Here is a 139,843-nt window from a genome sequence, read left to right as displayed (position 1 = left end):
CTGTTTCAAGACGTCCATTCACAATACCAACTTGAAGAGAACGAGTTAACTTCTCAGTTATCAGTAAATTCATTCATTGAATCTACAAAAGAGTTCACCACTCTGGTATCGTTTTTCTTAGGGGTTGAAGTTCTAAGCCGACATGTGCGGATTGTGATTTGGGAGAACAGTAAGAAACAGGTATACACTGAATTGAAACAGGCGATGGTGTCACGCATTTTGATCTCGGTGCTATGAGTGCTGCCAAAACTGTTCACTTATTTTTGATATGTCCCATTAGCCTCTTAGTAACGTTCACTCAGTCCGCGCCACTGCAACGGAAAAAGATCCGGCGACATGGAACTTTAACCCAAAGGTAATATGCGCAAACTCCATGTAGTAGAAGAACATTCTAGATTGATTTCCCCGAATCGGCTTTGTTTTTTTAATACGTTTTGCAAAGAAATCAGTTCAGAATGCTGGGAGATTGTAAACTGAATAAAAATAAATACTATTAAATCTCCTGTATGTGCACATCGATTTAGGCGCTTTTATCGACCGCTAAGTGTTCTCGCTTTGAGATTTTGCAACTGCCCGCAGTATGTCACATGCACAACTTGTATGATAGTTATATATTTTGATTTTACATGCAGTGTGCTACCAGTGTTTACGACTCTGAGATTCTGGCTCGTATTAATTCAAATGACGATTCCCAAGGTGAGTTCACGCTGCTGTGTTGGTTTTGTCACCTGTCGGTGAGTCAAACCTGACAAGGTTTTCCGTCTCCTTTGAATGTGTGTTCGTACTTTTAACATTTCGTAGATTTACTGTCATCTCTGATTCTTAGTGCATTTCTTTTCTTCCAGTAATTCTTTTTGAATTGAACATACTTTATAGAAGAACGGTAAGTATTAATCTGTTGAAGTTTTGTTCCCATTGAAGTAAACGCAAAAGTGATGGTAAACTAGATATTTTTTATTGTTATAGTCCACAGGTGAGAAAGGTGAAGTGGCATGTGGTTGGTGTGCAATAAAACTGTTTGAAGAAAACGGAGCACCGGTGTCCAACAAGTAAGACAGTCATTTCGTGTAATATATGGTGATTGCTTCCTTGAGAGTTTCAACTACAACACAATGTTATACCCGTGCTTTTCTTTCCTTGTTTACAGGACCTACGAAATTCAGCTTAACGGTGGAACACCGTTTGATACTGGAGTCGACCTGGATCCTTCAGTCAGTTTAAAAGGTAAAGTTTCTGACAGGGAGGTTCTACAGGTCCAGTTAACATATACAGGCTGGTTTTTGTGGTTTAGCCCTGTCATTAACAGACACTGAAAAAAATTAGTTTTATCAGGTTTTTATGATTAGTGATGTCATCACAGACCTTTTTAAAAAATCAATCATTAAAAATTAATTGGCAGCGAAAATATGGTATTAACGTGGTGCAGTTCTTCGTGCATTTGGCTTAAAATTATGTAGCAGTAACCAACCATAAAATGTTTTTTTCCTTATCACTCGTTTTTGTCGTTTCAGCCAGCAGCAGTCGCTTTCAACAAGTTGTGCGAACCAATCGCCAGCCCCGATTGACAGTAAAACTCGTTTCGTTTCCCAGTCAAAGAAGAGACATTTACGAGTAAGGACCATTTTTTTTATTCCATATCAAACCACTGAGTAAAAGTGTACTTTACGGCTATCTTAATAGCTGAAACCCAAATTTAGTCAAACTCAGTCACATGCTTACTTTAAATCTCTCTGCAGCATGTTACCAGACACTTTACTGACGTGTCACGCATATGCTCAGTTCATATCTTTGTACCGCCAATTGCTGACTGAGATTGTTATGTACGAGTTACGGGATAGTCAAGATGCAGGTATCTTTGGGTGAATTCTTTGCACATTGACACTGTCTTCCTCTTTCCGACAGGGAAAGATGTTGGTCTTAATATTGTGCATTTCGATGTCAAAAAATTCCGAATTAAAATATTATTGTAGTTTTATTGCTGTCATGAGAAAGCAAGTAACATTTTCTAAGAAGTCCTTTTTTCCCATCATTCGTTTGAGGTTTTATTATGGATCCTGTTATATCAACATTTCCAAAAATTCTTTCTATCCATGATGTCATGGATGCACTCAAGGTAAGTACTTCTCTTACTTACGTATGCTATAGCTTTAGACTTGTCTTGCCTTTAAGTTCGTGTCTAAACGAATGCATCCTCACTTTTAGTTGAATGATTTTGTTTCCTTGGTATAGCGCTGCTGGGACGAGAAAAGTAAGCGAGAACTCAAGCGATCCCAACGAGTAAGTACTGCAGCACAATCTACTCGTCGCAATCACTTAAACAATCTGTTCATTTTTGTCACGCCAACTTAACATTGGTTATAAAGGAATCTCTTTATCGTTAGTTTAACTCAAGTCCCCTCATTATCTTTGCTCTATGAAGCTTACGAGAGTAGTGTTTTAAGGGTAAGTCAAACGAAAGCTTTAAAGCAAACCATTCAACCGTTATCCTTTGATCTAGACCCTTGGTTATTTTAAAGATCACACGCTCTTGTTGTTCCTGTCCCATACGCTCGCTTGCTTCTATATGTCCAATTTCCTTTTCACTATTCATTCCCACCTCTTTGTTTGGTTTTTTCTCTAGCGAGACGAAGCACATATGCGAAGATTCTTCAGGGAGGCCTATATGGACAGTGTATTTCCAATTCTAAACTCCACTGAACTACCACCGTATATTTGGGGCAACGATGAGAGAGAAAAGGTCTGATGACACTAACTGTTTAATCCCTTACTGTACTACTTTGTTAGCCTGCCTTCTCTGTTGTATTCAAAACAGTTAATGAAATCGCAGGAATGTTAAAATTAAAGCTGGTTTATTTTGTACATTTCAGGATAGACTTCAATGGATTGTAGGCCATTGCGATAAACGAACAGCCGTGGAATGTTTATTGTCGCCTAACAGACTCTATAAGCCGTTTAATGTGGACCGCTTTACTCTTGATATGTCCAAGCTAACTGCAACGTAACACTGAAGAGTTTATCAAACTCTAACAGTAAACACTAATTCAACAAATGTTTTCGGCGGTTGAAGCAGTATTTCCTTGTAAATTAAAAAACCTATTTTCATAGTAATTTATTGCCAAGTTAAGTGAGTCTTATAATTTGACGGAAACTAAACATAGCTCCAAAGGAAATTGTGTTATTTACATATTAAAGTATTAGAAACTTGCTCTTTTTTCAGTTGAATTGATATTCGTTCATGTAAAATTTAGAGAGATATTAGAGTTTGTTCTCTGACGAGACATCAGTAGTTTACTTTGAAACAAATTCACTGAAGTCCATCTCGTCCTTGTTGAAGCAGTTGTCGAATTTCCTCCGTCGCGCGAACCTCGGCAATAGACACAGCTCGTAAGAGTAGTTTAGGTAACACGAGTGTAGAGTGTTCTGTGGAACCCACAGTAATATTACGGGACTCCTTGCCTGCACGAAAAATAAGAAATATCAGATCAAAACGCTGGTTAATACCAATATAATTATTTAGGAATATTTCAAGGCTGTCCTGTCTCTGTTTTCGTTCCTTTGGTGCAAATCTCAACACAAATTTTTCACCTTGTTCTGTGTTGTTAGCTCCATCCTTCCTGAAGCGAAACAATTTTCCTTGCAGCACAATGCGCCGTGAGACCTGGGATGAAACACAATGATACTCCCACGTTAACTTAGCTTCTGTTTCTCTGGACAAGCTTCCTTCGTTCAAGTTGGTCTTTAAAACAAAACAAAAAAACAGGAGTCAACTCTGTCCATCATTTTGTCAATTTTTTTTTCGAAGTATTCTAAAAAGTGTTTTACCTTCACTCGGCCGCGTGCACCATACCATTGCCGCTGATACAGTAACTCGCCAGAGCGCATAGCCAAGTCCTGAAGATGATGCCACTGCTGATCGGAAAGTCTCAATAACGTGGGCACAAGGTCGTCATACACGTAGACCTGGGCTTCGCCTGTACCGTCTTCCACAACACATCTGCAAGAGAATCAATGGCTGAAATCCTTCCAAAATTTTGTTGTGTGGTATAGCTGAGTATTTTTACGAGTTGTGCCGTATTTTGACGAGCCCTACGGGCTTTACGAGTTGTGCCGTATTTTGACGAGCCCGTAGGGCTCGTCAAGATACGGCACAACTCGTAAAAATACTTAGCGATACTACTCAACAAAACGTTTAATAAGATAATTATTATCCAACAGGCCACATTGTTATTTCAGTGAGGGCGAATTTCGCGGATATTTCTGGAGTACAAATATCGCGTGATACTTGTACTCGTCTCGCGCGTTATTTGTACTCTACGATGCACATTTGGATAATAAATATATCTTATTGGACGTTTTGTTGTGTAGTATCGCTGAGTATTTTAAATCGTTATTTGTATTTTGACTCACCCTACGGGATCGTCCAAATACGACACAACTCGTAAAAACACTCAGCGATACTACACAACAAAACGTCTACTAAGATATATTTATTCCACTAGTGATATTTGCCAAATTTTCAAACCTTGCGAACAAAACGGTCTTCGTTAAAATTTTCCTTTCCAATGAGAGGCCTAAAGGACCATTAGAAAGTTCAATTTTTGCCGACCTCGAAAGCTCTATAAAGTACTCTGATAAGACGAGCAATGTTACCTGGCTTCGGCATTAAGCTTGTATCCGGGGGAAAAAAAGCAACAAGCGGCACACTCGTTCCTAGCTACCAGTTCACCGCACCGTTTACAAAGCCACCGCAGGCTAGCTCTCTGCACAGCTATTACTCGGCAACGCACACGTGAAATGGTTTGAACAAATCTCCCTTGTGCTTCGCTCTGAATGAGTCTGATGAGACATTGATTTGGAAGTTCTTTGGTGAGCGCTTCATTAGATGAAGATGCTGCTATGCTGAATGAAAATTGTGGTGTCGGCTGGATGCTGGTTAAGTTCTTTGCTGCTCGTCTTTTCACGAAAATCGAAGAACACGCCTCAAATGTGCAATACATGTTTCTGGTTCGGGAGAATTTTCTCACCAACCTTCGGAATCGGACAATGGCACCTGATGATAACAATAGGACAAACGAGATCTTTTAATTTCACGGCAAAGATAGCCGAATGTCTCCGACAATTTCCAAGATTCAAAAGTGATGCAGCCACTACTCAATACATATGTTCAAGAAAAATGCACTCAAGACTTTGCCTAACAAGCATTTGTCTTTCAACTCTTTAGAAGCTTTTCTGCTTGAGGCCTACAACAAACTAAGAATCAACAAAAAGAGACAACATGAGGGATTTTCCATGCTTCCTTCATATCAAAAAAGGAAAATCATTTTTCGGTATAATACTTGCCAGGTAAAATTCCATCAATATAAGAGGTTTTTCTGAAGTCCAGGTAAACAGATATGGTATTTGGTGAATCCAGGTCACGCACTCTCAGCTGAATAATCTTGTTTCCGAGCAGAGTAAAGCCTAGCTGTAGATCTTTTATGACTGACATCTTGACTGGACCAAACTTAGGCAGTTCCACTAGATCATTAGGAAGCCGCTGACTGGGACAGTCTGACTGGCGCAGATCTCGGCTAATAATCAGACCATGGAAACTAACTTGCGTACTGGAGGGACGGCTTGGAAGAGTAACAGAAAGACAGAGTACTGAGAAAAAATTAAATGCGCGTTCTCTGTCTGAAAATCCATGGTTAATCTAACACATAACGTCAAACGGCAGCTGAGAAATCATTGCTGAAAATCAATAAGCACAGTCACTGACAGTGTTGATGTGCGTGTGGTACAGTGTACAGTAGCTACGCTGCATTAACAATAAAAGCCGTTAGCTATTCACAAAAAGACTATTTTCAAACCTTTGCTTCAGAGACGTCTCGTTTCCGGTCACTCCTGTAAGGGTTCCTTCACCAAGAACAGAGTCCACACTTAACAGGGTATCATTCTTCAAGAAATCTTCCTTCAAATCAGTAAGTGCCTTGATAATATCACAGCTGCTTTCTGTCTCCTTTGGCGAGTTTGAGTCACATCTTTCACACCAGCAGATTCTCTCCAATAGCACATCAGAGCTAACACTTATCAGTACTTGTAAGTCTCCATTTTGTATCAGACGGGACTGTTTCTCATCAGGGACTATCTCGGTCATGACGTAGAAGCATCCCGGATGAAGAACGTGGGCCAAGTACAAGCTTTTCTTCTCAAGTTTTAGAGCTGCGTTCTTTTCCTGAAGCTTGAAGTCCGAGAGAAGCTTCGGCAAATTTGAACCGCAGGGAAGAACTTCTTCTGAAGTCTCATCGTTAGTTACAGACACGTCTTGAGTTATACTTTTATAAACAGCGACGACTTTTATTTCAACACCACAAGGATAGCAAACTTCCTCTCTCAATCGTCGAAGCATTGGCACTTCGCAGTTCCTAACCATAAAAATAACCTTACATACAAAGCAGTCACTTTTACTTTCAAGATTTCCGTTGAGCTCTCTTTCTAAGTTTGCATCCGTTGTGCCTGCTTCAAATCTATTTGTCCTTTTTGTACAATATTTCTCCACTTTACTCTCGTGTTTAGGAATCAAGATTTCCGTATCATCAAAGGAGAACTGCACGTATAATCGATTTCTATCTCTATCCAAATCTTCCTGAACAAGACCTCTAGAGTGAAATTTCTCCACAACTACCTCAAACTTGTTAATTTGAATCATTGCACTCAAACTCCGGGTTTGTGAAAAGGGACATCGTGAACACTGCTCTTTGATAGTAGCTTTCTCACAGCAGTTTTTAGCGCAATCATGTTCCGTGGGATTTTCGTCTTTAGGTGCGATCATGCAGTTGATTTCTCCCGTTTGATCAAGTAAGCGCAATTGGCCAGCGTTTGAAGAGTAACCGAGACAACCAACCAGAATCTACGAACAAAAAGAAAACGGTATTAGAGACTGCAACAAATAAGCTAATAGCTAATGGAAGCAAAGATGTTTTGCGTAAACGTTCCAAAGCAAAACAAAATTCCAGGTTTCAAAAGACCTCTTGGAAAGGAGAGACTGTTGGCTCACAGTCTCCTACAATGATTTCTTACCAATGGACGACTGAAGCTTTCTTGACTCAAAATTTTGTACGTCCACTCTTCCTGTGTAAATGTAGTTGTTTGACCAGGCAGTCCACTCAGCCAAGGCTCATCACAGCTTATCTGACTTACAGCATCAAGGAACTCTTTGATTGTAGGGAGCCACGGGAAGGTCAGTGGACTGGTCTGATTTGGGTGGCATTCATGCGGTACCTCGAAGAACTCGTCATAGATGTTTCTTGATGGAATATTCATAGTAACTGAGTTGCATTTTACGAAGGAAAGCAACAATTCCAATACACTTTCTTTCGCCAAATCTTCTTTTACTTTTCTGTAAAACGTATTGCATTGCACAACAGAGGAGAGAATAAAAACATCGTCAGGAATATTACTATTCCACAAAGTAGCCTACACCGAATACAACCTTAAGTACAATCTTTAAACATCTTAAACGCCGTCTGTATACTCCTTCTCGCACGAATTTGGAAGGTCGACTTTACATTCTAAAGTTATGAGCTGCAAATTAAAAGGTAACGCACTAAATAAAACAATCCGACATTAGCAGAAAAAAAGTTGCCTTTTATCACAAAATCCTTTCTGACTCCGTTACATTCGACAAATCGTCCTTACAGCTCCCGGTCTAAAATAAAATCGAAAGAACACCTACCTGCTCTGTTTTACAGAGTAAGCGACAAGCTGCCTTGTCCTACAAAAAAAAGACCAAACATTTTAATGTTTTCTCCGGGCGATAAAAGTTGGAGCAAGTTTTGTTGCATTTCCTTCTAAAATCTAAGCTTCGCATTTTCTCTCTGAAATAGCGTCCCGTCGCATATGATTTCTAGTCACTTGTTTTTTACATAACTAATGGACTTTAAACGCAAACGCTCGATATGAAAAAGTACTACCTGAATAGTGCTGAGAATTTATCCAGAACATTTTGGCACATCTCGAGTAGGTCCACATAATCAGCCAAAGTGAGATTCTGTCCAAGTAAAGCCAAGGGACTCTCACATGGGTTAAACGGCTATATAACGAGCAAAATGAAAAGTTAGGTAATTGTCTCCATGGAAATTGAAGGTATAAGACTTAAATTAAAGTTACTCATTGAATATTTTCATGTACCTTCCAAGGTGAAGCTAGAAGTGAGAACTTTACCACCCGCACTGTACTTTGTGTGCAGCAGCACATGCCAAGGGTTTTCTACAATGGTACGAAAAATTAGAAAAATTCACCGAGTGTAACTGGTGCAATTCATTATTCAGGCCGTCATCTTTATAAAAAAAAAACATTTGCAAGGTTAATAATCATGATCCAATAAAATATTACAAAGTCAAATGAAACAACCTACCTTCCCTTTCTTGCACAAGTGTACATTGTAAGCAGTCACGTGTGCCCCAACACGCAGACCGCGACCACAATTCGCAGAAGGCTGGTGACTAATGTACAAACTAAAGCATAAAGCAAAAATCGCCCAACTGAAAAGTTTACTTATTGCTATGCATTGGTGTTTCATAAGATTACAAGGACATTGCAGCAACGCAATATAACAGACTTCAATAAGCTTTTCGAGAACTAAAGCCAATTGAAGGATCTTTTACCTTATTTTATTGTCCAGTTCAAAAACTCCAGCTTCACGGTTGATGCATCTTGTAATAACGCCCTGAAATAAATTTTTGAACAAAACTTCAGCGGAAAGATGGTACAAATGTTAAAACTTCTTGAATGAAGGGCGTTCCTATTTTGCCTTACGTCTCCTATCTGTTTTCATTTATTCTTTGCCTGCTACTAATATTCCTATGAAAACACCTTAGGGAATGACAAAGTCAGATTTCCATGAAAATTATCGTTTCAGAAATTTAAGTGAAGAGGGCAATTGTCAGGGCATCACTTACCGTGTAGGTAATGTTGACCGGTAGCTTTGGTTTTCCAAGCTGTAATACTGTTGCCTCTGCCCGGTTGGTCCCTGCACATCTCAAGTAGCCTTTATGACTTGGAAATATTCTACGCTGATTCAAGACCTCATCTTTTTCCTTTGAGATTCTTGGGCGCTTTGACTCTCTCTGAAAAGTTACCGTATTGGCGTTTATATTACACAACCTTGGTTTATTAGTCTGGATGAATACTACAGCTTTGTAGCTTTCAACTGTTGAAATCAAACAATAGAGCTACTTTTACTACTTCTTTGCCATTCAATTTCTTTCACCATCATAATCTTGTTCAATTCAAATTAGAACGCTATTTCGCACCTGTTCGTCTTCATGAACTCGTTTCACGCCTCTTGGTCGGTATTTCCGCAAGTCTGATCGACGCGTTGTGGCAAGGATCTTTCTTTCATTTTGAGTTCCCTGCAGGGCACAGTTCAGGCGGCACATTGAATACCGGGACTTCTCCCTTGTGCATTACGCTATTATTCATTCTATTCAAGGAATAACTCTTGGGTCTCTTCGGTCTCGAATAAAGGAAGTAGCCACTTCAACATTTGTATCTATTAACTATTAATAATAAAGGAAAGAGACACTTTTTCGAGTCCTTAAGCTGTCCCCTAATTAACGTTCCTCTGATGTACATTTAACGTAGCTTAATCGTACAAGAAATAAGTCCCCCTGATGTTCCCTAAGTGAAGGTTCTTCTAAACTTCCGTCTCTAAAGTGAGCTTTCATTTGTTATGGGGGAGACTTTCACGCATAAATGTTCAATAACGATAGTATTCGTGCAGGATCATTGATAGACCCCACGGCTTCGTATTGCGAGAAAAAAAAAAAACATATTCAAAGTTCATTCTTACATTTCAAATTTACCTTGTTCATTGTAGTCTCTCTTAGGTTATGGAAAACATAATGCTCATTGATTTGAAGGAAATTGTGCCAGAACATAAACTGTTCACCCTGAAAGAAAATTCCCATCAAATAAGGTATTAACAGTTCAATTCATTCTGTATAAAGTCTGCAAAGAAGGTTTACGTTAGATCCAAATTATCAATACGGGAAGGGAGCTAAAACAGCATCTCTTTACATGTCAATGCAGAATGTGTCAAAAATATGAAAAATAACCGATTCCCTGTGTTTTGTAATGATTTTGTAATGAACAAGCTCCACTCCCCCTTCCCCTCCTCTCTTGGAACCTCTATGGAAAAGAGAAAAGGGTAAACTTACTATACCTGAATCACTATGGAAGTGGTAAGGCTTGTCTCAGCACAGGAAATTTTGACCAGAAAGAAAGGCTTACCAACACTCATGCTTCAAGGAAAAATTTATTATTAGTAAACTATAATAAAATATTTGATCAGGCCAGCAAACAATCACTATCAGAGACCATCAAATAGAGAGTTGAAGAATAAGATGAATGTTGAAGATGACAACTTCACCATAACATCAAATTACTTATTGGCAATATACCAACAACAAAAAATTGGAATTCGCAACTAGACTGGACAAATTTACCTGTGAATTGGGCTCAAAGTGAAAATGGATCCTTGCATATTCAAGTTGACTGTTGAACTGTGTAGAAAAAAAATCTTCAGCAAAAATCAATGCAAAATAAACTTTTGCATCTGACTTAGTACAGCTCCTTCCTTTCATACCTCTGTATTGCAGCATTTATTATTCTACTGGCTTGATTTACAAAGTTCTCCCTAACCCTTTACACCCATCAGTGACCAAGACAGAATTTCTCCCAACAATATCAATATAACTGCAAGCAGATAAGTGGTGAGAATAAAGAAAAATATCAATTAGGGGATTATTAGTTGATTCAATACCAAATTCTCCAAACTAACATCATAAGAATATTAAAGCTAACAGTAAGGAGAATTATCAATGAAAACTTGAGAGTGAAATGGTTAATTAAATACAGGTGCCGCAAATGCATCATTCACTACATTTACTGCCATTTCAACCAGCATCTTATTTAAACTCCGACCTTTATTAATTTAAATAATTGGTAAACATACTTAAAAAGATGAGATGATGAAGTGTCTACAATTCTCTAAATAATCAAGGAACTGCCAGCCTACATTACAATTAGGTACAGTACCTCCCTTGTTCCTGAAACTCTTTGATGCTGAAAACATAACTTGTGGAGAAATTGTCATCAGGTTCACTTGTTTTTGTAACTACAATTGGTGTGCCTATGCTGATGATCTCAAGGTAACCTCCATTACTATCCTTTACATCTGACAAACAAACACAAATACAACAAAGTTAAAATCAAAATTTCAACACATCAGGGACAAATTGTATAAAAAGTAGATATCTATGCTCACTTTTTGCTGATTTTCACGCCTGCAACTGTCCAATGAGAGCATACACTGATATACTGAAGGTCAACCAATGGTATACTGACATTTTAATATTATAAGCCAGCTGCCATCCCAGCCCAATCTTGGGCAGCCTCAGGAACATCAAGGCATTATAAGTGGTCAACCAGCAGTTAACTATGAGCCACCTATTGGCAAACTATTGAACCTCTTCAGGTGAACTGTCTGCTAACTACACTACATCCACTAACTGATCTACATAAACCATAAACTAAAATAGATTGCATTGACCAATGAGGTCACCTAAAGAGTGTATGATCTGCTACAAGATAATCAGTGACAATATTAAATTATGGTCAACCTCACCTTCCCTAACTGCTGATGAAGATGACAGGGGAACATAATTCCACTGAGGAATGAGTAATAGTCTCTCAAGGTAGTCCTTGTTGGGATTTATTATCTACAAGAATTAAATTTTAAATGTCAAATTACAGAGGAGCCAGCAGCATGAGTTGTCAAACTTTTCACTCATGAGGTTAATTACCTACAGTAATACTGCAACACAATAATTAAAAATCCAAAATCAACTCCCACCTCACAAACAATCGCTGCAAAATTATCCTCTAGGTACAGAGTGCCTAAAGCTTTTCCAGATTTGGAAGACTTGGGTTGTGAAGTCAAATATCCCAAGAGGATAAAAGGCAATTTACAAGCATGCTTGTATTCTGCAATAAAGAATATGCATTACTAACTACAAAATAGAGTTAATTACAAGAATTTCAGAACAAGAAAATGAAAAGAACTTTGTCTGCACCCAAACAAGATGTAAACACAGCCAATACATTTTGTGTCCGAATCAGTAAATAGACAATAGCCTACATGCCCCCTCCCCCCCACTCCACCCCTCTTTTCTCGAACAGACGAGGTACATTTTTTTACCAACCTGGAATCGAACTTTCTTCTTCTGATTGACTACAGAGAGAACCTCCACAAACATCGCTGCTTTCTCTAAGTAGTGTATCAAGTGGTACAACTTGCTGACTGACAGGAAGCCATTCTTGATAATCCTCTGTATCCTTGACACAGCGTAAATCTCTTATCTGATGCAACACAGCCAGACATACTTCGACGAACTCCGCTTCGCTTTCATTTTGTCGGATACATTTTTCTATATCATAATAAAACGTCCGCAACCATTCCTTTTCCTGCCAATTATAATATTCAATTAATTCAAAGTGAAAAGATTTGTTCCTAAAATACCAAGTCCGAATCACCCAGTATAATTTTAGCGAACAGTAAAGATTCATGTTCTGATTTCAATAATATTACGATACCTACATTCTGCGTAAATCCAACCCGGTAATAATCCCTGCAGCGTGTTAGGAAATCACTCATTTAAAGTTAAGTTTTTCTAGTTTGCAATCAGAGAAAAAAAACGCTGGCTCACAACGCAGAGAATTTCTCAATGAAGCAAAATTTCATGATTCTTAGTTTCAGCTGGTAAACCGCTGACCTCGGCGGGAAGGAAAGAAACAAAGAAGTAGTAGATTTCATGCCGGCAAGAACAGAAAAATACGTACCTTACACTACACTCATATGTATATGCATATGTATATAAAAATATTTACGTTAGGCGACATAGACAGCTGTATCTACTGCAGACATGGAAGATAGCTGAGAAAACCATATTTAGCGTGGAAAGCTCAGTAGATTCCGTCCGTAGGCTGTGACGATAGATGAGTGAAGTATTAAAGGATGGTGTAGGTAGTAGCATCTTATGTAGACGGTGCAGATGACTGTACTCACTGTAGATAGTTGCATAAATTGTAGATAGTTTGGATAGCTGTACAAAATGCAATCAGCGTGGATAGCTTCATCTACTGTAGACGCAGTTTAGATTACTGTAGCTGAGGGAGGCAGTCATCTGTATCGTTTGTGGATGATATGGATTGTATCACTGTAAAGACTAACAACCTGACAACAGATACAGATACAATCCACATCATCCACAAACGATACAGATAACTGCCTCTCTCAGCTACAGCTGTCGAGGATACCGAGGATTATCAAGAATGGCTCCTTGTCAGTCAGCAAGTTGTACCACGTCATGTTGAGAAGCTTTCAGTTTATTTGGGTCACTTACGGTGGAACTGAAGCCTAATTAATGAATATTGTCCTGACTCTTGACTACACTACGGTGTTAAAAATAAAGGGAATCTTATGTTTTTCTGTGGTTGTCGCGTTTCATAAACGAATAAACCTCCAACATTCAATAACAGCAACAGAATATGTTTAACCAGCACTTGTCAAGCCAGCACACGGTCCGACTACTGTTGTTGTGTCAAAAACCCGAGACCTGGTGACTAAGCTGTCACATGCACAGTATGTCACGCTACAGTGGTAAGGTTAGGACGCCTACTTTGATCAATCTCTTGATCCTACAGACGAGCTGAAAGCTGTTTATGCATACTAAGAATTTATTTTATTGCAATGGATTAGGAACTAACCCTAGTTATCAGAGGACATTTAACATTAAAAAGCGTGTTTCCACCAGAAAATAATTTGTTTACATTGCTCTATGTTGAGTTGGGCATACTGTTCAATTCACAAGCTTATTTATGTCTTCTAAAACCTGAGACCTTACATGATACCTATACTAAGCTGTTACTCTATCAATTCTACTACAAGGAAACAGTTTCTAGTTTACAGTGTTTTTGTTTCTTAGTCGCTTCATAAATCGATGTCTTCCTCCTCTAAGGGCTCTGCTCTTGTTTCCTTGCCAAAAGATGATACAACTTTCGTTTTCAAGTCAGAGAACCGTGTTGGCTTGCTCATCATAAGTTTGTCTCCTCTGTAATACGAAGTCTTTCGACACTTCAAGATGACTGCAACAATAACGAGGAGACTGACGAGGGCAAGGGCAATAACTATCCCCACCACTGCTCCGGTGCTCAGACCTTTTGATGCCTTCGTTTTTGATTCTTAAATATGAAACACAAGAAGATTGTTGAAAACACTTCCCCACTTCTTAAAAGCTTATGAAACTTTGGCAGCTCTGATCTTTCTGGCAATCACGACTATCAACTAGGAATTAGCGTACAACACTTCCTTTACGGATTAAATGGTCAATGGTCTGATTCTTTTTCCAAGAGGAGAGCGACCACACCCTGTGGGTTAACCCCTAGGTCGAATGTAAATAACCAGCACACACTCGGGGTGGTAAATTTATGGGAGACGACCTGATCCCCCTTTAACCCATTAACTCGTTGCAAACTCAGGAGACGCATGCTCAGTAGGCCCTCAGTCTTTCTTTATATTCAAATATACCATCTGTGATCTGGATCATTTTGGAAGTCGCCAAAGTCCAAAGTCTCTCATGCCTCGCCTGTATTTATAAAACTTTGCCTGAATTGATAATTAAAGGGCAAAGTTGTCTTTTTTGGGGTTGCCATTTCGTTTTCATAAACTATAATAGCAGACAGATCTTTCATTGAAAGCTGCAGCATACTTTGCTACTTACCTGTTCCCGTTTGCCCGTCCACGGTAAGTGACGCCTCTCTCCTGTCCTCACCAAAACTATTTTTGTAAATACATTCATACTTTCCCGCATCTTCGACAGTCACTGATATGATCTGAAGCTCTCCTGATCCCTGGACGGGATCAATTTTAATTCTGCCTGACGTCTCGACGTTCACGGAATTTTTTTGCCAAATAATCTTCGGAGGAGGATCACCATATCCTCCACAGTACAAAGATACGTTGGCTCCAGAGAGAACATCCTGATCCTCTGGAGACATGTCGATTATCGGAGGCCCTAGAAGAATTATTAATGAGTTGGAAAAATAAATTAAATTTATGTTTGCTTTGAAAATAAGGCGTAGAACTATGTTTAGAGAAAAGATAAAATATATTGCTAGTCATCCGGAATGTACAACAAGGTGGAGTAACTGTTAAACCACAGAGAGCGAACAAAGGACCCACGGGTCATCCTCGGAGAGATAATTGTGTCTCTGTTACTGACAATTTATCTTTCCACTCTTAATTAACATTTTCAGGGGTACCAGAAATTTCTCATTTTGGGGGTTACCAGGGAATAGCCAGCAACCCTGCAAGTACCATCCAGGGCACAATATCATATTTCAAGTCGCTTCATATCATGACAGTCGACTCTTGGCGTATCATGTGACAAGCCCATGGTCATCTAATACCTCCGGCTCACGTCTAAAGGCTTAATTTGCTGAACATCTCGAAGTGTCTAGCTACTAGCTACTTTGTTCAAATGCGTACCTGTTACAAACAAGAGAGCTTCCCTGGCCTGTACACTTCGTTTATTCCAGGCTATACAGTAATACCTTCCCATGTCCGTTGAGGTAAGTTTACGTATTGTCAGCTCCTTTTGAGTGACCACATGACGATCATCATTCGTTACCAGTACTCCATCCTTTTTCCATGCCATATTTGGAAGAGGACGAGCTCTCACAACGCATGGTAGTGTGACATCTTGGCCCCGTTTTTTTACCTTTGCCTCTGATATGAAGTTGGTGTATTTAAGTGTCACTGAAAGACGTGAAAATTAGTCACAAAACTTGTGATCTCTATCGACTGGTTGGCTTAGGCAATTCAGCTCATAGTGCTGTAGTGCCATCATCGATAAGTATGTCGATCAGATTGTCAATCGATAAATCAGTCAATCAGTCAGTTGACATGGAAATAGTCAGTCTGCCAAATAATCAGGTAATTTGGTTTTACACAATACAATACAATACATAACTTATATGGCGCAACGCTTCTCAAAGATCCAGCGGCGCTTTACAATGATAGTGATAGAAAAATATAATCAACTAAGAATTAAAGTGAATTAAAAAAATAGTGAAAAATCAATGAGAGCAAAAACTACAACTGCCTAAATAAATGGGTTTTAACTTTAGACTTAAATGTTGTTAAAAGGTCCGCCTGCCTAATATCATCCGGCAAGGTGTTCCACAGAGTAGGAGCTCTATGAGAGAACGCTCTTTATCCATATGTTTTAAGATTGCATTTAGGTACTATTAAGAGTTTTTTTCTTAGAAGATCTTAGGTTTCTATTAGGAATTTACGGTCCTAACAGTTCACTAAGACACAGAGGACTCAGGCCATTTAATACTTTAAAAACGAGAAAAAGTGTCTTAAAATCAATACGGGCGGACACAGGCAGCTAATGTAAGCTTCTAAGTATAGGCGTAACGTGATCATATCTGCTGGTGGCTGCAAGCAGGTGGGCAGCTCAATTTTGTACATGTTGTAGTCTATTAATTTGTGACTGCTGTAGGCCAGATATAAGAACGTTACAATAATCCAACTTCGACGAAATAAAGGCATGAATAAGTATTTCACACTGACAGTGCGAAAGGAACTTTCTAACTTTAGCTATGTTACGAAGGTGGAAAAAGGCAGTTTTACAGATGTTATTTGTTTGTTTTATCAGCTGAGTTGATAATGTAAATTGGCCACCTTAATGGGTTTAAAAGCTGACGTTTCGAGCGTTAGCCCTTCGCCATTAGCTCTGACGAAGGGCTAATGCTCGAAACGTCAGCTTTTAAACTCATTATGGTGGCCAATTTACGGTAGCTACTCAGTTGATAAAACCAAATTACCATGTTACCCCCACCGACGCAGCACCCCAGTTTCTTTAGAAACTTACCCTCTTTATTCATTTTCCAAATAGTCAGTCAGTCGATTAATTAATCAATCAATAAGTGATACCCAACCGCAGACCATACTACTCACATCCCACTTCAAGTTTTGCATAAGCCACTGCTGATCCTAACTCATTCATAGCTTCGCACTCATAGTCCCCAGCGTCCTCAAATGTTACGTCTTTTATCTGAAGAGAAAAGTTTCTATCGTTGACGTTGAATTTACTGTTGTCCGAGCCAATGATTTTGTCCTTGTATCGCCATGTGATGTTTGACGGTGGAGAGCTGGATACTAAACAAGCCAGAATTGCGTCTTTGCCCTCGGTAACGTCGGCTGATACAACGCCAGGGATCTGGGGAGGGACTAGAAGGAAAGGAAGATATGTGTTTTTCTCTTTTCTTTACTCCTCTTCTATTATACACCCAATAATGTTTTTATTTCTATTTCTCACCTAATGTTTTTATTTCTACCTACACACTTTAACTTACATACATATATACAAACCATATATACATACATATATACATACATACATACATACATACATACATACATACATACATATATGCATAGCTCCCCCTTGGGGGCTCTTCTGCCCATATATCTCTGCAAGGGTTCTATACTATTCAAAGCCCACCTGAGCTTAAATTTTTGTTTCAGTTTAGGGGATGGGATTCCCACAACATGGCCCGAAGACCTGAACAAACCTTCAACAACAACCATCACCGGATCACTCTCGACTGATCCGGCACTGTTAACTAACACACATGTGTAGTTTCCAGTATCCTCTGCAACAGCAGACCTCACTACCAAAGTCCCAGATTTAGAAGTAATCCTCCTGGATCTTATGTCATCGACGGAGAGTGGCTTCCCATCTCTCCTCCAGTCCCACGCGGACGGATATACCACTGGAGGCAAGGAGGAACACTGTAGGCTAAACGCATCTTGAAATTTCACGTTTTCCAACTTGATTGGCCTCTTGTCAAATATAGGAGGATTAGAGGCAATAACTAGAAAGTAATTACGAAAAACTTAAGGAAATTAGTTTCATAAGGTTTGTTTGAATCACATGGATGCTTTTTTCAAATGTTGCATGACCAGAGCACCGATCACAATGGCCGACTACCCCGCCCGTGTTATCTAATTATCACGTCAATTAAGGCTCTGAACAAATGTCAGACAAAAATTGACATATGACATAAATAGAAGACTATGATCGCACTGAATACCTCTACATTTCTGTCCATCACCTGTGTAACCATTTGGACATCTCATACACACGGATTCTTCCTCTCCTTTTTGATTGTAGAGGTCCAAGTCCACACACGTTACTCCTGCGTGACTGTCACACAACTTAAAAAGAAGGAGAGGAAAAAAGAGAAAATCTGTCACATTCGTTAATCAATAGTTCGCTTTGAAGTTAGGAAGAAAACTTTTCGTTGTAAATGGTTTAAGCGAGCTCTGTCAAAAGTTTTGAATTAGGTGGTCTGTCTTCGGTGATTAGACATAAATACCTTAAGATCAGCACATGAACCATCGTTGACCTCTCTACAAAAGTTATTGCTTAGTTCTTCCACAGTCGTATTATCACAGATCACACCTGCGTCTTCTGCGTGGTTCGGATCACAGTTACCTTCACCCCAGCCAACGTGACGACAGTGGGTAAGTGAAGACTCATAACCGAGACAATTCACGTTATCCATCCAGATAATTCCAATTCCTTTTAAGTGGAAACAAGGAAAAGGCAGTGTTACGTGCACGAATGACCAACAAATGTCCGCCAACAAAGCATACATAAAAATAGACTCCCGAGTACGATATATGGCACGCAACAAAAATGCAACAACAAGCAGTTACCCATTTTAACTATTATTTAATTAGAATTACATTGTTTAATTTACTTGGGTTAAAGATTAAGTTAAGCAGTTCATAAAGCAGGCTTACAATCCTTCATGCCGTGTAAGTGTTCGTTGTCTTGATCAACTTCTAATTCCAACATCCGCCGACTGAAGACCACAGCGCTTGGCTTTCTTTATTCATGGCTTTCTCTCAGTGTACACAAATTCTTCCGGAGGACTTCACAGTGAACTCTAAATTCTTTATCTCCTTCCTCTCTCGGCTATCGTCTTTTTCTTCTCTTTCTTCTCTCCGGATATCGCAAGGTCAAAAGGTCATAGCCTCGTCACATCATAGCTTCCACAAGTTCAGTCAGCCGGCCACGAGGGTAAACCCTCGGGCAAATCTTTTTTGTACTTCTCACAAGCCAGCTTTTATACATTTACTTTAGGTATCTAGAATGTTCTATTACTATTTATAGCATATTACAAGTTGTACTATTTTTGGAAACTGCTGAGTCACATGAAAGAAGTTTCTGGAATATTACAGACTGAAGTTAATTCTAGAAAAGTCTGGGATTGCGTGACAGATTCAGTAAAAATAATTCGATCCTCATAACAGCAGTTACATATATATGCTGATCAGTCTCAAACGCGCTGCTTGGAGGATCACTGAAGCGATCGGTCTCGGTCTTCCTCAGCAGCATACTAATTACATGAGTAATATTCAAATTTAAAATTCGTGTCAACAGTAAACGTGTCATGACGTAATAATATAAAAATAGAATAGATAACAGCGAAACGTGTTATAGTGACTAAAATAGATAAATTAAAATAATTAGAATTCATGTACTAAGCTTATTGATAGTAGGATTAAGTCTTAAAATCCAATAATTTTCACTTGCTTTTCTAATTTCTTGATTTTGACTTCTAACTTTTTCAATAACTGTAAGTTTAAAATTATCGACTCCACAGTTCTTAAAATGTATGACAGAGGGTATGTTTTTATGTCCACCTTTGATGTCGCTATGGTGTTGATTGCCACGATGGTGAATTGGGTGACCTGTCTCGCCTATGTACTGATCGTTACATTTGCTACATTCTATCAGGTATATCACATTGCTAGTCTTGCATGACGTGTGTTGTCGCAGTGTTATCGTTTCTACAGCACTAAAGGAGAAACGATAACATTGCGACAACAGGAAGACCGAGACGGTCGAAACGTCGAGCTAATAAACCTACAAAACTACATTGGAATTGGCCTCTTGACCATCACATTTCTGCTTATATATATATATATATATATATATATAACTAACTGCAGACAGTACTGTTTCGGCCTTCTGGGCCTCATCAGTGCAGTGCTAATGCTAGGATGGGGGAGAACCGAGACGGTCACCCCAAACGACCCAACCTTTGTGGTATCGTCTAAGCCATGCCAGAGTGCTCAAACTAGAGTAAACCAGCGAGCATGCGCATATATATATATATATATATATATATATATATATATATATATATATATATAATAAGTGGTAGAAGCTTGTAAGGGGTCCCACAAACAATGCTGATCAGTCTAAAACGCGCTGCCTGGAGGATCACTGAAGCGATCGTGGGCTCTTGAAATAACGTAAATAAGAGCAGAAATGTAATGGTCAAGAGGCCAACTCCGATGTAGCTTTGTTGGTTTATTAGCTCGACGTTTCGACCGTCCTGAGGAAGACCGAGACGGTCGAAACGTCGAGCTAATAAACCTACAAAACTACATTGGAATTGGCCTCTTGACCGTCACATTTCTGCTTATATATATATATATTGCGCATGCTCGCTAGTGTACTCTAGTTTGAGCACTCTGGCATGACTTAGACGATACCACAAAGGTTGGGTCGTTTGGGGTGACCATATTGGTTCTCCTCCATCCTAGCATTAGCACTGCACTGATGAGGCCCAGAAGGCCGAAACAGTACTGTCTGCAGTTAGTTATATATATATATATATATATATATATATATATATATATATATATATATATATATAAGAGGTAGAAGCTTGTAAGGGGTCCCACAAACAATACTGATCAGTCTAAAACGCGCTGCCTGGAGGATCACTGAAGCGATCGTGGGCTCTTGAAATAACGTAAATAAGAGCAGAAATGTAATGGTCAAGAGGCCAACTCCAATGTAGCTGTGTTGGTTTATTAGCTCGACGTTTCGACCGTCCTGAGGAAGACCGAGACGGTCGAAACGTCCAGCTAATAAACCAACAAAGCTACATTGGAGTTGGCCTCTTGACCATTACATTTCTGCTCTTATATATATATGTATATGTACATATATATATATATGTACATATATATATATATATATATCAAAGTCTAAATCAGGTTTAGCCAAGTAAAACACAGACCTACCCTTTCCAAAGCTTGAATGTTTCGTAGCTTCTTTCGCCTTCCCAAAACCAAGCTCTTTGCAAACAACGTTAGCGTCGTTCATGTCCCAACCATCATCGCAGACTGTTCCCCATACTCCCTCATACAGCACCTCTACGCGTCCCTGTCCTTTGTTTCCTTTTTTATTTACTAATCTGACCACTGGCTCTGACGTCTTTGGCAAGAATAATGATGACACAGAACGGAGGTCACCGCAGTCCTTGACACAAGCACTGCCATCTGTGAATACAAAATGATCAGAGGGGAGTCATGATGTCATAAGGGAACACTGTTCAATGCTGGGGCTACCTTAAGCTTGTAAATTCTGAGACTGAAAAAGTGTTATTAGGTCTGTCGAAATGATTGACAATCAAAAATACATCACACTGTGTCAGCCTTACAAAAGCCTTTGCTTTTTACATCTTTACCAAAAAGGAGCCGTGCTGTAACAAGTTGGTTGAGTCACATATCTTGTCACTGTAAGTTACAAAGTTACAGTTTGGTGAGTTAACAAGTAGGTTAACACTCACTAAGGAACAATCCATTTGGACAAGAACGACATTTATCCCCAGTCTCACCATCTGAACACGTCTGGCACACTTTATCACAAGGCTTACACAAGCGATCCTTAGTGTCACCATACAAACCAAGCGGACATTTTCTGACACAATCCGAAGAAATGTAGAAGTGCGGAGGATCACAGCTGGTACAAGAAGACGCTGATCCATTACAAGTTTTACATTTCACTGCGCATCGCTCGCATTCCTTGTTCTTTCCTTTGAAGAAACCAGCACCACATGATGTAACACATTTCTTAGACATGTCTGGACCTGAGCATTTGACTCCTGCGTCCTCCGAATGTCTGCAGTTATGACTTCCAATCCCCCCTGAATAAAAAAAACAACAACGTAAGGACAACAGAAATTTCAAAAAAGGTAGATTTGAATCATCTTGAGGCAGGTGATCGCGAAAACACATGAATGTCCAATGAGAGTTCCGCGTGAAACTCGGCCAGGATTTTTATGAACAGAGCTACAGGGAGATTAAGAGAGTTATTTTATTATGATGATGTCTTTTTTTGCACTAAAACTGAATTCAGATTTTCGTTTGTAAGACTCGTTTCAACGCAATCGAAAATCATGACTCCCTTAAGCCTCTGCAGAGGGAAGAGTACGTGCACATATATCAGTTACTAAAATCAAAGGTGAATGCTCTTGTTTTGATGAAATTTAGAAAGTACTTACCCGAGATACACGTGTACTTACCAGCTTTCATGTTACAGTCCAGGATATTTCTCTCCGTTCCAACACATTGCAAATCATCAATCCAAATCTGCCCGATTCCCATTCCATACTTCGCCCTCCCGAGAGCTTCGACTGCTTTTCCAAGCTTTAGCTGTCTGCAAATCACTTTAGCGTCCATGATGTCAAACGAATCGTCACAAATGGTTCCCCATATTCCGTCATAAAGAACCTCCACCCTCCCTTCCACTGTTGAATTTGCACCGGCCAAACGAATATCAGTGACGCCTTTCAAAGTAATCTGATTTTCTGAGCATCTATCAACACATTTTGAGCTTTGAAGAAATTTCCCTTCACAAGCAGTGCAATTATCTTTACGGCCTTCACAGTCATGACACTCTGTGTCACATGGCATGCAGTGTTTAGTGAGAGGATCAGGAAAGTAACGCTCTATGCATGAAGAGGCGCAGTTGAACGTCATGTTACCTGTCATGTTAAGGAAAGTATTTGGTGGACATGTCGTGCAATTTTCGGGAGTACCAGAGCAGGTTTTGCATTCACTACTGCATTTACCACACCCATTGCTTTCGTCCAAGAAGTATCCGTTATTGAGATCACAGGTTGAGAGACAATCTCTAGTGTTATCGGGACGCTGACAAACAACTCCCGCATCTTCAGAGTGTGTACAATCTTCATTACCCCATCCATTGAACCCACAGTCAATCAAAGAGAGCTCGTTTCCTAAAACCAGAACAAGATATCTTTTAATGTTATCTTGTTTCAGGGTACGCAAACATTTTTAAAGCAACAAAGAGATGTAACCGAGGACATCCATACTAAGTCGCTGCAAGCGGCCTACTCTCTCGTTAAAATTGTATTCGTGACGTTTACAACTGTGACAACGAGGTAATCAGTTCTTACCAGTGCAGTTAACATCATCCATCCAAACTGGCCCGTTTTCTAATGATCCGTACTTTGCACGTTTAACAGCAGCTGTAGCATTTCCCATCCCTAACATCCTACACACAACGGTAGCATCTTTGATATCCCAGAAGTCATCACAAATGCTGCCATACTTGCCTCCGTGGTAAATCTGTTGGCAAAAAAATCAAACAGCAGTGAAAATTACATTAAATCACCAGCAGCCCCTACAATATGAAGAAGAATGAATCTATTTATTCTTCTAGATTTCAGATTTACGATGTTAAGAGGAGCAAGAGCCTCAAGAAACGTAATACCTCAACGCGTCCTTCAAACGGTGATACATGTTCACCAGCAAGCCGGACAAATGGTTTGGAGGTTGGCTTGAACCCCGGCCTACAGTCAGTCACACATTTTGAGTCCTTCTTGTATTTGCGATCGGGACACAATGTACAGTTACCAGGCGTCATGTCACAGCTATCGCACGACGGGTCACATTTCAGACATGTATTACCAGCAGGATAAAGGCCTCGACCACAATCAGTGACACACGTTTCATTCTTCTCGAAGTAACCGGTCGTGCAGGTTTTGCACTTGTTGGGACTACCGTCGCAAGAGTTGCAGCTAATACTGCATGGAAAACAAACTTTGTCCTTTTCGTAAAATTTAGCGGGACACTTCTGTTGACACTTGAGTATTCCTGGTCCCATGCAACGGAGAACCGCATCTTCATCGTGCCCGCAATTCGTTCTACCCCAAGGACTATGTCGACACTCGTGCAAGGATTTCTCGTTTCCTCTGCAGAAAACATCATCTAGCCAAAGTTTGCCCTGCGCTTCCCTAGATTGTTTTGGGATGTGACGAAGGGATGCCGTAGTGTCAGCCGTGCCGAGGCCAAGCTCTCGGCATACTACTGAGGTCTCTTTCGCGTCCCATCCATCATCACACACGGTTCCCCAAACTCCATCATGAAATATCTCCAGCACACCTTCAAGATAGTCGGACCCGTTACTCAGTCGTACCAGCGCTGAATTCGAAGACGAATCGTTCAGAGTTCTAATTGGTACGGCAACCTTTGAACCAGAACAGTTGGTACGACAAACATTGTTGTCGAACACGAGCGGTGGAGCACATACTGTACATTGGGGCAGACCCTTGGCACTGTTGTATACGCACTGCAGACAATCAGATGGACAGGGGAGACAAGAATAATTTCCAGCAAACTGATAAAATAAATCACCACACTTGAGTGCACAGACTCCACTCTTGTGGTACATGTCAGGTCCACAGCCCTCCACACAAGTGCCATTCTTCAGCGCTTTTGGAGGCTTACAGGACATACAGTCATTCTCGTTGTTTCCATCTGCGCACTTCACACATTTTTCTGTGTTACACTTTCGGCACTCTCGCGAAGGAATGTGTCCATATTCTCCATCGCTGCATTTATCAACGCATGTGTTGTCTTTTAAGAATTTAGGTTCCTTGCATCTAGTACAGCGGAAGCCATTGCCTGAACATTCAGCACACTGTGATGCGCACAAACTACAGACATCAAAGTCATTCTTGTACCAGCCAGAGTTGCATCGCTTCAGGCACTGGTTGATTTGTGGCTCGCCGCGCAGTGGTCCAGAACAAACAACTCCCACGTCGCTGCTGTGGTAACAACCCGAACGTTCGCGAGGTTTAGTTTTGCACTCAAACAGACTCAGTTCTCTTCCAGTGCATTTCACGTCACTAGACCATATTGGGCCGCTTCCAGGTCCGTATACAGTCTTTTTGACCGCTTTTACAGCGGATCCAAGCCCAAGCTGCCGACATGCGACACTTGCCTCGGGAAAATTAAAAGTTTTGTCACAAACCGTACTCCATGCGCCTTTTACAAAGACTTCCAAACGGCCTTCAAGCTCAGAGGAATTTATCCCTACCAGGCGCGTTCGTCGTCTTTGACCAACAAGCGAAGGAGCGCAGCTCACGACACACTCGTCACCTTTCAAGTATCGATCATCTGGGCAAGTTGTACAAGTGGTGGACAGCGTTCCGTCTGCGCATGTGTAACATCCGGGATCACATGGTTTGCAATGTCGATCAGAGGTATCGCCATAGAAACCTTGTCCACATGATGTAACGCAGCTTGCACCTGTTTTAATGAAACATATGATATATGGTTCTACATCAGCAGCAGAATTATTAACACTGATTTTGTTTTTGGCGATTTAAGGCAGAAAAAACGAAGCAAGGTACTAAGGCCAACCCTCCCTCCAGCCCTACCCTCTCCTACCCTGGATAACTAGCTATTTCTTTAAATTCCTCTCACACATACTGCTATAGGAATTGAAAAAATTGGGATTCCTCTATTCATTCTGATATTCCCTAACTTAAAAGATCTCTCGTGTCGTTGTCAAAATAGTGCCATCTGCCGTTACCCCCAATCAACTAGCAGGCGAATCAATTGTTAATACTAACACATTCTTCTAAATTGTACCTTTTCGGAATCGAAATGCGTCACAACTGGTGCAGACTGTAGATGAGCCTTCACACGTAAGACAGCTCGGAGAGCATACACTACACTTTCCGTTTCCTTTCTCTAAGAAATATCCATCTCCACAGGAGCTGACGCATTCTCTGGTTGTATCAGGTCCCTTGCATCGAACACCAGCATCTTCAAAATGGCTGCACGAGTGATTGCCCCACCCATGGTGTGGGCAGCGCTCCAAGCGTGTTTCTTTTCCGATGCACTCTACCTTTTAGAGATCAAATATAGGAAACTCGCAGGGTCTGAGGGTAAAAATCGATTTACTCACCCTCCCCCCCCCCCATTATACCCAGGGAGAGCAACAGATATCAAAAGTAATAGAAATATGCTTATTGCACACACATTGACAAGCGTAATTGCCGCAAAGGAAATTATAGCCAGTCAAACTGAAGGCAAATAATCGAACAAACCTTTGAGAGCCAAATCGGTTGTGAAACCTGCCCTCTGCCCAGTCTCCCAAAAGATACAGCCTCTTGGGCCTTTCCTAGCAACAATTCACGGCAAACAACATCTGCGTCACTGATATCCCACAAATCATCACAAACTGTGCCCCAGATCCCATCGTGCTTAATTTCAACTCGGCCTTCAAGATGATTACTTCCACCAAGGAGTCTAATCTCTGTCTCGGGAGGACCCTTGGTAAGGTATTCACCACAAGTCTGGACACATGATGCCTCTATAAATAAAATTAATTATAAAGGTTAACGTTTGAATGTAAAGTGGAGAGCAGCATGCAATTTTTCTTACAATTATTGTTGACCGGTTGGGTAATCGGCTACAAAATCGCTACAATATTCTGCTGATTATTTGGTGAGTTATGCAGTCCGTCATTTAGTCGTCCTTCAGTCAGCTACCCAGTCAGCCAGCCAGACAGCCAGTCTGCTCGAGTGAATGAGTCAGTCAGTCTTTCAAGAAGTCAGCCAGTCAGCCAGTCTGCTTAGGTGAGTGAGTGAGTGAGTGAGTCCTTCAGCCAGTCAGCCAGTCAGCCAGTCAGCCAGTCAGCCAGTCAGCCAGTCAGCCAGTTTTCTTAAGTATATATATATATAGTCCAAACCTCGATAAATATAATATATATATATGTACATATATATATATATATATATATAGGAAGTCTGCAAGTCGATTTTCGCGTGGAACAGTGCTCAATACGTTGAAGCAGAGCAGAATAAATATTATGAGAGGAAAAAAGGACGTAACTACATTTCCCGACAAGCCTGTTTCGTGAATCGCTTCACTCTTCATTAAACCCCTGAAGAGTGAAGCGATTCACGAAACAGGCTTGTCGGGAAATGTAGTTACGTCCTTTTTTCCTCTCATAATATTTATATATATATATATATATATATATGTATATAGAAGTAGTGTGGGACACGAGGACGGACAACTTCGAGCGAAGGAAGACATATACTCATTAAAAAGTCTAAAAAGTTTAATAAAAAACGTTTCGGTCCGAGACCTTCATCAGTTGCAATACAATGACTTAAAAATTCCTTAAATAGATTTATATAGGGCGTGATGACACATATAAACAAACACAGTAATTACTACGCGAAAAACTATCACTATAAAAAGAAATAGAAAAATTTTCGAATCCCCTGAAAATGTAAAGGAACCAGCGTTGACTTGAAAGGCGAGAATTGTACTAAAATTCCCTATTAACGCTGAGACTGGGACCTTTGATGCCCGCCCGGTTTTAAAAAATTCTCCGCATTAATTATAGTTTATTCTTTTTTTGGAGTGAAATTCCTGGCGCTTATTCAAGCCGAAGGGTGCCAGAGAGAACAGCTGTGCGCTCCAATATGCTTCTTTGGTAATTAGAAGTTTCTCGATGTTACCTGAATTGTTTACTGTTGCCTGCACTTGATCAATGCATTGGAATGAGAAATCGCTTAAATCATGTGGTACATATATATATATATATCTATATATATATATATATTTATATATATATATTTATATATATATTTATATATATATATATATTTATATATATATCTATGTACATTCGCAAGTATGAATAGTATGCCATACCTTTCAGATACAAAGGAGGATTACAACTGGAACATCTGTCGTTTTCGTCACCATTCAGGCAAGTTTTACAATTTGAGGAGCATTTTTGGCAGGTTCCCGTGGGTGTATCACCATAGTATCCCGATGGACACTCTGGTACACAGATCAGCGCAGCGTTCGCGAACTTTCCTTCGGGGCATAAGGATACTGAAATATAAAGAGAAGATCAAAAGGATCTAAATTTGCGATAGGTTCTAGGGGATACCTTCATTAGACAGACGTAGGCTCGGCACGGATTAATGCACGATTCACCTATCAAGCGGCTACTGTCAAGTTTCATTTTGGTATTTGTTGAATACATTTGGGTGTCTGCTGTATGACTAACGATTTAGACGGAGAGGGTGAGTTAAGAAAAATGCCCCTTGTGTGACGTAATTTTCCTAGAAAAAGCTCATCTGCAAGAAATCATTGCACTGCGGTACGTTTGGTAGTTTTCTCCGTCAGCTTAGAGTAAGCTCCCCTTTTGAAGGTATAGATACGATCATGATAACAACCAAGAGGTTAAACAATGAAACAAGTCAGAGAATTCTTATTGCTAAATATATCTTGGGGTGACAGATTATTTGGTTTTCTGCATAGCTGTGATTTATGATGAGATGATCTTAGAAGTAGTTGAATACCTATTTCCGATTTTGTGAGAAGAGTTGCTCTGTTATTTAAATTACTCTTATTACAAGCTGCAATATACAGAACATAACTTAAGTTGATCCGCGGTTATCATGCTTTTAAACAGTTCTTTCTTAAGATCAATACAGTCACGCGTGGTTTACCACACACAAACATGATCAAGAAGTCAACTATCGAACCTTTGATTCTTAGAAAGTCTTTGTCGCCATGCAAGAGGCTTTACAGAATGTCTCTTCCGATTTTCTCGCACTTCTTCAAACTTTTATTTCTTTGATTATTTGAGCTAGAAGTAATTTACATTTACTGTCTTAACACTCTGGGATCTAGCTCTATTTCTGCATAAGTGCGTTCTGCATGATCAACTTCATTCCATTTACTAAAAATACTGCTTGCTTGAATACCATCCGAAACCCTATATCTCAAATACTTGTACATCAGCGAATCTTTTTCAATCACTTTTATCTCCTAGACCTCTCAGTTTAAGCTGGATTAAAAAGGCAATTTCTCACCCGAAACGCGTAAGAAGTTATAGCTTGTTTTGCTGATTTCAAATTTACAGCTTCTCCTAAGATGCAAATATCATTCAATTAAATGAAGGAAAAATGGACTTGTTTTATGTTCGGATTACAACACATACAGGCCAAATGGTGAGTTGACTTACCTGAATCACTTGAAGTAACAGAGTAAACCGAGCAAAGCAGAACTGCTTTACCAAGCAGTGCTATCAGCGTAGCTCCACCAGCCATCAGCGAGTCTCGTTTCTGCTTGATGGACCCAGACTCACAGGTTGTATACAAACCGTGTTCTTATTACCACTACAAAGAATTCTGCCCTTGGGGCTCTTATTGGGCTTTGTAGTTGATGATGCGTTTTAACCTGTAAGCTTACAAACCTATCATACACTGAAAAAAAAAAAAGAACTAATACCCAATTTCCGCATAAGTAAAATCTGTGTATAGTTTCCAAAATCTTTCAGATTTTTTATGTGATTTTAAATAGATGAATTTTGGGAAATACGCCAATTTCGTTTTCCATGAACATCTTCCCATCGACGATAAAACTAAAGATCAACAATAAACTATCAAAGACGAAAGCCTCAATTTAGTCTTCAAATTCTTTTGAAACGACCAACCAATTTTCTGTTTCCGCTACAGATTATTTACATTTTCTTAGAGGAGGGCATTGGGGTCTATTAGAAACCGCGAAACCGTAGGAAAAAATATGATCCGATACCGTAACGAAAAAAAACAAAAACAAAAACAAAAACAGAAACGATCAAAACCGAATTATTTAGACACGATCAATTCATCAGCCTATAAAAATACATATCACATACGCTAAGATATTTAAAATTAAAACTACATACTATAACACTAAAGCTGTTTTCCGTGAATGCCGTGCGTTAGACTTTAAAAATGTCATTGATCTTAAGTTTAAATAACCCCAGAGACTCTGTGTTCCTTATATCGCGTGGTAAACTGTTCCATAATACCGAAGTGTTCAGGCACAAAAACCGAAAAATAAGATCTAAAAAATCGCAAAAACCGCAAAACCGAAAACCCAAATGCCCCCCTTTTCTTAGGATGTCAGTTGGTGAGTAATTTCTTAACCATCGACCAGGCGGTGTGCGCACTCCGATTGCATTGCATTGTGGTAGCGTTATTTTCAATATAGCGGTAAAAGTGGCAGAAATTATCTGATTTTGACGAAACATTTCGTAAAAGTTAGGCCGTTTCTTTTTCCTTTCATTATAGATAAATATAATTTGATATATTCTCAATGTGTAGAAGTAGTTTTCGTACATATTTTGTCGCGTATTCTATCTTCTCAAGGACAAACGCAAGCACTGTTTTTTCAGCATGTAATATGGGACCGGTTTTCGAGAAGGTCAAATTCATTGTACGTCGTAGTTTGAAGCATTTCAAAGATTTTTATGGCCACTCTGATCCTTCTTCAACAGCTCTGACGAAACGCACTCAAACGCACTCCAACGGTACAAACGTTTCATGCATTTTAAGCGATAGTGTTTGAGACCCTTTCATGGAGCGAAAAGGTTCATTGTTGTGTTTAGTGTGTTGCGTTACATGGCGTTCCTACTGCAAGGACCTATATTATATGTATTCAATCGTGTTGTAAATCTACTTTCCTAAGTGAAGGAAAATGAACTAATCGCAATTGTTGTGTGGTAAATCTTCTATCTTGATCATTGAACGAATGACAGTTTAATTAGAGCAATGAAAAGAGTCGCTTGATCCATGAAAACCTCTACCTTGCGTGAGGCGACACGCCGGAAGGCCGGAAAGCAAAAGGCAGTCGACCGTTGAAAGGTGTTGGTAGGCCTGTGCGTCTACTACCATTCGCTAGTGCTTTTAATCTTCCACCCTCAAAGTTTAGCTCTTATTAGGATATCTCTTAATGATTTTCCTTTGCGATGTGATAATGAGGGTCAGTTTCGAGGTGTCATTTCCCCATCTTTATGTTCTTGAGGCTTGGCAAAGCCGGATGAGATTGTATTACAAAAGGCAATATGTTTTCTCTGCACGCGTCATTTTCTTTGTTTTAAAGTATACTTCTCTCTTGCAGAAATAACTCCAGAGATACGTTTCTCAAAACACTCATTTAGCTTTCCTCTGTTCTCGAAGGGTATTTTGAAACTCTGTACGTTTTTACTAAATGTGGAGCGAGACAAATTCGTTCTTAGGAGGCGTGAGGTTTCTCCTTTTACGAGCCGCATCTTGGTTCCGAGATAATTACTTATCAGCAAATCCAGATAAATTCCAAGCAATGTTTCTCAATCCTAGAAATATTGACGTTGATAGACAATTTACCGATATTTGCATAGATGGAAAGGTTATAACTAACACAGATCACATCAAAATACTCGGCGTCCGCATCGACAACAGAGTAAACTTTAGTGATCATATCAGTGAATTGTGTAAGAGAGCAAGCAGGAAAGTGGGATTCCTTATGCGCCTGCGTAATCTCATTCCTTGTCCAGCTAAGCTGACAATCTATAAGTCTTCTATCCTATCCTGTCACTTAATATGGCATTTTTACAAGGCTTCTGACTGCAGGGAAATTGAACGCCTTCGAGAACGCCCGTTAAGACCAGTATACAGAACAAAGTCAGATACCTATGAGACAATACTCAAAAGATCACGATTACCTACCCTGTATAATCGTAGACTTCAAGACATTGCCATCCTTATGTATAAAGTTAAGCATAAGCTTGCCCCCACCAATGTTACCGAAATTTTAAGCTAAAAAAGTTCAAGCTACAATCTGAGAAAGAAAGACTTTAATCTACCTCAATTCAATACTATTAACTATAGGAAACGCTCAATACGTTATTTTGGACCTGCGCTATGGAACAGACTTAACAACCTGGTCAAACAATCACCTAGCCTCCAGTCGTTTAAACCACCCTACGTAAACTAGATATTGCGATTATTTTAGATAATAATAGTGACTGCTGCGATCTCTGCAGGTCGTGATATTTATGTTATTTTTTTTAGATTTTAGAGTTTTTGTTAATTGATTATTAATCGTTGGTTAGATCAGTGTCCCCAATTAGCTTGTGCTTGTACAGCTAAATACATTTGACACTTAAATAAATTTATCATTATTATTATTATTATTATTACGCTTGGTGGAGAAAGTTCGTGTATTACAAGGTCTCTGTCTCTTTGATATGCGATTGCATGTCAAGGGTCAATTCCCTGTTAAATAAGTCCCGTCTTGGAATATTATTTCTGACTTTGAAATTATTCATTCCGCCATCGGTTGTGAGTGTAACGTAACTGTTGCCATTTGCAGATTGCAATTTCGAATCTTTCTTAATAACGTCAGTTACCTCCTAAGAACGAATTGGCCATGGAGGAATGACGGGAGTCGCGCAAGGAACGGCAACAGACAGTGAATTCCCATTACAAACTACGTATGCTCACGCTACCTTGCTGCCGCCAAAGAAGTTCACTCCAACCGTCAATATGCAAATGATTAAATTTTTGTTTTACGACCATGATGCAACGCAATCACAGTGCGACAACGTTTCATGGAACTATTGTCGCCTCCGCTGACCAGAAAGAGTTTGTCAGTGCCGGTCGACCATGGCGGACAGGTTCTTGTTAGAGCTTGTTCTTATTTTCCTTGAGGTTATTGGGTTTAATTAGCATGGGATGCCTACTGTATGCCCCGAAATTTTTTCTTTTTAACGTGTCGTCGAGTCCTTCACATCATGAGCGACAAATCGGCGGCAAAACAAACTGTTCGCATCGCTACTTTCAATATTCTGGCCCCATGTTACAATTGGTTGAGGTGAGCTCATATTTTTGTCGCAACATAATGTTTACAGCGTGAAAAAACACACTTGCAGGTTTATCTTGTAATAGTTCTTCCCCTGTATCGCATGTGTTAAAGATACCCTTAGATGTCATCTTACTATGGAATTGCCAGTGTGGGACCTTAAATGCTGATAAATGGTCAGTGGATGGAATTAGGACATAAACAGACCTACCGGCACTACAATTTACTTGTGCATGTCCTTATGAAAATGTTTTTGAAAAATAAGGCTATGAATATGCAAAGTGTAATATTATTTATCTTGTAACATTTCAGCGGCTGGTGGGATCGCAGTGAAAGCAGTAACCCCAACCTGTACTTACCAAGATTCCGTGCCATTATTGATCTTATATCTAAACAGAAACCTAGTGTAGATATTATTTGTCTTCAGGAATTTTGGTTTCATGGTGATGTCATGGAACTTTTTGATTCACAGTTTGAGGAAAAGTAAGATCTGTTTCTTATAAGTTGTCCATCAAATTGATGTCTTTGATTATTGCTTGTACATGTAGCATGTCCAAAGTCATGTCACTGCATTCCTTTAAATGTGCAGCCTTGGGGCTTAGGACTCAATGTGCGATATGCATAGTACAGCAGTCATTCTACCGCAGTCATTTTGCTAATGTCCTTCAAAAGAAATCCAGTAGATTTCAGGTTTAACTAGTCCCACTTAATGTGCTAGTTTTCGTCCATTTTGTTGGTTTTTGCATTAAGATGTGACCATAACCATAATGGCTTACAGCTGGGTAAAATGTGATTTTGAGCTTTGCTTTGAACCTCATCATAACTGGGTCAAGAAGAGTTGAAATCATTTATAGTACGCCTAATGTAACCGTATTCAACTTACTTTCCCATTGTAGATACAGAATAGTAAAATTAAAGAGGACTGGTTTTAAGACAGATGGCCTAGCAATATTGATTGATCGCTCAATCAGGTAAGTTCTCTCATTGTTATATTCCCTCTTTATGATGCAAGGATGTGTAACAGGTACAAAGCATGGAAGGAAACTTTAGGCAGAATACAGACTGACTTTCTCATTAAGACCTTTGTTACAAGTTATGTCCTCAATTAAATTATTTTTCTTTTCTTTTCTCTTTTTCTTTATTTTTTTGTGCAGCATACTGTCCATATGTCCCATTCGTTTCAATGATATGAATCGCAGAGTTGCTTTACTAGTCCACCTTCTGTTGCCAAATGAGCAAGAGGTACTGTGTTCTGTGAATGATATGTATCTCAAAGTATATATCGGATTAAATCTGTTAGAAAGCTCCTAAAAACCTGTTATTGGTTAGAAACAAGTGCTAAGGGTTAGTTTAACCATAACAAATTTACTCTCTTGTCACATTAGATCGTGCTTATGACAACACATTTGACATATTGTTCAAACTTCATTGACCAATTGCTACGAATGGTAAGCATACATATGTACACAAAATATATGAGTATTCATTTGATAGTTAACTTGTAGATGGTAAAAAAATTTTGTTTGGTCAAGTCTACCCCATGATACTTTCCTCAATTTGAATTTTTCAGGGCTATAATCATACTTGAATTATCATTTAAAGTGTGCTTGTAAATGGAAGTATTTGTGTTGCCAGAATTGTAATTTTTTTTTTTTTTTTTTTTACAGTCTCAAATAAAGAGAGTAAAAAATGAAATTGAATCATATCAGCAGAAGTAAGTGTTAGTTTATGTGTGGTTTATGTTACACTTTTTGTTGAGTTGGAAGAATTAACTTGATGGTAAACTTTTTAATCAATGCTTGAATTTTAAGTACCTTCACTTTCTCTTTGTCTACATCTTACTGTAGAAATCTGAAGCTTCAATTGATAAAAAAAAAAGTTTTTACATGTACACTTTGAAGTATGATGATTTGATATGTCTAACACTTAAGTTGGGATATTTTCACAGAAATAATGTGGAAAATGTACCTGTGGTGCTAGCAGGAGATTTTAATGGCTGCCCAGAAGATGAGGTGTATGGCTTTGTGGTTGAAAATGGTTTTATGTCATCATACAAAACTGTACACTGCAAAGAACCTCATGTAACTCACAAGCTTTATAGTGGTGAACAGATACTTGTAGATTATATATTTTACAGGTGAGAGTGAACATTTTAAGATAATTTATAAGATTAAAGTCAATCTTTACCCAACAGATTGTAATTATGTCGTCAAAAAGGCTTCACTGAGGTTAAGCTCTCAAATTTAAAATAAGGATAGCCTTATTTTGATTATGATATTGAAAATGATACATGGCCTATCACATGAAGGAGGCTGTCTTGACTAGTATAAGTGAAATTGCAAGTCTTTTGTAACTCTTTCTTTTCAATCATTAACTTTGAAACATGATTTGTCGCAGTGAGATGATAAAAGCTAACTGTCAGACTTGACTGAGTCTACTAAATCGCTTGTCTTCACATTTTATTGTCTTTTTTTTCTATAGAAATCCACCTCAATGCCAACTTGTTCCTAAAAAATCCATGGTGTTGCCTGCAGAATTCACGGATGAAGTAAGATTAACTTTGCTATTATTCAGGGTTTCCTTAACGTTTCTGTTTTATCTATTTTGTATGATTCCATAGTTGTTGATCTGGAGTAAAATGGTGGGAAAAAGTTTGGTGTATATATAGTGCACGATATATGACCTACCTACATATAGCTCACAAACAAATCACTGGAAGTTCAGTTGGTTTGTAGATTATCAGACCATGAAATCAGATCAGTGATCAGAGGGTTTAAATCAACACAGATATGTACAGTTGGCTACTGGTTTCAACTTTTGCTTTATCTGATCGAATGGACAGCACTGTTTAATGAAGTTTGATTGCCATTCAGCCAATGCTGCACATTACTAACACAGATCCGCTTTATTTGCTACCAGGAGTGGCCCAAGGAGTTCACTTTGTCTGATCACAGGATGATAATGACAGAGTTTGAGCTTGAGACTAAACAAGAGGATCAACCTGAGACTCAGACGAGTGGTGAGCAGTTGGATGATGGAACAGTCTAACGGTCAGCTGGTTGGTCTGACTGTGGGACAGTTTACATTGACCAGTCAGACTGTGATGTGCTTTGTGAATCAGACAGTGTGACGATTAGAGAGTCTGACATTTATATTGTCTATAAGCCGGTTGGTCTGACTGTGGGACAGTGTATATCAACGGGTCAGACCGATTGGCAGTGTGTAAGTTTTCAGTGAAGACAGTCTGACACTGGTTCAAATACTGAACTAGTGAAGATCCCACACCCACTAACCTTAGTATGCTATGCTAATGGAATGGGAATGTAACATGAGTACGACACCGCATGTCAAACTGTGTTAAATGTTACACGTTATATTGTAAATATTGTTGGCAGCCGTTTGTAGTCAACACGCGATCGCAATGATTCATCTGCTCTCTAAACAGCTCCTACTTTTTCCTATAATCCAATGTACCATCGGTAATTACTCAAAAAGCGGTTGCTGCACCGTTCAGCAGATAATTATAATAAGCATGAAAAAATTGTTGTCGCACCAAAAAGCAGCACGCAACTTCGGGGTGACCGTTTGAAAAGAGTTTAAATAAATTGCAGATTTAACCAAATGTACTTCCAAAGCAGACCTGACTCGATGAAGGAGCTGATAAAACAAATCGAGAAAAACTAAACCTCAAATGGTTTGAGTTGATTTGTTAATCTAGCAAGCTATTTGTGTTCCCTTTGGTACTATTAGTTTTTGGGGAGCAATGTAATAATCCAAAGGTGACCAAACCAAAAGCAATTTCCGGATTTAATTTCTTTCGTGCTGTCTTCGCGGGCTTTGTCACCTGCTCTTTTTTGGTTTCCTTTCCTTTGTGAACCGTCTGCATTGATCGTAGTGAAGGGACAACCTTGGGCAATTAAATTAAGATATTCGCCGATGATTTCAATCATAACTTTAAGAGAAGAAAAGAGGAAAAATTTTCTTTGTCCTCGGGAGTAGGTGAACTTTTAATCATCGGAACATTTTTGAAAAGGGGTGTCTGGAAATAAGTTAGTTGCCATAAAGGGTGAAGATAAAGATTATTTTTTTTATATGATATGATCAAGCTATGTTCGATTTGTTTAGTTTGTTAAATGACTTTGCGTTGGTCAGATCTGTTCTATATGCACTCTGGCTGTTTATTACAAAGGGGCTCATTTTTGCTTTAATTGCCAACGTGCAATAACTTTTGACAACAGTAATTAATCTGAAAGTCTTTGATTACTTTTAAGTTGTTGGTTTTATCGAAAATGTAAGCTTGGTACAATAAGTACATGCAGGCATTGCTATCGACTCATATTTCCGCATCATTCTCAAGCTGGTTACGTAATACGAATAAATTATCATTATCTCATATCTTATTTAAGAAATAATTTGTAACGGAGATGTCTTTGGGAGTTTTGTTAATTCTTAACTGCGTTCTCAATGTCATCACTTCATTATTAGCTACTTCTAGAGACCAATGCGGGAAGCAATCTTGAGAACGTTCAGTTTTGTCTAAATGAAGACCTAGAAAACGTCTTCAACTGACTACAAGCGAACAAACTCACGTTGAACATGACTAAAACTGAATTCATGCTAATAGGGTCGAGGCAGAGACTGAATACTCTCACAGCTTCACCAACGATTAGAATGAACAATACTCAAGTGAGCCAGGTTACAGCTACAAAATCGCTTGGTGTATTAATAGACGATAAACTTGATTGATATAGTCACATCGAAAAACTAACGAAAAAGATCGCCTCTGGTATCGGGGCCCTAAAGCGAATTAGGCACCTGATCCCAGCATCAACCTTACTTCTCATCTACCAAGCTTTAGTATAACCTCACTTTGATTACTGTGACATTGTTTGGGGTAGCTGTGGGAAAACGCTACGAGACAAACTGCAGAAATTGCAGAATAGAGCACCCCGTGTGTTGACATTCTCTAACTATGATGCTGATGCAACTGAGCTACTCGAGTTTTTAGGGTGGAAAAATCTTGCACACCAGCAGGAAATCCATAAAGCCACCATGATGTTTAGATGTCTGCACGGGCTAGCTCCAAGGTATCTCTATTCAAAGTTTATGTGGCGTGACTCTGCTTATGACCTCAGGGACTCTGAAATTAAGCTTAATGTTCCACTACCGCGCACTAATTATTACAGAAAAAGCTTTAGCTATAATGGCGCCACATTATGGAACAGTCTACCAAGTGATATAAGGAACACAGAGTCTCGGGTTATTTGAACGTAAGATCAATGACATTCTTTAAGTCTAACGCACGGCATTCACGGAAAACAGCTTTAGTGTTATAGTATGTAGTTTTAATTTTAAATATCTTAGCGTATGTGATATGTATTTTTATAGGCTAATGAATTGATCGTGTTTAAATAAAGATTAAATAGAAATAGAAACCTTTCCATACTCTTGGCAATTTGGGCGACTCCGTCATAGCACTATCCTTTTCATGTTTTATTAGCCTGGCATTGACAGATTTTGGCGTAGGAACTCTTGTGCAGCTAATGTACATCATAGCAAGGCTGACAGATCGGTTCACTGGTGATCTACTGATGGTTTTTTTTATCATTTCATCGGTATTTGATGCTGCCTGTTTGCTGACCATCACAGCAATATATTTAGACCGACATCTTGCGCCTCGCCACCACCTCAGGTACTGTGTGTTCAAACTCATGTTTGAACCCTGTCCTTTACTGTTGGCGCGTTCAAGAGATAATAGAAGCTGTTAAAGAATAGACTAAGGGAATTTTACCATTTTGGACACTTTGATGTTAAGTTAAGTGAAACTTTAGTGAATCAAGATTAAATATTAGAGCAGGATTTATTCGTTGGAACACTGATTACAGTTCACAGAGCTTGATTACTTTTTGTACAAGAACAACCAACCCACCATTTTTTTGCCATCAGAACAATGAAGTACATGTTAATGGGTAGCACGACTTAATAGCAATCAGGCAAACAACAACTCAAAAAAGTCTTAAACTAATCGAGCTAAAATTACATGATTTGATATAATCATAATCGGTTGTGAAAAAGTTGAACATGATTGATCATTTTAGCGACTGCAGTTGCCTACCAGTGTTGGTTAAGAATAATCGCTCATTTTCTAAGGATTACATTCCACACTAAACTTGGCGTCAGTGACGATTTGAGGAAAAGCTAACCATGGACTTTACATGATATACTATCTTAAAACCTGGGGCGGATCCAGGGGTGGTTCGGTCGAACCCCCCTAAATTTCTCCTCAAAATGCTGGAAATCATGTTTCCGAAGACCTAATTTTCAAAATCTCCCAGGGGAGCATACCCTCGGACAATTCTCCGAACCCCCCTTGACTTAATCCTGGATCCGCCCCTGAAAACATGACTCATTTTTGGTAACCATGACTAACTGACCCTCCTGAGTAGAAGGTAAATACAAACCAGGTATTTTGGAGGTAGTTGCAATACAAATTCCTAGCAACGTAATTGAATCGCTGTTTCGACAGAAGACGGATTATTAGGACCGAACCCAATTACGTATGGATCATGTCCTTCTCTGCATGCGATTGTTTGTATTTTGAATGGATAAAATATAGATTATGAAAAATGTGAAGACTAAGAAGACTCGGTCGTATTTCTCTCTCATGGAATAAAAATCCCTACGTGGAAGTATTGGTGGACAACTTCGACTTTTTATTGGAATCTCTTGTGTTACTTTGGTCGACATCTTAGCTGTTGCTTTGCTTCATGTTACTAACAAAGAAAATTTTGTCTAATATTGATTATTGATAATTGTGCACAAATATTTGGTGTATGTTAAGTTTAACCATGGGTCGAACAAGTAGTAAATCTGTCGCCTTTTTTAAATAGAAACATTCCACCTGATTTTGAAAAAATCTAGCGCTGTGAAGCTTCCGTACAGTGTTCTTTGTCTTGATAGTCTTGCTCGTCAATCTTGGTCTTTTGTTTGTTGAAGAGAATCACAAGTAACTTGATACAGAACTCCAAAAATTCAGTTGCTGTCAGAAGAGACATTCTCACGAAACAGGCCTAACTGACCACCAATATCCGATATCAGTGAGGCTCCTCAACTGAAGAGAACAAAATTTAACACTCTTAGTTAGATATTAAATAAAGAAATTCAATGTGCGATCAACTGGCGTCATTGTTATCAAATTTAGGAGAAACCCATACTTACCATATATCCTTGCTTCTGTATGATATGCTCGCGAAACATAGATGAAAAATAAACATCGATTCTAAGAAGATTTTTCCAGATGGAGAAAAAAAAGTTCATTTGATGCTATGCAGGGGCGATTACAAGGCTTTGATCCTATGATGTATATTGATAAAGCGTCAGTCTAATCTTTAGTTGTTCACGTTTCTTCTCTTCGTTTAGTGCGAATGTTATGTTTAAAGCATTCGACACTTCGTAGTGTCTCCACTGATATTTTCTCTCACTACTTGAATGAAAATTTTAAATTTCCTCTAACCTTGTCATTTGGAAATGTAATATATGAGCTTCACTGAAATTTGTGGCCTTCAATGATCTTGCAAGTGCAGGCAGTTTCAGAAAGAGGTCTTCCCTAGTGACAAAGCATTACATCAGTCATGGACCTCAGTTTAATACTCTTACTTTCAGATAAGAGAATGTTGCTTTTTTGACTGCTTTTAGACCATCTTGTGACAGTTTGTCTCAGTTATGCCGGATGATATTTAATAACGACGATCATTCCACTTCTCTTGATCCAAATGGTGTTATAGATGTAGCTGATTCCGATTTCACAAGTGATTTAGTGCCACATATGGTACATTTACTGCCAGATATGTTACCCTTAAATGCTTATATGTTACGCTTGTTTTTCTCGTTACCATGTTCCCACCAATGGCGTAGCTCCGCTTTCTGCACATAAAACCACATACAACCCACAATTCCTCCATTCCCTCTGACGAAGGGCTAACGCTCGAAACGTCAGCTTATTCGTTATGGTGGCCAATTTACAATTTCAACTTAGTTGATATAACACATTATCTTGTTACCCCCACCGACGCAGCAACACAGTTTCTTAAGAAACTTTCAGCCTTTATTCATGTTTCTTAGCCGTCGAGCGGGTTGTTGGTGACAGTTTTTTCACGATTTCGAGAAAAATATCGTGCTTTCCATCCAAAAATCGAGTCCAAACGAGAGATTTAGTAAATATCTCACAGTTTTTGTAGATATGGCAAAAGGATTGAGCGTAATGAACAGAAAACTATTGTCTAAAGCCAGATATGCTTGACCTCTAACGAGAGTTTGTTTACTGGAGCGCTTGCTCTCCAGTTTTGTGTTGCTAAGATCGTTGTATCGAGTTATCGTTATATTGAGACGGGGTTCTGTCCCATACATTTTACTGTAACTTTTTCTGGGACATAGCGTATCTATCGTTGTGCCAGGAATATCGTTGTATATCGAGGATCGTTGTATCGGGGTTCCACTGCATAAAGATATGGCCACTAAATACATTGTGAAGATATAGTGATGAACAGAAAAAAAGAAGTCTTACACGACATCTCTGCAATATGATTTGATTCACTCCGATTTTTCCTTGATTTTCTTATCGCTGTGATATGATATTAAATCTTGAAATCTTAGTTTAGGAACCAACTGACGCCCCAAGAGATAGTGTTAGAAGTTTGACAAATAATTGCCCTCCGATCACAAAGGTCGGCCCTTCTACGGGAAATAAAATTATAGCCTTATTGGAGTATTTTTGCAGAAAGAGTCATCTATGTGGCTGTTTATTTCTGGTTCAGTCCCTTGAAAAAAGATTCATCATTTCTATGGTTTCTTCTAGAGGTACTTTGCAGCGTGAATTACCCATTCAAATCTTTCTTTGGCCAAAAGTCATCATGCATTGTGATTTCAAGTTTCAGCGCCGCACAACGTGTTAAAATATTAAAGTAGAACAATCTTAAAACTCACATATAAATGAATGTTTTAGTTTAGTCTACGTCCTTTCCGAGCCGAATGTCTGTTTTAAGTTCCCACCATTGCAAACTTGCTGCCCGTTCGTGAACAGAATGATTCAGTTTTACACTGAAAATATGATATCCGAAAGAGATAGTAAATTTGTGAAATTGGCGTTTACGGTTCTCTAAGTTCCAAGCGAGAAAACCTATTCACAAAGTTGAAAACGCTAAAAAGGGTTACAGGTAGGATAGCAGGTAGTGACCAAGGTTTTTCTTTCATTGCACAACCTTAACGACCTTTTTACAATAAATATTTGACATGAGTCGAGCTTGTGGCTTGACCGGGCCATTGTTGAATAAATAATCAAGAAAAAATTGAATACAGCTGTGGCTGCAACTGAAACGACTCGGCTTTCAACTAAACCCTAGTGCATACTTATCTGAACTGAAAACTGCAAGTCGATCATTTGAATCCGAGACTCGTCACAAAATGACAACGTGTACTGACAGCAACACTATACCAGAACTTCCAAAAATAAAAACAGAAGCAGATAAATTGGACTGCGCTGTTTGTGGGGACAAGTCGACCGGGAAACATTATGGAGTCAGCACATGCGAAGGTTGTAAAAGTTTTTTCAAGCGCACTGTCCGAAACAGTACATCATACACTTGCCGTGGAAATAATAACTGCACAGTGGATAGAGACAATCGAAGCCGCTGTCCATCTTGCCGATTTCAAAAGTGCCTCAGCACCGGAATGAAGAAAGAAGGTAACCGTATTTGTTGATATTCAAGTTCATAGTCTTCATGTTTAAGATAGTATACTTTGTTTCAAAAAAGGCTCTCAAGACTTCTCATTTCGATCATCCCTCTCGGATTTTCTTTGATCTTTTTTCTCTGATTTTGCATTAATTTTGACGGAGCTTTTCATTGTTAATGAGTAATTGACTATCATTAACCATTACTTACTTGGTGAAAATCTCTAGGTTTTTTTCGAAATTTCAACTCGGTTCACTATTTATGTTTTTAAACAATAAATCAAAGTGCCATTTTGTTATATTCATTTTAACAATTGAAGAATGATAACAAAAACAGCCCATTCTTATTTCCACGGATCATCAACAGTTTTGTTTCGTTTACATCACTTGAATGTCCCAACACAATTTCAAAAAGATTCTCTTTTGGTAATACTTAGCTGGAAAATCTCTAATTTTCTAATAAATTCTCCCATTGCATAATAATTAATGCCCTTAACGACCTTATGGAAATTAATGCCCTGCTTTCAATTAGTACAACTGATGTCATTTTTTGTACAATAACTTCTTGATCCACAGCATCTAACAGCACCATGACCTCGCTTTGACCTAATCAATTTTCGTCCTGTCATTCAAATCTATTAACCAATCAGATAGCAGTTTTGGCAGATAATTATCAGAACAAATTTGAAAAGAATTCGAAAACTGAACTGAAGGATTTCTTGTTACTTAATTATAAAGTTAATTTCTCTCAGCTTTTGAATTCCACGAAAGCTTTCTCGTTATACCACAAATGAATCAGCGTAATCAAATTTTAGATTTTTAAATCCTTATCGGTTACGACTTTCTTTGAAATTAACCAGATAAAAAACCCAAATTAATGAATATGATCTTTTTATTTGTGCAGCTGTACAAACAACTAAGCTACCCGCTTTTCCTGGCTTCTCCTTCCCGTATTTTGGAGATCCCAGTGGGCTTTACGCACCGGGGCTTTTACCATTTACATTCCTTCAACCTGCGCTGTCCAACCCAGGGAATATTCACATGGGAATTTTCCCACAACCCCAGGGAACTTCTGAGGTCGTTTACGAGTTGGCCGCCCATGTGCTTTTCTCAGTGGTGGACTGGGCTCGAAAGCTGCCAACATTTAACAACCTGGTAGAGAGCGATCAAATCACGCTACTTAAAATGGCGTGGAGCGACCTGTACGTACTAGAGAGTGCCCGCAGTCCAATTCACCTTTATATGCAGCAGTTGTACGCCACTGCGAACATGCAGGCCAGGCAAGTGTCCATGGAGAATATCCTTAAGCGAATGGAACATGCGCGGTTGTTTCAGGACCAGATGGAGAAAGTACGCTCACTTGGAATGGATCTGACGGAACATTTTCACATCAAGTGCATCGTGTTGTTTCGAACGGGTAAGGAAGTCTATGTTATCGATGTCAGAAATTTCAATTCATTACAATAAGATTTTCCTCAGTTGGTTGAAGTAGTTTGCTCGGACCGGGGTACATTGATAGAAAACATTTAATACCACTAAATATTAAATGAAAGCTTCCGTTGGATCTCCCCTGACGTGCCTGCATTTTACTGCTTTAAGCAGGGATGAACACTCTCCTAAACAAAGTTAACGAGGGGTGGAGCCATGATAAACAGGTAGCAATGTAGCAATTTAACTGATGCTTTTAAAAGTCACTAAACAAATCATTCACTACAACTCTGTGAGCCTACTAAGCGATTTCTACCTAATGTCCCCACAGACGGTTCACCAATTACACAGCCGCAGCAGATTGAAATCCTCCAAGATACCTCACAGGGTTCTTTGGAGCAATACATCAGAACCCAGTACTCCAGCCAACCCACACGCTTTGGCAAGCTATTGCTCATGTTGTCATCTCTGAGGAAAATTGAGCCCACGGTGATTGAACAGCTGTTTTTCGCCGATGTTTTGCGCGGAGCATCGATGGGAGATGTGCTCAAGAAGATGCTTACCAGCAACTCGTCAGCGCCGATTGTTCATGGTTCCTTGATGGCATGAGTGGCATCCTATAACCAGCCAATGGACCTATTTAAAGAGAGAGTTGAATATTGAGCTAACAAAATAACGAGTCGCCATTAGATCAGCCTACTTCCAGTTTGATCGCTAGGCTTTTTGCGATTCTAGGAAACGAACTCTGGAGACAGGCCGAGATTGCTATCAAAGTGGGGGCGAGAAGTCAAAAATAGTAGTTTGATGTTAACTCTCACCAAGTACTGAATCGATTTGATTGGTCGAACAAGATGATGCAAGAGGAAAAATGACTTTCGTGGTCTAAAGATGTCCAAGAGTCGCACAACATCATCATAACTTACTATGCTCCTTACATATCATCTGCACTGAGGCCTTTATAAGAAGTTTTTTTTTTATTTAAAACAATTATGCGTTTTTTTAGATAAAAGATTTCATTCCCTTGAATAAATGAAAGAATTACCATGACACATGGCAGAATAATACCAAAAAAAAAGTGATGAATACGAAGTAAACAAGAAAAATGTGAATATTCAGGTGACAATGACAGATACAATGACGACAATGATAACGATGATGATAGTCACTCTGGTGACATGCCGAATACATGTATGCTCGGATATTTTACTACAGTGTGTTTGATAAACCTCTGCGCGTCAAACAATTTATTTCTAAATAATCTATGTGTGAACATAATAACATGAAAAAAGTATTTTATCATAATAATTCTTTAAAATTTATATGAAAATATCGTGTACCAGAATACAACGAAATCAAAAAAAAGAATTATCTGGATTGTCTATATCATGGCTTGTTTCTTCAAACTTCAGTACGAGACTATTTTCTATACCGACCATTCGAGCATTAACCTTCGAAACGTCGACTTCAGAAACTCTTTACTCTAGGACCCTCTGGCCAATTTAAATCTATTGACTCAGCTGATAAAACCAAATATCCTGTAATTCACCCACCAGCCCCACCAGCCCCACCAGCCCCACCGCCCCCGACACAGCACCACAGTTTGCTTAGAAAGTTACCCCTTTCATATTCAGAGGCAGCACTAGTTATAGAGCCTGGATTTAATGTTGTAACTAAGCATCCAAATACTTCGAGACGAAAGACTGAGGCGCACATGAAAATAACTACAATGTAATTAACTTTCGTTTTACTGGTTTTTCAGTTTTGGAGCCTCGCTAATGATCCGACTTTCCTTGCAGCATTTAATATTTTTTTATTTTTATGCTCGTGCATTTTGGACGACTTCGAAAAGAACTGATTGAATTTTCGTCATTGTTTAGTACCACTTGTCTGATACAAAGAAGATTGTAAAATACTCCTGTCTAGATGAACAGGTCTAACAGGGATCCTGACTTAAGAAGTTCAATTGAACTCCGAACTCTGTTGGCAACGTCGAGAATGATGTTGGCAACTGATATCGTCAGTGATCTGAGGTGATTTTTTGGTGTGATTTCAAGAGATAGTCCTAAAACTGTTTATTTCATGAATTTAAGAACCGTTCATTGATGGTAAGGGGTGCTATACGTCAAAACTTTCTACTTATTTATTTTCTTCTCACACCCGCTTACCTCAATTTTTTTGCAGGCATCTGTTTTGAAGATTTTTGAAGATGTTCAAAACTTGCTAATCTAGAGAGAAAAGATCCTCTTTTTATCGAATTCGCGGCAGGGATAAATATCCACGGATTTCCATTTGGAGAACATGACATCGTCACTACTTTTACTAAGTTGTATCTGTCTGTCTTTATCCCATTCAATTTCGGAACAGTTACAACACATTATTTGTACTGGCATGTATACCAGGTTTTGAGACTAGCAACGTAACCCTTGGTGGTTTGTTTCTCCTCCATTACAAAGGCATTGACAATGAGGACTGCGGTGATTTTAATGCCCCTGGATTAGGTCACGCTCAGGCTATGATATTCGCAATAGAAAAGATAAACAGTGACTCGAAATTTCTCCCAAACATAACATTGGGCTATGACATACACGACTACCGTGGAGGGCTGGAGACATGCAAGAGATGACAAATTGGTTGTGAGCTTGCTGTCAACTGATATGTCAAAAGCGTTTGACTCACCGCTACTACTGAGTAACAACAACAACAACAACTTTATTCACCCTTATTCTTGAGAAGATTAAATTAACATCAAATAAAAAATTAAAACTAAGAGGGTGTTGGCTTCCTAAAATAACTAGAAGGTGAACAAGGCTAGGAAGCCAAATAACATAGAATGGATTACAATATTAGGGTCGGGACACACATACACACACACACACACACACACACACACACACACACTCACAGAATTAAACTAAAAATAATTATGAATAAACGAAATTTACAAACCATGGAGAAAAAATATTATATATATGCATATATTAGAAATGAAATCCTGAACAATTATAATAAAAGAAAAAAACGTAGAGCAACAAATAAATCACAGGAATAGCTAGGAAGAAACTGATTACTCTGGTGAAAGCAAAAAACCAGGGTGACATTAATATTGGCACAGTAATTCATTTTTGATTTTTTTTTTTTAAATTTACTGAGAGGGGTCGAGTAAGCTCAACGCCTACAGCGTTGAAAGCAGTACAGTCCGGCCTCTGGAGAGTTATCTATGTGATCGCAATTACCGGGTGAGAATTGGGGACCTGGGGCCCGTTTCTCGAAAGTCCCGGTAACTTAACGGACCCGTAAAGCGGTTCTGTTTTCATTCAGGATAGAATTTCAAAAGTTTTGAAAACAACAAAATGAAACCATCAACTAAAGAAACAAAATGGAGTGGTTTGGGGGCAAGAACCTGCTTTTATATCCTTTGAATTTTTATTTTAAAACATGGCCTCGGGCCCGCTAAGTTACCGGGACTTTCGAGAAACGGTCCCCTGGTCAGTTCAAGTAGGACTGTTAACCGAGGTTGTCCACAGGGTTCCGCTCTAGGTCCCTTACTTTGGAATATATTTCAGAACGATTTGTCGTACTGTGTAACAACTAACTTGTCTATGTACGCGGACGATCATCAGATATACCACACAGGGCGGGATCAGTCCTCTGTTAAGTCAATGCTAACGGAAAGTGCACAGCAAGCCACTAATTGGTACGACTCAAATCTTCTAGCGGGGAACTTGAAGAAATATCAAATTATGAACATCGGACATGGCCAAAGCGATAACAACACCACTCAAGTCATCAGTTTAAATAATCATGATATTAGTATAACTGACTCTCTCAAATTGTTGGGTGTCACAATAGATTCCAAGCTGAATTTTTCGAAGCACATTAAAATAATCTGTAAAAATGCCGGTCAGAAAATCGGCGTCCTTACGAGAATTAGAAATTTGATTCCCACAAATGCTAAACTTATGCTTTTTAAAACAGCAATATTGCCGTACCTTACATATTGCCACCTTGTGTGGCACTTTTTCCGAGCCAGTGATTCTCGTAAAATCGAGTGGATGCAAGAAAGGGGCCTGCGTGCTGTTTTTAGGAACAACGCTGGCTACCCTGAACTTCTAAAAAGAGCAGAACTCCCTAGTTTGCAGAACAGGAGATTACAAGACATTTGTGTTTAGATCTAACTATGACCTAAGGCAGTCTAGTTTCTCCGCTGCCAGGTACAATACGGTAACATATGGCAGGCACTCCCTCTGCCATATAGGGCCCAATCTCTGGAGAAATTTATCCCGGCCCCAGACTTGAGAGAAGTTACCACCTTAAAATGTTTCAAAAACAAAATACGTACATTAGATTTAGTTACACTAACGGATAATTGATGGAAGTGCTGTCATCTTTGTAGTTCATAGACACATTTGTCATACTGCAAATATTTTTAATATCATTTATACCTATGCGATATGCTTATATTTAAATAATTTTTTACCTTAATTTATATTTATTTATGTTGTCCCTTAATTAGCACAGGTTCTTTAACCTAAGCCAGGAAGTTTCTTTAGACACCTTAATAAAGTTTCATCATCATTATCATCATCATGCAATGAAATCCACCTATCAATTTGTCAAAGGTACCGACTCACATTACGCATGCTCGCAGGAAGCCATCAGGACATTGGCAAGGAATGAAACAGTGAAGCATTCTTTGAGTCCAGCTGTGTCTCTAATTCGGCCAGCTGACTCTGGCAGCTCCGTCTTGGGTGGAAGCTTGCTTAAAGTTGCAGGTATACCTGCTATCAGTTACGCTGCGATGAGTGAAGAGCTAAGCTCGCCGTTCTACAAAACCTCTTTTATAACAGTGCCATCGGACAAGCAACGAGCAAGCGCAATGGCGGATCTATTTGAACATTTTGATTGGAGTCACGTTGCAACAGTGGCTGTTGATGATTCGTATGGCAGATATGGAGTGTGGGCACTTGAAAAGGAATCCTTCCTAAGGAAGTCATTTTGTATAGCTCTGAATACATTCGTTCAAACTACATGAATAAAGTTAACGTTATAGTCACCAAACTAAAGAGACGTTCAAATGCCAGAGTAGTTGTTCTTTGGCTGTTTGGTGGCTATGGCCGAGCTTTCATTCAGGAAATAGAAAATCAGAAATTGCTAGATCGCACCAGGATTTGGAGCGATGCCCTCGCATCAGAACAACCAAACCACATTCGATCACTTTTCGGTGTCTTGGATGGGGCCTTGGGCATACAGCCATTTATCATCACAATGAAGAATTCAAATCATATTTGGCAATAATTACCCCAAAGGACATGATCAGGAAACGTATGTCTCAATAGTGGCAAAAAGTTTCGACGAAAGAATTCAGTTGCTCTCTGGAAAAATCTTGTGAACTCTGTGTGTGCCTAGATACTGCAACTCTGACTCAAAATGTAATTCAAAAGCTCTATGATACTTTTCTTCCTTACGTAATCGAGGCAGTTTATGCAGTTGCGCGTGCTCTTCATATGATTTATTTATGCAAGGAACGTTATGGTCCACTCCAAAGGGGGAGATGTCCCCAAATTCATCCATCAGTGAGGCCGCTGGATGTTGACCTGAACCTAGGGAACGTTTTGTTCGATGGTATTATGGGAAATTTCAGTTTGATAAGTCTGCTGACCCCGTGACTTCATCATATGGAATTATTAACTTTCATAGACGGGAAGTAGGAGGGGTTACACAAAATGTCAAGGAAATTGTTGGATCTTGGAATAAGAGTTCCAGAATAAGGCTTGAGATTGAAGTCGGGAAGATCAAATGGAATAAGAGATCTTCAAATTTCAGTGTTCCACCCACATCGGCTTGTTCTGTGATATGTCCTCCAAGCACGGCGCAGTCTGTTACAACTGCATGTTGCTGGGAATGCGTAGAATGTCCTCCAGGTTCCGTTAATCCAGACTCTGGGCACATGAATTGCAAAGAATGTCCTGAAGGTCAGAGGTGAAGTGAGAATCGAACAGAACGCGAAGATCTACCAATAGTTAACATCAAACCGACAGACATCACGGGTTACCAGGTCACAGGTTTTATAATTTTCGGTGTGTTACTTTCGATATTTTCGTCCCTTGTTCTATTAAGATATCGAGAGAAACCGCTCGTGAAAGCTTCAAGCCGTGAACTAAGTGCAATCTTGTTGCTTTCCATCACTGTGTTCTTCGCTCAAACGTTCCTGAGTGTAATGCAACCTACAACCTTAACCTGCCGTTTAGCTTACTTCTTGAACTCCTGTGCGCTCGTTACATGTGTTGCTACACTCTTGATTAAATCTCTTCGTATTCTAAGCGCTTTCCGTGATGATCTCATTGATAAGTGAATGAAGCACTTCATTCTGATGACAAACTGAAAAGTTCAAGCCACGTTGGTGTTTTTGTTGAACTCGGTTGTATTTTTTCTGTTAACGTTTTGTTTTTTATCGACGCTCCCTTTATGACACGATTAACTATGATTTTTCTGACCTTTTGCCCACACAGGTTTTCCTTGGGTTTCAGCCTGCATCTCGTAATCAACGGCTACCTCGTTTTGATATATATCTGGAATATGCATCATTCATGTTTTCAAAGCGAGAAAGTTACCAGAAAACCTCAACGAGGCAAGGTATATCGGTTTTGCAATGTACATACTCCTTCTCTCCGCCATAGCTTACTTCCCAGTGGACTTTGCGGGCCTAGAGAGCCAAGGTGTAACCATCGTGACTTGTGTGGCTACGCTTGTGAGCTCGTATGGCCTTTTGGGATGTATGTTCGCTACTAAGTTGTATGTGATTCTGGTTCATCCGGAACATAGCACAACAGTACCTGTCAGAAGCCAGGTGTCAGACTACACCTTTAGACAATCGTTACCATCCCAGTCATGCAACGGAGAGAGAAATACCGGAGGGAGCTAGGAGCCCCGGTGCCGCCCCCCAAAAAAAGAAAGAAAATAATAAAAAAAATTAACACAATTATAAGAGTAAGATAAGGGTTTTTTGGTAATGATAAAAGGGATAATTCTAGCCTGGAAGGATTAACTAGAGAGGCTTATGATTCCGTTTACATCTATTGTATTCTTATATGTATGTCCGAACAGGAATGGATTGGGACGAACAGAAAGCAGGGCGTCCGTTGATTATTAATCAAAGCTTATTCCTTGCGTGGATATGTGTACTCTTTTTCTTTTGTTTTCCACTTTCTTTTAAAGCTTCCTTGATTCTTAACACGTAGAGCTTTTTCCCACAGACTTCCACACAATCAGCCCAGCTTTTAACTCACTTTCATATTCGTTCAAACTTAACCATTCTTGGACTGATGTAACAAAAACCTTTGGTGAAACACAACTTGACAAAAAATCATAAGGGGTACAGAAAGTTGCACCATTGTGCGAAGGAGTATCTGGTTTTCTCAACATCATCTTATTTTTCTCATGCAAAAAATGAAAAAATAACAAATAAAATGAAAAAACAAAACAAAAAATATTAAAATCGGCCAATCAAACAAATTCCTCTTTTAATCAAAGCGGCCAGATTGTTCGCTCGGCGGAGAAACCTACGAGGACTTCATAACAAGTGACCACATTAACTGAAGATGTTGAATTATCCTTCCTCTAGAAACTATGACGCAAATATTGGTCCGTTCACTTTCTGTTTGGACTTGTACAAACTACTTGAAGTATCGAGCCAAACAGAATCGTTAATTTAATCGGTTTCCATTGACAACTCTTTGAACTCGATAATGATTGGTCAGAGATGACATCACAAACTAAACTTACGCGGTATGTGATTGGTTCATGTTGACGTAAGTGTAGAATTTTAGCACAACTATTGCACCACCATTTATACAAAGTAGTGCAATAACGTACCAAATTTTATTTCATTTCTGGCTTTTCCTCAAGAATTTCGTCGAGGTATTCTCCGCTTTTGTTGGGTAAACCTGCGTTTGATCGACAGCGTTGGCGCCGCTCTTTGACAAGTCGGCGCTCGAAGGAATATTCTCCAAAAAGTTCAGGCTTAAGCCACACAACGGCAGATTCGACAGCTAACTACTCTTCAATTAATTCGAAATGTATAGTAAGTTCGCTGACGCAGAACTATCCGAAGTTATCATGGCCTATCCCGAACAATCCTTGCCTCGAAAAAATCGACGGTTTGAAAAGCGGCTCGATCGAAGTAGAGGAAAAAAATCGTTACACCGGCAAGAAGGAAACAAACATGGAAACACACATGGAAACCAACGAAGACACTGGAACCAAAGCTTGGACTCTGAATTCATGCCGCCTGTTTGATGAAGTACCAAATGGTAAGGTTTGAATAATCTTAATTTAAAAGACAGTGATTTCTTTTGAAAAATCTTGAATAAAGATGAAGGTATTTAAGTTTAAGTACATGAAATGTAGCAAATTTCCTTGTTGCCGGTATACCTCTGTCCACCGGTTAAGTCGTAACTCCTTGTGAAATAAACACGTAAATCGCAGCGGTAGAGTTGTTTATTTCTGACCTTCGGTATTGCCTCATTCTTGTCAAACAACTCTCCATGATCTCTTTATTTTTATTTCTAGATATATTGGAATCATTGCAAGACACTGAAAGCCAGATTGATGCTAAAGATGAGGAGTTCATACTCGACCTTCGGCTGCTTGATGAGTTGAACACCAAACCAACAGAAAGTTTGTTGGACTTGTGTGAGTCACCAGGTTGTATGGACGATCCATTCTTCGAGCAATACCTTGATATCGACAAGCTGTTTCCAGATCTCCCACATCTTGACACCATGGATTTGGGGTTTGAAGTGGAGCATACTTTACCAGTCTCCACTTCAGACATCTGCCAGTCAGATATTGTGAAGATGGAGACTGCAAGAACTGCTGAGTACTCAGATGTGGCTTCTCCTGGTAGTGATGTAATTGACATTGTCTCACTTGGTAGTGAATCCGAGGTCTTCTCATCTGCTGGAGACTTAACTGACACAGCACTCTCCCCTGAGAGTGTAGTAGATGTTGTGTCTCTGGAAGAGGACTGCGACAATCTACTGTCAAGTATGCATCAACTTACCTCTGATTCCAACGGAGAAGAAATGGCTGATACAGCTGTGGAAGAAATCACAGTCATCCAATCATCAGATGCACTGACTCTTCTCACTCAAGAACTGGTACAGTCCTTTGTTAGCACTGAGCCTGTGGCTGCGCCTTTGTCAGTTCAGAATGTGGACAGTAGCTCTGAAAATATTTCAACTGTGACTGTTGACATTGGTGAACTTTTTTCTCTTTCTGATGATCTTGGACAGGTGCCTAATGTTAGTTTGCTTAGTGTAGGTGATATACATACAGTTAGTCATGAAAGTGGTATGAATGTTCAACATAATCAGACAAGAAAACGAGTTCATTCCGCTGATGGTTGTAAATCACTTGCTAAGAAAGTCAAACAGTATTCAGACAAAGAGACTGAACATAATAAAGTCATGGGTATTGCAAGTACTCTTGACAAACAAACAGTGAGACGATTAAAGAATAACATTGCATCAAAACATGCTCGTGCTGCCAGAAGGCAGAAAGAACAGGATTTGTTCCAACAAGAGGAAGAACTTGAGAAAAGTAATGCAGAACTGCGAAAACAGGCACAAGAACTTGAACAGCTTACAACTATGTTAAGGAAAACTCTTGTAGAGAAATTGAGTGGCATTACCTGTCCAGCATAAGCAAAAGTGGTCCTACTAGTTCAAATTATGAAAAAAAAAGAAGTCAAATTTAAAAAAAAAGCATATTTAGTCGTGTCTGTTGGAATATCTAGTCACTAGGATCAGCCAGCTTTATATATCTTGGCTGGGACTTAATCATTAGTACTATTTGTACCTTTAATCTTGTGAGGTAATCAAGAACTCATGATTGTATTTTACCAAAGCATCCAAACAAGTAAATAAACCATTTAACACATTGCATTGCTTTGGTCGTGTCTATATCTCAATCTGCTATCAAAAAGAGTATTTTTCATAGACCTTAAAAAAAAAGTCTTCTGCAAGACTGCAGACATAACTTAGGGTCAGCCTTAAAGGGAAACGATAGGCATGTACAGTGCCACTATTATAACTGAAAAGGAAGTAAAGTGTGAGAGAAGCTAACCATATGTACCCATACTAACACTTAACTGCAGTACTGATGTAAATTTCCAACATTTTATTAATAATCGTAATAAAACTCGAATTGGAGGTCACAGGTACAGCTGCAAATGAGTAACTCTTAGCTCTAAATTAAATTACTTTACTGTTTCTCTTGACTGAAGTATACACAAATAAAGGAAAAAAGAATTTCTGCTTAACCATTCACTCTTTCCAGCAGGTTCAGTACCCAATGTAATATTCTAACTTTCTACCATCTCAGATTTTGGCATCAATCATCCTTTCACAACAACAAAAACATTTACAAGCTACACTTGTGATGCAATGCAACATGTCAATATCAATTTTCTGAAAAGTCAACAATTACACGATTTATCTTCACTGGTGTGGCATCAAAGCCAACACAAAGATATCTAACTTTGACTCTGTAATGCCTTTTTCCTTTGAATAAATTTCCCAATATTCCAATTAGTATGTGGCACCATATAGTGGCCATTGAAAACACAGAGGATAGTCATCTTTTCTTTGTATGTCAAGTCTGGAAGAAGCTGAAAAAAGAAAGAGAGTTTATAGTTAAATAAAAATTCAACTTTCCAGAAAAGTATTGACTACAAAATTGTGGTCTGGTTCACTTTGATTGGTGACGCTGATGAATACATGTATAAGTTTTCTTACTATCCTGCAAATGTACAGAGAGCAGCAAACAAATACACCGTATAGGAAGTTATGTTTATTCTACACACATCGATTTTCTTATATGGTGTTCTTTTCCATACCTTGGGAGTTATTAAGAAATATTGGGAGGTGTTTGGTCGACAAGCTGTCTCAACCACAAGTTCAAAAACTCTCCTCTCATTGTTTGGATCCATGCCCTAAAAATAAAACTATCTTTCATAACCATCAAATGGTATGCAACAGTCAAAGTACCTAAAAATAACATGCATTGCTCATTGATGCTATTCAAATTAACAGTGTAGTGTGTTCTATGTGAAAAGTTGGAAAATTGTCAATTAATCACCTGAATACACGAGTTATAGTGTGAGTTTTGTGTGTGATTTAAAGAACAGTAACTACTTTAATGCACATGCATTGTTTATATCTGTCACCTGGTTGATTTCGTCCACCACCCTGAAGGGACATTTGGTAAGTTCCTGAAGGGCCATTAAATATAACATGGTTGAGACACTTCTCTCCCCACCACTCTGATGGAATGGAGTCAAAACATGGAGACTGTCCTTTGCACGGAATTTCACTTTAATCTGAATACCATATTTATCAAAGTTGTTTTCACCCTGTCACATAAACAAAAGAGACAAGAATCATTAATAATTAACAAGTATTAAGCACCCTTACACATTTAAAGAATGTACCTATCACAGACCAACAAAGCACACAAACCTGTTCTGTTGAGAGGGCAACTTCTCCTGCACAGCCCATCATTCTAAAGAACTCTCCAAACTTTTCATTGATTTGTGAAACCAACTCTTGTAAAGGTGTCAGCCAGCTTAAAAGATAAAGAATGATAGCACTAGTTTGTAAACGTCACTCTATTTGCATGGTATGCTTAAAAAGCTGTGTCCAAAATATAGTTAAAAAGAATGAAACTAAACTTTAATAAAACTTATTAAATTATTATGCCAGTCACCATTTTGTATCTTACCATTTTGCTTCCTTTCAACAAAGTATTCTTTTACCTTCACTAAATACCAGCCCTTGTTTTGAGCTCTTTTTACCTTTCTTTAAGACTTGTTATTTTTCTTTGCTTAGTCTCTATGTCTGTTTCTTGTGCCTGAACCTAAAATAGTACAAAGAATTCTGGTTATAATGTATATTTTGACTGGATGCCCTGGTGAATTGTCAGGGAAAGAAGTCGCTGGATGCACTAGTATACAAGTTTCCAAGCTAATTTCTGTTTTTTTTTTTAAACTTAAACACTAATTACCTGCCTGTCGAGCTCATTTATTTCCTTCTTACGTCTTTCATACTCTTTAACCACCTGAGAAAATACATAAAATAAAAATATTTGTGCAAATGACAACAATCTTCTTAGCACTGCAGCAAGTTGATGCCATCAGGAGATTACCATGTGACTGGCTGATGTGTTTGAGTGATTGCTAGTTAATATGCAACATTATTTACACTTTACCTGTGGGTTGCTGTGGTATTGGCATTCAATTCTAGCTTTCTCATCATGGATCATCTCATCTATTTCTTCAAGTGTATCAGGGTACAGCTTAAATGCCTTTAAAATTAAATTAAAAAATTAATTATAGACATTTAAAGATGAAACCCTGACTGGCATAATAATGACAGTGCTACCATTGGAAAAATTAAACATTTGTTGAAATATTTACCTCTTTAAGCTCATCAGGTATATCTGCTCCATCAGGAATTCCAGTTTTCTCATGAGCAACCTTTTTCAAGTCCTTAGCCAATTTCTTCTGCATATCTAAGGTATTGTTTATTTTGAGATATTCTCCCTTAAGAATCATAGGTAGAATATAAATAGTTAGAAACATCAACCTAGTGTACAATAGAAGGGTAATGAATTGGCTTTCCTTACCATTGTTACCAAGATGCTCAAAAGTTTAGGGAACACTGATTTCTTCCACAAAGTTTATATAATATTACAGTATTGTGGAGACTATTGTAAGCCCAAATTCATGTCATAGACTATATCTACATCCACTGTGGACCAAATTCAAGCCATACAAACCTCTAGTTTATTCAGCTGTTGTGATGATTCCCTGAACATATCTTCGACTTTGGATTTCTCAATAGTGGTTTGCACCTGTTGCAGACTCTGCACCAGTCTCTCTTTGGCAACTGTGGTGCATTCCTGGCAAATGATGTACAAAAGATGCTTAAAGTTCAAAATCTTTTCATGTAACTTTGAGACTGTCCTTTGAAAAATTTCTTAACTATAAAATAGTATGCGTAAACTTTCTACCTACATTAACAATCACTCACTGCATCTTTGAGTAAAAATTAAACTATTTGGGCCAATCACTAAAACCAAGTTTAATCATGCTATCTTCACTTAAGCCAAACCTTTTATTTCAACATTCATTTTTGTGACCAGTGTCAGGAGGGCCGAAAACTAACAGTGAAAATAGCATTTATATAATTACATCTACCCTCTTGTAGAGATGACCTAAAGCTCACTGTCTGTGTAAAACCACAGTTTGGGTTAACCCTTGTGTAAATAACCAACCCTTTTTGTTATATCATGCTGTACTCACTTACTCTCACCTACACATATTTGTAAGCTCCTAACACACTACTTTCATTAATAAAAGTGTGCATGATGCTTACGCGGACAAAATCTTTATATTCCATAGCAAGTTGTGCTCTCTGATGATTGATCCTCACAATCTGTTGCTGTATTGTTTCTGCTTTTCCTTCTAAGTCTGGTGTTGCTTTCTGCATTGTTTCCAGGTTCTTTTGCTTGGCTGCCAGCTGGTTCTCTAAATTTCTTCTCCTTTGTGTTTGTGAGGTTAATTCTTTCTGTTATAGTCAAAAATAAAAAATGGTTTTATAGCAAAAAGAGTGATCATATAACTGGAACGTTACCACTAGCAACCATTGTAGTCAGAACTACAACAGAACAGATACTGTACACTGAAAGTTCAATGACCCTGCTAGGAACTAAGATTAAAACAAACTGTTCAAATACTTAAAATTCACAAGAAACTTTTCTGTGCAAATGATACTCTGTCCTCCTCTAGTTTACTTGTGTGCATACCCCATGTTTATTGTAACAAATTTTGTTACTGTTTATTTCCATCCCATTATGTTGATTAGATATATAGTGAAAATCGTGGATTTGAAAGTTAGATATAAAGCTATTACTATAAACAGATGCTGCCCAGAGAACTTGTCTACTAAGTGATCACTAACCTTTTTATTTCTGAGACTTTCCAGTTCCTTATGTAAACTGTTCTCTCTCTCACTTAAGTTCTTATATTCTTCATTTTTTTGCTGTACTTGATGGCTGACATCCTGAAATTTACAAATAACTGTTGTTGCATATAACTGCTTACAATAATGGTCAAAGAAAAAAACAGTAGCAGAGTATTTAAGATCTCAGTTGTACCTGTTGTTCCAATTCAAGTTGTCTTTTCTTCTCTGCATCAACAGCTATGTTAAACAGCCTGGCATCTCTGGAAAATCATTATGGCATACTATAATCAGATAGTGATTCCAGCTTTACCAACACAACTAAAACACAAACATCTGTTTGGCAATTTTTGGCATTTTCATTAACTGATGAATACAAACTTTACCCATCTACCCCTATTATCCAGTATTCCAATCATTGAATAACTTTTAAGATAACTTGGTTTTATAAACTGGGTTGATGATGTAAAAACCCATGATGAAACAGCACCAAAGTTTCTTTAGAAACTTAGATGTACCCCTGCATTCATTCATTTGTTGAATAATTTTCAGTTTGGCAAGACAATATATTCCCTACCTAACATGATCAACTACAGTTGATCTCTCCCGATTGCCATATAACGAGCGCTTCACAGTGTACTATAAGGGAGAGAAACACATGGTTATGCCCATTTAGAAAGCTGCACACACTACTCATAAATATTCAGTCACATAATAATTGTAAAACTTCCATGTACAATGTACTTCGGGCAAGGTAAGTAAGTGGCATCCTTTGATTAAGGGATTCCACAGTTTTGTGAATCTATATATCTACCCTAATTGTTATAACCTTCCTTTTGATGATAAACTCTAGGTGAATAACTTGTTTATTGTGTACTTACCCTTGAGGTTAAGGTGTAAAAACTTGTTACACCTGATTCGTTAATCACCTGAAAAAAAAAAAAAAGTAAATGTTAAGAACTTGAATTCATTAATCCAGGGTTCTTACTATTAAGTTTTTTCATAGGAGGTAAAAAATGAGAAATAGCAGGTAACTTTGTTACTGTCTGTAATGTCTTAAGTCAACCATGTTGGATCAAGTGATTACAGAGAGTTAGTTTTATTAAAAAGTAAGGTTTTTACTACAAGCAGGGCATTGTGGTTCATCTTTACTTTAGCTCTGTTCGAGACAGATACTTTCGATACTACACTGTCCACCCATGCTGGGGGTGTGTGGGCCACATAGGCCCCCACTGGGATCTAGGGGCAGGTTTTCCATGTACAGATACCCTGTTGTCAATCACGACATTTCTCAATAAATGCTAGACCTTCTCATTTGCCCACAAGAAGAATGGAAAGGAAACATGGTGGAGATCATTTTGCAAGGTGACTGATAGGGATAAATTTGATAAAAAAAGCAGGATTTCTTCAACATATAATGCATTTTAAAAGCAGTAATATCTGATGGATATCTTCACAACATTGTTTAGAAGGAGACAAGTAATATTTTCCCAAAAAATTGAAAAAAATCGTTGGATAACTTCGGAAATATTTCATTCCCCCGTCTCAGTGAAATGGCCAGTAACATTTAATTGAACAGCCAGTAAAAATAACTGGTTATCGGCTCTTGATAAGAGCCCTGTTAATCAATAAATTGTTTTTCAAATACCCAATAATGAATGGTGTATTTAAGTCAAATAAAAGCTTCCACTTGAACACTACAACAGCAGAACCATCTCAATCAGTCTAGCTAGAATACAGCATCATGTATCATCATCCATGAAATCAACCAACCTTATCTGCATTCTTGGTTGTCCAATCATTCCCTAAAGGAATTTCGTGAAGACGATATTGATGGCACAGATACCGCATTACTTCATCAGGAGCAGTGAACAAGTCTTTTAGATAACAGAAAAACCCCCACTTCCTACAGAAACATGAACATAAAAAGATTTCAAACAGCCACTGGGAGGTACATCATCACAATCATGGAATTCTTACCGGTTCAATTTAGAATCACATTTTGGCAGTTAAAAAAAAAAAAAGCCTCCAACTCTATTTCTGCAATTGCTATGAATCAGTTCACCTGAACAAAGCACACCAAAACTTTGTAGATTTTTAGAGATTCCTGTATGTATAGTATGCAAAGTTTCAGCTAAGAACCAAAAGTTAGAGGTCAGGTGATGTTGAGTTTGCATATTATGGGCTAAAAAAATAGTTGAGTCAAGAACAGGGCTGTTCTCCTCGTGTTGTTTGTTGTGGCATTTGTCTTGTTCCAACAAGTGATACACTTTAAAAGTATGGCCACATGAATTTAATCATGGCTCAATATTGTGTGCAGATCATCTTGGAGAGGTCCAAGTCCAGGAGAACTGTAGGGGGAGGGAGGGGGGAGAGGTGGAGTGGGGTGAAAGGAGAAGGAAGGGAAGGAGAGGTGGGGTGAAGGGAGAAGGAAGAAGGGGGAAATCAAACATCACAAACCCTATATCTTTCAAGGAGCGTGATGACTTGAAGCTTTCCAAAGTCTCGTCTGGTGGTGCAACTCCATTGACCCTTAGCCCTTGTTTGTCACGTACCTGCAAAATATATTAATCTATAAACAAGAAGTTTAAAATAAAAGGAAAATTTTTATATGTTCAGAAATCAGTCATCAAGGTGACACTTGTATTACACATAAATCCACTAATAATCTTTCAACTTAATTCAAAGTTTGTTACCCTAACACTATCATTCTTATTTTAAAAATGGCCATCCATACTGGAGTAGCACTCCAAATTTCATTTGGTGAGAGATTTCAATATCTACTAAATTAAATTATATTGATCCTATGTCTATTTCATACCTCATCTAGAAATAGTGTTAAGTCATCTCTATTACTGCAAACAAATGCTCGTAGATCATTCTGGTTTATAACGCTTTCAATAAATTTAGCATTCTTCACATCTTTCATTTCAACCTACCAAAAGATATATGTATGAGATTCATACATTACATGTAAGTACTGAGTTCACAGATAAGTATGCAATGTAAAATCAGAATGTACTGTAATGAATCATAAGGCCAGTGCAAAATATAGATTCTATCTACCAGTACAAATTGTTATCCATGTGTTGCCTTTTTGCAAAAGGTAAAGTCAAAGGCATGCATTTCAACAGAAACACCTCTACCTACTTTTTCTTTATAATTATAGCTTGGGTCAATGGTTCAATGGTGTAAAATCCTTTTGGTGCATCTATAGAACTAAGTTATCCCAAGTTACACAAGTCCTAGGTGTCACAAAGATCATTGTAGCCACATTTACAAATCATTGTACTCAGTAATGGGATGCAAGGACTTTCTCAATCAAGCTAAGGAAACAAAACTTGCCTGTAGAAGAATTGGTTCATGGACAGGAGCTTGAAACTTGTGTTGATTTGCCCGCAACCACAGCACAGCATTATATGTATCTTTAAATCTATTGCGCAAATGCTCCAAGCGACGATTCTTCATGTCTTCAAGTTCAGAAATTCTGCTCTTAATGTCTGTGTTAACATAACAGTGTGTAGATAAACACATCCAATAAATTTTACTGACCATCAGAAAATGAAAGCTGCACAATTATAAAAATAAAATAACTTGCATAGCAGTATATCCTGCATAAGTGTTAGGTATATATACTAGTGTATCTAAAAGATAGTGATACTGCGGCACATTCTGCTGATAGTGACATAATTTATGCAGTGATTCATTTGCAAGCTTGCATGTTCCAAGACTAACACATTGAGAAACATATCTCTTAAGTTTTTTTTCTGTGGGAGAGAAAGTATACTAAAAACAGAGAAAATAGTGCTTGCACAGAGGTATTGCCTTTTGTAACAAAATCTCATCTGGCTTTGCCAAACCTCATCATTTGAATGTAGAGATGTGGAAATGACATCTTAAAACTAACCCTTATTATTACATTGCAAAGGAAAGTCATTAAGAGAATATCCTCAAAAGAGCTTAATTTTCAGGGCATAAGATTCAAAAGTGCTAGCAAATGGCAGGAGTCACCCACGTCCTATGAACACCATCAGTCAACTGCCTATTGCTTTAGGGCAGAGTTACTCATTAATCAAGGGACTGCTTTCATTGCTATTATTCAACTGTCCTTCGTTCAGTGATCAAGATAGTATATTTACCATACAATAACGGCAACTAGTTAATTTGCCTTTACTTAGGAAAGTAGACAACATGATTGAGTACCTATAGGAAATGTCCATACAGTAGTAACGTTATGCAATGCAAGACACTAAACAATCATGGTGCAGTGCACTCTGGTTAAAAGCTGCAATGCATTCTGGTAAAAAGTGATGAATTCAAGAATTTGTGTCCCCTATATTCTTTTCCAAACCTGATTATGATGCTACTAGCTCACCATGCTCACTGTGCAGCAATAATAGTTAAAACTTCTGTTGTAAAATCACCTTGAACCTGAGCCTTCAAGCTGTCTGCCTCATCTTTGATGCTACGAGCTTGCCCTTGCATGGTCATCACTTCACGGTTCTTTTGTCGAGCTTCAACATTGATTTCATCAATAAGAGGCTTGGATAGAAAGAGAAGTTATGTTAAAGTTTAAAATAATGAGTTTTCGGGGTCTGCGTTCTTGGTGTTACGAAAACTCAGACCCTTTGAAGCGCTCTCCAAACTTCTGAAGTGCTCCATAATTCGATAGTGCACAGCATAAAGCATGAACCAATTGTTTTATAATTAGCCAGTGGAATAATGAAACCAATGCTATCTGACGCGAAAGACGGACAACAATATCAAGTTAGAGTGATTGTTCAGTGAAGCGAATCGTGATGGTGCTTATGCTGAGTCTTTCCCATTATTTTTCTGTTTTTCTGCCTCGTTTAAGAACTCTAGCCCAAGGGTCGCAAAATTGTCTTCGTTTTGGGACTGGTGGACCGAGTCTCTGTTTGTATCCATTATTATCGCGAAATATTTAAGAATTTTAACAGAGCGACAACAAGGATCTGTGTAATGAAGTACAAAAAAGTAAACAAACGTCCCTATCCGCTCCTCAAAATCACACCACATTTTAATACTTAGGAGTTAGAGCGAGCGCATTTGATCCAGTTGACTGTGAATGAAAAGCTCAAAATTAACAGGAAAAATGGAGGAAATCTAAGCTAAATGAAGTCTTGTGTCACTCTAAAATGTTTTAATACTCAACAATTGGACAATTTCGCAAAACGTGCAACTTGTGGCCTTGTTTTTGCTGCTTGTTGGATCAGGACCCAAAAGGTCAAAATATATGTGGCATTACCAGGAGTGATCATGAGTCGAGTTTATCTCTTGGATTTTCGAGGGGTTTGAGTTTTCGGGGTCTGAGATCTGAGGTCTGAGGTCTGAGGTCTGAGTTTTTGGGGTCTAAGTTTTCGTGACACCCCCTATGGTTCTTATTGTAATGTAAAAATCTATGGAAAAACTATGTTGAATGATGAAATTCCTGTCAACAAATACCAGAAAAGATCAATCATATGTCAAAGTTGGTAGAAATGATGTTCATTATAATAAAGTGCTAAAATTGTAGGTAAGACTTTGAAGTATTTTCTGTGGCAATGTTAATGGTGACTTTACATTTGATGAACAGCGGATGAAGAAGACTTCTCAAGACAACTTTGGATTTCTTTTGATTTCTTTAAAAAAATTTTGATTTCTTTTCCAAAATTTAAGCTGCTAAATTTAGGGCGCCGCTTACCTGAGAGTTTTAACGGGGGAGATGACAAAACGTGGAGCCCTTCTCCATGGAGTACCCCATGGAGTACTTAAAATAATGGAGTGCCCCTAAAAATCATGTATTGGTCAATTAAAATACTTTAAAAACATGGTAAATCATGTAGAGGTATATATCATTTTGAGTTTGCCCTCTCATCATTACAGTTCGATACAGTCCAGTTCTTTGGGGGGCAGGGGGCCTTCAGTCTTACTGGTTCCTCCATTTTGGTTTTACTGTTGTGTAATGAGTTTCGTTTCTTTACACATCTCAAATTTGTTATGCTACGAATAGATTAGTGAAGAGAAGGTCAGTTCAAACACATGAATTACTTTTTTTTAAGTCCTAGCTTCTATCCTCATCGCTTCACACAATTAAGAACCCATGAGGCCCTGTGTTGATAGATTTAATGCCACACCTCTTACAGACATCCTACATAAACAGGTATTTTGGAAGACGTAAAACCCACTGCCGAATGAAGTATGTCTGTACTTTTGGCCTTTTGAAGATCATAGGATGAAGGTGGTAATCTTTCCACCAAAGAAAACGTTCATGGACTACATTTAAGCCTTCAGTTTTAAGTGGCCAGCAGTTAAATGTTAAATTCAAGATGGCAGTCAATTCATGGACTGTATTGAACTGTGACAATCATACAACTGGCAAGATCAAAATACATTAAGATGTATACAACTAAACGATTTACCATGTTTATAAAGTATTTTACCTGACTGATACATGACTTTTAGGGGTACTCCATTTAGGTACTCCATAGGGTACTCCATGGTGTAGGGCTCCGCGTTTTATTATCTCCCTTTTAAGGGTAACAAAAGTAATTGAAATTTTCTTAGGGGTGGTACCTGCAATTGAGATGGGTCTGGTAGATTCTCCAGTTCATTCTGCAGTCCATCTATTACCCTTTCCAGGTCACTCATTCTACATTGTATACAAAAGTACATGAAGCTATAACTGTAGAAGATTTGCTTCAACTGCTAAACCTGAAGAATTTTTCATCTCCTGTTCGAGTTAGATTTGCAGACATACAGTCTACAGGGCTGTGGTTAAGCAGCACCCAGTGGCCCCTGGTGGTTTAGCAGCACCCAGTGGCCCCTGGTGGTTTAGCAGCGCCCAGTGCCCCCTGGTGGTTTAGCAGCGCCCAGTGTCCCCTGGTGGTTTAGCAGCGCCCAGTGGCCCCTGGTGGTTTAGCAGCGCCCAGTGGCCCCTGGTGGTTTAGCAGCGCCCAGTGGCCCCTGGTGGTTTAGCAGTGCCCAGTGTCCCCTGGTGGTTTAGCAGCGCCCAGTGGCCCCTGGTGGTTTAGCAGTGCCCAGTGGCCCCTAGCGCCTTACTTTTGCTCTTGGGCAACTCAGGAATCTTAGCTTTTTCATAGAAAGCATATGCTGGGCACCCTGGATTTCACAGTTTCAGAGCACTGGGCTCCCTTCAATTTTTCTTCGAGTACAACCTTGGTCTATATTTATCTCCACACACCCTAACCGAACAATCACAAGTAATCAACTGATGATAAATATTACAAACAATATCTGCAGTGCCTGTACCGTTTTTGTCTCTTCTTTTCTTCATCTTTCAGATCTTTCAATTCTGTGAGCAGGTTATCGATCTACAGTGTACAGTGCAACAAACATTAATATTAATAATAATAATAATAAATGACAATTTATATAGCACCCTATCCAAAAGCTCTAAGGTGCTTCACAATCAAGGTAAAGAGTAAAAATAATAATCAAACATAATCATTCATTAAAATAACGGTTAAAAAGAGAAGTTTTAAGATTTTGCTTAAAGGTATTAAGATCTACACTACATTTTATGGTTTCAGGAATGTCATTCCATAGCTTAGGTGCAGAGACAGAAAAGGTGCGATCGCCATAAGATTTCAACTTGGAGCAAGGAATCACTAACAAACTCCTACTTGATGATCATAAAGACCTAGAAGGCCTACAAGTTTCTAACAAGTCACTGATATAACTTGGGCATAAATCATTTAAAGCTTTAAAAAGAAAAAATAAGATTTTAAAAATAATCCTCTGCTCCATGGGGAGCCAGTGCAGCTCCCTAAGTAAAGGAGTAACATGATCATGCCTGCAACCATATAAGTTCAGCTGTGCCACACAATTCTGGGTTAATTACAATCTATGAACGAAATGTTTCGGAAGACCATATAACAGAGAATTACAGTTGTCTAATCTGCATTTAATGAAGGTGTGTACTAATGCCTTAGTACTACTAACTGACAAAAACTATCTAATCCGATAAATATTCTGGATATGAAAAAATGCAGATTTACAAATAGCAGAAACTTGACGTTCCATATTTAACTTATTGTCAAAGATTACACGTATGTTCCTGGCAGAGTGCGAAGGCTGTATAACAAATCCATCAATTGCTGTAAAAGAAGGAAGCTGAGAAGCAGACAGATTGCCCGATCCGATGACCAAAAGCTCAGTCTTATCACCATTAAGTTTTAGTTTGTTCAATGACATCCAAGCTCCAATATCTTGTAGACAGGCTTCGATTCTCATAGTAGTAACTGATGAAACTGAGTCAAGTGAAAAATAGACCTGACAGTCATCTGCACAGAAATGGAAGTTCATATCATGTCTTCTTATAATGTCGCCAAGAGGAGACGTATACAATAACTACAAAATCGAACCTGGAACAGATTCCTGGGGGGGGAACACAGTTGTCAACAGTCATATTAGGACTATGTCTACTCACTTAAAGCCAAGAGTTTAGTCAGAATTCTTTGTTGAGAAGCCTTAAAGTACACAGTATATAATTCAAGCAAATAAATAAATAAATAAATGTCTTAAAACTGTGACTGCCATAAGGTTGAAGCTGTTACCTCATCTCCTTTCCTCTCAATTTGTTCACTCTTTGACTTGGCTCTTTTCAACACATCACTGCCTTTTTCCATCTGTGTAAGGTTAACAAAAAGTCCACATCATAGATAGCCCTGTACATTTGTACAAGTGCAGAGATATGCTGTACATGTTAATTCACCTTAAACATTAAGTTTACGACTGCATCTTAAATACCAAAGCTATGCTGAGCATTTCATGAGGGGTATCCATAGGTAAACTTTAGGTCTGGGGACGTGCTTTTTCATAAAATCAGAGCTCCCCCAGTCCTCAGTTCAATAGAATTAGCTGTGCGGCTTGATAAGTCTTCAAGATGCTTCTCTTCTCAAGCACAGTTAAGAAATACATTTTTTGATAACTGTCCATCACAGTAAGGCAACAGTAATCCTGTACAATGTAGGACAAAATTACACATTTAATTTTCACTTACTAACTCTCTGGTGGAGTTTTCAAGCTGTCTCACTTTTCTTGTTATTTCATCAAGGCGTTTCTGCATTGGTTCATTTTGCTTTCTGACTCCATCAAGCCTTCTTTTCACCATGTCTTTTTCACCTTTAATTTCTACAAACTTCTTTCGGGCTTGCTCATATTCCTGAAATAGAAGAGTTATTCAAAGATTAAAAGAGAAAGAAAGACTCCCTACCTCCTGACCCTCTCTCTTATGAACACTATACAAGGATGACAATTAATTTAAAAGTATGTATGAAAATGTTGTGCTCTACTTAAATTGAAGACTTACAGCCCAAGGTTTTTTCTTTTCCAAAATTTGCACTTTTTGTAAATGACGCTCCCTTTCTTGATGTCTTTTGACCTCATGCTCCAGAAGTTCATTTTGCTGTCGCAGTTTTTCAAGATGTTCCTTATTATTTCTGAGGAGAACCTATTCATACATGTTTACAGGTAAAAATAATTATTTTTCAGAAAAAACATAATCCATTTTGAAAGTGGAAGGTGTATAAAGGAATGGTAAATCATGATGCAGTTTCCAACGAGTGCATGTCCATGGACTTGAGAGGTAGATTAGCAGAATTGTGGAAAAATTGAAAAGTACTATAGTTGTTTGCTCGGGACACTAGATCCAAAGGTGGAAAGCAAGTCTGTAAAATACACATGGAAAATTTATATTCATCAGTTTTGTTGCATTCTCTACTCCACACTCAAATAACCTCAAGTTCTTTTTCTTCTTTCCTGAGTTCAATAAGCTTTTGATGGATATCAAACATGTCTGGTGGTCCAACCTATAAAAAAAAGAAACTTGTAAGCCATCCTTTTTTACCAAGGTGACTGTTTCTACAAAATTGCATGTATCAGAATATTAAAAATGCATCAATGCCAAACTTGTTACACTCACTGCTTTCTCTGTGGCTTCCAGAAGTTGCTGCTGAGACATCTTTGCAAATTCTTGCACTTTATCCTGTTAATAGATATTTTGAAGAGAAAATCAATGAATGCTAATTCAACCACTAAATGATGATTGTGTTTGATACTTAATCACATGTATCACATCCATTTTAATACCTGGGGAAGAAACTGACAAAGGTTGCCAACTTGCACATTTAACTTTTTGGTCAGCTCTTGAACCTAAAGACAGGCAAAAGAAGAGACATCATCAAATTTCTATGATAATAAAAGCTTTTGCAGAGACTACATGTTTCACTGAAAAAATAACTGTAAAATGGTAGGCTTTTTAATTTCTTTGATGCAATGGAAACCAGTTGACGTGCCTTTTCATCAAGATTTAAATTGTCCAGGGAAAATAAATGCAGTGGCACAGAGCAGGATGTGGTTTATACACAGTCAATAACTACTTTCAAGTATAATGCACTTTACATGTACATTATTATGCATACCTCTTTCATTGTTGATGCCTTTCCATTAATTTTCCAGTTGGATCTATTCTCATTTCTGTACATTTCCCTTGTTATTATGTGATTCCTTTTGATTGAATTGTGTCTACAAGATAAGACAAAACAAGCATATGCATATTTGTATAAATCAAAATTTAATAATTCAAGTATAATAATTATAGAGTAGCTGGGTTCCTTGGAACCTCCATGTTGCAGAAGTTTCAAACATTTAAATTTGGGAAATAAAGCTCCTTACAGCTCGATCTCTATCAGGGCTTGAGATGCTCCGTGTTTGATGAAGTCTCTAACCTACGAAAATATCATTATCAACAAGTTCATATGATTTTATGGGAGACTGTGTATTGTAATACAGCAAGTGTAAATAACTAATTTCAACCATAGGCTTTCAAGATACTAAACATAATTTCACCCTTAATTGCATTGGAGACAGACAAAGTATATACAAATAGACACTATGAAAGATCCAACAAGTCACAGGGTTCACCAAGCTCCACAGACAAACTATGAAATTAAACATTATTAATTGTAGTGCAACACTGTTGAGTAACCATACAGGAATAGAGAACAGTATGTAGATCAGTTGGTATGTAGTTTTTCCAGTGGTTCACACCTACCTCTGTTGCACGGCCAAGCAGCTTAGTTGCACCAGCAAGCCCTAGGCAGATTGCACAGACTATAGACGATTTGCCAGTACCTGTTGACAAGAGAATTCTTCCATTTACTTCACAACACTATTAAGATGGCTGTATTTAGCACTTCTGTCTACATTATGTCTAGATGTATTCATGTACCCAGTCCTTCATGAAGCATCAGTCATTGGAACTAATACATCATTCCATCATGCCTTTCCCTTCCATTCTTCTTTTCTCCCTTTCCTCTTTGTTCCCAGCTTCATATACACAAAAAACCCTTTAACTTGTCCTCCCTGTCACTCATTGGCCCAATTTATACTGGAGACGGATCAGCCGCCAAGAAGGATCATCCATCTAGTATAAATACGTGAAGGACTATGAGATGAACTATCGGTGTGTCGTGTGACTCGTCCCGTGTTTTATACTGGATGAGTTTTCTGAACGGATTTCCGAGAAAGCACAACGAAAAGGCTTGGGCCCAAGTCAAATGTTTTAGTATGGCATTGGCGGCAAATTTCAAAATGGCAGCAATGACACAAGTGTTTTTTTCTCCTCTGCTAACACAAGCGCAGAGTACTTCATTTCTGTATTTGTCCATACATGTTCTTTTTTTGACTTTCTGGGCTTGTACGAACCATCATTTGACTTTTCTGCCATCTTGAATTGATAGTTTATTCAAAACAACTGCCGGCTTCTTGTAATGAGGTGTAGTTTTTGTGGATAGTTCGTCTTCTTCCCACATTTATACATAGTAACGGATCATCCATCTTGATGAGTTATCCACGATAATTCCTCTGACAAGACGGACCATCGCGATAGCTTGTCTGGATGGATGATCCGACTGGTTGTTCGTGTTTCTACACAGACGGACGGATTATCAGACGAGCTACCGTTCCTTGCCGAAGCTCGTCCTAGACTGATGATCCGTCTCTAGTTTAAATCTGGCCATTTACTTCATTTCTCTGCCGTTCTTAATCCCTCTGGGCTAAACTTCAGAATACCCGGCCACATCATTTCCACATCATTGAATAAGAATAGCATCTATTGTGTTATGCCTCATTCTTCAAAGCCTCCCAACATATGTAAATGATGTGGACGAGTATTCTGAAGTTGCTCCTCCCTCTGCCCAACTCCCACTGGCCCATCATAGCTCCCCCTGTGGTTCATTTATAAAACAGCAGGTGTCCGAACATACCATTAGGTCCCAGAAGCACATTTAAATGTGGACCCGGCTTGAACTCACAATCTGCATACGTCCTAAAACAGAATATAAAGTTAAGAAAGATTATGGGTCTGTTAAAAAGAACCAAGATGAAAATTAAAGAACATCGATCAAAGGCAATTACGATCTTCCAAATAGGTATTATCAACTCTCAAATGTACATGATTATCAGCATAATGGAATGGCCCATTTGAGATTGCACACTTACACAAAATTTCGCATCTTCACGCGCACTATCGCACCATCAACAAAGCTGCCGTTTTCATCTTCTTTATTAGACTGGCCTGCAGCGGCAGATTTTCTTCTTTTTATCAAATCAATGGGACCTCTTTGGCTGGAGTCTGGCCGTTTGGATGCCATTTTGGTGAAATTTCCCGCGAAATATGTTATCTTCATACGGGATTTCGTATTCCCAAATATAGAAAAAATCCATCCCATATTTGGAACATTCTCTCAGAACGGAAGTCACGCAAAGGTATGCAGATTTTTCTTGGAAACAAGTAAGCGTTCCAGAGTCTCTGAGTAATCCATAATAAGATGGGCCGATGAGTCGAGGCTGGTCTTCCCATTTTAAGGCCAAAGCTATGCCCAGACAGAAAAATAAGATTCTTGGAAGATGTGCATAGATTAATACGCTATGAGTAAAGGTAAACATATTTTTGACATAGAATGCGGAAACGTGACTAGACACGTAATATATATGATGCTGAAAGTCTTCATTACAGCTGTTTTTGACGTCCTTCGCGTGTTGATGATTTTCTTGGGATCTGATCTTTGATTGTCCTATGTGTCCAGCTTTTGATCTTGAAGCGAAGTGCTTCGTCTGTTTCAGTAAACTTGAAAGTTAGTTTCATGTTTGTTTCCCGACACTCAACTGGAACTGGTTACATATATTTGTGTAGTTTGTGATCGATTCAACTAGAAGCAATATGGAAAATCATCCAAGTGACAGTAAGTGATTTGTGCCTCAGTCAGTGCGTGATGACAACGCATTGAATTTTTTTCCGTGAAGCGCTCTTTTTTATTTGTCGGTACACCAGATTTCGAGTCTCCTCAAATTAAAGAGTAAATTAGTCCCTTTATGACAAGAATTCCTTTTACCCCATACTTCTGTCATTACACAAACAGCTCTTGAATTATAGAATACAATGGCGACTAGCCGGGGTTGTAGGAAATCGTTCCGTTAAGTTTTGACCGAAGTTTCGTTTTGATAACAGTTATCGCGTATATGTACAATGAATTCACGGACCATCAATTGAATTATGCATTAGCTGTGCTGTTTTTTTTTATATTTAGACCTTTCAAATACGGCACGCACTTGGTAAAATTTCTATTTATGTATCATGTAAAATAGTGCTGCTCAGTATTAATTTTGTTATAAGAGCAATGGGGGGGGGGGGGGAGAGGGGAGTGGAGGACATTAGAATTGTCCCCTCATCCATCCCAAAAAGTCCACCAGCTACAATAAGGACATCTTCCTTTTAGTTACAGCCAGAGATAAGTAGCACCTATCATGGCACTATTAAATTGGGCCAATGTAAATGTAACAGGGGCATACAAGTGCTTTCGAGACTGTAGGCATAAAACAATAGTTATCCTCCTCAGATTTATAATTTCTGTTTCCAGGTGTTGGCAAAAAGTTGTTTGAAGCCTGCACAACAGGTAATCTAGACACACTACTTCAAGCAATTTACCACAATCAAGATGTAGTAAAGGAGCTAATTTGTGAAGGAGATGTAGCTTGTGACTCAACTTTGCCAAGAAATTTTCTACATGTTGCCTGTGAGAATGGCCATTTGGAAGTGGTGCGTCAACTTGTAGCTTTTGGTGCCAATGTCAATCGAGCTGTTGAAGAAATTGGAACTCCCTTATGTGCTGCATGCATGAAGGGACATGCAGATATTGCAAAATATTTGTTGAAAGAGGGTGCATTTGTACATGATCCAGCATTTGGTCAGTTGTCGCCCATTTTGCTGGCCTGTAAATATGGAAAACATGATGTAGTGGAATTTTTAATATCTGAGCAGCCCATTCTTCTCCGTTCACATGGATCATTGCTACTCTATGATGCATGCAGACTTGGGCACGTCCAGCTGGCAAGACTGTTAATCAAGAAAGGTGTTGATGTGAATCCACCATCTACATTGGTAAACTCCCTGGGAAGGGAATCACCAGGAAGTCCTCTTCAAGGTGCATGCGAAGGTCATCAGACTGCTGTTGTTAATTACCTTATTGAAAATGGGGCTAAAGTGACCTGTGATCTTGTAGAGAAGTATTGGGAAATTATTGGAGATGCTCTAATGAGGTAGGATACTAAAGTCATGTGGAATATTTAACTCACTAGGTTGATTGGCAACACAAACAAACTTCGATCACTGTCTGACTCATGCAGTTGGATATAGCAGATAAATTAAACATACATGTACAATAACATTATGTCTAACACAAAGACTTGGAAAGCTTGCATGTGTAGGCATGAGTCTCAGACATAGATAATACCTATAAAATTTTATTTTTATTTTGGTTTGGTACTTTCTAAGAAGAATTTTTTTCATAAATAACATATCACATGGCAAACTTGATGTTTCATGACTTCATTTCTATTTTTAATTATGTTGCAGATACACCAAAGAAACAAGGAACAAACACAAGACAAGACTTTCTTTTGAAGTTGATCCAAGTGTGACAATGTTTTCTGCTGCTTGGAGTAAAAAAAACTTGTATGCTCTGCATAAAGCTTGGTTTGTTAACTTGTCTGCAAGACTTGTTAGTATTGACCTGTCTGATAATTGCATTGATGTGCTTCCAGAAGAGCTGTTTAATATACTACCAGCCCTTGAGGTGCTTGATGTGTCTAAAAATAAATTGGAATCTTTACCAGAAGTTATTAGCAGCTACACAAGGTATAACTTCATACTGTATGTAAATATTGTATTTGTTAATTATAAAATAAAACCCCTTATCCATGAAAGGTAAAAGTTTTCTACCGTCATGTTCATGTGCCCCGTGGGATTTGTAACTAGGACCCCAGCTTGTAAGGAACTTAATTTTACCTTCCCAACTTTATCTTCATGTCTACATTGCTGATATGAGAATGAATGAAATCTATCGCTTTCTTTAGATATGATCACAACGGGATTATTTTACTAGAAACGGATTTTTCCCGGAATGACTGTCTCCAAGTTTGTTGCTATAAGATAATGACAGAATGTTTTTTTGTTGTTCCAAAGTATCACATTTCTCTTTTCGTGGAATCGGGATTCGTGAACTCTTTGTCAGTCGACATGGATCTAATTCGTGCTCTGCGTGACTTATACACTAAGCATCAGTAAGAAAATCACTGACTGATATAAAGAAGGAAAGGGGACTACGATTTTGAGAGGCAAGCAAATGAATTATGCCCTTTGATCGCTGATGTAAGATGAGAAAACTGACGTTTAAAAGAAACTCAGGAAAACATCGCGAATAAGAATAATAATTAGTTCTAACGAACCCTTCTAACTTACACATATTAATTGGCTATTGTCGGTAAAATCCAAGTATGTCTGCGGACATGTTCAGTGTTTAAAATGTCGCGAATTCTCACGCCGTTTGTCACCATATTTAACCTTGGAAAAAAAAAATCTTCCCTCACACCAACAGATACATAGAGCGTAGATCCTCCAAGATCCTGGGAGCAAATTTTATCTATTGGCTACGCTGTCGCACAAAGCACGTTTCTCACGGAGTCAGCCTAAAATATTTGTAGTGCTAAGAGGCACATTTCTGGAGCCGATTTTTGATCTAACCATTACGGCACATCTTCTTACGTGTAAATGGCTCATTGAACGCAAACTTGATATAACTTTCACTTTATCCAACAGGATACAAAGGCTATCAGCTTTTGATAACAAGCTGACGTACGTCCCTGTCTCTTTGTTCCAATTACCCACACTGAAGAAACTAAACCTCGCTCGGAACAACATCGCTTCTTTATTTGGCGAGCTGGAAGAGGGCGAGGAAACTTATAGTGACACATGGGGCTGTACGGCACTGAAGGTTCTAACATTGTCATTCAATCAGCTGACAAGTTTACCCAGCGGTATTCAGGGAGCTGTTGGGCTTACAAAGCTATATCTGGATAACAATAATCTACGAGAGTTTCCGGTGGCTTGGAAATGCCCCTTGGTAAGGTGAATTTCGTAGCTGTCAAACTGCGTATTTATTCCTGTTTGAGAGTTGATTCCATATTCTTTCCTGTTTGAGAATTTATATGTAGAATTTCTCTTTGAGAAATGATATGTAGAATTTCTCTTTGAGAATTGATAGGTAGAAGTTCTCTTTGAGAATTGATTTGTAGAATTTCTCTGCGAATTGATATGTAGAGTCACTGAATACGATTTTTGTCTTTTTCATTCTAAGGAAATCCTTGACCTTTCGCACAATGATTTAACTAGTTTTTCCTGTAACATGGAAATGGTATGGGACACCTCTCTGAAGCGTCTTAACCTATCAAGCAATCATCTGGGATCCATTTCTTGGAACTTGTGTCAGTTGTCAGGACTTCAAGATCTAGATATGAGTCACAATAGCATTCGAATGCTGCCAAGGCCAGAATTCTGGACAGGTAGCACTTTGCACAAGCTAAACCTTTCTTTCAACAAGGTAAGACGGCCAAAATAAGTGAACTTTATTGTTTTTCTCTTCTGAGTGACAAACATCTAGAAGATGGCGCACCTTTGATCCAGCTAGCCTACCGTGTGCTGCTATCCATTGTCTTAAATTAGACTGATCGGTCATAATTGAATGAATTTTATTTCTCTTTTTACAGCTATCCGCCAAACCACTTGTCGAGTCACAGACGGGTTCTTCAACGCTGAAGCGTTTTCAACGTTTCAAAGCCTCCAGCTCAGATGATGCTCAAGAAACAAAAACTGACTGTGAATTCCCCACGGCACTATTTTCTCACACGTTAGAGACACTTTTTTTAAACGACAACAATTTACAGTCCTTACCCATAAGTATCTGCGGATTGATGAGCCTCATCGAACTGGACTTAAGCAAGTAAGAAATGTTAAGATTATGTTTCAGGACGGTACTAAGTGACGATCTTTTTTTTCTTCCTCACCCATTCCTTTGTTTCCTTCTTTATATTTCCCTTCATAATCTAGTAAAGGTTTGAGTGTAGTGGTGTGTTACTCGTCTAGCAGCAACTTAAATGAAACCTTTCCTTAAAGAGCGAAAAAAACGGCTACAGTTACTGGCTCGCTTCTCCCTCCATGACCTCGTTTTCAACAATGAGAAGATAGCTGCAATCGGATTCGAAATGCAGGATTGTTAACTTTCACTCGAATTTTCTAGCATGTTTTTAAAGTAATTGATTTTGTCGCTTTATTTTCATGCAGTAACCTTGAACTGCGCACACTTCCTCCAGAACTTGGCAATTTACGCGATTGCTGGCAGCTGCGATTGAACAAACTAAATCTTTCAGGCATTCCTAAACACGTCAGACCTGGTAAGTGACCTTGGCTACTTCCTCTAAAGGTTAATTTCGCGCAATAGCGTAGCGAGAGAGAGGAGGAGGGAAAAAGAACCAACTCACAGTACGGTAGCTAAATTGTCTTAACTTGTTCTTCCTCTCTCCCATCTTCTGTCAATGAACACTCAACCAGAAATATCGTTTGTCTCTCTTTTCAGGAGAGAGTGGTGTTCGACCAAAAGATACACTGGCATACTTACGAGCAACACTTCGGAAGTCTGTACCGTATTACCGCATGAAACTAATGGTGGTAGGTTTACAGGTAAGGAGTATCATCCATCTTTGTCAGGAATTATTATGGCCAAGGGTCAGGGTTAAATATTAAAGGAATGCGATCAACCCCTATTGATTACAACTACATGTACCTTTTTTAGGGTCGAGGGAAGACCACTCTGTTGGCTGCTCTAAAAGGTCAAAAACTACCACCAAACCTGTCCACTGTGGGGATTGTGATTGATGAGTGGCAGGTTCAGATCGGGGCCAGTTCAAGGTTTTCATTACAGCGCTTCTTAACACAGGTTAGTAAATGAATGAAAGTTTAAAATATCAAAAGTTGAACAGGAATACTTTATATCCTGACCTTTTTTCCTTTAATAGAGTGACGCACCATTAATAACGTTTAGCACTTGGGATCTTGCGGGGCAAAATGTTTACTACGCGGCTCATCAAATGTTTCTGTCGCCCAATACTCTGTACTTGGCCGTATGGAATGTGACACATGGAGAAGAAGGAGTGGAGAGTCTGAGACGCTGGCTTCTCAACATACAGGTGATGAGTTAATGTTTCAGTTCATTTTACTTGAACAAACGTGGCTCGATTCTTCGTTAGCGACGCACGTAGCATTAGTTGGTCTTCCTGTGAACATGTTCTTTTCTACCTCTGGATTGGAACGATTCACTGTTCAGGGTAAATTACATAAGGTGCTTTCCGATTGAGTGCTGTAAAAAGATAACCAAAGTAACCACAACGATCAATCAGTGTAAAGTAAATATCATAAGGCCTCAAAACAAGTAAAAAAAAGAACCAGATGCGTGACCAAGTAACGATTGGTTTTTGTTTGAACGTGTAGGTTGTTAGAGTAGCACGAGTTTTAAGGCGATTCAAATAGCAAAGAGAGGCGAGTCCAACGGAATCCCAGAGTACTTTCCACACTCAATTGAAAATTGCTCTAAGATGCCCCATGATTGCGGTGTATCCTTTGCAAAGTGACAACTAAGGTATTCAAGATGGTATACGGTTGGTCTCATTTTTTCCCTTGTGTTTCCTTTCAGGCTCGCGCGCCGTTTTCCGAAGTCTTAATCGTCGGAACGCATCTCGACTTGCTTCCAAAGAAGAATCGACAAGCCCGCGTGGATGCACTGAAGCATAGCATCGCTATAAAGTATTTGGACAACCAAGGATTTCCGAAGATTGTCGGCAATATTATCGTGTCTCCGACGACTGGCGAGAACATTCCGGAGTTGAAAGAAATGATTTACAGCAAGGCATTAAAAGTCAAGGATCTCGGAGAAAACATCATTGGTCGAATGGTTATTAGTTTTCATTGTTTTTCTTTCCCATTTGATTTTCTTAACACCCAGAATTTACGATAAGAGAGACAAAACGTTAGCAATGTTCATTCTTTTGTTTCATTACAGGGTCCGAAATTAAGTTTTTCCTAAGGGAGCCAACTGGCAACTAACCTAAAAATTTTGGTCGCCAGATGGACGGGTTTGGTCGCCAAAAACAAGTGTTTGTTTTTTTGGTTTCTTGCTTGCCACGCCACGATCGCGACTTCGCCGCTGAATTTGCCGCAAACTAAAGACAACGTAATCCCTCCGGAACCCATGGTATAACTTACCTTAATCTATAGTAAGGCACAACATTTAACCTTTCAACAAAATGTTTTCATTTAACGCAATATACATACTTCACAAAAGCCGTGTAACGGTAACAGAGTCCTACATCTCATGAGCGTGTTTGTCCGTTCGAAGAACGTTCTTGTGAAGGCTTCGGATATCTTTCTCTTATTATTTCCATTTAGTTGGAACTATGCTGGTACCCTGTTAAGTTCTGTGTATAAGACATATGGGGACCCTCTTTCTATACCTAGATTCAACTAAGAGTGCTTCGCCGAAACGGAACGAAAACGCAAAGACGATCAATGTGCTAGTGCCAGGCCCTCACACTCTTATTGCTCGAACCGGTCCCCACCTAAGTCGATGGCCACGATAAAAAATATTGAGATAATAGAGACACTTTTGTTCTTTTTGTACTGGCTAAAATACATATATCTTATTAGACGTTTTGTTATGTAGTATCGCTGAGTATTTTTACGAGTTGTGCCGTATTTGACAAGCCCGTAGGGCGAATCAAAATACAAATAACGAGTAAAAATACTCAGCGATACTACACAACAAACCGTCTAATAAGTTATTTATTATCCAACACGCCAAACTGTTATTTCAGGGCGGGCGAATTTCGCGGAATTCATTATTTCATTTTTCGCGAATTTCGCGTGACAAAAGTATGCGAAACGGAACAGAATTGGCGCGTTGTTGTGTTGCTGTTTCAATTTTCTTCATTAAATGAAGACATTTTCTGGTCGTCAAGCTGTTTTTCTTCGTTCGATTCATCCAATGAACTTGGATCTATATTTGCCAGCCATTCTGACTCTTCGTCGTCGGAAATATGATTCAAATTGTCGGCCATTTGTTTCTTTTTTCGTAACTACAATCCAATTCTTCGCTCGCGCGATGCGAGAAAACCTGTTTAACCGGTACTCTGCAATAGACGAGTACAAATACCGCGTGATATTTGTACTCGTCTATGGCGTTATTTGTACTCGTCTAGGTGTTGTTGGATAATAAAATCGAATATTTATCTAAGTCGCTGAAAAATGTCAGAGCGGATGTTTCGTCTCCTGACAGCAGCAAATCACGAAATGATCGCAAAGAGCTGATAGCCATCTTTCGCACATGTAGTACTCGGTAAGACAACACCACAACTCGTATTTCATAACTGGAATTTACAGGTATGTAAGTAAAGTATGAAAGACTAAGCGCATGTGATTCCGCCGACGCTTTCGATCTCATCACGATTTCGCCACGTCACGTTTTCGTCCGCGATATCCGTATTGGGAAAAGCCGCTGAAACAATATGGTGCCAGGTAACTATGGCGATCGTAAAGTCGTCGCTTCGTTTAACTACAATTATCCACGGGAGCTTTAAGTTTTCTTTAAAAAAAAAAGCCCTTTTACTTTGGAATTTCAAATGCCGAGGGGACAAAAGGTTAATCGCCTGCTGGCGACCAGTTCTAAAATTCTGGTCGCCAACACCTAATTTTTGGTCGCATTGGCGACCAGTCAGTCGCAATTTCGGACCCTGCATTATGCATGCATCGTCGTATAGCTTGAAAAAAAATCAGAGTGCCAGTCAGCTATATGACTTACCTTTTTCTTTCTTCACTTTAAATTCTCTCCAGGTACCACAAAGTTACATCGACCTCCAACAGGCTGTTATACAAGAAGCTGAGCGCCGGAGAACAACAGGCGAACCACCTGTGCTCTTGGAAGATGAAATCTTGCAACTCGCCAAATGCAGTCCACAGAATGACATCTTAGATACCGAGGAGCTAACACTCGGTAAGTGTGCCTCTGTCATCGAAAACGATGCCAAGTGACACTTGCTCAAGTGATGACTGTGAGAACAAAGGTGCTTTTTTTCTCTTTGTTCAGACCCCGGGTTTGTTGTCATGAGTCGACATGTGTCTGTTTGTTTTTTCTGCATGACTTTTGTGACAGAGTGTGGCAGTGAGTAAGTGTTACTGTGACGATGACCGGAAACCTCTCGCGACCTTCCTAAGACCTCTCATGTTTCACGCCTCAGTGTTTAAATAACAAAGCAGAACAGGCGCGTAGCGTGGTCATTTTTTCAAGTACGCACAAGTACATATGATCTAGAAACCTAAGTAAACTGAGCGAAAAATACTGCGTTCTTCATTTCTTGTTTGAAATAGTTGTGTGAATACAAGCAAAGAACAAAGCGTCTTGCCCTTATTTTGAGCAAACTTGGCGCAAACACAACATTGTTTTCAAATTTTTCTGGTCGCTTCAAGTACGCACGTGCGTATATGCGTAGGGGACGCTACGCGCCTGCAGAAACAGACGTGCAAGAGATGCAATATCCAAACGCAGTTTACCCTATGCTATCTATGTATCTACCAATAACTTGTGAGCTGAACGCCTTGTGGGTTTGAGAGAAAACTAATTTTTCCTGGATGTACTTTATCTTGTTCTAGCCACCAGGTTCTTACACGAGAATGGCATATTACTTCACTACAATGATCAGCTACGAGGCCTCAATCATCTTTACTTTATCGACCCTTCCTGGGTCTGTGATCTGATTGCAACTCTTGTCACCGTCCGAGAGAGAAATCCTTTTATTGTCAACGGTGTTATGAAGAAGAAGGATTTGCAGTTGGTGCTGAGAGACCCAAAATTCCCCAAAAATTTTATATCACAGGTGAGCTTTAAAGCCATAGTTTTGTATAAGACCAACCGATCAACCGATTGATGGACTGAATTATTTCTTGTTTCAGTATCTGCAACTAATGGAGCGTTTCGAGATTGCCCTCTCTTTAAATGACGAACAGCTTTTAATTCCTTCAATGCTTCCAAAAGAGAAACCAGGACTACAGCTTCATAAGCTCCAGAAGCACATGGCCAAGGGAAGAAATTCAAGCGAACAGGTGTGGCTGAATTCCCCACGTTCCACACTACACTGTACTTGAAATTGAGTCAAAGTACGTACGGATATACTTCTGACTTACTATTGTATTCTACTGATCAACAGGGTAGAGTGCCCAGTAGTCGTGTCAGTAGCTCACTAGACAACTCAAACATCAACACAGTATGCAGGAATTACCAGATGGCCTACACGCCGAGCGGATTCTGGAGCCGACTCATTACCAGGCTTATCGTGTCCGTTCAAAGATGGCGGACTATTGAGCAGATAAAGGAAGAAAGCTATTCTCTGGTTTACTGGCGAGAGGGGATTGGTGTCGTGTACGAGGGAGGTTACTTCAGGGTGGAATCATACCAAGAATTGGTGCGTGACTCTTTTGTATTTCGTGACCCTTGTGCAATGTGCTTGACTCTTCTTTTCTGTGACTCTTTTGTGAAACGTTGATTGTCATCAAAAAATCAGGTCACGCGAAGATAGTACGTTACAAAATGTTGTTGTTTGCCCTTGAAAGTATCCTATATTTCTATATTTTTTTCACTTTTTATTGCTGTTTATGCTTAAAGTTTAGTGAAGCTAGTATGTGTTTTTGATGCTGAATTTCTACTTCAAGATCCCTGTGAATCAAGGAAAGGCCTTCTTTCAAGAAATCAATGGTGTTGCCATCACTGTTTGGTCAGAACAGCGAGACTTTGCCGCTATAGGATTCATTGTCGATCAGATTGACGCTCTCATTTCGGAATGGTATCCTGGTAAATAAAAATACCGAAGTTATTTGTACACAATCTCTGTGGAAGATAGGTCTCTTTTTTTTAGAATAGGTACTGGAGTAATTTGAAAAAGAGACCAAAAGAAAACCACGAAGCAATCCGGAAAAGATTTTAAACCCAACTCGTTACGTGGCAAGCTAAGAGAAAAATAACGTCACCAAGTTATCAGTGTAGCTGTGATTGGTTTGCTCTGAGTGTTGGGTTGGTTAACGCTCCATAGTTAAATACCTACAATATCTCACCTCTAACATCATTTGTTATAGGTCTTGACGAGACCGACATGTACGGGCTGCCATTGGTCCGTCGTTTAATCCCCTGTCCGCTTTGCATCAACTGGATGACTAACCGCCACTCAAAGAAACGCTCAGTTTCTTTGGAGTTTCCCTCCACTCTTCCTGCTAATTTTCATATGTCGCAGACTGTTCGCCCACACAATTTCACTCTGCCGGAATGTGCAGCGACCGCGATGCGTTTTTCAACCATTAGCTGTCCTTCCCATCCCGATAGAGTGGTGTCCATATCGCTTCTTATCCCAGATTTGTTAATGGCGGACCTACCCCGGCAGTTACTTGTGGAGGAAACTCAATTCAATTTCGACCCGCGAGAATCACAAAAGATTGGCGGTGGTGGCTCTGGTGAAGTGTATTGTGGATCATATAGAAACGAGACTGTGGCGGTGAAAATGTTCCACTCTACAGGCCAAACTGGGTAAATGTCAGAAATGTAAATGTAACTTTTTTGTCGTATTCTTTTCATGAGTCTTTTATTATTATAGATCATGTTCGTCTGTAGGATGCGTGTCGTATGGACTTTGTAGATAATTGGTGCTCAAACATCATAGATTGGGCTCCTGGAACTGGCTTAAGAGCTAGATAGATATTATTTAGTTCTTATTAACCGAGCGGGAGGTCTGTATGGGAGAATCTTGACCGAGGTCGACAGTACAGACTGAACGCAGTGAGGTCTGTACTAGCGACCGAGGTCAAGATTCCCCCATACAGACCGACCTAGCTCGGTTAATAAGATGTTTATTATATGGCTGTGTCTTATATGCCAATATTTTATATTCTTTGTACCTTTTTTTTCTACACCGGTCTTGATGCCGGTCTAGATGGTAAAATCTAGACCTCTTTCAATATTGATATGAGCCAATCAAATTCGGGAATTCGGTAGTTCCCAGTCCTTGTGAGACACAGCCATATAATAAAGAAAGATATTTTTAAATACAATTCATTAGAATTGGTAAATTGCTCCTCGTAACATGTAGGGTATATTTCACTCTTTCTCGATGTGCAGCTCACTCTTGGACAGTGGACTTGGGAACACTGGGCCTTCTCCTGGATCCAGGACTTTAAGTGGGTCTTGTTATAGGTCCCATCTGAGTGAGGGCTCCAGCGGGCGCAGATCAGATGTGTACACCGCCAACATTGAACGGGATATGGAGGAGGAACTGGAAAGGACTAAGGTTGTCAAAGCTTTCTGGGACTTGCGTCAAGAGGTAATAACAAAAGTAATCAGCAGTGTCTTGTTTCTCTTTACACTCCCCTTCCTTACCCCAATCCCCTTCGTTTCACTTCCGAGAGCTTTTTCATTTACATTACGGACCACACGTCTCTAACAGGTCGTTTATTTGCTAGTAAACGTTCGAGCAGTCGCTTTTCTTACTTACAGCTGTTGCTTCTAGTTCTAACCTCAATTGACATTACACACACGGTAGGAACCTCACCTCTTCCTAAGTCTCTCTCCACGGAAAAAGCATTAGTAATGAATAAGTTACAATACTGACAGAGATGGGCATTATTCATCAGAAACTAAGTCCAGCCACATCTCCCAAATATGCTGCAAATGGTATATGATTGGAGAATATTCAGATGTACTTCAAACCGCCCAATTTCTTTTCTTAATTAGTTCTTTAATTAAAAAAATTGCTCTTGTTGATAATTTTGGAATTGTAGTAAGAATTTTCTTTTTGATGGTGTTTTTTAGGTTGCAGTCCTTTGCCGATTGAACCACCCGTGTGTCGTCAGACTTCTTGCCGTTTCCCTTCATCCGTTATGCTTTGTTTTAGAGCTCGCTCCTTATGGTAGTTTAGCTACAGTCCTTGACGAGCTGTCAACCAAGCGTGAAGCTCAAGAGAACGAAGGCAGCCAAGTGGCCAGTAGTAGGGAGGCAATTCTTGGGCGTGAATTATCATACAACATTGCTTTTCAGGTACATGTTAAGACTATGTAGCTGCTGTAGAGAAATGACCGACGCCTTAGGGGATCACTCTTGAAGGGGAAGGTGTCTTCAGGTACCTCCAAAGAAGAGTTACACAAAAAATCTTATGGTGGCTGTTTAACTGTAGGATTCTGATGGTGTTGACACATGATCGTTTCTTTCTCAAGAGTTTTTTTACGTACGCGGTGACTTGAAAGCGTTTACCGCTCTAACTGCTTACGTCCTTCCTTAAGGTGTCGACAGGGAAACAGATCGACAACCAATAAACAAACAAACAAAGTTGAACTAAAGCAAGTTCGAAAGTCAGAATTCCTTCACAGGCATCCGGGTGTTGTCCTGGCTTGCTTCTGCTTTTGCTTCCGCACTAAAGCTCCAAAGGAAAACAAAGCACATTTGCAATACCTTTTAAGACTACTAACTCTTCTTTTCGCCTTAGATCGTGAGTGCCCTTTGGTATCTCCATGACTGTGACATTATCTATCGAGATCTTAAGGCCGACAATGTTTTAGTTTGGTCCTTGGTAGAGTCCGCTTTATTGAACGTCAAACTATCTGACTACGGAATCTCGTGTTTCGCCACACCCCAAGGAGTTGCCGGAGAGGAAGGGACTCCAGGATATCAGGCTCCGGAAATTCGTACAGGAGTCGGTTACGATGAAAAGGTAATAAAACCACAGACTTTGTAACAACGGTAGAGAGGTTAACCGATATTCTGTTACCTTTTTTGTAAAAGCTGTCAAAGTGCACTAATTATGTTTCCCTTTTTTTGTTCCAGGTGGATATTTTCTCCTTTGCAATTTTTCTGTTTGAGCTATTGACAGGGTGTCGTCCTTTTAGTGATTATCGCAATGTCGTGGACATCAAGAAAGCGATTCGGAGAGGGGTGCGGCCTTCACCTCAGCTTGAGTTAGATTCACAGTTACCAAGACTAGAGCGGCTTATGAGGCAAGAATTTGTTAGTAATATACCTCTGTTTCACGCTCTGAATACCCCCGTCAGATTGTCCAGAAACATTCAGGTTATTGATATTGCTAGGCTTCTTTGAGACCGCGAAGTTGCCTTACAGGGAAAGGAAGAAAAAGAGAAAGTAAAACTGACTGAATTACACATCGCAGGAAGATGTTAAATACATTTTCTGCATATGATGATGCTTGTAAAATTATAATAGGGGTTTTGGTCGTGTGAGTCAATGCTTAGCTAAATTCAGGTCACACTCAATACTCATTCCTACTTTATCTTGCAAGGGGCGTCGTAAATTATTTTGCTTTGCATCCTGTAGGTCATGCTGGCATCAGTTACCAGAGAGACGTCCTTCAGCAGGCGAGATTTTGACAGAGATGGAAGATCCAGCTTTCCTATGTCAGTGTCGACTGTTGCCAACCACTGATGAAAACTTGTTGGAGAAAGTTACAGCAATTTATGCCTTATCAAATGTTGCGTCTGGTAAGACTCGGCGTCTTGTTGTTATTTGATCCGTTAGTACCAGTGCGCGTGGATGTGTGTGTGTGCGTCTTCTCTTTGGTTCATTTTGGGTCTTCTCCATCCATAAAAGGTGACGCTGTAAGACTTTACATGTACCTGTCCATGTACCTGCTAAATTGTTATGGGTTACCTGTACATTCTTGCAGGCAATCCCAAAGTCCCTGCAGCCATGGATGGTCCTTCAACGGAGATTGCTTCGAGCTTTATTCTGATTTGGAGTCGTGAGCGAAATGATCGATACTACAGTTTGATCAACTGTGAGACAGGAGTGTTCCACACACAAGGACAAAACTGTGACGGACATAGAGTGCTTTGCATGACGAGAGTTGATAATCGAACTTGGCTTGGCACAGAGGTAAATAAATCTTGTTATTTTGGCAAGAAATACATTTCTCACAAACAAGCTGAAAAGAAAGGCTTCTTCGTTGCAGCACTTTAGGTGTGAATAGGATTAATTTCGAAACTAAATATAAAAAAAAAATTGTGCTGGGGTTGCATATCGTTTATTTGTGATGTCTAGAAAAGAGTCAATCTGAGAAGGGACTATTTTTGTAGGGGTGCACTGTAGAGGTGTTTGGACGGACGTCATGGCGTAATCCCTCAACTCTGTGGTCGTATACCACTAAGGCTCCGGTTCTTGCGCTGTTGACGGAGTACGTCCCTGCAGATGATGACTCTCCTGAAAAGGCAGAGCAGGAGGTATAGCTACAATGTTTATTTGTGGAACAATTTCACTAATTAGCTGTTTGATATAGTTGCCGAGGTTTTAGGTTTTATATTGATTTATTTGTATTTTGGAACCACTGTCAATGTGTTTATCTAAGAACTATCCTTACTTTTACCCTTCCTCAGTGAATTTCAAACTGAGGACCGATCACAAAGGATAAATTTCTCTTTCAGAGAGAGCTTCTTCGTTGTGTACTTGTAGCGTTTAAAACACAACGTAACTGAAATAAAAAAAACTGAAAGTAACATCGCTAAACTTCAACTGTCCTAGCGCCGATTAGAGGTGGATGGGAAAGTGATACTTTAAGACGGAATTTAGCTAGGCACAAACACTGCAATTTAGCTTTTTAACTTCCAAGACAAGAGTATCTCGAACTTTACATCTAAATAAGGTTTCTGTCTTTTTTTTTAATGATAGGGTGGCCCAAGAGTTAGGAGTGTTTTTGCATCTCTTGCGAATGGTACCCTGATAGTGTTCACTCCTAAAACGAGACTAGCACGAAGATTTTCACATGCTGATGTCACTCTAGAAACGAAGGATGAAGATACCCGTTTGAAAAAAGAAAGCGACAAGTGGTCTAACTTTCAGGTTTGTTCCCTGTTTTATCGTTTGTTTTAGTTCCGGGAAGTAAGAAAGGAGAAAAAACTAACCTAAATGTTAGTGAAAATGAGAGATCGAAACAGTTTGTTGTTAACGATTGCACGCTATATTGCCAACATGGCATTACGTATAAGTTCCCACCGTGACACAGGATTATACTAGATCAAAGTTCATTGATTCGAGAGCCGAGGAGCATTCTGTTGGCACTTACATGTTGTGGGTTACTCTTTGGTGATTAATTAATAATAATAAATAATTTATTACTTATATAGCGCAAAATACATGTGGATATGATCTAATGCGCTATACAATAAAACTAAACGAAATAAAATGTGAAAAAGAACTATAGAAGGCTAAGAATCATGTATACAATTTGACTAACTAAATAAAATATGTATGATGCACGATCCTCGCAGCAGATAGCGTTATCTAAGCAATAGCGAAAATCAGACGTGAAAAAAATCAGGCCTGTACGGGATTCGAACCACTGACCTTTGCGATACTAGTGCAGCGCTTTACCAATTGAGCTAACAAGCCAACTGGGAGCAGGCCGTTAAGTTGATTCGTAATAAACCCGTGAAAGTGATAAATCAGATACAATGAAATATATGAAGTTCATATATTTTGAACTGCGGTATTAGATACGTATGATGCACGATCCTCGCAGTAGATTGATTTTCGCTATTGCTTAGATAGCGCTGTCTACTGCGAGGATCGTGCATCATACGTATCTAATACCGCAGTTCAAAATATATGAACTTCATATATTTCATTGTATCTAAATAAAATATGAAAGCGAACTATAAAAGCTAACATGAAAACGCCTGTCTAAAGAGATGTGTTTTAAGAGGTGTTTTAAAACAATTAAGATCATTTACTGCTCTTATATTTGATGGCAATCTGTTCCAAAGTTTAGGAGCAGATGCCATGAATGATCTATCACCTAAAGTTTTCTTAGTTATGGTCCTGGTTGGCAATAATTGTAGTTCAGACTGAGATCGTAACCGTGATCATACGTCCGAAATGTTGCTTAACGTTAATGAGAACCATAATGTACTGAGGTGCCAGCCCGTGGATAGCCTTGAATGTTAAAATAAGTAATTTAAATTCAATTCTGAAGCAGACAGGTAACCAATGCAAGGAAAACAAAGTAGGAGTTATCTGACAAAAACGAGAAAGGGAACAAATAAGTCTGGAAAGGAGCAGACTGACAGCAATTTTTGTAAAAATAACGACACATTTGAAACTAAATTTATAAAACATGTTTCGGTCGTTCAACGATCATCTTCAGTTGAGAGTAGAACTGATTTGAAGTTACGTTTCAATTTATAATGTAGTACCAAACAAAAGCTATTGAAACTGACAGAATACCCGAAGGTAACAAAAGAGTGTGTAATACGACGTGTTAATTAGAACGAAAGAGTTAAATTAACGTGATATAATTGCTTGTTTAAAGAAGGTTGCTCCCAGGAAATATGTAGCGCTTTTATCTTGACCTGAAATCTTGTGGTCGCATGATCTATAACTTAAAACATTCAGCAGAGTAGGAATTGCGGCATGCTTGGGATTGTTCAAGATGTTGAAAGATATGTGAGGTCCTGTCCCTTTCTAAGTGTTTGCGAATGCGTGTCGAAAGGTGTCGGCTAGTTTCGCCGACATAGCAAGAATTACAGCTTGCACAGGTTAACTTGTAAACAATATTCGAACGAAGTTCGACAGGCATAGTGTCCTTCACACGAAACGTGTTGCGGATCTTGAAGGAGGAAAAGGCTAGCTCAACATCGAGATTGTTACAATAACGTTTAAGTAATTTACGTAATCTGTTTTGTGCTACAACAGAGGGGCCGACATAAGATAATTTGAAAAAATGTGTAGAATTGGGGGGAAGACCAGCAGGTATATTCAAAGAGATCTGAGTTTTGGTAATATACTGCCTAATGACTTTCTCAACAATATGACTTAGGAAAAGGTTTTTACGTAAGATTACTGACATTTTCTTGATGTCCTCATGAAACCCTGCCCATGTGTTGTTGATCTGGTATGTTCTGTCAACTAGTGTCCTGATTAAGCCGAGTTTGTAAGAGAAAGGGGTAAAACTAAAATAATTAGTTAATAAACCGGTAAAAGTTTTCTTACGATAGACCCAGGTAATAGGAGATTGAGGTTGACTGTTATCAATCAGAACATCCAAAAAGGGGATTTTTTAATCCATCTCTTTTTCCATGGTGAAACGTATGTTAGAATGCCTGTCGTTGATGTAGTCAAAAAACAAAGTAGTATCATGTTCAGTGTCAAATAAACAAAAAGTATCGTCAACCTAGCGTCGGTAAAATAAAATACTGGAGGCATTATAGTTTTCCAGCCAAATCCTTTCATGGTGGCCCATGAAAAGATTGGCCAACACCGGGGCAAGGGAAGAGCCCATTGCCGCCCCATCAGTTTGATCGAAAAACGAACCCTTAAACAAGAAATGTGTTTTAGCAGTGGCAAAATTAAAAAGATTTCGGAGTTCAGTTTTCGTTAACTGGAGATCAGGGTTTCCCTTGGAGATGTAGTCAACCGCTAGGTTGACACACTCCTCTAAGGGTATGTTAGTAAACAAACTTTCGACATCAAAGGAAACCACGAAGTTTCCCGATAATGGCAATTCATTGATTTCATGAACAAAAGTAAAAGTGTCTAAAGCACAGTGTTCAGATGGAATACAAGGTTCCAAAAGAGTGCATAAATACTTAGCCAGCTCATAGTTGTAAGTTCCAACAGAAGAAACTGTAGGACGGAACGGAGGTATTGAGTTCGGATCCCGGGCCTTGTGCATCTTGGGGAGGCCGTAGATTCGAGCAGGTTGGGAACCAGAGGGATAGATTTTGTCAGAAACAGTGTGGTCCAAATGGCCAATCTTTAGAAGTTTCCAAAGGAAACGTTGTAGCCTGCCTTCTCTTAACAAGGTGGGGTCTTTCTTGATAGCACTAAATAATTAGTTTATTAACTATTTCTTTTAGTTTTACCCCTTTCTCTTACAAACTCGGCTTAATCAGGACACTAGCTGACAGAACATACAAGATCAACAACTCATGGGCAGGGTTTCATGAGGACATCAAGAAATTGTTAGTAATCTTTCGTAAAAACATTTTCCCAAGTCATATTGTTGAGAAATTCATTAGGCAGTATATTACCAAAACTCAGATCTCTTCGAATATTCCTGCAAGTCTTACCCCCAATTCTACACATTTTTACAAATTACCTTATGTCGGCCCCTTCTCTATTGTAGCACAAAACAGATTACGTAAATTACTTCAACGTCATTGTAACAATCTCGATGTTAAGTTAGCCTTTTCCTCCTTCAAGATCCGCAACATGTTTCGTGTGAAGGACCCTATGCCTGTCGAACTTCGTTCGAATGTTGTTTACAAGTTAACCTGTGCAAGCTGTAATTCTTGCTATGTCGGCGAAACTAGCCGACACCTTTCGACACGCATTCGCGAATGCTTAGACAGGTACAGGACCTCACATATCTTTCAACATCTTCAACAATCCCAAGCATGCCGCAATTCCTGCTCTGCTGAGTGTTTTAAAGTTATAGATCATGCGACCACAAGATTTCAGGTCAAGATAAAAGAAGCGCTACATATTTTCTGGGAGCAACCTTCTTTAAACAAGCAATTATATCACGTTAATTTAACTCTTTCGTTCTAATTAACACGTCATATTACACACTCTTTTGTTACCTTTGGGTATTCTGTTAGTTTCAATAGCTTTTGTTTGGTACTACATTATAAATTCAAACGTAACTTCAAATCAGTTCCACTCTCATCTGAAGATGGTCGTTGAACGACCGAAACATGTCTTATAAATTTAGTTTTAAATGTGTTGTTATTTTTATGAACAAATAAGTCAGGCAGCACTGATACAGAGGTGTGGTCGCTTATTTTCTAGGTTGTTAACCTTGGTCAGTCTGGTATGCCCGCCAAATGTATGGTTCTTGTTTTCGATAATAAAGAACTGTGGGTTGGATGCGGCAACAAGATTGTGATAGTGGATACCAACACCTTGGCCATTCTAGACGAGATTGCTGTGTACCAAACGCAGAGGACGCATGTTCGGATCATGGTAACTGACGGACTCCGTGTTTGGTGTGCGGACAGGAGGTCATCGAAAATTTTACAATGGGAAGTGAACAGTCGTCAGCTGACTAATATTTTTGATTGTGATGTCAACAATCCAGTTGGACAAGTCTTAAACACAAACATAATGGAATCCCGCCGTTTCACCTCAAGAAAAGGTGATGATGAACGCTCTTCTCGCCGGGACAGAACAGTTAGTGACCCACCAGACATGTACGAGCCATCTTTCACTGAATCGATGTTTAAAGAAGCGATGGCTCGTAGTATGAATGAAGAAGGCGAGAGAACAGATTCCGTGGGTAGAGATGATTCACTTCCTCGTCAAAGTGATTCTGACTTTGGTCGTAACGCAACAGGAAATGATCTTCATGAGAATTTTGGAAATATGGATTCGAAACAGGTGCAGAGATTATCCTGTTTTCGGTCCCATTCAGCGGAAGCCGATTCCGACGAGAGTGGAATTTCTCTCTCTCGTAGCAAAAATACAATGAGAAGTAGCTCAGTGTCCATTCAGGCTGGCACTACCCCGCGGGAATCTTACGCTCAAACTGAAGATTTGCAAACAGACGAAGATTGTGCTTCAGTAACTTCCGAAAATGTTTCAATTTTAGTCGAAAAAACAGCGACATTTGATACTAATCAAAACAATGGCAAGGAAGAAATAGAATCGAGCAGTGACGCTACTTTCAAGCATGGCGCAAGGGATACATTATCAGTTAAAACTAAGCCTGAAATTATAATTGAAATCCAGAAACAGACAGGAGACAACAATGTTGAAGTTGAAAAAGAGACAGATAATGTGACTAGAGAACCTGCCGACGAAAGGGAAGGTGCAGAATTTGAGCTCGTTGATCGCGAAGAAACTCGTCAAGCTGAAAAATCAATTTCCCCTACATGTGCTTCTATGACCTCGTTAATACAGCCTTTCAATTCACCCTCTCGAGCTCCCTCGCTTATGAGTTCAACGAGGAGAAAATCTCAACGGCGGCAGGAGAAAGATGAAGGCAGCAAATCACCGCCTAGTAAACCGTGGACAGCGAGACCTCGGCTACGAATACTTGCTGGCACAATAAATCGTGTGACAGCACTTTTGTTAGTGAATGGCACGTTGTGGATTGGACGAGGAGTTGGGGACGTACTCACAGTGAACGTCAACTCAGTCAATAATGATGTTCCATTGGGTCACGTGTTCGCTCAACTCGAGAGCGACAATCTTCTAGGTTACGAGAATGGTCAAGTGGATGAAATTGTTAGCAGTGGCACAGACAAGGTGGTCTGTCTACGTCGGCTGGAAACTCCGAGAGGGCGCGCTGATGCTGCAGATCGCGGTTTGGAGCGTTATCAGTTAGTCGTGTGGGAGGCGTGGGGAGATGCAGAGTTCAGAAAATTCAGCTCGCGCCTGGAGGAATTTAACTCCTTGATTCAGTAAACAATGCTATTATGATAACTGTTTACCTAAAATCTAGAAAGAGAGTTTCTTTGAATGGTTATTCATCGTAATCGTACTATTTTTACTTTCCTTCTGCAAAAGCTTTAAGGAGACTGATTTGACAACACCACTTGATAGTTCCTAGTTCATAATTATGATGAAAATGACACGTATTACAGTTGTAATGATGACAAGAAGTAGATGAGAGGCTTTGCAAGACCTAAAGAGCTTGGGTGAAGCTCGTTAAAAAGAGAAAAATTATGATTTTTTATCGACTAATTCCTAAGGTATATACACTACAACGTTTATCTCTGTCTGTTTACAGCCGTACAAGTTGTCAGGGACATTACAAAGTGTCACGTATTTTATTACGTTTCGAGGACTTTAATAGAATCAAAAGGGTTGGCTTTTATTCCCATTTTACTTAGCATTGTAATTTCTAAGTTGTGAGCCATTCATTTCATTTAATGTAAGGTTAGTGTGATTTATAGTACAGAATATACGAGATTGTAAAAGCTAATTTTATTTAGTCCGGCAATATTAAAGGGTCTAGTAATTTTGAAGATCCGATATGTCATGCTCTATTGGCCGTTCCGAGGTTGCGCGGGAGATTGGGTCAAGTTGTATTTTAAACTCAGTGTTTAATTTGATTCGGTTTTGGTATTTCTGGAACAGCTTTACTGAATGAATAATTTCTTTGAAATTTTTAGCCTTTGTTTAGTGACTGGTTGACGCTTAGCGTAGCTACAGTGTGTGGCTTTAAAACAAGACGAGGTGTCAGAGAATCTACCGCACAATCACATATTTATAATTGTGAGAAATTTGGTTTCTAGCTAATATTTGAGTCTTCGATGACTACCTTCACTAGTCTGGATCATTCAGACTGTTGTAAAAAAATTTTATCTTTAGAGTAACGTAATATTTAATAATAATCATCTTTATTGCGGAAACTTTTTCATAACAAATATGGTTTTCAAAAAGGACCTCGAAACTAGATATATATAGAAACAAAGCAATAAAATTGCAAAGGGATTAAAAGGATACAAAGAAAAATCACGAAATATACAAAGGATACAAAGAAATATACAGAAGATACAAAGGATACAAAGAAAAATCACGAAATGAAGCCAAAAGGATACCTTTTGGCTTCATTTCGTGATTTTTTTTGTATTTGAACTTAAAATATCGGTCACGCTAATTTGTCTTCTCATCAAAAGGGCAACGGGCTAGTGTTTCGTCAGCACATTTGAGACGATGACCAACAAGCTCAAAATTTACTCTTGAACGTTTGGTTTCACGTGAAAAGCACATGATAATCGGCCAAAACTTTCATGGTAACTTGATACAGGCAAACCTAGTATTCTCCAGGCTCTTAACTGCTCTCCTGCCTCGTTAGTTACACAAAGCTAACAGAGACTGAAGGGTAAAAATCAAGATGGCCGATCTAAAAGACAGACGTATAGTGAGACTAAATTCGCTGGCTGACAGTTAAGTAACAAGTGTCTAAGACGTACATAAGTGCCGAGACCTTGTTAAAACTACGCCGGTTTTAGTTCTAAACGATTTTGCGATTTTTTGAGAATTGTTTGATTTGATTTGCAGGGGTGTGCTATTCTTGAAGATTACGTGAAGGCCTGTTTAGTCAGATTTCAGTGACACAAAGGAGAGGTCATTTTAATGAGTCGGGCATTACACGGTGTTTAAAATAACTCTGAGCAGTTGGTTTTACCAGAGGCTGTAGGCTATAACCACGAAATTATATTGTTCACGAGTATTGTTGGTCTGATATCAATTCAAATAACTTACAATATACCTATTTGACGTCTCATAGTTGACTAACATATTTGTAAGGTCATCATCTGCTTTCATTTTTTAATGCCTCTCAGACATAAGCTTTCACCTTGTGTCCCTCACTGAAACACACAGAAAGACAGATATTCAAAACTGGCACCCGAAAGTCAACAAGTCATGATCTAATCTTCCGGTGAAATGTAGTCGTGCAAGGGAGAAATAGCATTGCAATATAGTAAACCCCCCAAAAATCAACAAGGAAAGAATTTTGTAAATTTAATTGAGCACCAAAATAGTTCACGTTAAAAGTCATAAATTGTGCTGTATCACAACAACACAATAAGGTCATGGCCGACCACAATAAACTGGCATGAGTTAACAAAAGCCTATTTTATTGCCAATTCTGAATAGAATTGCCTCTGGAAAATATTTCATCCTTAACCGGCAATAAAACGTCGAAGTATATGCCAGTAAAGGCTGTTATATATTAAGTGTATTTCCTCTACACGTACACATAAGAATATCATTACCTATTAAAGCATCTCAATGTAATCAAAAGGATATATATGCGCAGAGTACTGACTATATATAACCCTGTTGTAGGGATGGAACAGGCCTCTAGTATCACCTGATTTTCTCGAATTAGATGCGATATTGCTGTGAAACAACTCAGTGCAGTTCAAAATCTTGATCAGAGAACGTCATACGCCCTCTGTAACATGCTCTGTTGTACCTGCGATTGCGAAAAAGACTGATTATTGTGGAATTTAACAAAGATCCTCAGCCAAGCAGACCTGGCAGCAACTTTACAGTGTCAGTCACTCGGTTGTATTGTGATAAACGGCTTGTACTGGCTTTGTTTAGTTGTTTTCTGTTTGGAACTCAAGTCGTGTGTTTTGTTCCTTGACTGAGTTCACTTCGGAACGACCATTGCTGTCAGGAAGAGCAAATGATCAGTTGTCGCGGTTTTGTTCCTTCTTAGGTAAGTTCTCGAACTTAACTGTTTCGCGGAAACTCCTTAATTTGTTAAAGAGGCAAGTATTTATCTCGAGTGAATTTCGCAAAGTTTTTATTACTGAAGATAAACGAAAAAGTGAATCACGGCGTGTGAAAGTTGAAAAAAACAACTAATCTGATAATAAAATGGTTCATTTTCAAACTTTTCCCTTCAGGATGCAATTCTATATTTCGCCAAGAAGTTTAATTACCGGGTGAAATGTCGCACTATTTTGTAGAGTAATTACCTCTTCAAAATGTTCAATTGGTATGGTACAGTAGGTAAAAGGTCAAGATTCGATTCGCGCACTGAATGAACGGAAAGCAAGAAAACTTTCCAGGGTGTCATGTCTTTCTTTCCTGTATACCCGTACTTATAGTGTGTCATATGTGAATTTCACTATGTAGTACTCGTACAAATCGTCAAGGCTTCTTCAGTTAGAGAAAAATTTGACTACAGTCTATCTTCATGGATAACTGTCAGGAAAAGAGACTGAATTGACTAAATTGTGTTTTGACAGTTAAGACCATGCACTTAGAAATATTTATTACCTCCTTCACCAGTTGAATTGCTCCAATATATGGAAGGGTGACCGATATTTTGCAAGCATTTCAATTTAACAGGGAACACTAAATAAGGCTGCCGGGTAACCTGCGAGTCGCACAGTGATAAGATAAGGACAGCCTATCTTACTTACTTCGTCATCGTCTTCATCTTTATGAACATCATCAGAGGCTGATGTCAAACTATTTTTAACTCTCTCTAGAATGGGAGGTGATATTTCACAACGGAGGAAATCCGTCCGCTCATGACGGACATTATCACTATGCTCCTGTGGGTGGCCATTTATCCACATACTCTTACTTTAACGTAATAACATCGATAAGATATGTGGCAAAGACAAAAGCCAAAATTATGATCCTAATCGATTATATAACAAACTTTCAGAAGAAAACCACGATGACATCAAGTCCAAGCCCTTCAGTGGCACCTCCGAACCTGGCCTTACTTCTATCAGCTGTCACAATAAACGGATTACTTATTATCTTGGGTACACTGGGTAATCTACTGGTACTTATGGTTATTTTGCTCAACATTCGACTTGCAACACCATCTAACCTGCTTCTTGGTAACCTGGCCCTAATTGATTTACTAAGTCTGTTTGTCGTTGCTCCTGGTGGCATCTATAAATATCTGTGCAGGAAAGGTTTTTGTCACGTCCCAGAAGAGTTTGTCGTGGCAAATCGTGCACTTTCGCAGTTCATCGCACCTGCTGCGGTCTCAAGTTTACTATCGATCGCCGTAGACCGTATTTTATCCATTAAATATCCCTTCAAATACACTTCTATAATGACAAAACGACGTGCAGTCGTTGTTATCTGCCTTACATGGCTTTTAGGGGCATGTATATCGGCTGTTTTTATGGTATTGAACTTTGTTTATATACAGCCTGCATACTGCACTGTCATTATATTGGTGACAATAATTTTGTACCTTCATATCTTCTTGTTTGCACTGAAAAAAGAGAGACAGATCGCCAGTTTACAGATTTCGAACGTGCAACGAAATACAAACTTTTTACATGAGCGAAAGTCGACGAGAACAATGGCAATAATTCTTGGTGTATTTTGTGCTGCATGGATCCCAGCTCTTATATTTTACTCAGTTGTTTTTCCGAATAATCCAAGATACTTCGACATACAGACCTGGATCAACATAATATACTATTTAAATGCTTCTTTAAATCCATATATTTACTGCGTACGAAGCGCGAACTTTCGCAAGACAATAAGAAAGGTGGTAAAGTCTTGTATGATTCGTTACAGCTGACAACTGGCCGGGACTACCCAATGACTTGAGTTTCCAAGAGAACCCTGCCAAAGCATGTATAATTGAGGAACATGACACGATACCTTACAGGTGCAAAACATGTGGATATTAGGACTTTAATATCATGATGATTATATTTTATCTAGAGAAAGATTTTATTTATTGTAAAGCAAAGAAATTTAAAAATTCAAAATTAAACTGTTAGTAAATTCAGATTTACGCAAAAATATTAATTGTAATTTAACGTATGGTTAGCATTACTGCAATGGTTTCTCAGGAAAGTAGATCGCAGAAAAGCTTTCCGAGATCTTTCAGATTAATGGGAATCAGACAGAAATCCTGCCTCCTGTGCTCCTCTTCATAACTAACATTGCTTAAATGTCTCTCTGATCAAGAGCCCTATTTATTTATTTATTTATTTATTTATTTATTTAAGGACTTGTACAAAGCAGTACCGGAGCAAAAACAATAGGACATAAGTCCCCTACAGGTTTAAACTCCAACCCAACCTTCTCCTATAATCATCAACTTAATAATATAGATAGACTAAATAAATAGGCTGCTTAAGAAGTGCACGCAACAAGGGTATTTACCCGGCGACACTCAGGACAAGTTATTTTAAAGGTACGAAAGTTGTCGCCATCAAAAACGTTGAAAAGTCTCTTGAAATAAAATGACTTAAGTTTACGCTTTGAATCAACACAGAGAGTGCCAAATAATGTAGGTACTTTTTACACGAATCCTGGTAGCCAGTCTATATTCGCATATGATTTGGTTTTATTAACTAAGTCGATAATGTAAATTGGCCACCGTAAACTGAGGTTAAAAACCTGACGTTGAAAGAGTTAGCCCTTCGCTCTGATGAAGGGCTAACGCTCGAAGCGTCAGCTTTTTAACCTCAGTTTACGGTGGCCCATTTACAATTTCAACTTAGTTGACTAATAAAACCAATTGAATAAAGGCTGATAGTTTCGAAAGAAACTGTTTGGGGCTGCGTCGGTGGGAGTAACGAAATAATTTGGATATATCAACAAAGTTGAAATGGTAAATTGGCCTCCGTAACGATTACAAAAGCTGATGTTTCGAGCGTTAGCCCTTCGTCGGAGCGAATAAAAGCAGTTACCTTGTTACCCTCACCGAAGCAGCATCACGGTTTCTTTGGAAACTTACCCCTATATTCGCATATGTTTTGATTTGAGAACGACCTACTTTGTGGGGAAACTTTCTAGCGACCAAAAAACCCAACGATAAGTCAGTGGAGAATAGACACGACGAGACGAAAATTGTTATTTTGGAGAAAGTACAAACCTGACCTGAGATAGCTCGGTGTTTACATTAAAAAAAAAGAAAAAAGAAGAAGAAATTCAAACCCGAGTCTCAACAAGGGTTACACGGCAAGAAGGGATGACCCAGCCTGTCCAACTTTTTCATGTCACACCTGAGGTCTTGTTATACGACCCCTGGTGATTTGTCAGTCAGCTCTACGCCGGTCGTGAATTTGCTAGCCCAAGATTTACTACGTGCGGTTTGCTTCGAGACTGACTCGTGTTAGTATTTTCGCTGCCCAAATAGACGAAAAATGAGAGAGAAAAATGGAGAAAAATCTTTTAAACTCGATTGTAACGGAATAGTTGTGGTTCAAGATTTTTAAACAAGAAAATTGAACTAAGTATGGTGATTTGGGTTAACTGCGAACCATGCTAGGCTTCTGGAATTACGATTACACGACAAAAATAAACTGAGGACATTTCAACCCTTTTGGCCAAGTCAATCCCGCATTTTCGGCTGTACCTAAACATAAGCAAGTGATGCCGGAACATTCATGACTGATCTCTGTGTTCCGGTGGGTTCTGCGGGTTACACTCAATGCCGTTAGATATTGAAATATGAGTCCAATATAAGATTTAACTTTACTTGCGTCGTTTCAGTTACCATAAGCAGAAGTGATCCTTCAAACACTCCCACATATTCCTCAAGCCCTACGAAGAGGAGGATTTAATGGTATATAGGAGTAGGGGAAGGCAATCTTCTTGAATCAAATATATCCTTTTTATCTCAGTTCAATAGAGTTGAGTGAAAGATGAGTTCAAATCAATAAACTTCGTGGCATGCATGTCAATTGTCGACGTATAACCAGAGTCTTAATGAGATAAATATATAGGCACAGTTCATTCAACCATATGAAAATAAACAATATTGTTCAGGTTAGCGATAAGTAGGTGCTTCACTTTATGTACGTAGAAAAAACAAGTAGTACATTCTTTGACTCCCTCCGGGCAGAGAAACTACCTCTTCACAGCGTTTTTCAGTCGAGTGAACGTTCTACAGCAAAGCTGACAGAGGTGAAGTGTTCACAGTTGTGAGAGCAAGTAAGATACAATCAAACACTAAAGCGCTCTCTCCATCTACAATCTCTTCTGGTCCGCGAGTAGCAACACTGCTGATAGGTGATCGGGGCGATACTAATGGAATGAACACTTCTAAAAAGAATCAGTTCTCGTTAAACTTTTAGTTGATGACGCTTTAATTTGTTTAAAATGTTTTGCCTGCCAAAAATGTTCAGAAAACAATTCTCTTCTTCAGTTGCTGGCTGAACTCACAGAATTTCGTCACATCATGTCATTACACTGATTATTTAAGATAATTATTCCAAATATTAAATTTTAAGATGTTTAGGCTTCCAATAGCAGCTATCGGCCACGGAGTTCGCATGGAATTCTCAGTAAACTGAAGCAAGCCAATTAATGATATTTTAGTAACGTTTTCGTACTCAATTATTTGTTTTGAAAATGGTGAATGTACTATGTTTTTGACGACTTTTTGTTGTATTCTGTTAAAATAAGCTGTCCAGTCCCTAACTTAGATTGATTAACCTGTAAAGTGGGAGTTTCAGAGGCCTTTAAGTATTCCACTGTGGTCTTCATTCGAATTTAGTTCAAAAGCGAAAAGGCCACAGTGAAATGGTCACTCAATCCAAGAAAGGTCAAATATTTGATAACAAGTTGTTGAGGCACATGACAAAAAAAAGTGACCAATATCAAAATATATATTTATATCTCTCGTTGAAGCCGAAGTAAAAAACATATAAAAGCATTCAGTTTCTATAACAGTTTGACGACTATGCATGTATATGCATAGCCCCTCTTAGTATTACACCTGATACTGCACCAACAAATTCGAGGGAAATGTACTCCGTTATTGGTTATAGACTCTCCTGTGCTTGTTTGAAAGGTTTGGAGCGAGTTATCTCAACTAATGAAAGGACGCTCTAAGGCGCCAGTCCAGGAAATCTCGAATTGTATCTTTATTTGACAAGGTATGCATGGAAAATAAAATTTTAAATCATGGCCATAAATGACCCCTTAAAGTATACGTCTTATCGGGTAGTCCTAATTTGTTTATGAATGATTTCTTAGGTTTGTAACGTGTACAAAATGCCTTCCATTTTTCTCGTTTCCAGTTCTCTAGCCACATCGAGTGGGTGGGAGAATGCATCAAAACACCACTCACTTCGCCATCTTCACTGATGCGACAGGTGGAGCTGTTATTGTACTTGATGGACTCATTTCAATATTTGGGACGTTAGGAAATCTTCTCGTATTAGCGGTGATTTTCGTGGTGCTTCGTTTCTCAACAGTTTCCAACATCTTGATAGCGAATTTGGCTTGTGTTGATTTACTGACCGTGACAGTGCTGATACCAGGCGATATCGCACGTCACGTGTGTGAAAGAATGGGACTCTGTCACGTGGACAAAACATTGGTGTTGATGCACCGTGTACTGGCTCAGTTTATTGTCACTGCTTCCTCAACGAGTTTATTCTTCATCGCCTTGGAGCGTTTCATAGCCATCGCTTTTCCATTTCGTTACAAGTCTCTGTTCACAAAGACAAAAGCAACAGTATGTTCCTTCCTATCTTGGACCTCGGGTGCAATAGTAACCGGTATTTTCCATGGTTTAAATATTATTTACGTTCAAAACACCTATTGCATCTTGCTGCTTCTGGTTACATTCATTCTTTACTTTTATATGTTCTTTGTTGCCTTAAAACACGAAAAGAAAATTACTTCAATGCCAGCTAACTATAATGTGCGGCCAACTCAACTCCTCTGGGAGAGCAAGTCAGCCAAGACAATGGCTATCGTATTGGGTGTGTACGCACTTTGCTGGTTACCCTCAGTGATATTTTACTCAGTAGTTCGAAAAAATGATTGGTTATACCCAAAACTTCAAGTCTGGATAAATACAGTGTACTACTTGAATGCCACCTTAGACCCGTTTATCTACTCTGTGCGAAGTGAAAAGTTTCGCAGATCTGTAAACAAGCTTCTTAAAACGTGCACAGCTCAGTGATTTAGAGATGCGAGGTCCAGTTTGCATCACCTGTATGCAGAATGAGCAGCATATCGGTGATATTAGATTAAAAACAGCGCCACAAAGCACGCCTTTTCTCATCATAATTTTCTTTTCGCGAAAAGATTAGGATTTTCTTTTCTTTAATTTATTACAATTTAATGGCATATTTACAGGAAAAGAGAAAGAAAAGAAGAAAAAAATGCCATAAGGTCTATTTGTAAAAGAGTTGCGTGACCCCATATAAAAACAAATCACCTCATAAAAATTACAATAAACTCACTAAAAAAATTGTAAAATATTTACAACTTTGTTACAAATTTAATAACACTAGCTTTAAACTTGTCAACATTGCATGCCAAACGGACCTCAAGAGACAAACTGTTGCATTCGTCCACAATCCTATAAAAGTAACTATTTTTAAGTGCCCAAAATAGTACACTATTTTTAAGTGACCGATTCCGAGAACACCTTCGAGACGTGGAAAAGAATGACAAGGACACATCGAAACCAGTCGCTAGACATTTTAATTTACCTAATCATTCTAAGCAACATATGGCAATCTGCGGTCTTTCCTTACACTTAGGTAGCACGGAAAGCCGTAAAACTCTTGAACAAAAGCTCATCTTTCAAACCGGCAGTCTAAATCCCACAGGGATCAACGAACGCTTTTCATTCCGCTAATTTACTCTTGTTTTTCTCGTTGCCATGTTCCCACCAATAACGTAGCTCCATTTTCTGCCTTTAAAAGCACACACAACCCACAATTCCTCTATTCGCTCCGACGAAAGGCTAACGCTCGAAACGTCAGCTTTTGTAACCGTTACGGTGGCCAATGTACCATTTCAACTTTGTTGATATATCCAAATTATTTCGTTACTCCCACCGACGCAGCCCCAAACAGTTTCTTTCGAAACTATCAGCCTCTATTTTTAAGTATGTTAGTCCTAGCGTATTTCTTTTTTAACGATTTAGTATCAAAATGTCTCAGTAAGTACTGGTCCTCTTGGCTATAAAAATCTAACAATTGAGAAAAGTCAGCATCTAAATGGCCATTGAGAGCCTTAAACAAGAAAGTAACATCGATAACGAAACGTCTTTGCTCAAGAGTTAACAGATTGAGTTTACGTAGACGGGCATGATATGGTTCATTCGATTTTAAAATGAACCTAGTTGTTCTACGCTGAATTCTCTCAAGTTTGTTTACGTTTCTCTTGGTGAACGGACACCAGACGACTGAGCAGTATTCCAGATTCGATCTGACGAGGGAGCAGTACAAGGTCTTTCGAGTAGATTCATCCTTGAGATCCATGCACTTTCTTTTAATGAAGCCTAACATTCTGTTTGCCTTGGCAGTGATCATATCAATATAAGAGTTCCAGGATAAACCGTTGTTAGTCAATGTTCCTAAATCTTTAAATTCCTTGACTTCCCTGAGAACTGTACCACTCAAATTCACTCTGTTGCTAAAGGGCACTTGTTTGTTAGTAATTTTCATAATCTTGCACTTTTTGGAGTTGAAATCCATCAGGTTGCGTTGGTTCCAGTAGTAAAGTTTACCCAAATCGTTTTGGAAAAGCATCTGATCTTCATCACAGTTTATCACGCTAAACATCTTGCTATCATCAGCATACAAAGCTATTGTGCTTCCAGAGCAAACTACATTAGGTAAATCATTAATAAACAAAACAAAAAATAGTGGCCCAAGAATAGAGCCCTGTGGTACACCAGAGGTGATTTCTGTCAAAGAAGATGAATAACCAACAATGACTATTCTTTGTCTTCGATTACTAAGGTAATCTTGACACCATTTCAACAGTTCCCCAGAAATACCGAAATTACAAAGCTTGTGCAGTAAGACCAGATGGGGAACACCGTCAAAGGCATTCGAAAAATCGAGGAAAACTACATCGACTTGATGACCCTCATCAAGGGGCTTTTGCCCATTTATGTTGAGTCAAAATTAGTTGAGTGGCAGTAGATCTTCCTTTGACAAAACCATGCTGCCAATCTGACAGGTAAGCTGAGACATGAAAATAAATTGCTGAGTACACTTATACGCTCGACATTTTCCTGGAACGGACAGAAGAGAGATAGATCTGTAGTTATCCACAAGGTCCCTTTCATTTGCTTTATGAACAGGTGAAATGCTGGCGAGTTTCCACTGTACAGGAACTCTTCCTAAAGAAAAGGATCTATTAAACAGAAGGGCTAGAGGTTTTGATAATTCTTCAGAGCAAACTTAAAGAATACGAGCAGGAATGTTGTCAGGACCGGTTGCCTTGGTGACATCAAGATTTTGTAGGATTCTTTTCACTTCGCTTGCAGTGGTCTTTATGTTCAACAACAAATTTGGATTAACAACATCAATGGAAAAAGTTTTATCGGAAGTTGGGGCGGAATAGACTGTAGGAAAGAATTGATTAAACAGTTCCACCTTTGTTGCTGGATTAGTTGAGTGCGCTTCGTTGTAATAAACAATTTCTAGAATCCTCTTCTGTTTCGACTTCATTGAATGGAATGACCAGAAAATTTTAGGATCCGTCTTCAGCTTCATAGATAGCTTTTTTAAATACTGACTATAGCTCAAATGGATATGCTTCTTCATAATTTTCCTCATTTCCTTGAATTTCAAAAATAAGTCAGGTGATCTACTTACTTTCACTCACTTCCATAATTTTTTCTTTTTGCTAATCAGTTTCATTATCTCATTACTTATCCAAGGAGGTCTTGATCGACGGCGAAGTGTAACCTGAGGACGGTATAAATTGATTGATGGCAGATAATAATATGTCCTGAAATCTGGTCAAACAGTCCTCAAAAGGGTAGTCAGAGATAACTGATTCTCAAGGTATGTGATGTAGTCTCTTGCAAGCAAATGAAATCCACTTTCTTGTAGCAGTACACTTTCCTCTGCACATTCTTTGGTCTACTGGATTTAGCAAAGAGTGTGAAGGTGAGAGGAAAGTGATCAGAATCAAAAGCATTCGGATGGACTAATGCATCCCTAACAAGGGACTGGTTATTAGTCAAGACTAAATCCAGAATGTTTCCCTCAGTGATACCTAAACCACGAGTAGCAGACATGTTCTTCTGAATTAGGAAGAAATCACCCAGAATATTTCAGAACTCCTCCGTACTGGGGTCGGGTCTAAATGGACTACCAGTAGTCCAATCGATATTTGGAAAGTTGAAGTCACCTGTGACAATAAGGTTTGATAAACCAGTTCTGGAGTATTTATCCAGGAATTTTCTTAACTGAAACAAAAAAGTTTCTGCATAGGAATTAGGGGATCAAAAGAAGGCTGCAACAACAACACGGATCTTATGCGTCAGGCAGATTTCAAGGGCCAGTATTTCAACTTCAACTTCCAGGTCAAATCGACGGGAGAAAGGTAGGTGATTTCTGCCGGACTGCTAACAACACCCCGCCACCACGTTGAATGTGCCTGTCTTTGCGGAAGCTATTAAAACCATCCATCAAAAGCTCATGATCACCAAAGTTACTATCAAGCCAAGTCTCAGTGAGAGCAAAAACATTAAATATGTCCACAAAAAGCAGAGCTTGCAAATCAAGAACTTTGTTGCGCAAACTTCTTGCATTTAACACCAAGCACTTGGAAAACGGGTCGCGACTGTTTGCTGTGGCGGTCTGACTTCCCTCGTTGGCAAGAACATCAAAGCCATCAGAGCCACACGAGACTTCGAAGAAGGAATCCGTAAAATTAAATGGATTCGTACAGTCATCGCAGCACCATTCCTCATCTGAGTCGCTGAGAGCCATATACAATTTAGGATCCATATTTAAGCATTTTATATGATGCCATCTATTATAAATATCACATAGGATACCATTCTGATTGGCACGAACTGGTTTTAAACAGAGAACACATGGATACTTCCAAACAGGTGCTTTCCTCGATTTGGTCGAATCCGTATTTTGCTTTGGATTTTTATTAGCAGTCGTAGGTCCAGGGTTCGGATGTACATCACCGGAGACCTTGAAATAATTGAGATGAAAACTGGCTTTACTACTTCTGTAATAGTTTAGAGTTGATTTTCCAAATTTCCCTCAATAGCTTCGGCTACAACTCGGTCGATGAAAACATGATCCAAGATGGCTGACAACACAGACCGCGTGGTTGAATTTCTCGAGCGAGAACACGTCTGGGCTGCCATCATATACGTAGTAAAAGACTTTCGTCGGCGAACTTAAATAATTAGCTACCTTACTTGTATTAAAATTCGCGCAGTACTAGAATTCGCGCACAACGTAAGTTCTCGAAATTTCATACTGCGCCAAATATAATCCGCGCGAAAAGGTTTTGAATTAAATATTAACTTTATTGACAACTTAAGAATTTAGAATTACACAATATACTACGAAATACTATTACATATGGTAATATTACAACAGTTAACAGTATCACTGGATACTAAAGAGTTTTTCAGTGAGAATTAGAGGTTGGTGTTTAAAAAGGCAAGTTATCCGTTCTATTTTTGCGTACACATATTACCATCAAAAATTAGAAATAAAAAATTACCTCATCATCATCTTCTTCAACCTGAGAAATTTCAGTCGGGATTCTTTCTGGTTCCATGTAATATTCCACCAGAAATACTTCCATCTTCTTATAAATTTCCGAGCTCGCTTTATTTTGGATGACTGCCAATGAAATTGGAATTTCCAAGCCTCCTTGGGGTAATGGCGACCGTCGACATTTTGTATCGCTACACAATACAAACCATCAGTGCCAAACCTAAAGCAAATTCTCATGAAAAACTGGCATTTAATAGATTCACAACCACTACTGAGCGAACTAAACTGCTGATGCAGTCCGGCCAAAGTCCCTCGAAAAGTGTTGTGATGCGCATTTGATCATATTCACATGTTAATTTGCGCAATATAAATATTAAATGATTATTATTATTATTATATTATTATTATTATTATTATTATTATTATTATTATTATTATTATACAAAATCCGCCGCTCGTATCTTACAAAAGAGGGCGGTCGCTCAAAGACATACTCGTGAGGGCTAAACTTTGAATAGGCTACTCTAAACACGCGCTGGGGAGTCGTGTAGGCCTGTCAACCCCATTTAACACATTGATAAGAAGTTTTTCTTTCTTTTGGATATCTTTTTTATTTTGTATTTTCTTCACTAATTACTATCATTGTTAATGTTATCATATGCAATACCATCTGTGTAAATGGAATACAAATAAATTGTTGTTGTCGCTGTTGCTGATTTTACCTAACTGAACAAACCATACGACATATTACTGTAGTCAAACAAACCAAAAAAATTGCGTGAAAAAATGTGCCAGCAGCGGGCGGTGAAAAACTTGCTTTAGGTTTACGCGAATTCTGTGCTATTCTTTAATTGTGTAATGACAAAAAGGTTAACTGCATCTGTTAACTCTAGTAAAGAAACCGAACAAGAAAAATGTCCTGCGCGAATTTAAAGCTGCGCGAATAAGTCCTCTATAAGGTGCGCGAAATTAAATCGCGCGAAATTAAAACTGAGCGAAAATGAGTACCACGCGAATTTTAATACAAGTAAGGTAACAGTTTTGTGGTATTTTGCTCGAAATAAACCACCCGGAGAAGCAAAGAAAGAGTAATAAGTGCGGAGCAACCAAAGATGCGTCCAGTCGCCATCATGAGTGACTCTTATGCAACGCCAATGAACGCTTGCGTACAATCCCAGTCAAGAAAGGTTTCTCGTTGTTACTGCTTCTATCTATCGCTGAAAATAACACGACTGGAGGTTTCCTGACAAAGCAGTTGACATTTTAATTCACGAGTGTTACCGAAAATATTTGCAGCTTTAGAATGGACCTAGTTCGGGGCAAATTTGACTTTTCTTGGAAACATTTAACTCCAAGAGAGCAGATCTGGATCGTGCGTGACGTTTTCGTCATCCGAACTCATACTAGTTCAGTAGCGATTGTGCAGTGTGAACCTTGAGATATTCAAAGACTAGTGATGAAGAAGTTTGTTAAAATTTGTCAAGTAAAGTTCTTCCCATGTCATCGTACAGACGCCATTGCGGTGAAATGTGACTGTATAGTCGCTATCTACCACTATCCAACATGTCCAAATATACCTTTCACACTGTCTTCGGTCGGCAGCATTTCTCAACACTTCCTCTCAAGAAAATTTTAGGTAAAGGAACAAAGTCAGACTCTAAAGTCTACCGAACCATAATCAACTGGACCAATATTACACGCTAAAGCTGAATAACAATCATCACATTCAGGGTGGCGTTGCGCAAAGGCCCCTTAGTGCAAGAGAAGTTCATCATAGAAATACAGGCATGTACCGAAACTAAACCCAGTCCATATTATTGGTTTTTGGCCCGAATGGATTAAGTTCTACACTCGACTTAGACCTTAAGGTTACTTTGATTACCCACCCTACGCCTCGCGTAGAGCATTGTTTTCACTGTTTTCTTTTATTCCAATATCACTAGATGCCAACGCATGCAAAAAGTAGGGAGTCATTATATACAATGAAAGGACCGGATGATTCACTTAATACCAAATATTGTTCAGAGGTCCAGAAAGCTGATCTACTTTTTCTTAACTTGTTTTACTGTGCCGTATATTGCTTCTTTTTTGGAACTCCGTTCCATAGCTTGTGATATGTAGACATGCATATCGGCATTTTAATGACCGTCACTTTTCATGATTTAAACATCGTTTACATTCAGAACATTCATTGTGTAATTTTTCACTTCTGGCTACCTTCTCTCTTTACCTACACGATTTGTACCTTAAAACACGAGAGAAAAATTGCTACAAGACAGGAAAGTTTTTTTTTTCTCTGAGGCAGGGTCAGCTACTCTGGGAGAGCAAGTCAGCTAAGACAAAGGCAAACAAATAATCCAAGATTTGACCAACCAGAGAGGAAAGCTTACTTGCAGGCAAGAGGATGAACAACGCAGAACTGAGACCTGCACTGAATACGCCTGGGTAAGATGCCTAGGAAAGAAATTGCTACTGACATAGAAGTCCTGACTGGGTGTAAAACTGTTTGAATAATTTTACAGTGCTTCCAACATACATTAAGATGTACAGTTTTGAAGAAAACAGTGTATCTGAAGTTTGCACTCTACTCTTTTAAATCAGATGTTTTGGTTATTTCTTTTCAAATAACTACTTGGAGATAATTATAAAGTTATACAATTGTAAAACTATGTAAAAACTTGAATAACATTATAATGGCAAGTGCTGCCAACTGATAAGATTACCTGTTCAGTCACTCTTGTTTTGCCAGAGTTTAGCCATCAAGATAGCAAAAAAAAAACTTTAAAATCTCTGTAGACAGTATAGGAATAATAAAAATATCCTAAAATGCCTCATGACTCTGTCTCTTGGCAAAGGAAAGCTAAAACAGTTTTGAAACACTCATCATTAAAACCAGGAACTTCGTTGTCCATATCCAAAGTCTCAAATAAAAGTGGTTTGCGTTTAGCAGTTGTCACCTTAAAAAGATTCATGCTGTGTGAAACCCAGGCACAATTCTTGATTCCAAAGTCTTCCTGAAATGAGAGTGTGTTGAGTTGATAACACATCAAAGTAAACTGGATTCCATCTGTGATTACACACTTAGTAACAAGTGGCTTCTGCAAGTGTTGACCCATCTGAACACCATCATCCATTGCCAAGGCAACCAGAGAACCAAACATGCTCATGATTCCATAAGCTTGCTGCTGCTCAAATGTCAGTTTGTTTATGTTTGTCAAAAACATTGTATGATTGTAGGGGTATTTGTAAAGTGCACTATTCTGAAAGCCTGGGTTGTTCTGTAGATGTAAGATGGGATGGCGGAAGACATTGATGCTGTAGTTATCAAACGGACCGGGTATTGTTTCCAAGGATGTTTTTTCAATATCTATATGTAAATAAGACAAAAAATGAGTAACATCAACTTTGGAAGATTGTAAATATACTTTCAGTAATATGAAACTCCATGCCAAGGATACTGGAAATCACATTTCCACAGCTTGATGTGGGTGATAACTATCAAATAAGACCTCATAATCCCTACACATAGTGAGTTTGGCTTATCACTGGTGAACTGCTGCCTCCAATATTGTAAACTCAATAACAAGCAAGGTTGGATTACTCTCTTAATGGTGTATACCTTGGTACAGGGTAAACCTACACTCTGCAAACCAACCCTTTCCAAACTATTTTATTATCCAAAAAAGGGAAAGTTTGGGAATTACAGATGCATCAGAAAAGTCATCTGTCTGTGCCTTTCCTGTTGCAAGTATGGCCACAAGGCATCACGGGCTTGATGTCAGTGCTTTCCTTCACCTATGGGGTACTCCACCTACCATTTGGCAGAAAACATCAAGGGAAAGATTTCCACTTTCAGAAGGCCATGGACAGACTTAAGTTACCTGACATCATGGTTTCCATTAAGAAGTGTTACAATAGGAAACAGTGTGAAATAACAAGAGAATGCACTACACAACGGCTCCACAACTGAATAAAAATGAATAGCTGGGCCATCAAAAGTAAATTAAAATAAAATTGTATACAAAGTATTTTTATATCACAAGAGCCAAGTGTTAACACTGTGTGGTGCTATTTGAGATACATGTCACATCAAAGCACTTAATTAATATCTTATGTTCACTGCATAACAATTAAAAAAAAAATCAAATCCCACTTGAGCAACAGACAACCTGTTTATTGCTGTTTGAACAAAGGCTTATTTTGTAGCATTAACAAAATAACAATTTTTCAAGTCTTCTGGTGTTTCACCCTAACAGTTACACTGTCCTGACATACTAAGCAGTTGAAGTGTCAGTGTCAAACAACAGAATATATTTCTTTGGTACTTGTATTTGATTGCTAAGGAATGCTCCCTTTTTTCCAGAGTGGAACAGACAATTATTATTTATCAAATATTTGGAGCAACTTCAGAATACATGCAGCCACTTTGAACGTTAACAAATTGTTGCTCCTGTGCTCCCAAAGTCACACATTCGATTCGATCTAAGAACAAAGATTATATATTTATATTATATATATAAGGTATGTGTGTTTGTGTACACTGTTTAGCCACACTAAAGAACGGGGCATACATAGAATTGCACTGCATTCGCCCCCTATCAAGCTCACCCTTTCAAGTTGGCCCCTACCTTATACCATGTTTGCCCCCACACTTTTCAAGTTTGACCCCACCACGTCAAGTTTGCCCCTAGATTGTGTAATGTTCAGATGAGTTGATTTGTGACAAAAATCATTCAAGATCCAAGGCACTAGCAGAATGTGCCAAATGTCAAGTCAGCCATGACTATTTTAAATTTCGGCAATTGTGTGGAATCTGCTTGGGAACTGGGTTGGCAGAATCAACTAAATACTCTGCGTGGGATCTGGGGTTACCAAAAACAACTAGTTTTGGAGCATAAACTGTGTAGACTCGAATAACAAATGTAACGGCAGCTGCAAGCAAATATCTTTAGCCTGTGGGATCAGTACAAGAGTGGTGATCATATGGCAAAGCAGTTTCTGCAAGCCTGCAACGTACTCTACTGACCGCAAGATAGCTAACAACCTGATCATTGAACAACCATGTAGCCTTTAGGCTCAGTTAAATATAAAAACAGCTCCTTTAGGAGCCACTGTAAAGGTCACGACCAACAAAAGTTCTTTGTATTTCACTGTTTGACCACAGTCCAACAATTTTGAAACATTACTGCTAGCATAGTTGTTTCTGGTATTTCTTGTTTCTGGTCGCCCCAGCTCCCACGCACATATAAACTTTCAAAATGGCTGTTGCCCAATTAAATTTGAAACTTGTTTTGGTTGTAACTTGTTCATAATTTTAGACAGAAACTACAGTAATTTAGACATGGTAGGGGCAAACATGGTCTACGGTAGGGAAAAAACTCAAAGGGGCAAACTCGATAGTGGGGCAAAAGAATCAGATACCCTCTTCCCATTCAAAAATGAATGACTCTTTTAGAGCATATGCCACGCAACTGTTCAAGCCGACCACAGAATTTTGCACCACTGAACTGCAGGAGCCACTATTTAATTTAGCGACTTCAGGACTGTGGGAGAATTGCAGTCGTTTAGCCGACGTTTCGTTCGCCGATGTGTTAGGTTGATTCACCAACGTCCTATGTCGATTTCCCAATGTCCTACTGGTCAATTTGCCAATGTCAGACATCCAAGAATAACGAAAAAAAAAGTTGCTTATAGATGTTTAGAATGCAATCCTGATCCTTGAGTCACTGCCAGTTTCGCTTGACTGACTTCCGATCAATTTGCACATTTTGACAGTTGTTGCAACTACCGCACCAATTCATTAATGTATTACGATGTCGATTAACATTGTATATTCAACTTTTCCAGCCTTATAATCGAGTAATAAATAAAATGGAACGTCAAGTAAATAACAACAGCAATTTTATTACAATATATAGTATCAAATATTTACAAGTACAAAAAACCAGATATTTTATTACAATATAGTCCAAAAGCATCTCTTCAATGAAGCACTAAGTCGTTATGAAATGTGAAACAGAAAACAATAAGCAACATAAGTCGCACCTTCCATTAGAATGCCGCCAGTTAACAGAACTCGTTTTAAATCTATGACAGTTTTCACTTCGCACTCAATTAAAAGAAGCAAGGAGTGCCATAATAGGCGCTTCTGCAAAAACTAGAAAACATGTTTTTAATAGTATATTTCAATAAGGATTGTTGACTGTTATCCATTCAAAGAAGAAAAGTCTCACCTTTATAAAATGCCACATAACACAACATTGCAAGAGAACACAAGTGAAGGCAAACTTTTATTTAGACGTTGGCGAATTGACCAGTAGGACGTTGACGAATCGACATAGGACGTTGGCGAATCAACCTAACACGTTGGCGAACGAGACGTTGGTGAAACAACTCGTTGGTGAAACGACCGGATACCTTGTGGGAGCAGCTATTTAAAGACACATATTAAGTGGCCGGAATAAAGTGTACTAAGACAATTCCTCTCAGAGCTACAGCAATTTAGTTGATTTTTTCTGTCTGGGTTCCAATCAGAAAGAAAAGTTGTCTCACTTACCTGTTTCTAAAAGATGGGTGGGTTGCTTTGTTCGAATAACAAATGCCGGCTCTTGGTCCAACTGGTAAAAGTTATGATGTCTGACCCAGTGGATCCTCATCCTGGGCTTCAAATCAAGAAAACAATCATCCAAATGACGATGTCGATCAGACAACGACCATCCAAACCTCAGCAAATCTTGCAAAAACCCCATAGTCATTTCCTCTCCTCTACGTCTGAACCTGTGGTTCGCGCTTATTCCTTCTCTGCGGAAAGCATGGTTATGTAGAATGGACTCCTTGAAATTTTCTCTTAGATGCACATATTCTTTATCATCCACGAAATTGTCTACGTTTGAAAAAGGAGCGGGTAATCCCTCGAATAACTTGGTCTTAGTAAGCCATTGATATTTTGAGCTGGCGTCAAACACACTTGTTGTTGAAGGATGAACGATAAAAGCTTTGGCGATCACATGTTTCGGAATTATCAATGGAACTCCAGTCTGACGAGTCTCTTGACGTTCTGTTTTTGCGGCTACAGCACAGAGTTGACGGCAAGTAAACCGGCACGTACCGTAAATTTGCTGATTGCTTAACACACGTTGTTGTAGAAAACAAACGACCATGTTGGAATGCCAGTAGGCTGAGCCAGCAGTATCTAAAACTTGATAAGGCCGGATAGCGGCCTCTCTTAAGTGTTTGGCCCCTTTATAAGGTCGAATAGACCTTGAGCTCGCGGTTGGAAGGGATACAGTGAATAGGTTAAGCTAAGCCACACGAGGTCCTGCGCCTTGAATGGAAATAATCAACGCTATGAATACTGTAACCTTCTGCTTATGAGACCCTCTCCCCACCGGTTGCCAATCTACCAGTACACCAGAAATTACACCCAATTAAAGCACCTCGAGCTCTTTATAGAATGATGTAATTTTTTTGTTTCAGATATTGAAATTTATTTGAAGCTTAATTCAAAACGAATAAATGAAAACCACATTTCAGTCACTTCTGTAGGTCATTTCTGACTAGTTTTCACTCTATTTACACTCTTAACTTTCCCCTTTATCATCCTTTTCCACTTCTCCAAGTTCACAAGACCATGAAAGCACCTCATGAAGTTGCCAGAACTGACTGAGCACTTACAGATGCCAGTCAACAGTGCAGGCCCCATGGAGAACGAATGGTTAGGGTTTAATTCTAAATGCTTCATACTTATTTTCTGAAAATTCTATCAACATATGAACCTAAAAAAAAAAAACTGCTGATACAGTCTGGCCAAAGTCCCCCGAAGAGTGTTGTGATGCACATTTGATCATATCCACATGTTAATTTGTGCAATATAAATATTATATTATTATTATTATTATTATTATTATTAAGGGCAACTAAAACTCTCCTTATGAACTTAAGATAAGTTTCACATTATTTCAAAGGACAAAAGGGAATGGAAGTAGAGAAATAACAGGTTTCAGTTGCAAAATGTCAGGTGGCGTCAACAACAACAACAACAGCATTTATTTAAACACGGTAAAAAAAATTCAGCAAAAGCTGATGTGGTCGTGTACAAACAATAAAACTAAATTCCTAACAAAATACAATAAAACTAAATTCTTAACTAATTATAAGACTAATGTAAAATTTTCAACAATAAAAATTCCACATAGTACATCATTATAATATACGTGGCTTAAAAATACACTTGAGTGACTTTTTAAAAGCGTCAACGTCTTGAATTGATCTCATTTGATTTTCCAGAGCGTTCCACCGAGTAATTGACTTGTATGAGCATGATTTCTTGACCATATTGGTCTTAGGTCTAAGTAACCTAAATGTCATTTTCCTCCTGAAGTCGTAGCTACTTACATACTTTTCAAAGCGACGGTTCATAGGACAAGGTAAAAGATGATAATAAGCCTGATGCGCTAAGATTAGTAATCATTTCTCATACATAATCTCCAAGGTATTCCATTTTACTGTGGCAAGAACCTCCTTGTTTGGAGTACACCAATCCAAGTTAAATATTATTTTCGCCGCTCTAACATGTATAGATTCTAAGGTTGAGAAAAATACTCGACCACAAGAGCCCCAAACTAACATACCATATGTCACAGACGGCAGAAAAACCTTAAAATAGAAATCAGTTCTTGCCTGTTTAGGCAGGAAATACAAGGATTTAAGTAAATTCAACTTCTACGTATATGACTTAGCTATTTCCGATACATGATGATCCCATTTAAGAGCATTATCAATCTGAACACCTAGGCATCTCGTAGAAACAACCTCCTCGATAACACAAGGACCCATCTTAATAGCTTTTGGCCCAGTAAATTTTCCGCGTCCACCAAGCAATATATATTCCGTCTTGGTGGGATGTGGAGAGACAGTTCTCGCAACACCATGTATATAGCCTTGCTAGTACTTCATTCATCTTGGAAGCCACCAGATCATAGGTCAGAGCCGAGACATAGACGGTGGTATTGTCTGCGTACATATGAAGCTGTGGGTCACCATCTATTCCCTCAGTGATATTGGGCAGGTCATTACAGAAAATGGAAAACAGGGTAGGGCCCAGCACCGACCCTTGAGGTACACCAAAAGTAACTGGTGTCAACTAATGACACAGTGTCAATTGGAAAGGAACATCAGAACTAAGGACATACTGACATATTTCATAGAGTAATTGTTTTTATTAATCATCTCTTCTGCTATGTTTGAAATCAAAATTCAGACAAAACTCATTTCATTAGTGTGGCTGCCCATGACATTTGGCTTCTCTGGTTTGGCTTTACATGGTTCAAGGAGTGGCTGGCTACAAAAGAGACCATTGTGTTAAGCATTGATGAACACTTGTTACAGCTTGTTATCATCCAACACAGTTTAGCCTGTCCAGTAATACCTTATGATGAAGTGAAACTTCTTTGTTACACCCTTTTAGGCATTTTTAATGTATAACAACACCATAACTCAATTAAGTCTTCTTCAATGTTTGAGGCCTTGGTGTTTTCACAAATCATCATAAATAAGTCAGGTTTATAACAATCCATAGCTGTTAGGAAGACCACTGTTGAATCCAAGCTTCTATTTGCTCAAGATTTGTTTCTAGTTGCTCAGGAGAGTCACTTTGCAGTTCATGAACTATTTCCTTTCTGTAACTTTCCCTAGCTTCTTCAAGTATTGTTTGAAAAATTTCACATTCCACATTTTCAGTTAGCTTTTTCCCTTTGTAGCCTCTGAAGAATAAAAAAAAGGAAAAATTACCTTATTTTACATTGCATGACCTTGTATGATACAACATCTCCTGGTTAGCACTTAAAAACTCTAACCACAGAGCTATGAGAGACTCTAACAATACTGTGAAAATAATTCATGAGTAAAAGTATAATAATTCATTTGTTCCACTTCTGCTTCAGTTTCCATCTAAATTACATTAAGCTAAATCAAGTTATGGTAAAAGATAAAAGTGGTCTACAAGTTGTTTATCACCACTGAGCTGCATATTAAATGAAATTGCATACAAATATTGTGTTCATATATTATACTGTGAAAAACTTATGCATTTATAATATGCAAAGCTACATCAGCAAACATCCTTCACAGCACTGAAATTGTATAAATTTTGTGAAATATTAACTCTTATATGGATAAAATCTACTGACATAATACTTAAAATGTTGAAGTGGAATTATTCTACCTTGATAGTTTATGCTGTGCCTGATGCAAAGGACAACTAATAATTTATTTATTATTTATTTATTCATTTAAGGATTTGTACAAAGTACTGGTATATATTAAACAATAGGACACGAGTCCCCTACTAGGTATAAATACCAACCCAAGCCTCAAAAACTAAGCATCCTATCCCCTCTATCCCCTAAATCTAATACACTTACACAAAAAGAAGACAATAACTAGAAACTAACAGCTACAAACCGAATGGGTATTTATCCAACAACATTTAAGACATTCTTTTAAAAGTGCGATAACTTTCGCCATCAAAGTCATTTAAGAGTCTATTAAAGTAAAACTCCTTAAGCTTGCGCTTAAGAGAGCCAAGGGACTCTGACTGCCTAGCATCAACTGGACTATTGTTCTACAAGGGGATAATTCTAATTAAACAAAAGTCTCAAAAAGTAGATATTTTGCTCATATTTAGTTTAAAGGTAAAACTGAGCATCCTAGGCGAGTCTGACTGGTAACAGATGAAAAACAATTATCAATTGGTTGGGTTAAATCTATATGTCCATGAAGACATTTAAAGAAAAATATGAGATCTAAATACTCCAACCAATAGTTAAGTGGTAACAGTTTAAGCCTAACAAGACGATCCTTATAGGATAGGGTACTATTTCTAACAATAAAATGTGTGGCTCTTCTCTGTACCCTTTCTACTAAGAGTAAATTACTAATACTAGACTGAGGTGCCAATAGCTGAAAACAATAACAAAAATGGGAATGCACTAAGGAGGAGTAAAATCGCAAAAGTGGGCCCTCACCAACCAACCCTGCACAATTTCGTTTAAGAAAACCTAGAAGCCTATTTGCTTTAGCAACTATCATAAGTGTAACCAGTATAACTAAGTATTATAACTATAACTAAGTATAACTATCACTATAACTAAGTATAACTATCATAAGAATTAGAGAAACTTGAATGTCATATCATAAATAAAGTTTAGAAGTAAGTTTACCTTTTTTCAAGCCTTTCATAAAGTATTGTGTTGTTTGTTCGCAATACAAACACAATATCAAACCACCTCTCTGGAAAAAAGTCACAACCATGATAATCAACAATGTTACCACCTTCACTCATCTGATCTTCCAATTCATCAATCACCTGAAGTAAATAAACCAATCAATAAAAATACAAAAAGTTAAATTAAAAAGCTATGAAATGATTAGGTGGTTGGGAAAAGGGAGTTTATTTCTTTATATGAAAGATGCCTTTATGGACTAGAGGTGGGGTCATGATATTTCAGCTACTGAGTTTTGAAGTGAAGAGGGTAAGTGGTCGTTTAGAAAAAATGCTTGTAAGTAAGGGAACAATTGCAGAATACCTGGCCACCTCATTTACCTGTGTCGGGAGGCTTTGAAGAATGCAGCATAACACAATAGAGGCTATTCTTATTCAATGACATGTAAATGAGTGGCCGGGTAATCTGCAATCTAGCCTAAGTAAGGGCCAAGATTCATAAGCTATGAATAATGAAGTTAAGCTAGATCATTATGGTAAGGTACTTTAAAGAAAGTGGGGGTGGGGGAAGTATTTTCACCATCAAGGTTTGCAAATTATTCCACAAGGAAGGTCTTAGAAAATCAACAACATCATAAGGAGAGGAATTATTATAAAGAAACACAGTTAGAGTAGAATTCATTACAGCCGTGCTCAACTTTATGTACGTTATTATTAACCCTTCCACGAAGACTAAAACTATACTAGCTAAATGTGAAAAAAAATATACATGGCTTTGAGCTGTCCGGTAGAAAATAATCCAACAATCTTTGTGTATAATATAAGATCAACTTGTACCTACCCTGTCTTCATGCAGCACGTGGCAGCCATATTGGTCATCCCATCCATCATACAAGTTTTTCTCTTTCGCCAAATCACCCACGTTAATGTAGTTTAGCCCTGTCTTTTGTGCTAGCTCCCTTGCCGTCACAGTTTTACCAGTTCCTGGAGTTCCCGTCACCAAAATATTTGGCCCAGCTCTGCCTGAAGCCATGTTCGATTCTTCATGGTAACCCAGCCTTCCTCAGTCTCCCCTCATTGGACATTGGGTACTGGGCATAAGTACCTTTCCTCGTGCTCGAGGTGCTGTCTTGACCTAACCGAGGTTATGAAAATGGAAAAAAAAATAAAGCATAAAATCCTAAAAAAGTGTCTTCTCCGATTTCTTTCGCTAATGCCATTGTTTCTTTAAGACAACCTTTCAAAACGTCTGAACAGCCTGGTTAGACTAGTCCTATTCAATCCAGTTTCAATTGAGAGGAAATAACTTTAACTAGGGATGCGGCCGAAAAGAAGGCAAAACAGTTTTTATTGAAACAATACACCGAAAATTGCTTCAAAGGTGGTGGCAATCGGAACGCTGTTATCAAATTCATTTAGGTACAACTACGAGCGATGTTTGACTGCGAAGGACTGGTTACGAGACTTCGACTTCCCGTTCGCATTACGTTAGGAGAGACTGGACAAACTGTGTACCTCTGTCACGCCTTTTGATTGATGCAAGTAAGTGTGATGGTAGTGATACATGGTCTTTCCTCCTTGCAACAATCCTCGTCATGTTTGAATAATCTATCATACCTCCCTCTCTCCGTGTGCAGGAATTTCTCTCAACAAACACTGACAAGGAAGGTTTTTTTTTTTTTTTAATTTAGGGCTGTCACCAACGACCGACCGACGGACGGACCGATCAAGATTACAACTTCATCTCCTCTCAGCTATTCATTCTGTCATGACGAGAAAAATATCACTACGTCATTTTAAACCGTGTGACCATAAGAAACCAAACCTCTCTTTATTTAGTTTAAGTACCATCTTTATTTATCACCTTCAGGTTATCATAACTGATAATAAGAAATAATAATCAATTTCAAATATCCAAGACACGTCCATGTCTTAACCATGAACACAAAAAGTAGAAAAAACCGTAATTGAAAAAGCACGGAGAGTGTGGTGGTGTGGAAGTCATAATATATAATTAAAGCTCTCTTCACTGAAAAGAACGGGCAGTGTTATTGAGTTGCGTAAGAGCTGGTAGGTCTACAAGGTTCCTCGCTATCGATGGAATCCTCAAAGAAGTAGCAGTCCCTGTGGCGCCGAAGAACTGATATGGCGATATCTTCAACTGAATGAGGTTCAACTCCAAGATCTTTCAGTCCTGGTAAACCTGGTGTAACCTGGTCTGATAGGAATTCCTGAAAAAAAAGAAATAAACAACTACAACCACAAAACTTGAATAAATTTTGGCTACAATTACGGTTTTCAATGGATAATTAGGACACTGATTACACTGGCAAGCTGTGGTTCGGCCGTGAACTTTCAGTCGTAGTAAATTCATGAGCCTCATGACCCATTACATACCGTGGCTTACAAAATGGAGTAACGGCAGGAAATTTCATTTCTCCATTCTTACCCTAAACAGCATATCTCGTGTAAGACGCGGGTTGAATATAGACTGCTCCATGACCCAGGCTACAAGGCTGAAATGTAACACAATCAAATAATAAAACTTTTCCTTTCAAATAACTTTACACAGAATACCACGAGAAGGAATTGGCATGATAATTGATGTAGTTCGAAATATACATATCGGTGTTTCTCCCGATTAAAATGTAAGAAAGCACAGGATAATAGCTTCTGATAATAAAGTGCGTGTTCAGTCGTCATGCTATGATACTATGACGGAGTTTATGTATTAAACAAAACATCACAATGATAATCACATGATTCATATCATGTCAGATAAACAAAGGAATACGGATAACAGATAAGATTGATTGGGTGGATGCATCTTGAGTATTTCTATAGGCTTCGTATCCTAACTATCACTCACATGACATTTTATGGCTTGGGCTTAAATGAAGTAAATTCCTTGGTTGTTAACTGCTCTAATAGTTATAATCTTAGAAAATCGCTAAATATATTAATTTATAGACCTAATACTGAACTTGGCCGTAGTTCTTTTGCACACAGGGCAGCAATTGCCTGGAATTCCTTACCAGATAGTTTAAGACACTTTTCTAATCCCGTTGCTTTTAAAAATAGGTTTAAAAAGGCAAAAAATTATGTTGTAAATATAAATTTTGGAAAGGAGGGTGGCTCTGTTGTTTATAATAAGAATTCAAATTTCTACTATTTCTGATACATTATGACACATTTATATTTATATTCATTCTGTTTCTTATATTAACACTTTACTCTAGGTTTATTTATGTTATTTTACATAGATAATATAGTAGGTCCACATCAGCTGTAAAGTTGCCAATCTTTTAACCTACTTATCAAATAAAGATATGTATATACCGTATGTCTGTATGTAGGATCATAGTTCACTAATGATTTGTACCATGGCAGCTTACTTGTACATATTTCTTGATATGTTGTAGTAGGGAAGCTCTTTCCTAATCAGCCGATAGATGTAGTCCAGAATATCAAGCAAGTAATATTCTTCTGGGCTAAGAAGAAAAAAATAATTAAAAAAAACATAAAGAAATAAACAATTATCCCTACCACAGTTAACACTTGAATGAGGAGAGATAACAAATTTGAGCTCCTCTTATACATATGTATGTATATAGAAACCAACCTAGTTTAAAAATGCCATTGTTTCAAACCTAGTCCTGCTATGAACCTCGCTGACTTTGTCTACAGAGGACAATATATATTGAAAAAAAAAAAAAAAAATCCATGTGACTGTGCATCTGTTTAGTCAAAGGTCACAAATGACTTCAGTGTGGTAAAATCCAAATTCTGATCAGAAACAACCTTAAGATATCTCACCCTGTAAGTTCAAATGTTTGTCCAATGCTCTCATCATTATTAACAGCATTTACTATTGCTTGGGCAACATCAGCCACCTGGAACCAACAAGGAAAAACCAAAACTAAATTAAGCACAATGTAATTGTTGATTGACTTACTTCATCATATTGCCTACAAACATTATCAAGCTATACTATCCATCCAGATACCCAATTGCTCCAAATGTGATTATCCTGAGCCTCAGAAGAAAAATAAGCCATGTTAAAAACTTTAGTAAGCATCATTAAGGAATTGGTGAAACCGTTTTATAACATTTCTTTCATTCACTAAAAACCACTCCTTCACAAATCTTCAAAGCCATCCTACACGCCACAACTAATCTATTTTTACATTCTTTTCAACACTTTCTGCACACAGCCCCTACAACAATGTCTAAAAAACTTGTGAAACTCCTACACTGTACCTAACACCTGGTTTGGATGGAAATTCTCATAATCTTGCATACTTGTGTTGGTAGCACACTTCCATGAGATGAATACGTGTCAATGTAGTTTGCATCCCAAATTTATAGGTAAGTGCAATACTGCTCTGCTCACAAAAGTAATGCTTAAAGTTCACTTACATAGACGGGCCTTTTGGTTGTGTTCATGCCTCCATCAATAAGTGGAATACCAAAAGGAATATTACCAAGATCTTGAAGAGGACAGTGAATATAACTCTCAGCCAAAAGCAAAAACCACAAGAAATAAATTACAATTAACTACAAATAGCCAAACATTTATCTATGGTACACATAATATAGCAAGGTGCATCAATGAATCCTTGATGTTAATAGTCCATTTTACAGTTGTGTGCTTGGTTGCCAAGCCTATTAATAGGAGTGAGGCTGGGGTTGACCTTGTTATGAAACAAACCTTGCTGCGAAAGTGCAGTATGATTGTCCAGGTGAGTGTAGTCCGGAGAAGGACTGTTGTCGGTGGTGGTGACTGACGTTTTGACCACTTGTGTGGAAGTCATCATCAGAGACTCCACTGACAACAGTCCCTCTCAGGAATACACTCACCCAGACTATCATTCTGCACCTTCACATGTTACCCCTGGGTTCAAACCATTTACTGCAAAACCTTGCTGCCTTTCAAATGTAAATCACTTTATTATCATGCTAACTAGATACAGGTCTCTATCATGACAAGGTCACCTTCAGCCTCACTCCAAATCAAAGGCTTGGCAACTAAGTACACAACTGTAAAATGGCCTATTATTTGGTTAAAATTTCTGAATTCCAATGGCCTCTGTCTACCCTCTTTAGACCTGAGTATTAAAAAATTGTTTAGATAGTGCAAGTTTGAATAAAAATTAAATATTAAGTTACATGTTAAAAAAAGTGCATTGAAAGTTCACTATTGGTAACTTATCTTCGACATGAACTTACACACATAGTAGTTCAAAAACTGATCTTCATGGCCAAAAAATTTTGCAGGTCGCACAATGGTAGCATCAGGAAATTCCTCTCTAACAGCAGCCTCCCCATGTGCCTATCATATAAGGAAAAGTAAAAATTTGTATCAGTACAGAAAAACTCAGGCATTATTATATTTACTACTTTTGCATTTTTAAAGAGAAGAATCGATCCAAATGTGATACAAGTATATAAAAAGCCATCAAGCTCCACAACATGTTATGTTAAAACAGCTATTACAACTAATCAGGAAGAGAAAACTTCTGCTAAATGTGGAAACCGTAGAAAGAACTCACGACAGTTCAACACAACACATGTTTAATGAACATGGCGACCCGTGAAAGCATGAGGTCCCAGCATGCATTGGAAGCAAAGAACATGCACAACAAATACATATATGGGCATAACTGTACACCAATCAGGAAGAGAAAACTTCTGCTAAATGTGGATAAATGAATTTCCCAGTTAAGTCAGATATTCACCACCCCCCCCCCCCCAAAAAAAAAATTATTCTGTGGCTTTCCAAAGAGAGGTGTTAAATTTTCTTTTTAAACTTCTAACTTTTTCTTTAATTCTTTCCATGTGCTCAATGTGCTACTGTGCCCTTGTAAATTTCATCTTCATGAGTGGAAAGGAAATATCTCTAAACAACACAATGCAGTGGGGTTACATCACTAATTTTCAATATCAAGTACCACAGGCTGCCCACGGGGTAAGCATCCATCACAGGTATCTTTTCAAAAGTACAATTTCCAACTTCTTTTCTGTTCTAAATTTATAGCAAAGTGTGGAGCTGCAGCAAGCTAGCGACTGAGATTAACCTTTGACTGTAGAAATTTAGATGGGCTATCCTCACTGGCATTAAGTGCTGACACATGAATTAAGCGTTTGACTCCTGCTTCCCGAGCAGCTTTGGCAATAACCCTTGCTCCCTCACTGTGGGCATCCTCAAATGTAAAGTTTCTGGAAAAAATAATATCAAAAATTAATGTCACACTGTATGGGAAAAGTATGTACAACTAAATTTATGTATATAAAATCTCAGGATGAAGCTTCATCCAAAGGTTGAGGTAGCTCTAGCATAGAGATTTCTAAAACAAAATAGCAATGAATAATGTTGAATTATTTTTTCCAATTGAAACTATATTAAAGCTAACATCATTTACTTTGAGAAGCTATCAATCAACACCTCATGTGGCTCTGCAGCTATCAAATACCATAAACAGGCATACACTGTATCTGTTATTAGTAAAGCACTAATACAAATGCTAACTCAGGAATAATGAAATTATTTAGTTCTTATTAACTGAGTGGGAGGTCTGTATGGGAGAATCTTGACCAAGGTCGCCAGTAGAGACCTCACTGCGTTCGGTCTGTACCAGCAACCGAGGTCAAGATTCTCCCATACAGACCTAGCTCGGTTAATAAGATGTTTATCATATGGCTGTGTCTTATATGCCAATTTTTTATATTCTTTGCACCTTTTTTTTTCTAGACCGGGCTAGATGCTTATCTAGATGGGAAAATCTAGACCGCTTTCAATATTGATTTCAGCCAATCAAATTCATAAATTTGGTAGTTCCCAGTCCTTGCGAGACACAGCCATATAATAAAGCTAAGTATGAACCAGTTCATTCATTGTTTTGTTTTGAGGGTGGGAGGAGGGGGAAGCTAGGGGGGGTAGGGTCATGGGTACAAAGTTGTTATCATTTTAAGTGTGTGAACTGGCGTAAATTACACAAGTCCTCAAACAATGTTTCTGCTTAATTTCTTATGCATTGAGGTCTGACGCACACCTTGTTTCAAACTGTCTGCCAATCAAGTTGATCACACAGTTGGAATGCTTCATAACTTTGGCCACAGACTCAACATCTTTTAGATGATAATCCTTAGACATAGAAGAGGAAATCAAAATTTTTGAATATTATTTAGCAATAGCAATTTTTAATTAATAAAAAGACACTTCAAATGTGGTCTCCATCTGCTGTAAATACTAAAATGAAAACTATTGCTGCTCTTTGGTATCAGCCTTGATTTTAGTTGAAGGAACCATTTGAATTTACAAAATATAATTTACAAAAATATAACCCATTGTACCAGAAAACTAGCAGAGGTTCTCACTATACAGAAGATACATGTATATGATTGTGTTGACTGGTTGAAGAGGAAACTATTTTATTAATGATTTTGGCTCATTTAATTTGAACATGCATTCTGATGATGGTTGCACAATAGTGTGAATGAGAATCCTTTGTTGATGTGTTTCAAGTCCAAGGGTGTCATCTGGAAGTATTATACTAGACAGGTATCAAACATCCACTTAGTAACACCAACATTATATTTCAAATTTTGATCAATTCTACTGTCAGGTCAGGGGACTCGCAAGTTCTTTATATAGAAAATGTGACCTCTAAGTGTTCACTGTATATTTCAAACTAGTCCTTTTTTTAATACAGGTAATAAGAACAAGAGGGGCATTGGACCATCAAATATTTTTCTACACATTTGTTTTCGACTCAAGCTATGACCAATAATCTTAGCTCTGGCTTACAAAAATCACTCACAAAAAACATGATCTGTCCCAAATCCCCCATCATCCTGAGGTTCCGGTAGTCATGTTCATCTCCCCGATATGGTACAATTATCTGATTTCCACGACGACCTAAGATGAGTACATTTCATTACAACACAATAAAAACACATGGAAATGACCTCTTTAATCATTTAATATAGAATACACAAATTAAAAAAAAAGTTGTTTAAGAGGTCTCAGATTGCACTGATAAATTGAACAAAGGGTTAGCCCCAGTGCTCTGAGGCTTAAAATTTGCTGCTAGTATTTACAAAATACTTACATTAATTAACAATCAACTGTCAGCCTTGTCATAAAGATAAATTGAACTCTGAAGGTGCAAGAATGACTTGTATTCTTTCTTTTTACATTTTACCTAATCTGTTGATGACATATCTCCCAAGAAATCCAGTTGCACCAAACACTGTGGCTACCACTCCACTGAAAGATGACCTTCCACCTGGTCCTGCTTTAGGCAAGTAACTCACATTTCGCTGCAATGACAAGACTTTGTCTAGTATGAGTTGCACATGTTTGGTTTAACATTAATAATTTAAGAGACCTATTGCGGCTTAATTAATTAATTAAATATAAAGTGTATATCCCTCATGTAGATGAGAGCACATGCACAAGGGAAGCAAATGGTAAGTTCTTCCAATGCATGAGCCACAGCATGGTATTCTGTCACACCTTTAATGAAAGACATTAGTTTTGCAAAAATCCTCAAATACTTAATATGGTCTTTTACTGGAGAAAAATTGACAAAATAAACAAATAGAGAAGCCTTGACTGTGCTCTGTTCTGTTGTAAAGCACTTAGGAAGTGGCTAGAGCATGCAGGGCTCGATACTAACTTTTCAACTTACTAGCCAAGTGGCTAGTGACATCTTAGATTTTATGACAATTTTAGTTTATTTACTAGCCAAACTGGCCGGTGGAAATTGAAAACCACCATCCAAAACTGAATGTCTACTAGTCTGTGGCTAGTGGGCTACCATTAGTGTCAAGCCCTGGCATGAAACAAGTGTAGGGGAGAAACATGAAAGGTAGTGAAGTGTTTTTCCCTACTTCTTGAGGGCTCTAGCCAGTTCCTAAGTGCTTTACAACAGAATGGAGCACAGTCAAGGCTTCTCTATTTGTTTTGTAATAAAGAACTTTCCAAATTGCCAAACAAACTTTATTCCCAAAGCGAACAACAGTGCTGTCAGCATGCTCTATACTCTTATAAAGCAGGCTACAATAAGCCAGTCAGAATCCTTATTGGAATGGTTCAAGAAATCAAATTGTTTGAACAAGACTAATGCTGTCAAAAATGTCAAACCATCAAAGTTCACAATCTGCAATAGTTCACAAACTCAAATAGTTTGGCTGGTCAAATTTATACTTTTACCTTCAGTTTTTTTAGTCTTAATACTGAATCTGATGAAATGTGCAGTGAAATCAGCCTTCTCAAAACTGGCTGGTCAGTGGCTCAACGAGCCACCTCCTTTCAAATCTTGGCCGTCTCTTTTCAGTCAAAATATATAATTTTCAATGGCAACAAATAAAAAAGAAAATAAGAAAAATTAAACACAAACAGAGAAAGTTAAAGAAAAGCCACCAGAGTGCGTTTAGCTGGCGTGATCCACTTATATCTTATATAATAATTACACGACTTTTTTCCCTTTTGACACACCCAAAATGCACCAAATTGGATCTCCAAGCATGTAAATTTCCAAAATTTTCCGGAGAGCATGTTCCGGACCCCCTACAGGCTCGTGCATGCAGGGCACTCAAAGGGGTGCCGTTAGCACCTCAACCTACTCCTCCAATCCATTAACCTACTCCTTACGATCTTTTTGAGAAGGCTTGAAATCTGACAATTGACAATTAGAATACAAACAGCTTAAGGGATGTGTTTATGAATGAAAATTGCTCAGGATGACAGCTCCATAAACTTGGCTGCTGTGACTAATGTGGCCTTTCACTTGATGCATTGGAAAGGATATCAGAGCAAGCTCTAAGTTCAGTTCACTTGAAGGGCGGCCAATGTAATTTCTGAGGCTTGCTTCACTGTAATGACCAGAGACTGCCATGATGAGCTAGCCACAATGGACCTCAGCATAACGGTAGTCACTCTAACATGTCATGATTTGTAAGAATTTTAACAGTGGGGCCAGTTAGGATATATTTTCAAGTTTTGTCATTCCTGTTTTGTTCTGTTTTTGTTTACACAAAACTATTTACACTATTAAAATATTTGCTGTGTTTGATTTTTACTACTGTATGCAAGTTTAAATTCTAACTGAGTGTGAAAACCTTCAAACTCAAACTGTCCCTTCTGTTTTCTCCTTAATGATTTTTGTCTCAGCATATGTTATAGTAATACAAATTACAATGCTTGGCATGGTTACAAACCTATATTCCTCTCTCTGATACAACTTTCCAGCTTGTTTACTCCAAAATTTTGCTTTCAGTTAACAAAAACAGCTACACATAGAACAAATACGCAGATGCTGTGACAGCTTTAGCTCAGCCCCATGCTCTGTACTCTGATAGAGCATCCCTTTCAACCAATGACAGAATGCGTTATATCCAAACTTTATTATAAACTGGACTTATATTATGTTATAATACCTTGGTGTTAACAAACATTATGTACATAAAGTGTTGCCCCTTGAACACATAAAATAAAGAATGCCAATAATAACCATTAAAAATTAAAACACTGATAATCACAAACTGTGCTGACCTTAAAAGAAAGTGCGAGTCCAGCAAATCTTGTAGGAGAGCCTGAAGATTACGAAAAAATATTGTCTCATTTTAAGAATAAAGAACTAATCATACCCAAAATTTTAAATCAAAGTTCAACACTGACGGCGATGATCACTCAGAATCGATGGTTAGTTTTTAAATTCAAACACTCAGCTGTTACCTTGCACTATTAACCAAGAGAACGTTCATAGTAACTACGGTACAACTTGTCTAATCAGAAATAAACTAAGGCAAGCGCATTGACGTCAGACATCCTAATTTTACGAAACAAAAAATGCGGTACACACTGATGCTTCAAAGTAAACTCTACCCTCGAAGTTCACATACTTAGATTTAGCCACAAAAATGGTAGAACTACCTAATCACAGCCACTTACAATATAACTTTCCAAAGCATTGGGTAACCAACATGGCGGGATATGGCGGCGCTCTGAACTGCAATCCGAGCCCGCTTTTTCCTGCGGTCAGTTAACAGCTGTCATATTAGCAGAAGCTTGCGACCCAGCCAGGACGACCTGAGGGACAGTGTCATCTTCAGAGACCCAGGGGCTGTAAGTCGATTTCACTGTCCCCAGTGGCCTCCTGGCCTGACTTGAAATCGACTCTGCCCCGAGGATGGGTCAACGTAACATCAGAAACTTAATGATGCCCCTATAATCCTTTAGTCCAGAGTAGGTTCTCGGTACCTCTCTAATTGAGTGTTATCTGATGAAAGGTTATGTGAAATACTTAAAAAAATTTACTTGATAGCAACAGTGAAAGAGTAGCTTTGCCAATTTTTCTGCTCTCCCTTATTTGTGAAAATACTGCATAACTTGGAAAAAATGATCGTTTCCAACGCATTCTTTGTTTACCATATCAAATAAACCAATGTATGTAACAGCATTTTGAAAACAATTTTTTGGCTAAAAGCCAAAAAGAGAACTAAATGAAACCAGAAGTCAAACTTGAAAGGTATCAGGAGTAAGCTTCAAAGAAGCGAAGTGCTTCAAAGTCCTCGTCATATAAGCCTCGCCGTTTTATGACGCTTTAAAAAGACATAGTTAATAAACAACGGACACAAAAATTTGGTGTGGCAACTTGTGAAAAACAACATAAAGAGGACGTTGAACTCATCACTCGTCGCTACTACATTTTGTGAGGAGTTGTAATAACGTTATTGATAGGGCCCTTGTTTTGTAGAAAAAGTAGGCTCAGAATAAAAAACGAAAACCTTTTCTAAAACGATTTTTCAGGCCACAAAATACATGATAAATCGCTCGCCATGCTTTGTTGTATAAACGTCCACAACTCGTCCTAGCGGGGGTTTTCAAAACGAACACCTTTCCACATTATGCCAGCGGCCGGCAAACATTCAGGCTAAGGTCTTTTTGAAGTTTGATTCCAGCTTTTTCCAGAAACGAGAACCCTGTCCATAACGTGCACTCATTGCCTCACAAAATGTAGCGCGCGATATTTCGGTTGTGGGTCTTAGGTGTTCGTTATCTGGTTTGTCTTCGGTCTTCGGTCTGTATATACCCCCCACTGCCAGTGCTATCGAGATTATACCCGATCTGACAAAAAATAAACGAGCGCTCATTCTAGAATGGTGAATCTGCCTTTTGGGGGTCCTGGCCAATGGACTAATTTGTCTCTGAAGAAAGTGTTGCAAATAAAACACAGTTCGTATATGAGAACGATCCTTCGCAGTAAAGCACTATTTGAGCAATAGTGAAAATCAGACCTGAAAAAAAAAAAAATTTCAGGCCTGTACGGGATTCGAACCACTGACCTCTGCGATACTAGTGCAGCGCTCTACCAATTGAGCTAACAAGCCAACTGGGAGCAGGCCATCAAATTAATTCGATATAAACCCGTAGATGATAAATCAAACAACAACAAACATATGAAACATATGTGTGAACTGCGGTTATGAGACGTATATGAGAACGATCCTTCGCAGTAAAGCACTATTTGAGCAATAGTGAAAATCAGACCTGAAAAAAATTTCAGGCCTGTACGGGATTCGAACCACTGACCTCTGCGATACTAGTGCAGCGCTCTACCAATTGAGCTAACAAGCCAACTGGGAGCAGGCCATCAAATTAATTCGATATAAACCCGTAGATGATAAATCAAACAACAACAAACATATGAAACATATGTGTGAACTGCGGTTATGAGACGTATATGAGAACGATCCTTCGCAGTAAAGCACTATTTGAGCAATAGTGCTTTCACCGTCTGAATTTGCCATCCTACATTACAAAGTATTCAGATATATAGCCTTTTAACACTTGACTATGATTCTAGCAGTGGTCTGACTCTTGGTTATATTTCTCGGATATTTAGTCACAATACTTGCTGCATTACTTTTGTTTCAGTTCGACAAGTTCCCTTCCCATTCCATGGGTTATTATCAACACATATAACCTGCATTTCCTGTCATTTGCCAAATGCAAGCTTATCTTACCTATACTTTTAGGTTACGAACTTTGTAGTTTGGAGCTTGTGGCTGTCTTGCATTTGAATATTTGAGTCTTTTTTACATCCACGAATACGTAAACCACTATTGTGATGGAGTTTCCTAATAAAAGACTGTTATTATTAAAACAAATATGCAAAAGGTGTAACATTTGCAAAGATATTTTACATCATTGTTCATATGCTGTTTTATAAGTTTTGAACGGTTACTTCAGTTTTCTGTAGTCTCTATTAAGTATTCCCATTTTCTGTTTTTTTTTTCCAAATTACTTTCCGACGTAATTTGGTCCATGAATTGGTATGGGCAATATTTGTGTTTAGGGCCCACGCTCTCTCCCCATTTCACCGTATCAACTATTTCTCATACAAAGTTGAAAATGAATCCTTTTCCAGCTGCTAAAAATGTTTCTTTTCTTCTCTGAAACAAAAATATTTCAGTTATAAATCAGTCAGTAGGTAACATCTCAGTACGCACTGCATGATATAACCCACAGTAATCAGATCGGGAAGCGAGACCAAACCATTAGGATTTGAATAAATTTTGAACATTTCCCTGAGAAACAAATTAATTGATCCCAAAATAAAAGCTACAAACGTTTCGATATGAAAGATTGTACTCTCTCGATGACTTGATTTCTATCGGTGAGTAAATGACTGTTACAAATCTCATTTACATCACAGAGAAACTAGATCAGGAAAGTGAGAAACAATGCAAATTTTACTTGTAGTTTAACTCAGGGTTCATTGTTGATTGTAATAATTGAACTTCACTCTTGATGATGAATTTTCTCGTCTTCTTTACATTTGACGACTAACACGCAGCCAAACAATGCAAGGGTGAAGGGATTCCATCAACTTCTAACACTGGTTTTCTTTCCTTTCTGTTTTTTTTTTTAGTGTATTATTCTTCTTATTTACTTCTTTTGCAGTGGAAGATGATCATGACAAGCCGTTACATCCAGGTAAAATATGAAATGAAATAAAAAAAAATTGATCGAAAATTTGATCTATCATCTTTCCTTAAAGAAGTTATTACAAACATATTCATAGAGAGAAAAAGTGCTTAATTCGGGTAACGTTTAAATATAGCTTTAACATTATGTTAAAAACTTTAAAGAGTCACTAGAGACTTACTGACGTCATTACTCTTAGAAGTCCTGTTTACATTGTGCGTCTTAGATCACGAATACTGCCGGCTATTGAAACTGGTCAAAAATAAAAGAGTTTGAAGGGGAAAGGTAAGTCTTAAACTTTTCTTGCTTCTTCGTTATCATTTGATCAACCACTTTTCTTTTCTTTCCCGAAAGAATATGAAACAGTTTATGTACACAAAATATCTGGAAAAAAGGGCATATTTTAGTGTGCGAAAATGTTATAATTATAGATTAAGATTGGCTCTTTATTTTACCGCTTCATACGAACATGCACACCATCGAGTAATCATCCAAAAATAAGTACAGCTCTGGAGATCGAGGAAAACATGTTTGGTCAAACCAACGTCTCCAGGACAACACGAATGTCAATGTTGCCGGGACAACAAAAAAGATGATATTCGAATACTAGTTCCAATCATCGTATAAGTGGAACAGTTCAATTTTTTGGGAAATTTAGCTGAAGATAATATATTATAAATCTTAATTTTAGCACAGTCGTGTAGCATAAAATATAAAATCATAAGCAAACTTGTCAGTTATTTATCCTTATATTTCATTGCTGGAAAGTTTCGAATCTTTTTATCTTGTACTGTCCATGTTGTATAGCAATAGACTCGATGACCAGTAGATGTTGCAGAAAGAAGATTCCGTTTGTGAATTTTTCGGAATTTGAAAAGCTTTCGTTCTCTTCTTTATTTACAGTAGATAACTGGAAACGTCTTTTTAGTGGAGTACTTGTTTATGTAACTTAAATTACAATTATAACTGTTTTCGTTGTCATTACAGGGTCTGAGATGCGTTAGGTTCGCTACCTTCTGATGCGAGTGACAATTTTTAGAGTAAATGATATTGTCATGTCGTGGGTAAGATCCTTCAAACTCCTCTACCCATTCCCCTCCTCTGGGCCCATTCGAGCTTTATTATCGACAGCATCAAAACTTCGCCATTTTTCGTTTTTATGAGTAGATTGTACTGAACTAAACATTAAGATAACTGAATCTCCACAAACTGAGTCGTTTTCAAGTTTTTGCGAAATTTCTTTCGCTCGGATTGTAACAACAGCTCGGCTCTCTATAATCGTCTACGTTAGTTACACTTGCAAATGCAATTTTTTGATCAAATGGAAATCCGATGAAAGTAGTTCTGCAAACGATTCAGAAAAGAATAAGTCAGGCCAGAAGGTTCCGCGTTCAAGAAACGAAACTGAACAGAAAATGAAAACTTGGATGATACTTTGAGATATTCAGAAAGGAAGGCAAGAAATAAATTGACCACCGAGCTTTGTATTTTTTTACTCTTTGACCGCATCGCCTACAAAGAGGCAAAAACGGCTTTAAAAAACACTCCCAATGTTCAAAACTCGAAAGACCTTTAATGTACGACCGGTAGTGACTCGATAATTAATTCGTTGCCAAGTTGACCTACTATTTCAGTTTTGTTTTTTTTTTCTTTAACTGAGAGTCGGCTCGAATTTGTTTCCAGGAAACACTAAAACCGTTTAACTAACTACACAATACAACTCAATTGCAAATGAGTTCTCTATGGTTTATTTGTGATATTGAAATGGTTTTGTGTCACCTCATGTAAACGATATTGCTTCCTGCGAGTCTTTTAATCGCCAAGTAATGTCACTAAAAGACAACAACGATTCCGGCAAGCAAAAGAAAAAGAAAAGAGCAAACTCTTCACGAATATTAGACGAACCTATTCAAGAGCACAAATGCAGTGAATCAATCTCTGGTAAAAAGTAATTCAAGGTGTATCTCATTTGATGCTGAAAGGTGATTTTCACTGTTTTTGTCTGATTCAGCGTACGACGCTTATTCACTTTTCCTTACGCATGTTTACTGCAAGCAAAATACATCAAACAAAGGGAGATAAAGAGAAAGATCACCTCACAAAGGAAGTTTTCATGTTCGTTCCGAAAAACCGATATTTTATTGAAAGAGATCGAATTAAGCTCAGTTCGCTGGCAGCTGTCCTTTGGGGGTGGGGTTGGTTTTCAAACAATGATGCTATAATGAAAAAGACAATAAAACAAGTTGCTAATCACCTTAATTGAGCTAATTAATCATTGCCTGTCCATAATCCACTCAATTTCTAAATGTAATAAAACAGTTGAGAATCATGTGTACATGTATCGCTTTCTATATATCCCTGTGTGGATTTATTCACATACGGCGTGCAGTTGGAGCTCGTTATTATTAATCGTGGGGTAAACTTAACAATTCGTACTCCTTTCAGTCACAGAAACAACAGAGACTTATTCATAGACTGTACTGACGTTGGCCCGAATAGCAAGCCGAGAGAAATGATTTGAACGACACTTTCTAATGGCCATTAATAATTAAGTTAAATTGTCTTAGAAAGCCAAGATGATTTATGTGGCATAGCCACACAAAAGTGTTTTAAGGCGAAATATATTTGCCATGCAAGCAAATGTGCTCTAAACCAGATGACAATATTTACAGCAAAAAAGATTGGCCAACGACAAAAAAAGTATTTTCTTCACGCTTTCCAACCTAGAAAAAAGCTACAGATATTACTGATTCAAAATTAGTGAGTCTTGAAATCTAGTTAAAAATACCTTGAAAAGTGTTTTATACATAAAGTTTGGCCTCGGTGGAAAATGATTTATTTCACCCACGTCGAACGACCATCATTTTTCTTTCAATAAGATAATAGTGGCAAAAAACATTCCATGAAACTTATTTAAGTCAATATGTAAAATGCACTTCGGGCTACAAGCGCAAACAAGTCAAGTCAATATGTTGTTTGCCACACACATTGTAAATTCTTTGTTTTGCTACAACAAACTGCTCTGTTCTTTTCATAAACTCGGTCGAAACCAGCTGGAGACTTATCAAAACTGATCTTTGTGTTTTTAGATGCCATGCTGGGAGGAAAACAAACTTAAATTCCACAATTATATCGTGGTTCGCTGAGCGCTGCTTCTCGAGAGTTCTGTTCATGTATATACCGCAATCGCTCGACACCACCTGAGTAAAAATTAGAGAAACATATCTCCGTTGATAAAAATCGTCATTTGCTGTTCAATAAATCAAGGAGGAATATTTCTGAAATTTTAGCAAGCGGCAAAACGCAATTAACAGGTGTATTTTTGCACCAACAACTATTTTATCTGTCGAACAATAGAAATAGTTGAAGGAGTATCCAGTTATATATATATGCCTCGCCAAGATTACGGCATTTTTACCTATTTAATTTGCAAGACAAGTCAGTGGGCAAAAATGAAAATATCAAAAGAATGTGGTTTCTTTCCATTTCTTCAAAAAATACATCTTATTAATTGCTCTCAATTTTGAGAAATGTCTAATTTCATAGATTTTTTTTCTGACTATATCTTTGTTTGAGTATAATTCGTGTTCGTGTAAGCGGAAGCTATGTATGCAAGCAAACAGTTTTGTTTCGTGTATGATTTGACTTCAAATTTACCCTGATATAAATGCATTTTAACAATAGTTATTGTGGGGCTAATCAATTCATTATTTTTGGGGTGCCAAAGGTTTTATCAAATCATTAAAACTATTTGGCCTTAGGACGAAAGGAAAGGCTTAATTTGTTTGAAGTTGATCCAACATCAAAATGATACAAGTTTCCCAAACATCGCAAACTACGAAATAGAACCCATAAACTAAACGTTGCTGGACACAATTATTGAAAAGGGATGGAGATGATTTTTTTGTAAACGAGAAACGCGTTTTCGAACTGCTAAAAATGAACTTGTGGACCAAACCGCAATCATTTGTCAGCCAAGAAATGTAAACATTAATCCCAAGTTCAGTAGATGTGTGAGACAAAACAACTGCTTTTGACGCCTTGCTCTGTATGCATTTGGAAAGTTATCGACCATCGAAATTTAGATGTTAAATTTTTTAAATTATATGATGCTCTGTCGGATATTACAATTTTATCTAGAAGAGTTTTTCATAACTCTTCAAAGTACCAGCAAGACTGTGTTTAAAGAGTTCTGACGTGTCAACTTGATCGCGCTCACTGCGAAATATTGCTTGCTAACGTCATTTGGCGCGGTATGTACAATAGAGGTAAACATCATCTCTTTGTCCGTCGTATATATAAATTTTCTTCCTATTTATAAACCCGAACTAATAACAACCTTTGCTATGCACCTGCTGTAAACCTACCATAATTTGTTTCGTTCAGATTGTCAAACAGAAAACTTCCCAAAAACAGTTAATTTTTAGTATTTATCACATCGAATGGTGGTTAGAGGATCAAAACGATTGCTTTATTGTTGTTAGTCTGTTGGCGAAGAAAGAAAAGGTGCCATCTGTCTCTAGCAACTTATATTTTATAAAAAGCATTACTTATTGGCCAGAGCTTGTTTCTTAGTGTCAATGTAATGTCCAGCCAATCAGCTCTCTGCTTGTAAAACGCGGTCACTATTAGACTGCGGACCGGGTGGTCGATCCTAGCAATGGAGGCGGGCCTTGCAATTACCTTAATCACCTTGTCTACAAAAGAACTTAACAGTCAAGAATAACATGAAAGAAACGCGGTGAAATCAAGACCTGAAATTATCGAAAAACTGATTTTATCTATCGGTATAGGAATTTTATTGGAGCTTAGCAATTTCGTGGCTTGGAAAACGCTCTCGTTTGAAATTTTCCTTGGATTTCGTGTCGCGTTCGGCTCAATTTAGCTGGTTAGTTTTTGGCTTTGTTTAGCCGAGACAGAACAATTTGCAGTAAGGTCAATATAAGCACTCATGAGGGTGGTGATAAATATATGTCAGCGACCTGAAACCAATCGGAACCTATTGTTTGGCACGGTATTTGTTTGACTAACTAAAAGTATAATAATTCATAATCTGCAGTGGGCCGTAGAAAGTACACACGGCACTGGTAATTTCAAGAGAATACACACAGGAGACATGAGCGAATTTTTAAGTGATCGAGTGGTTGACCTTACAAACTTTGCAGAACTTTCGACTGCAGAGGGCCACAGTAAAATGGCATTACTGCCCGAAAACCAAGAAATTGAACACGCAGAGAGTGAACTTGTTATTTCAGAGAGCGATCACGGAGCACAGGGCTCTGAAGAATATGAGCAAAACTATAGAGTGAACGGGCTAGACTGTGATGGCGACCCAGCAAAGATGGACCAAAGCCAGTCGCCCGAAGAAGATGGTAGTCATAAAACTGATTGCAACGATCCAGACGTGAAGCCAACTCATTCTTACATTGCGCTGATAGCGATGGCGATACTAAGCTGCCCTAACAAAAAGATGATACTGGGAGATATCTACCAGTACATTTCAGATAACTTTCTGTATTACCGAAATAAGGACAAGAGTTGGAGAAATAGTATTAGGCACAACTTGTCGCTAAACGAGTGTTTTATCAAAGCAGGTCGCAGTGAGAACGGCAAAGGAAACTATTGGGCTATTCATCCGGCCAACGTTGAAGACTTCGCCAATGGTGATTTCAGGCGTAGAAGAGCCAGACGGCGGGTGAGGAGAAGTAATCCCCTAAAATATGGAAGCAGCTCCTGTCCCTCGGCGTATTTCCGGGGGCTGAGTCCTCTCTCAGCATCCTCATCTTTCTTTCCTTTTCGCGCTGACGACTGTCGCGGATACCCGAATCTGACGTACATTCGTCCTACCAAGAAAAGCTTCGCCATTGACAGCATCATGGGTTCTTACGAGTCCCCTTACCTGTACAGTCCATTATCCGTCGGGTCGTACCCTTCTCTGAGTTTGGTTGGAAGTCGAGAATATCCTGCCACCTCGCCACCCCACTCGCTTCTTTTCCATACCTCACCGAAGCTTTTCTCTTGCGTATCAAAATTGGCAACAAACGCTATTCCTGGGTGTGCTGCAACCTCACTGGAGTCGTCGGCGTTTTCGACTTACCTCGGATCAAAAACTGTTGTCACACAGGGCCAAAAGGGCTCTACACCAGAAAGCTGGCAAGAAACTCTATCTAAATTACAAGATCAACTGAGAAAAGTAACACCCTGAAAGAAACTGTTTCCGTAAAAACTCACAAAAGCTGAGGGAATGTGACAATTAAAACTGCTTAAGGAAGGAAATTTTGCTGTTTCTCAGTAGAACAGAAACGTACCTGCCAAGGCTCATTTTAATGAGAAGCTCAAAAGAAATATATCGCAAATAGACTCGTGAATGAACTAGTTTCTCTTTCATTTGTGCATGATTAGGCACACTGTTTTTGAACCATTACAAGACCTGCGTTGATATTTGTCCTTGAATCAAAACCATAACATAACTCAATCCCTGAAATTGATGTATTTCACCCTGTCGGACAAGGAAAAATGACCTAAGCTTTAAAAGAGATTATAGAAACAAAACACCAAATTGCATTTGATATGATGCGTCGACATTTTCACTCAATTAGCCAACGGATAAGTCAATTTTTTACACATGGCGATATGGTTAAGTAGATGAAACACTAGTAGAAATAAAGAGTAAGACGTCTTATTTAGTGAAATATTATCGAAGTACAAAAATCTCAATAAAGTTTGAATAGAAAGAAAGCTTTCTAGAGAGTGAATTCATCTCAAAGAAAATCTTCTTTTGTGTAGCTTGGTTATATAGCTTCTGTTTTTCTGACACTATCAAAAACGCGTTCAGTTGCACGATATTTCTAGAGAGAGGAAAGCAAAAAAAGGCAGCTTTTGAACGTGGCATCGACTCTCAAATCCATTCAAAGTTGACATGGTTACTTAATGTATCTCAGTAAATTCATATTAGTCCTACTGTTGGCGAATTCAACCATATCAGGTCCACCAAGAGATGAATCTGAAATCGACATTTGAAATATTTAGACTTTCCGAAGGAGTTTGTTTCTTTCCTTACGTATCCCTAGCATATTTTTTTTCATAAGAGGCTTAGCTGTTTGAAAGAACTGCAGTCACTAACAGAACGAGTACATCTATTTTGGTTTCTACTCGATATAGAGTCAGCCAAGTCAGTCAGTGGATCATTTTGATAACTTTATTTTTGAAGGGCGATGGATACTCAGCTCTATTCATGCCCGGAGGCTATTTTTGAGAGCAATTTACTCCCATTTGCTGTTTAATATTATTTCGCTGTGCAATAAGCTATCTTTGAAATCAGTATAAAAGGTAAATGATGTACCGAAATATAAACATTACACAAAATCTTCCAAATAGACTTGCTTTGTGGGGGAGTAACTAATTTACATAAAGAATAGTGCTTCAGTTCTTAACTGCTACCGCAACAGCAATCGCAGAGCGGTAGATGACAAAAGCGTTTAAATCAAGCACTGCGCGTCAGTGACATGGATATTCTTTAAAGCTATCTGATTCATCTAGAGCAAAAAGCGCTCACGGAAGATTTTCTTTCATGTCATGAATTTTTTATGCGCAAACTTTTCAATTTGGGAATTTTAACGTGCTCAATGTAGGTTATAATATAATGTTTTGCTTTATTTAATTTATCATTTTTGTAAATAATGAAAGGAAGTGAAAGGTCGGTGACTGTCTTCTGTATGCGGTTGGATGTGATATATGGCTTTATGGTGTTCTGCCGTCTTGTTAGTTTGACCGCATGAAGACAAATTTAACAAAATTGATTCCGCGTGTTTCGGAAGAATTTGATGTTATAATGAAACAGAAAAAAAATTTATCAACAGAAAATAAAAACTAAAAACAAGAACACTTCGGCCCGTAGAAAAAAATAGCAATTACATCTGTCTTTTTTAGACTCTTATGCTAAATGAGAATAAGAACCCGCAATATTGAAGTTTGCAAGTCCTCAACATTTGGTTCTTTCTTCTCGTTTGGAACATTCACACTATGTTAAAAACATGAAGAATCTCTATTCGGCAAACTGATGCAGACTGAGCAGTTGATGTTTCTGGCAGTTATAATTAACATAGAATTGATTTGTACTTCGCTTTAATTGCTATTTTTTACCGTGCAAAAGCTGTCACAACAGCAAGGGAAGTTTGAACAAAGTAGCGACGGAAAGTGGTCATCATAAGGAAAGAAAGTTTTTATTAAACTGGTAGAAATAATTTCTTTGCTCACAATTCATCAATAACTTCTTTAAACATTTCATTCTAACCATAAATGAGAGAGGAAACTTGCCACGCAACAGAATTGTATACATTATGATCTAAAAGCACTTAGTCTTAAATTAAATCATATTCCTCATTGCTGTAAAGCTCTTTTCGTTGAGCTTTGAAGACGCCGCACAGATCCCTTCGTTGTGATAAATTCGATTTCCAATAAGTGCTCCTTTAAACCTCAGCAATATGAATAAACGTTTGCGAATAAGGTTACTGCCATTCAGAGCTTTTTGTTGGGTACTGAGCTATCCACTGAAATTGCTAGAACAAGATAGTTCAAGTTATACAGGTGTGTTGAGTGTGTCTGTAATGTAAGAATTTTGGTTAGACTATTTGATTAATAATTTAATCTGTTGGCTTCAAAGATTATCAGAGTCATGCAGCAACAGTATATACTTTCTGTCCTTTTCATTAAAGCATGCTGTTTGGAAGAGATGATGATATTGCTAGGTGATAGTATCGAGCGTTTCAAATCTAACAAATCGTCTTTTTCTTAATTAACATCTTTCCCTGGATATTTGGAATTGAACTTTCCTCAGGTTTTAAATGTGTTCAGTGGAAAAAGTATGAATGGAACTCTTTTGTTACTTTGATCAGTTCAATTTACCAATTTGATGAAAACTTCATTTAGTCTCTGTGCGACTTTTCTGGACCTAAAGCCACTTTCATAGAAAAGAATGCGTGGTATTACCACGGCTCCACACGAATACTTGAAAATTGTGGAAAGATGAAGTAATAAGAGTATGACAAAAATGTAAAAACTTTATCAAAAATAAAATTGGTATATTTTAGAAAGAGG

General features: G+C 38.5%; 14 protein-coding genes, 1 long non-coding RNA gene and 3 pseudogenes across 27 annotated transcripts in view; 9 read left to right on the top strand and 9 right to left on the bottom strand.

Annotated features, from left to right (window-relative positions):
• Window positions 1–3,205, top strand: part of LOC111342105 (nephrocystin-1) — a 17,884-nt gene extending 14,679 nt beyond the window's left edge. For all 4 annotated transcript variants that reach the window (XM_022949184.2, XM_088757749.1, XM_088757750.1 and 1 more), the window contains 12 exons: window positions 122–180; window positions 281–355; window positions 633–696; window positions 846–883; window positions 967–1,049; window positions 1,148–1,224; window positions 1,512–1,611; window positions 1,737–1,849; window positions 2,040–2,113; window positions 2,230–2,277; window positions 2,621–2,737; window positions 2,868–3,205. In XM_022949184.2, the coding sequence (XP_022804919.1) occupies window positions 122–180; window positions 281–355; window positions 633–696; window positions 846–883; window positions 967–1,049; window positions 1,148–1,224; window positions 1,512–1,611; window positions 1,737–1,849; window positions 2,040–2,113; window positions 2,230–2,277; window positions 2,621–2,737; window positions 2,868–3,002 (983 nt within the window). In that variant the 3' untranslated portion in view covers window positions 3,003–3,205. The remainder of the gene's footprint in view (window positions 1–121; window positions 181–280; window positions 356–632; window positions 697–845; window positions 884–966; window positions 1,050–1,147; window positions 1,225–1,511; window positions 1,612–1,736; window positions 1,850–2,039; window positions 2,114–2,229; window positions 2,278–2,620; window positions 2,738–2,867) is intronic.
• LOC111342007 (CST complex subunit CTC1) lies at window positions 2,833–13,286 on the bottom strand. Of its 2 annotated transcripts, none has more exons than XM_088757748.1 (22): window positions 12,641–13,286; window positions 12,246–12,507; window positions 11,897–12,027; window positions 11,669–11,762; window positions 11,080–11,218; window positions 10,488–10,544; window positions 10,205–10,283; window positions 9,846–9,932; window positions 9,294–9,392; window positions 8,940–9,107; window positions 8,646–8,707; window positions 8,396–8,495; window positions 8,170–8,247; window positions 7,953–8,071; window positions 7,715–7,753; window positions 7,060–7,378; window positions 5,850–6,889; window positions 5,341–5,615; window positions 4,651–5,050; window positions 3,823–3,994; window positions 3,586–3,658; window positions 2,833–3,456 (listed from the first exon to the last, which is right to left on the bottom strand). In XM_088757748.1, the coding sequence occupies exons 1-22, from the start codon at window positions 12,695–12,697 to the stop codon at window positions 3,305–3,307; spliced, it is 4,002 nt and encodes a 1,333-aa protein (XP_088613874.1). In that variant the 5' UTR covers window positions 12,698–13,286; the 3' UTR covers window positions 2,833–3,304. The 2 variants fall into 2 exon arrangements, with proteins under 2 accessions (XP_088613874.1, XP_022804816.2); XM_022949081.2 differs by having other exon boundaries at window positions 3,586–3,736; window positions 12,641–12,927.
• A 124-nt stretch (window positions 13,287–13,410) lies between these two features.
• Window positions 13,411–29,429, bottom strand: LOC111329300 (scavenger receptor cysteine-rich type 1 protein M130). 2 transcript variants are annotated; one of them, XM_022933994.2, is made up of 16 exons: window positions 29,295–29,429; window positions 27,968–28,153; window positions 26,347–26,612; window positions 25,886–26,144; window positions 23,721–25,540; window positions 23,404–23,575; window positions 22,507–23,223; window positions 21,772–22,128; window positions 21,224–21,481; window positions 18,493–18,698; window positions 18,208–18,331; window positions 17,686–17,988; window positions 17,069–17,341; window positions 15,590–15,859; window positions 14,823–15,116; window positions 13,411–14,283 (listed from the first exon to the last, which is right to left on the bottom strand). In XM_022933994.2, exons 1-16 carry the CDS (start codon window positions 29,377–29,379, stop codon window positions 14,033–14,035), a joined length of 5,841 nt encoding a protein of 1,946 aa, XP_022789729.2. In that variant the 5' UTR covers window positions 29,380–29,429; the 3' UTR covers window positions 13,411–14,032. The 2 variants fall into 2 exon arrangements, with proteins under 2 accessions (XP_022789729.2, XP_022789807.2); XM_022934072.2 differs by having other exon boundaries at window positions 18,229–18,331.
• A 3,280-nt stretch (window positions 29,430–32,709) lies between these two features.
• LOC111343383 (uncharacterized) lies at window positions 32,710–37,331 on the top strand. Its single transcript, XM_022950585.2, has 9 exons — window positions 32,710–32,950; window positions 33,251–33,421; window positions 33,835–33,909; window positions 34,093–34,180; window positions 34,324–34,386; window positions 34,606–34,652; window positions 34,887–35,075; window positions 35,420–35,486; window positions 35,858–37,331. The coding sequence occupies exons 1-9, from the start codon at window positions 32,823–32,825 to the stop codon at window positions 35,984–35,986; spliced, it is 957 nt and encodes a 318-aa protein (XP_022806320.2). The 5' UTR covers window positions 32,710–32,822; the 3' UTR covers window positions 35,987–37,331.
• Window positions 37,332–38,779: 1,448 nt separating this feature from the next.
• Window positions 38,780–42,103, bottom strand: LOC148731959 (uncharacterized). Its single transcript, XR_016000290.1, has 3 exons — window positions 41,921–42,103; window positions 40,452–40,544; window positions 38,780–40,049 (listed from the first exon to the last, which is right to left on the bottom strand). It is a non-coding gene; the product is annotated as an uncharacterized LOC148731959 (long non-coding RNA).
• Window positions 42,104–42,271: 168 nt separating this feature from the next.
• On the top strand, window positions 42,272–45,476 carry LOC111345219 (nuclear receptor subfamily 2 group F member 1-A). Its single transcript, XM_022952531.2, has 3 exons — window positions 42,272–42,677; window positions 43,570–44,082; window positions 44,425–45,476. Exons 1-3 carry the CDS (start codon window positions 42,398–42,400, stop codon window positions 44,700–44,702), a joined length of 1,071 nt encoding a protein of 356 aa, XP_022808266.1. The 5' UTR covers window positions 42,272–42,397; the 3' UTR covers window positions 44,703–45,476.
• Window positions 45,477–47,584: 2,108 nt separating this feature from the next.
• Window positions 47,585–51,016, top strand: LOC148731958 (extracellular calcium-sensing receptor-like; annotated as a pseudogene).
• Window positions 51,017–52,174: 1,158 nt separating this feature from the next.
• Window positions 52,175–54,035, top strand: LOC111328017 (uncharacterized). The gene is made up of 2 exons (XM_022932395.2): window positions 52,175–52,402; window positions 52,662–54,035. Exons 1-2 carry the CDS (start codon window positions 52,315–52,317, stop codon window positions 53,795–53,797), a joined length of 1,224 nt encoding a protein of 407 aa, XP_022788130.2. The 5' UTR covers window positions 52,175–52,314; the 3' UTR covers window positions 53,798–54,035.
• Window positions 54,036–54,257: 222 nt separating this feature from the next.
• LOC111327812 (structural maintenance of chromosomes protein 5) lies at window positions 54,258–70,825 on the bottom strand. 3 transcript variants are annotated; one of them, XR_016000285.1, is made up of 32 exons: window positions 70,637–70,825; window positions 70,402–70,463; window positions 69,189–69,268; window positions 68,810–68,862; window positions 68,557–68,659; window positions 68,225–68,287; window positions 68,058–68,120; window positions 67,873–67,944; window positions 67,446–67,586; window positions 67,137–67,298; window positions 66,691–66,762; window positions 65,384–65,445; window positions 64,688–64,763; window positions 62,539–62,656; window positions 61,460–61,614; window positions 60,936–61,049; window positions 60,575–60,669; window positions 59,888–60,020; window positions 58,996–59,043; window positions 58,692–58,753; window positions 58,311–58,377; window positions 58,115–58,216; window positions 57,530–57,721; window positions 56,931–57,053; window positions 56,569–56,694; window positions 56,361–56,456; window positions 56,161–56,210; window positions 55,948–56,009; window positions 55,613–55,718; window positions 55,321–55,506; window positions 54,991–55,086; window positions 54,258–54,762 (listed from the first exon to the last, which is right to left on the bottom strand). XR_016000285.1 is itself a non-coding variant. In XM_022932132.2 (32 exons), the coding sequence occupies exons 1-32, from the start codon at window positions 70,786–70,788 to the stop codon at window positions 54,628–54,630; spliced, it is 3,231 nt and encodes a 1,076-aa protein (XP_022787867.2). In that variant the 5' UTR covers window positions 70,789–70,822; the 3' UTR covers window positions 54,258–54,627. The 3 variants fall into 3 exon arrangements, 2 of the variants coding, with proteins under 2 accessions (XP_022787867.2, XP_022787947.2); XM_022932132.2 differs by having other exon boundaries at window positions 56,157–56,210; window positions 70,637–70,822; XM_022932212.2 differs by lacking the exons at window positions 68,810–68,862; window positions 70,402–70,463; window positions 70,637–70,825 and having other exon boundaries at window positions 56,157–56,210.
• A 330-nt stretch (window positions 70,826–71,155) lies between these two features.
• Window positions 71,156–92,584, top strand: LOC111325441 (leucine-rich repeat serine/threonine-protein kinase 1). The gene is made up of 26 exons (XM_088757743.1): window positions 71,156–71,379; window positions 72,055–72,733; window positions 73,050–73,331; window positions 74,292–74,595; window positions 74,830–75,072; window positions 75,239–75,471; window positions 75,813–75,922; window positions 76,105–76,208; window positions 76,321–76,464; window positions 76,544–76,714; window positions 77,218–77,475; window positions 79,410–79,569; window positions 80,226–80,449; window positions 80,526–80,675; window positions 80,780–81,034; window positions 81,282–81,420; window positions 81,702–82,146; window positions 82,735–82,936; window positions 83,425–83,649; window positions 84,095–84,319; window positions 84,433–84,602; window positions 84,937–85,100; window positions 85,286–85,494; window positions 85,695–85,838; window positions 86,284–86,454; window positions 90,403–92,584. Exons 1-26 carry the CDS (start codon window positions 71,358–71,360, stop codon window positions 92,017–92,019), a joined length of 7,050 nt encoding a protein of 2,349 aa, XP_088613869.1. The 5' UTR covers window positions 71,156–71,357; the 3' UTR covers window positions 92,020–92,584.
• On the bottom strand, window positions 87,876–89,284 carry LOC148731957 (uncharacterized; annotated as a pseudogene).
• A 2,068-nt stretch (window positions 92,585–94,652) lies between the features above and the next one.
• Window positions 94,653–96,850, top strand: LOC111341065 (beta-4C adrenergic receptor-like). Of its 2 annotated transcripts, none has more exons than XM_088757744.1 (2): window positions 94,653–94,792; window positions 95,756–96,850. In XM_088757744.1, exon 2 carries the CDS (start codon window positions 95,768–95,770, stop codon window positions 96,635–96,637), a length of 870 nt encoding a protein of 289 aa, XP_088613870.1. In that variant the 5' UTR covers window positions 94,653–94,792; window positions 95,756–95,767; the 3' UTR covers window positions 96,638–96,850. The 2 variants fall into 2 exon arrangements, with proteins under 2 accessions (XP_088613870.1, XP_022803786.2); XM_022948051.2 differs by having other exon boundaries at window positions 94,659–94,792; window positions 95,574–96,850.
• On the top strand, window positions 94,755–101,291 carry LOC111341164 (trace amine-associated receptor 13c-like). 5 transcript variants are annotated; one of them, XM_088757747.1, is made up of 3 exons: window positions 94,755–94,792; window positions 96,634–96,727; window positions 100,098–101,291. In XM_088757747.1, the coding sequence occupies exon 3, from the start codon at window positions 100,127–100,129 to the stop codon at window positions 100,988–100,990; it is 864 nt and encodes a 287-aa protein (XP_088613873.1). In that variant the 5' UTR covers window positions 94,755–94,792; window positions 96,634–96,727; window positions 100,098–100,126; the 3' UTR covers window positions 100,991–101,291. The 5 variants fall into 5 exon arrangements, with proteins under 5 accessions (XP_088613873.1, XP_088613872.1, XP_088613871.1 ...); XM_088757746.1 differs by lacking the exons at window positions 94,755–94,792; window positions 96,634–96,727 and adding exons at window positions 97,561–99,006; window positions 99,869–99,953; XM_088757745.1 differs by lacking the exons at window positions 94,755–94,792; window positions 96,634–96,727 and adding an exon at window positions 97,561–99,369.
• Window positions 101,123–105,294, bottom strand: LOC148731956 (uncharacterized; annotated as a pseudogene).
• Window positions 105,295–107,648: 2,354 nt separating this feature from the next.
• Window positions 107,649–112,715, bottom strand: LOC111343639 (large ribosomal subunit protein mL37). Its single transcript, XM_022950854.2, has 2 exons — window positions 112,087–112,715; window positions 107,649–108,897 (listed from the first exon to the last, which is right to left on the bottom strand). The coding sequence occupies exons 1-2, from the start codon at window positions 112,688–112,690 to the stop codon at window positions 108,362–108,364; spliced, it is 1,140 nt and encodes a 379-aa protein (XP_022806589.1). The 5' UTR covers window positions 112,691–112,715; the 3' UTR covers window positions 107,649–108,361.
• Window positions 112,716–113,558: 843 nt separating this feature from the next.
• On the bottom strand, window positions 113,559–118,441 carry LOC111329530 (adenylate kinase isoenzyme 6). Its single transcript, XM_022934293.2, has 3 exons — window positions 117,593–118,441; window positions 116,750–116,895; window positions 113,559–115,291 (listed from the first exon to the last, which is right to left on the bottom strand). The coding sequence occupies exons 1-3, from the start codon at window positions 117,782–117,784 to the stop codon at window positions 115,111–115,113; spliced, it is 519 nt and encodes a 172-aa protein (XP_022790028.1). The 5' UTR covers window positions 117,785–118,441; the 3' UTR covers window positions 113,559–115,110.
• Window positions 118,442–118,581: 140 nt separating this feature from the next.
• Window positions 118,582–127,784, bottom strand: LOC111329439 (NADH dehydrogenase [ubiquinone] 1 alpha subcomplex subunit 9, mitochondrial). Its single transcript, XM_022934184.2, has 12 exons — window positions 127,709–127,784; window positions 127,310–127,350; window positions 124,956–125,073; window positions 124,572–124,669; window positions 123,804–123,895; window positions 122,829–122,970; window positions 121,981–122,083; window positions 121,171–121,241; window positions 120,568–120,644; window positions 120,147–120,242; window positions 119,201–119,267; window positions 118,582–118,982 (listed from the first exon to the last, which is right to left on the bottom strand). Exons 1-12 carry the CDS (start codon window positions 127,740–127,742, stop codon window positions 118,800–118,802), a joined length of 1,122 nt encoding a protein of 373 aa, XP_022789919.1. The 5' UTR covers window positions 127,743–127,784; the 3' UTR covers window positions 118,582–118,799.
• Window positions 127,785–135,497: 7,713 nt separating this feature from the next.
• On the top strand, window positions 135,498–137,502 carry LOC111340644 (uncharacterized). The gene has a single exon (XM_022947554.2). The coding sequence runs from the start codon at window positions 135,864–135,866 to the stop codon at window positions 136,950–136,952; it is 1,089 nt and encodes a 362-aa protein (XP_022803289.2). The 5' UTR covers window positions 135,498–135,863; the 3' UTR covers window positions 136,953–137,502.
• Window positions 137,503–139,843: the final 2,341 nt, after the last annotated feature.

Source organism: Stylophora pistillata, chromosome 4, assembly GCF_964205215.1.
Source record: "Stylophora pistillata chromosome 4, jaStyPist1.2, whole genome shotgun sequence".
Taxonomy (NCBI): domain Eukaryota; kingdom Metazoa; phylum Cnidaria; class Anthozoa; order Scleractinia; family Pocilloporidae; genus Stylophora; species Stylophora pistillata.
This window is presented reverse-complemented; position numbering and strand designations above follow the sequence as displayed.

What these genes read in the sequence shown, in the direction of transcription:
- LOC111342007 (XM_022949081.2), bottom strand. Translation starts at nt 12,697, where the DNA reads ATGAGTGATTTCCTAACACGCTGCAGGGATTATTACCGGGTTGGATTT. An exon ending in GAACTGGACAATAAAATAAG is followed by an intron (nt 8,496 to 8,645) that starts GTAAAAGATCCT and finishes TTTATGCTTTAG; the next exon opens with TTTGTACATTAGTCACCAGC. An exon ending in TTCTAGCTTCACCTTGGAAG is followed by an intron (nt 8,072 to 8,169) that starts GTACATGAAAAT and finishes CTCGTTATATAG; the next exon opens with CCGTTTAACCCATGTGAGAG.
- LOC111329300 (XM_022933994.2), bottom strand. Translation starts at nt 29,379, where the DNA reads ATGGCTGGTGGAGCTACGCTGATAGCACTGCTTGGTAAAGCAGTTCTG. An exon ending in CGTTTGAAGGACGCGTTGAG is followed by an intron (nt 23,576 to 23,720) that starts GTATTACGTTTC and finishes TTTTGCCAACAG; the next exon opens with ATTTACCACGGAGGCAAGTA. An exon ending in GTTCATGTGCTGATCTTAAG is followed by an intron (nt 18,332 to 18,492) that starts GTATTTATGTCT and finishes CTTCTTTTTAAG; the next exon opens with TTGTGTGACAGTCACGCAGG.
- LOC111343383 (XM_022950585.2), top strand. Translation starts at nt 32,823, where the DNA reads ATGCCCCGAAATTTTTTCTTTTTAACGTGTCGTCGAGTCCTTCACATC. An exon ending in TGTTGCCAAATGAGCAAGAG is followed by an intron (nt 34,181 to 34,323) that starts GTACTGTGTTCT and finishes TTGTCACATTAG; the next exon opens with ATCGTGCTTATGACAACACA. An exon ending in CTGCAGAATTCACGGATGAA is followed by an intron (nt 35,487 to 35,857) that starts GTAAGATTAACT and finishes ATTTGCTACCAG; the next exon opens with GAGTGGCCCAAGGAGTTCAC.
- LOC111345219 (XM_022952531.2), top strand. Translation starts at nt 42,398, where the DNA reads ATGACAACGTGTACTGACAGCAACACTATACCAGAACTTCCAAAAATA. An exon ending in CACCGGAATGAAGAAAGAAG is followed by an intron (nt 42,678 to 43,569) that starts GTAACCGTATTT and finishes TTATTTGTGCAG; the next exon opens with CTGTACAAACAACTAAGCTA. An exon ending in CATCGTGTTGTTTCGAACGG is followed by an intron (nt 44,083 to 44,424) that starts GTAAGGAAGTCT and finishes ATGTCCCCACAG; the next exon opens with ACGGTTCACCAATTACACAG.
- LOC111328017 (XM_022932395.2), top strand. Translation starts at nt 52,315, where the DNA reads ATGGAAACACACATGGAAACCAACGAAGACACTGGAACCAAAGCTTGG. An exon ending in GTTTGATGAAGTACCAAATG is followed by an intron (nt 52,403 to 52,661) that starts GTAAGGTTTGAA and finishes TTTTATTTCTAG; the next exon opens with ATATATTGGAATCATTGCAA.
- LOC111327812 (XM_022932132.2), bottom strand. Translation starts at nt 70,788, where the DNA reads ATGGCATCCAAACGGCCAGACTCCAGCCAAAGAGGTCCCATTGATTTG. An exon ending in ATGAACCAATTCTTCTACAG is followed by an intron (nt 61,050 to 61,459) that starts GCAAGTTTTGTT and finishes ATCTTTTGGTAG; the next exon opens with GTTGAAATGAAAGATGTGAA. An exon ending in ATTTCTTAATAACTCCCAAG is followed by an intron (nt 54,763 to 54,990) that starts GTATGGAAAAGA and finishes TTCTTTTTTCAG; the next exon opens with CTTCTTCCAGACTTGACATA.
- LOC111325441 (XM_088757743.1), top strand. Translation starts at nt 71,358, where the DNA reads ATGGAAAATCATCCAAGTGACA. An exon ending in TCCTAAACACGTCAGACCTG is followed by an intron (nt 75,923 to 76,104) that starts GTAAGTGACCTT and finishes CTCTCTTTTCAG; the next exon opens with GAGAGAGTGGTGTTCGACCA. An exon ending in CTGAAAAGGCAGAGCAGGAG is followed by an intron (nt 85,839 to 86,283) that starts GTATAGCTACAA and finishes TTTTAATGATAG; the next exon opens with GGTGGCCCAAGAGTTAGGAG.
- LOC111341065 (XM_022948051.2), top strand. Translation starts at nt 95,723, where the DNA reads ATGATCCTAATCGATTATATAACAAACTTTCAGAAGAAAACCACGATG.
- LOC111341164 (XM_088757747.1), top strand. Translation starts at nt 100,127, where the DNA reads ATGCATCAAAACACCACTCACTTCGCCATCTTCACTGATGCGACAGGT.
- LOC111343639 (XM_022950854.2), bottom strand. Translation starts at nt 112,690, where the DNA reads ATGGTCGTTTGTTTTCTACAACAACGTGTGTTAAGCAATCAGCAAATT. An exon ending in CACCCATCTTTTAGAAACAG is followed by an intron (nt 108,898 to 112,086) that starts GTAAGTGAGACA and finishes ATTTACATATAG; the next exon opens with ATATTGAAAAAACATCCTTG.
- LOC111329530 (XM_022934293.2), bottom strand. Translation starts at nt 117,784, where the DNA reads ATGGCTTCAGGCAGAGCTGGGCCAAATATTTTGGTGACGGGAACTCCA. An exon ending in ACGTGCTGCATGAAGACAGG is followed by an intron (nt 116,896 to 117,592) that starts GTAGGTACAAGT and finishes TATTTACTTCAG; the next exon opens with GTGATTGATGAATTGGAAGA. An exon ending in TATGAAAGGCTTGAAAAAAG is followed by an intron (nt 115,292 to 116,749) that starts GTAAACTTACTT and finishes TTTATTCTTCAG; the next exon opens with AGGCTACAAAGGGAAAAAGC.
- LOC111329439 (XM_022934184.2), bottom strand. Translation starts at nt 127,742, where the DNA reads ATGTTGGTTACCCAATGCTTTGGAAAGTTATATT. An exon ending in ATATGTCATCAACAGATTAG is followed by an intron (nt 124,670 to 124,955) that starts GTAAAATGTAAA and finishes TACTCATCTTAG; the next exon opens with GTCGTCGTGGAAATCAGATA. An exon ending in CAAACATTTGAACTTACAGG is followed by an intron (nt 120,243 to 120,567) that starts GTGAGATATCTT and finishes TTTTCTTCTTAG; the next exon opens with CCCAGAAGAATATTACTTGC.
- LOC111340644 (XM_022947554.2), top strand. Translation starts at nt 135,864, where the DNA reads ATGAGCGAATTTTTAAGTGATCGAGTGGTTGACCTTACAAACTTTGCA.